This window comes from Stenella coeruleoalba (genome assembly GCF_951394435.1).
Source record: "Stenella coeruleoalba genome assembly, chromosome: 7".
Lineage (NCBI taxonomy): Eukaryota > Metazoa > Chordata > Mammalia > Artiodactyla > Delphinidae > Stenella > Stenella coeruleoalba.
Window position 1 is genome coordinate 89,031,596 of NC_137153.1, and position 144,179 is coordinate 89,175,774.

A 144,179-nucleotide genomic window follows, 5' to 3' on the forward strand; every position below is an offset into this window, starting at 1 on the left:
TTCTTCCAACCAAAGGAAGCAGATTATAACTCTCAGAATTGTCACATCCCTGCAGAAAACAGGGAGATTTGGAGCAGGTGGCTCACATTAGGAGAAGGGAAGCCATCCCCAGATGGAGGCAGAGGCAGGGCGCTGGAATCTTGAAGAGTGAACAGAGGAAATAGAAGTCTTCTCTAGGAATAAACTAACAAACGCTTGCACTTGTCACAAGCTCTGAGTAATGTCATAAGACAAGCCTAAAGATGTTCTTTAAATATTAATGAAGGCCATGAGACAAGAAAATATCACCCTCTTGCAGGCGGCACAGGAATCCAGAGGAAGATGTGTGAACTTGGAACAAGACAGACCCATAACGGACCTGAAAGGAGGACCTTCCTTAGTTAAGTTGATCTTTGGAGACCGGGACACACTCTTAAATACTAGGGTTTCTAGAGGCATGCCTGAGGGATTATACTGTACCTCCAGATGTACAGCATTTACTTGCTGGTTCTCGGCATCAGGACATTGTTTGATAGGACCGTATGCCCTTACTTACCCACAAAGGAGAGCTCTTGTGTGTAATCCTATTTCTGGCACCCAGTGAGTTGTACTCCAGCTACCCTCAATCCCATAATCTCTCCAGCTCAATCTTCCAACCACATCCGGAATTACTGTAGCTGAAATTGAGCTTATACCTTTGTGGTACTCCAGTGTACACTGGTTAGGAATTGCTGCCTTAGCTGTACAGCTAAGCCAATGAGACCTTCTGACAAGGAGCTGGATGTTTACGTCAGAGCTCATGGATTTGCAGTATACTGTACACACTCTCATGCATAAATAAGTATATTAAAATATATGTAATTCGTGCTTAATAATATGCTTCAATCTTTTTTAGTAGTCCACTTATCTTAAAGAAAATTTTAAATTAAGGTATTAACTGCGGGCTTCCCTGGTGGTGCAGTGGTTAAGAATCCGCCTGCCATGCAGGGGACACGGGTTCGAGCCCTGGTCCGGGAAGATCCCGCATGCGGTGGAGCAACTAAGCCCATGCGCCACAACTACTGAGCCTGTGCTCTAGATCCCGCGAGCCACAACTACTGAAGCCAGTGAGCCACATCTACTGAGGCCTGCACACCTAGAGCCCATGCTCTGCAATAAGAGAAGCCACCGCAATGAGAAGCCCGCGCACCGCAAAGAAGAGTAGCCCCCGCTCGCTGCAACTACAGAAAGCCCACGTGCAGCAACGAAGACCCATCACAGCCAAAAATAAATAAATAAAATTTATAAAAAAAACGGTATTAACTGCATACAGTAAAGTACTGGAAGTGTCCTATATCTTGATCTTGGTATACGTTTATATATTCCTATATATGCTCATAGATTCCTGGCTTCTTTTGTTCAGCATAATGTTTCTGAGATTCATTCATGTTGTTGCATATATCAGTTGTTTGTTCTTTGTCGTTGCTGAGAAGTATTCCATTGTGTGAATATATTGTAATTTGTTTATAGACACTAGGACACCTCCAGTTTAGGGATATTATGAATAACACTGCTATGAATCATCTTGTCTTTTGGTGAACTACATTTCTCTTTGGTTTATATTCAAGAGTGGAAATTCTGGATCATAGGATAGGTGTATATTTAGATCTAGTATGGGATTTTAATAAATTACTGAGGTTTTTTTCCCTTCATAAAGTCCCTCCAGGTACTGTTATATGCAGGCTCCCAGACTGAGATGGACTCTACCTGAACTTCAGCCTATATTCTGGTGTTCTAGACTGGCCCAACCAGATCAGCAGCTCCCTTTGCAGAATGTTGTCTTAATAAAGCATTTTTGTACCTTGTCTGTGCTACAGACCACACAGGCACTGTCTCACAGTCCACTGTAAACATTGTTTTATATTCCACAACCCCCTCCAATCCCCACAAGACTGAATGCTCTCTGAAGGCAGATACTCTGCCATCCCTATAATCTCCCTTACTTGGCATGCAATAGATAATTAATGTCTAAAGATTAAATAATAATAGCTAGTTTATTAGTTAGCTGTTGCTGTATGCCAAATTACCCTAAAGCTTAGTGGCTTAAAACCACATTTGTTCTCTCAGAGTTTCTATAGGTCAGAGAGCCAAGAGTAACTGAGCTGAGTGGTCTGACTCAGAGTCTCTCATGAGATTGCAATCAAGGCACTGACCAGAGCTGCAGTCATCTGAAGGCTTGACGGGGACTGGAGGAGCCTCTTCCAAATTCACTTACTGCTGCTGGCTGATGTCTGGACACCTCAGTTCCTTGCCACAGAGTCCTTATGACATGAAAGCTGGCTTCCCCAAAGCAAGTGACTAAAGAGAGAGAGCAAGGGCCAAGCTGCCTTGTCTTTTATGACCTAGTCCTTGAAGTCACACGTGGTTACTTCTGCTTTATTCTATTCATTAGAAGTGAGGCACTAGATCCAGTCAATATTCAAGAGGAGGAGAATTAAGCCTCACCTCTTGAAGGAAGGAATATTAAAGAAGTTGTAGACGTATCCTAAAACCATCATCTCTAATAGTAGCTAACATTTACTGAGTGGTTACTATGTGCCAGGTGCTACACTGTGTGTTTTTACAGAGCATTTTGTTTAATCCTTATTACAATCCTACAAGGGAGATACTATCCTCAGTTTTTCAGGCAAGAAAACTGAGGTGCTGAGAGACTAAGGAATTTGCCCAAGGTCCCACAGCCAATGACAGAGCTAGGATGGGAACCCAGGAGTTAGACTCCAGAGCTTTTGCTTCTATAACCACTAAGTTATATAATGAACGAGAGATGGTGGATGATTTTATGAGTCTAGGTTCTCAGATGGAGTGGTGGGCCAAACGGTGGCACCAAAGATATGTCCATTTCCTAATTTCCGGAACCCATGAATATTACCTTTCATGGCAAAAGATGTGATTAAGTTAAGGATCTTGACAGGAGGAGCTTAATCCCGGATTATCTACGTAGACCCTACGTGCAATCATATGTATCTTCATGAGAGCCGGAAGGAGTTTTGACACAGACAGAAGAGGAGAAAACACACAGGAAAGGTGAGGTGAAGACAGAGGCAGGGATTGGAGTGATGCAGCCCCAAGCAAAGGAATGCCAGCAGCAACCAGAAGCTGGAAGAGGCAAGGAATGAATTCTCCGCTAGGGCCTCCAGAGGAAGCACAGCCACGCTGACACTCTGATTTGAAACTTCCGGCCTCCAGAACTGTGAGAGAATACATTTCTACAGTTTTAAGCCACCAGGTTTGTGGTACTGTGTTACAGCGGCCACAGGAAGCTAACATAGATGGCAAAATGTGTTCTACCTCCCTGTTCACCAGTGTTCCTCCTGAGGACTGGAACGGGGTGTCACAGGCTTGTTAGCGTGGTTCTCATCTTTGGATCAACTTGGCATCAACTCATCCTGAAACAGCAGAAGAAAAATTAAACCCGGGTAAAAAAGAGGAAGAAAATTGTATAAAAACTACCTATATTATTATTGAACTTAAATTTTACCCTGATCTTCCTGGTAGCTGAGGCTAAAAGAAAATCAGGATGGATTATATAATTTTCATTTTCTGATAAAAAGGAATCACATCTATTCTTCAAGAAACACACGTCTTTCCCTCATATTATATTCTAAGAATAACTGAGCAAGTATATCTTCATACACTGGACAAAACAAGAGATAAAATGTCAACAGTAACTTAAGAAGACCGAGGGACTGTCCTCATGTGGAGGTTTCTCGTGTAATCCTTGGATAAAAACTACAGCCCAAAAGAGAAACACAGTTCAACATCCTGGCCACACAGGCTGGAATCCAGGAATGAGAGCTCACATGGATACAGGGTGCCAGAGTTCACAAAGTACTTTTATACCCATCATCCTATATGTGCTCAAACAGTTCCTGAGAGCCAGGCAGGGCAGACAGTATAATCTGCATTTTCAAATGTATAAACCAAGGCCCAGAGAAGTGAAGAGACTGTCCCAAGGTCACAAAGCTGGTGACTGGCGGGGCTGGGTTTCAGTGAGACTCCAAGAACACATCTCCAGGCATGCTGGCTCTACTTAGTCCACAAGCCTCCTACTGTTCTCCAAGGATTGCATGCCCGTCTGTCGTATCTCTCCAAGCACACTGAGCCTTTGGAGGAAGGGTCCTCCTCTCATACTTCTTGGGAAGCCCCTGCTACCTGCCCAGGGCTGGTCCTGAAAGATATCCCACCATGTGTCAGGCCCTGCCCCAGAGAGACCATGCCCCACCCCACCCTGGCCTGCTCTTTTAGTCAGTTCCCAAGCCAGCTGAGAACAGGTGCCTAAAGGAGAGGAATTGAGGATGGGATTGTGGGGTTCAAACCCAGTACCTCACAGAGGGATCTAGGAGTGAGCACAATGCCCAGTCCGGCCAGGGCGCTGTCCACCCCGCAGTGCTGACCTGCCCCTGGTTGCTGGGACCCCCCAGGGAGACGGGTTTGGCCTTCCCATCTCCCAACCCTCCACGACCAGCGGCTGAGGGGGTTGGAGACATTTTGTCCCCTCATGGACCAGGAAGAGAAAGAGAAGGAAGGGCTGACCACTTCTGCTCTTCTCGCTCACTTTCTCCCCACCCATGCCCTTTGGTGCCTCTTTTTCCCTGATTCATCCTCTTCCTCTGCTTTCACCCCATTCCAGCCTCCTTGTCTTTCCTCTGGAGTCACTTTCTTTCCACTTCCCTCATCCCTATCCTCTCTCTCTGTTCCTTTCCTCCTCCCTCTTTATTTTTTTTAATTGCAGTATCGTTGATTTACAATATTATATTAGTTTTGGGTGTACAACATAGTGATTCAAATTTTTTATAGACTATACTCCTTTTAAAGTTATTACAAAATAATGGCTATATTTCCCTGTGCTGTATAATATATCCTTGTTGCTTATTTATTTTATACATAGTAGTTTGTCTCTTAAACCCATACCCCTATCTCACCCCTCCCCCCTTCCCTCTCCTCACTGGTAACCACTTGTATGTTCTCTATATCTGTGAGTCTGTCTCTGTTTTATTTTACACATTCACTTGTTTTATTGTTTTAGATTCCACATATAAGTGATAACACAGAGTATTCATATTTCTCTGTTTTACTTATTTCACTAAGTATAATACTCTCTTGGTCCAGCCACATTGTTGCAAGTTGCAGAATTTCATTCTTTTTAATGGCTGAGTAATATTCCATTATGTATATATACCACATATTCTTTAACCATTCATCTGTTGATGGGTACTTAGGTTGTTTCCGTATCTTGCTATTGTAAATAGTCCTGCTATGAACAATGGGGTGCGTATATCTTTTCGAATTAGTGTTTTCATTTTCTTTGGATATATAGCCAGTAGCAGAACTGCTGGCTGATACAGTAGTTCTATTTTTTATTTTTTTTAAGAACCTCATACTGTTTTACACAGTGGCTGCCCCAATTTACAATCCCACCAACAGTGTACTACGGTTCCCTTTTCTCTGCATCCTTGCCAATATTTGTTATTTGTAGACTTTTTTAAAAAGAAATTTACTTATTTATTTATTTTTGGCTGCATTGGGTCTTCATTGCTGTGTGCGAGCTTTCTCTAGTTGCGGTGAGCGGGGGTTATTCTTCATTGCAGTGCTAGGGTTTCTCATTGAGATGGCTTCTCTTGTTGCGGAGCACAGGCCCTAGGCGCACGCAGGCTCAGTAGTTGTGGCACACGGGCTTAGTTGCTCCACAGCATGTGGGATCTTCCCAGACCAGGACTCAAACCCGTGTCCCTGCATTGGCAGGCGGATTCTTAACCACTGTGCCACCAGGGAAGTCCTATTTGTAGACTTTTTGATGACATCCATTTTGAGAGGTGTAAGGTGATATCTCATTGTGATTTTGATTTGCACTTCTCTGATGATTAGCAGTGTTGAGCAGTTTTTCATGTGCCCGTTGGCCATCTGTATATCCTCTTGGGAAAAATGGCTATTCAGGACCTCTGCTCATTTTTAATTGGGTCATTATATATTGAGTTGTATGAGCTGTTTATAGATTTTGGATATTAACCCCTTACCAGTCATAACATTTGCAAATATTTTCTCCCATTCAGTAGGTTGTCTTTTCATTTTGTCGGTGGTTTCCTTTGCTGCGCTAAAGCTTTTAAGTTTAATTAGGTCCTCTACAATGAGGTACTACCTCACACCAGTCAGAATGGCCATCATTAAAAAGTCTACAAATAATAAATGTTGGAGAGGGTGTGGAGAAAAGGGAACCCTCATACACTGTTGTGGGAATGCAAATTGGTGCAGCCACTATGGAAAACAGTATGCAGGTTCCTTAAAAAACTAAAAATTTTGTTGCCATATGATCCAGCAATTCCATTCCTGGCCATATATCTGGACAAAACTGTAATTTGAAAAGATACATGCACCCCTATGTTCATAGCAGCACTATTTACAATAGGCAAGACATGGAAACAACCTAAATGCCCATTGACAAATGAATGGATAAAGATGTAGTATATATATACAATGGAATATTACTCAGCCATAAAAAGAATGAAATAATGCCATTTGCAGCTATATGGATGCACTTAGAGATTATCATACTAAGCTAAGTAAGTCAGAAAGAGAAAGACAAATACCATATAATATCACTCATATGTGGAATCTAAAATATGACACAAATGAACTTATCTACAAAACAGAAATAGACTTACAGACATAAAGAACAGATGTGTGGCCCCACCAGGGTAGGGGGCAGGGGAGGGATGGATTGGGAGTTTGGGACTAGCATATGCAAACTATTATATATAGAATGGATAAACAACAAGGCCCTATTTTTGTTTGTTTTTTGTTTCTTGCGGTACGCGGGCCTCTCACTGTTGTGGCCTACTCCCGTTGCGGAGCACAGGCTCCAGATGCGCAGGCTCAGTGGCCATGGCTCACGGGCCCAGCCGCTCCGCGGCATGTGGGATATTCCCGGACCGGGGCACAAACCCTTGTCCCCTGCATCGGCAGGCGGACTCTCAACCACTGCGCCACCAGGGAAGCCCAACAAGGCCCTATTTTATAGCAAAGGGAACTATATTCAATATCCTGTAATAAACCATAATGGAAAAGAAAAGAAAAATTTAATAAAATTTTAAAAAAAATTTAATTAGGTCCCATCTGTTTATTTTTGTTTTTATTTCTTTTCCCTTAGGAGACAGATAAAATATATATATATATATATATATATATATATTGCTACCATTTACATCAAACAGTATTCTGCCTATGTTCCCTTCTAGGAGTTTTGTGGTTTCAGGCCTTTCATTTAGATCTTTAAACCATTTTGAGTTTATTTTTGTATACGGTGTGAAGAAATGTTCTAATCTCATTCTTTGACATGTAGCTGTCCAGTTTTCCCAGCACCACTTGTTTTAAGAGACTATCTTTTCCCCACTGTGTATGCTTGCCTGCTTTGTCATAGATTGACCATAGGTACACGGGTTTATTTCCAGGCTCTCTAACCTATTCCATAATCTATGTGTATGTTTTTGTACCAGTACCATGCTGTTTTGATTACTGTAGCTTTGTGGTACAGTCTAAAGTCAGGTACCATGATTCCTCCAGCTTTGTCTTTTTTGTCTCAAGATTGCTTTGGCAATTCAGGGTCTTCTCTTTCCTTACTTTGAAGCATATCTCAGATATTATATATTTTTGTCCATAAATATTTAAGTGTGGGCCTTTAAGGGATATAGTTAATTTTAAAAACATAACTAAAATATACTTACTATTCCTTAAAACTCTGCATTAATTTAAGATTATCAAATAGTAAGGGGGCATTCACATTTCCAATTATTGTCATGCTTTTCTGCTCTCCCCTTCTGCCTCTTTTAATAAAGATAATGATACCTCTTCCACTGCAAAGCCCTTCCAAACACGTTAACTTATTTAATGCTCATATTTGCCCTTAGAGGATGTTCCTCCTTCTGGAAATGAGGAAAGTGAGGCTCAAAGAGGTAAAGAGACTTGTCCAAGGTCACACAATGGGCTAGGGGCAGAGCCAGACCCTGGCCCAGGCCCTGTGTCTCCTAGCCCTTGCTTCTCTCCACCCCAGGGGCCTCGCGATGGGAGATTTCAACCGTCAAGCTCAGAGGCTCCAGGGGAACCTGGAGGAACAGGCTGAGAGACTCTACCCCAGTGGCAGCAGGCTGGATAGTATGCATCCCCAGCTAGGGAGGTACATCCAAGCTCTTTCCTCCAGGTAACAACAGGACCAATTCCTTGACTCAGGCTTATTTGCGTGCAGTAGCTCCCCAAAGCCCGGACAGTGACTGGGGCTTATCACCCCAACTCCTGAGCAGCGTGCCTTAAGCCCCCTGCACTACGGCAGATTGGACGCTGACACCCAAAGGGCAGGCACAATAGCCAGATCACTCAGCCAACCTTATCTTAATTCTACTTTTTGCCTAAGTGCAGGAGGAGGGCAAAGGTCTCTGTGTTTTTCTTCTGGGAACCTCCTTGCTTAGCCAGCCATGCACATGCAGAGAATGCCATGGATTCCATTCTAAATCCCCTGGCTTTTGTGGCTAATTCTTCCATTAGTCTGCAGACTACAGAGCAAACCCCTCAGCCTGGCATTCAAGAGCTGCAGTCTGCCCAACACACTGATATAACCTATCATAGAGACCAATGGGACATGTTACAATTTCAAGGCAGGCAAAAAAGCTTTATACTAGCTAATTCCTGAAATTATCCTATTAGAGTTTCACTTCTTTATCTTTAGACTATGCATCTCTGTTTAAATGCAAGCATTGTTCCTGTCAGCAGTGTCCATTAAATCTCCTTCCATACCTCAAATTTAATGTCCTAATATTACCGCTTGCTACTTGTTTACCCATATAAACTGTGGCATTTCATATCTCCATACCTTTGCTCATGTACTTTCCTCTGCCTGGAACTTCATTTCTTCCTTCTTCATCCACTAGCTACTAGGGGTGCTACCTCCTCTGAGGAATCTTTCTGAATGCCTCCTCCTCTCACAGCCTTCCCACACCCACAGTGGGCAAAGGGCCCTTTCTTGGGTTTAACTTGACCATAGCTGTATCTCACTGCATGGTACCCAGCACATTGTGAGTCCCCCCAAGGGCAGGGATCAATGCTGTGCATCTACTCTTCCCTAGGCCTGAACACAGGGCCTGGCACATAGTATCGTCTCCACTTAATGGGATGGTTGAAATACTTTATCTCACTGAACCCTCGCTGCAGCCCTGTGGGTTAGGCTGCTGAGGAACGATGGTTCCTCCCATTTCAGAGAAGTGGAGGTTGAGACACACAGAGGCAAAGTGACGTGTCCCAGGCACCCAGCGCTGAGTGGGGGCCACTGCTCTTACGCATGTCTCCTGACCCCTGGTGCAGCGTGCTACTCCTGCTGCTGCCCTCCCAGACAGACCCCGGATGCCCAGGGCCGAGGAGCCGTGACAACGTGGAGCAGAAGCCAGAACTCCGGGCACACTGGAGCTAGCAGCTGTGCTCAAACACCTCAGCACAATTCCCCCGCTGCCAAGGGCAAAGTCCAAATTCCTCATCACAGGCCTCAGGGCTTCCCACAACCTTCCCCAGGCCCACCTCTGCAGCTTCATCCTATACAGCTCCCTTTCACACGCCCCTGCTCCCACCACACCTGCCTACTCACCCTTCTCCGGGCTCAGCTGACTTTTCAGAACCCTGCATAGGGTGCCCAAACTCTGCCCCTGTCACTGATCATGTCCCCATGATCAGGGCAACTGGATGGAGAGGTAGGGCAGATGTTGACAGGAGTCTTCCAATGTCAGGGTGACAAAGCAGCGTAGCACAAAACAAGCGGATCAGTCAGCATTTGCCACACTGTGCTCATGGAACACTAGCATCCTGAGAGATGCTTATAACTATGTCTCCACAAAAGAGGCCCCTGGGCAATGTAACAGTAATGCCTGGCATGTATTGAGTGCTCATATTTCAGGCCCTGTGCAGAGCATTTTGCATGCAATGCTGCATTTCATCCTCACAAGAATACTGAAAGGCAGGCTTCATTTTTTTCTCTGAACTACAAACGAGGAAACTGCAGCTCAGAGAGGCTAGTAAACTTTCCCATGGTCACACAGCTGGAAAGTAGGAGAACCAGGATTCAAAATCCAGCCTGTGCTCTTAGTTATTTTGTGAGACTACCTCCCTCTTTCTCTTGCACTGTTCCTTGAGGAAATTACAGATGTAATTACCATCCTGAGGATTCATATCTAAATTTAACTAAATATTTCCCACACTTATTTGAGGTTGGAACAAGCCCCTCCTCGCCACCTTTTGTTTTACTGAATCCTATACACATCCCACAGAATATAATGTTTCACTGAACTCAGTTTGTGAAATACTGCGCTAGAAGATATCAGCTCTTATTGTCCTAACAATCTGAGAGCACAGGGTGGAGGAAGGAGCCCTGGAGACCTCTGGGCAGAGCTTCCTTATTGTACACATGTATTTTGAGGCCCAGACAGTGGCCAGTGCTCTCCCTTGTTGCGGCCAACGAGGGGAAGGAGCAGGTCTATGACTCCTTCTCAGGACCAAAAGAGGCCTTTACTCAAGGCAGGCAGGTGAGGCTGGCAGTTTGGAAAGCTCTCACTGGGTGGAATTCACATACCTTCCTGCAGAGGCCGCACAGGCTTCAGGAGATGGAAACTGCTGGAAGAAGCACCATCTTATTGAATAAAAATCATAAGTTCTGAAGACCACAAAGCAGGACGCCTCCACAGATCACACCAAATTTAACTTCTCCAACACAAAGGCCCAGAGAGGGAAAGGCACTTGTCCAAGGCCACACAGCAAGTTCAAAGCACAGCTGGAACTAGAATTTAAGCTTCCTGCCTCCTACTCCAAGGATCTGTCTGGCATTTCCTGCAAATGCTGATATGTGTGTATGTCTCCTCAACCTGGCCAGAGGCCCCTCGAGAGTCAAAACAGTGTCCAATTCATGCCTGACTTCCTGGCTCCTGACACTTAGGGTTAAAGAAATACTGATTAAGTGAATGAATAAATAAAACCCTTGATTTTTTACCCAAAACTCTATTTCTCAGCTTGATCATTCACATGGCTGAGATTAACTTTTGGCTGCTTCTGAAAATGAGTATACCCTCAAAGGATAAACATATGCTACCAAAGAATAACAGCAATACTTCTATTACGCCTGATATATATGTGTGTGTATACACACACATCTACATGCTCACACATACACAGAACACCACTCTAAGCATTTTACCTATATTATATTTAAATATCACAGTGACTATAAAAGGTAGGTATTATTATAATTATCATTCCCATCTTGTAGATGAGAAAAAATGTGGCAAAAAGTTGTTAAGTAACTTGTACAAAGTCACACACCTAATGAATAACAGAATCAGGATTTGAACCCAGGCACTCCAACACAAAAAGCTATGTTCCTAACCACTGCCTCTCGAAGGTCCTGTCTATCAAACATGTAAAATGTGCCAGATGCTTTGTTAAGGCATCACTTAACATTACCTGTAACCCTCAGAGGAAAGCCCAGAAATAAATGTTATTTTCTATTTTGCAGCTGGAACAATGGAGGCTCAGAGGTATAAAAGGACTTACTTGTCTAAAGTCACACAGTTAGGAAGTGACAGAATTGGGATTTGAAGCTATCAGTTCTAGTGATATGCCCATAGTCATTAGCTTAAGTAAAAGCTAATGCATTATCATCTTCCATAATATCATGTGAAACATCTTCCTTTTGCTGGTTAGTTTTGTTTTTAGTTATTCATTTGTTCATGCAAATATTTATTGGATTATACACACATACAGACACGTGCACGTGATCTGAGGGATATGGTAATAAACGTGACAGATATTGTCCCTACTAACCCTGCCTTCACAAACCTTACATTCTGGTAAGACAGAGCATCATTAAACAATTCATTTCACAATTAATTAGCCAATTAAATGGTGGTAATTGCTACAAAGGAGAGGTAGAGAGAGCTACGGTGTGATTAGCTGTAGAAAGTTCTGGTTAATCTGCTGAACGTTTTGAAAGCTATCATTAAAATTAACTTTTCCATAGCTCCATATGGCAGTTGTTTTTAAAAAGAGCAGGATTTCCCTCTTATTTAAATTAATTTAAATTTCCCTCTTATTTATCTGAGGGAAATAAAATCATTGATTAACCCATATTCCTAGACAACAAGACTATTTAAGAGGAAATTAGAGATAGTCGAGACATACTCAACGAGAATGTCTCCTGAGCACCTACTACACAAGGAAACCCTCTGGCGGGCTTTCCCAACGATACCGTTAAATAGGAGCTTTTATCCCAATTTAAAGAGGAGAAACTGAAGACACAGAGGTTAGCCAATTCTTTGAAGGCCAGTCACACAGCTACCAAGTAGGACCAGGATTCAAACCTAGGGTGGTGTGACAGCAACACCCAGAATCTTTCCCTGAACCACACTGTATTTTCTAATCTTAAAAGCCGATCAGCCAAGAGTTGAACCTTTGGACTCTGACATCATAGGTATGAAAAGTCTTCTTGCCAATCCCATCTCTCCTCCATGCGGCCCTGGAGAAGAAACACTGCATTTTCCGGAAACCAAAAGGATCAAAATGAGGAGATCATGTATGATGCAAACCACACTTCTTGGGGGAATTGTTAATTACTGGAATGATTGCATTCCTTTCCCCTGAGATATAGCCTTCTTGAACAAAAAGCTTTAATATTTTGTTTACGCCAATGGAGTAACCATTCTCCAACTCTCAAATAAGATGCCCACGTGGGGTCTTTTCTCTGACATTCTACAACTCAAGCAAACAAACACTGTTCTTCTCTAAGACAACACCACCTCTTGGTGCAGCCAAACGTTGCCCAGAGTTCCTGGCCCCAATTTCAGGAGCAACACCATTTCCTACTAATCCAGTTTTCTCAGAGTTTAAAAGAGACAATGAGGCTTCACTTTGCATTTGAAGAAAAAAAGCTCATCTTCTCTGGACTCATCCTCTGGCCTGGGGATGATCTTCATCTGATCACCCAGTGGGTCTGACTTCACAAATGCCCTTTTCCATCAATGACCAACACTTTGGAGCATTTTCCAACATTGAGAAAGAATCCAACTTTGGAATAGAAAAGTGTAGATTGTGCCTTGGCCAATGTGCATTCCTGGAAACCTGCTCTTGGAAGCCTACTGCTCCCACCACCCCCAGGCAGTCCCACCACAGGGGTTTGGGAACCCGGATGTCCACTGAGCTGCTCCTGAAGCAGACATCTGTCTTCTTGAGAGTGAACAGGAAAGAGGACACCTGGACAGACGTGTTCGAACAGCCCTCCCTCCTAAGGAGCTTGCCTTGCAGGTTTCCTAAGAGCTGATGTGCCTGTGGATTCTATAATGAGGAGGGATTTGTTTGTTGAAGGATCTTTTCAGCTTTATTGCTTAACTCAAAGGTGAGAAGGGGGTGGGGGCACGATGAGAATTACTCTCCTTTGCCTTCCCAAATAGTCCCAATTTAAGCTTGGTCTGCCCTGAAACAGCAGCAAAGATAGTTTTAAAAACGTGGAGCCAGAAGTTCTACTCCTGGATTGGCCCCCTAACCTGCTATGTGGCCAGGGCAAATCCTTCCCTCTCCCTGGGCTAGAGTCCCCTCATCTGTTCAATGAGAAGGTGGGAACTATTTTCTGTGTCTCAGTTTCCTCATCAGTGCAATGGGCATTGCAGTAAATATCTGACTTCACTCTCCTGGCTGTTAGAAAGATCAACATGGAATGATATAAACTAGATCTGAGAACTGAAGGCTTAATTTTGACAACGGGTGAGTTAGGCCTATAAAGCAGTGTCACGTTCTCATTGGCTTTGAGATTTCCTTGGTGGCGGCTATTAACTTCTTCGTGCAACCAACGTAATTTATTTTATTTTATAACTTTTTATTTTGGAAAACTTTTCGATTCACATAACAGTTCCAAAAAACAGAATAGAGAGTTCCCATTCATCGTTTGCCCCAACTTTCCCCGATATTAACATCTTACATAACTACTGTAAAAGTATCAAAACTAAGAAATTATCATTGGTACAAAACTGTTAACTACAGACTTCATTGAGATTTCACCAACTTTTCCACTCATGTCCCTTTTTTGTTCCAAAATCCAATACAGGGTAACATATCACATTTAGTCGTCATGTCTCCTTACTCTCCTCAATCTGTGACAGTTTCTTTTTTTTTTTTCCATGACCTTGACATTTTTTGAAGAGTACTGCTCATTTACTTTATAGAATGTCATCAACTCAGGTGTGTCTGATGTTTTCTCAGGAAACAACAAAGCTAATGAGTTTTTAGGAAGACTATCACGGAGATGAAGTTCTCTTCTCACCACAACATATCAGGGGTATGATATACATAAAGTTATTACTGGTGGTGTTAAACTTGAGCACTTGGTAAAGGTGGTGTCTTCCAGGTCTCTCCACTATAATGTTACAATTTTCCCCTTTCCATATCCTACTCAGAGATGAGAAAGACTGAGTTCAGCCTATGCTGCACACCAAGTTCTCCCACCCCCTGGGAGAGGAATATCAAAAAATCTGTGGACATACGTTAAAACCACCACACTTGGCGAGAGGTCCCTTGAGGCAATACAAACATCCTGTTTCTCCTTAGAGTTTTGCCTACCAGTTTTACCATACTCAGTGGATCTCGCAATTATTACTGTGGTGTTCTAATGGTGATTTTCTATTTCCCTTATTCCTTCTATTAATATATTCATTATTTGGAATTCTTCTATAATGAAGATTTGGCACTTCTTCCTTATTTGTTTATTTATCTATCTATTCATATCAATGTGGATTCATGGATCTTTTTTTAATATATTTTGGGTTATAACCCAATATTATATTTATTTACTTTACCCACTGCAATTTCTTTTAGGTTGACTCTTATGTCCTTTTTTCATGCTCCATCTTTTTTTTTTTTTTTAAATACATCCTTTCTGGCACTACTTTAGGCATTAGAATCATCTTGTGTTTACCCTGACTTAGTCCTATAACTGGCCATTTCTCCAAAGAGCCCTGGCTCCTTTCACTGGAGAATGACATTTAGGAACCAAGGTCTGGACTCTGAGAGTGCCCATTGCTACTGGGGTGTCACTGCTCCTAGGCCCTCTCAGAAGACAGAGCAAGGAAATGTAGAAGTATGCTGACCCATGTATACACACATATCTGTATTTGTTTCTGTATCTATCTGCATATATATATATTAAAATAGACATGAATTCATACTGACACTTCTAACCCTACTGTATCCCCACAGAGTTCATTCTCGTTTTTCCCCCATGTTCACATGTGACTTCCTTCTCTGACAGGAGAAACCTGGCCCCCATTATCTACAATTTATTTACTTATTTGTTTAACCCTCATATACATGTAGCTTCAGAATGCTAACCTCTATTCCTATAAAGAATACATTTAACAACTAGAGTACAGTGTTTATAAACAGTTCTTTTTGTCTTTGCCAAATACAATTTTTAATATTTAAAAGAATGTCTGGATTTAAACCCCATCTCTGCCACTTGTTGGCTGTGTCAGTGTGAGGAACACACTTAGCATCTCTTTCATCTCAGTTTACTCATCTATAAAACCAGAATAATAGGCTACCTTCTTCATAGCCCTGATGGAGAGGGAAGAATTAGAGGAGAAAAAATATACAAAGGGGCTCAGGAAAATCACCTAGCACTCCTCAAATATTTGATGTAATCATAACATCACAGTCCCTGAGCTCCAGGGTTGGGCCCTGCAGATGGCAGCTCCTGTCCTCTGAGTCTTGTCCTGCTCTAAGGCACATACAAGGGTTACAAGTGTCCACTCCTTTCTGCATCCAACTCAGTGAGTCTGATCCAGGCCAAGCTGGGAGGGAGCCTGGTCTCTGGCTAAATAAATACAGACACTAGAAGTGTCTAGGCTCTTGGAGGCTCTCACTAGCTGCTGGAGCATTTCAGCCCAACCGCCCTGACCAGAGCCAAAGCTCTTCACTGGCCTTTGTCCTCAGCTGCCTTTTCTTCTGCAAGCAGCAGACCTTTCTGGGGGGCCTCTCCCTCTTTGTTGGGAAAAACTCCAGCATCCTGAGATAGGAAACTTTGCACTTACTTTATTTGCAGACTGGCAGGGCCCCTTCCCTCCTCTGGTCTTCAGTTTTCCCATCTGTAAAATGAGGGTGTTGGATTAGGTCAGCAGTCCAAGCTGGTAGCTGGATCCAGCAGGCATGTGTTGTATTTGGCCCACAGGGCACTTTCATTATTTGTTTTTAATTAATAGCCCTTATTTTTAGAGCAGTTTTAGGTTTACAGAAAATTAGTGGAAAGTTGAGAGCTCCCATATGCCCCTCTTCCTACCTCCACCTCCCTGCCAACAGTTTCCTTTATTGTTAACATCTTGCATCAATATGGTACATTTGTTGCAACTGATAAACCAACATAATACATTATTATTAATTAAAGCCCATCATTTATATTAGGGTTCACTCCTGTGTTGTACAGTTCTATGGATTGTGACAGATATAATGTCATACATTCACCATTACAGCAGCATAAGAATAGTTTCACTGCCCTAAAAATCCCGTTTCACCTATTCATACTTTTCCCTTCCCCCTAAACTCCTGGCAACCACTGATCTTTTCACTGTCTCTATAATTTTGTCTTTTCTAGAATGTCATGTGCTTGGAATCATACAGTATGTAGTCTTTTCAGACTGGCTTCTTCCACCTAGCAATATGCATTTAAGGTTCCCCCATGTCTTTTCATGGTTTGATCAATCACGTCTTTTTATTGCTGAATAATATTCCATTGTATGGATGTACCACAGTTTCTTTATCCATCCTCCAGTATAATTTTAAGCTGGAATTCTTTGCCAATAGTTAAGAATGGAAGGCATTATACTGAAATCCATATTTTCAGCTTCTCTTAAAAATGGGAAGATCTGTAACACTGGGTCTATCTTTCCAGATGGCAAAAATTGGCTAAAATTGTATAGTATCAGGCCTCTTTGGATAAGGCATGGGTGACCTGCCCACTACAGTCACCTCCTGCCTTCCTTATGTGACCTGCCAGTTCCTGGTAAGCATTTAGACTGAATTTTACATGTTATTAGCAGAGTGACTTCAGGCAAATGTGCTGATTGTTTTCCATCTGCACCATTTCCTATCCCTTAATCCTATTTCCGCCCTTTTTTGTCCTGTTCTGTGTCCTAAGACACTGACCCTGCACAGACTGCATCTGTGGGTTTGGCTGTAGGAGCCATTGGTGTGAGATCAGAGGTTGAAAGGAGAGAGGGTCCACTACCCACTCCCATCGTGCTCCCCTCACTGCTTGGGTTCCAACTGCCCAGCAGTAGCTGCAGCTCTCCAAGCCATTGTTCCTGCTGAGCAACCCTCCCCTACCGTCCCAACCCTTTCTGGGCACAGTTAACTCCATGTCCTCCCTTTGTCCCTTCCCACTGTGGCTAGCCTCTAGGTCTCTCAACACTCTTGTTTATTCCCTTAACCCTGTTAGCTCCCTGTAAATAGCCCTTTCGTTGAAGTCTCTCTATTTGAACCATCCAGTTTATTCCATTTCCTGTTGAGACTGATACAGCAAGTTGCTTATGTTCTCTGTGCCTCAGCTTCCTCACCTGAAAATGGGAATCATGTTAATGCCCACTTCAAAATGAGAAAATGCATATACGATACCTAGCATAGTCCCTGGCATAGATAAGTGCTCAGTTAATGTTCATTAATATTATTATCATCATCATCGTTAGAATTTATCGCTCTGGGGCTACATCATTTCTATAGGTCTTTACAGCATGGATAGAAATGAATGGGTGATTCACCACGCAAAAGTTGCTGCCAATAAATCTCCAAAGATCACCTTAATCTTTTGATCCCAAAGTAGAGTTGAGGCTTGGGTGGTATAAACTGTAATTATCTCTTGCCATTCATAAGCAAGGGGACTGGGCCCTTTATAGGCAGCTTCAGTATCAAATCTTTTCTCACGTGACAGTGGCCATGTGGAACTCTTATCCCACTTACAGATAACAGCTAACATTTACGGAGTCCTTTCTCTATGCAAATAATCCAAGTCTTCATATGTGGAATTAAGTAACCACTGCACATCAGTGCCTCTACAGATGAGACAAATGAGGTTCTGAGAGACAAAGTGACTCTCCCAAGGTCACAGTCAACAAGTTTTTGAACTGAGACTACACTCAGGTGTCCAGGCTCCAAGTCTAGTGCACTTCCCATTACACACTCTTCCCCTCCATGGAAGGGGCTTCTGCCACACAAACACCCAGAGTTTTCCTCACCACAAAATTCTTCCCACTTCTAAACAGAAGTCTCACTCGGCCTTACAAGACCCTTGATTATGTTAGTTAGGATCTTGAGAAATGTAAAGTGATATGATTGAGGGTGGGGTCAAAGTCTGCCCTCGACCACCCTCTTTCCTCGTTGGGCTCCAGCAAACAGCCCCACTCTCTCACTTCCTGATGCTGACCAGGCTCACGGAGCTTGCACGCAGGGTGATCTCCTCTGATGCGTCTCCTTGTGAGAAGGGAACAAACCTGTCAGCTTGAGAGGCCCAGTGAGGAGAAGGCAAAAATGAGGCTCAGACAAGAAAAATCTGATCCCTCCACCCAGATGTCAGCACAAGTATTTGTGGAATAAAGGAAAGGAAGGATGAAAGAGTAAATTTATCCACCAAAGTATCAGGGTCTGGATCATCATGCTTCCTTCTCTGAGCCTCGGTTTCCTCATCTGTAGACTGAGCTACTGCCACCTGTCTTTTTTTTTTTTGCAGTACGCGGGCCTCTCACTGTTGTGGCCTCTCCCGTTGTGGAGCACAGGCTCCGGATGCGCAGACTCAGCGGCCATGGCTCACGGGCCGAGCCGCTCCGCGGCATGTGGGATCTTCCCGGACCGGGGCACGAACCTGCGTCCCCTGCATCGGCAGGCGGACTCTCAACAACTGCGCCACCAGGGAAGCCCTGCCACCTGTCTTTTGGGAGCTATCTTGAGGTTTGAAGTACCCAGCACACAGTGGCCCTCAGTGATGGCTAATTCTAGCCCTCTGCCTTGTTTCACATCCTCTCAACAGGTTCTTTGATTTCTCTCAGCCTTCTGGAAACTTATTCTGGATGATTATAGCAATAACACCTAAAAATCAATATATTTTAGATTTTTAGAAAGCAAAATGCCCAGAAACATGAAGTTCTAAATCCTTGGACATATATCTGTATGTCTCAGCATTCAGTGCAGTGCTTTGAATGTGGTAAGTGCTTGAGAGTTGATTTCATGTTGATGGATACATTAAATGTAGATGGCTGAGGCTGGGATCATCATCACCTCCCTCCTACTCTTAGTAAGCATAAATTGACTTTATGAAATCTCTAGAGTCCCCAACAACCTATGAGGTGATCCAGAAAGTATGTGTTATCCCCACTTCATGGATGGGAAAACCAAGTCTCAGTGAGGTTAGGCAAGTCTCCTGATTCAGAATCCAGTGGTCATTATATTCTCATGGGCTGTCTTTTTATCTGTTATTGGAAAGGAAGGGTATCCTTGAGGTTGCCTCCAGGTAATGCTTCTCTCAACCTCAGAAGCTAAGTTCCAGTGAGGGGAAGCACCTTGCCCAGGGCACACCACAGTGGAAACCAAGTTGGGACAAAATTTGGGTTCTCCAACTCTCTCCTTTGAGTTCTTCTCATTCTTCTATGTGCCTTAGATTCAACAGGAAATAGATATTAGGCAGGGAGTAACAAAATGAAACGAATACTTCAGCTCCTCAGGCCCCCAATGAATCAAGTTTCCCCTGAGAATGATCGGAGACTAGTCTCCCGGCCCAGTGTTCTACCAGCCCAAAGGACCCAAGGCTGTCTCCCAGGAGGCTGGCCTGACTGCCCAGCTGCTGCCCAAGAGGCTCAGAGATGGCATTCAACCTCAGAGCTCCTGGGTAGAGCCAAGCATGGGGACCCCAGGGCACTTGGCTGCACTCAACGCCCTCTCCAGCACTGCTCCTGACCCAGTTGTCATAGGTGAGTGGATATTCAAGCAGCTGCTGGGAAAGAGGTGGCCAGGGCTCCTGGGACACTTGACTTGTCTCTCGGTGAAGCCAGGGACATGCTCCAGTGACACCCATAGATACTTCCTCTGAGGGCACACTGCCCTTGTCCCTGCCAAAGAAGCTAGTGGGAGGTAATGAGAGGGTCCTGCTCTGAACTAAGCAGCCAGAAGAATCTGGGTGAGCAGAGAGTCGTGGATAAACTCATGTATTTACTTATTCAACAAACATTCACCAACTACCTGCTCTCTGTCAGACTCTGCACAGAAACTAGGGATTCTGCAGTGAACTGGGCATGATGTTTGTTCTTTATATCTTGGATTTGTACCCAAGTAGCCAAAATACAAAGCAGAGACTGGCAGGGTCCTAGAAGAGGGACTTCCAGAGTCATGCTGCCTGGTCCAATCTCCACCTAGCCCTATGATGCTGGGTGACCTTGAACAAGTTGCTTAACCCCTTAATCTTGGTTTCCTTCTTGCAAGAGCTATTTTAAAGTGAAATGAAACAATTGGCTTGGAAGTACTTTTCAGACAGAAGCTGAAGATGATTACTAGCATTTCATAGTTCCATCATTAATGTAAATGCCACTTATTCAGCACCTTCTAAGTATCAAACATCTGTTCAGCATCACATGTAATTATTCCTACAACCCTAGTGACACTGTCATTATTATCTATATTTTAGAGATGGGAAATGGAGGCTCAGAGAGGGGTGGTGAGTTACTCATGGTCACACAGACTGTAAGTGACAGGGCTGGGATTGGAACCCAGGTCATTTGGATTCCAGAGCCTATGTTCTTTCTGGACTGCCCCCTGTGGCTTCCTTCTTCCTCTTCAGTCTTTCATTCAGCAATGGCTTACTGAACCCTTTCTATGTGCCAGGCATTGTGCTAAGCTCCGAAGGTACGGGTGGAGCAAAACAGACCTGGAGCCTTCCCTAACAACCTCACAGTCTAGTGGGGAGGAAAGCAGTGAAGACTAATTACAAGCATAATAACTGTTGCCAAAGAGGGGGGATCAGACCCCCATGAGAGTGTAAACCTTATCTGGGAATCAAGTAAGGCCTTCAGGAGAAAGTGATCTTTGAGATAAAATCCGAAGGCTGACTGAGAGTTGGGCAGACAAGAAGTCACAGGGAGTGGGGACAGCATGGAATCCTGAGCCATAGATGGTCAAGAAACATAACAGAACACATAGTTCAAGGAACACAAAGAGACCAGGAGCACAGGCAGCAGGAGAAGGCAGTACAAGATGGGCTGAAGAGGGAGGCAGGAGCCTCGGAGCACATGCCAAGGAGTTTGCACTTGATCCTGAGGGCCCTTGGGAGCTGAGTTCATAGGGCCGAAAACCCCTCATTTTATGCCTTGGTGTTTTCCTCTTCTGCCATCTGACTGGCTGGACCAGCGGCTGAGGAGTGAGTAGAGATGGGGCCAGAGGAGCTGAGAGTGACCAAACAAGCTAAGGTCAGCACGGAACTGCAGGAAGGGCAGGGAGAGGCCAGGCCAGGGCAGCACCAGGGACAGCTCTCAGTGGCTCTCGGGGCTCAAAGGCCATCAGAAATCATTCACTCTTTCATTCGTTCATTCATTCTACAAATATTTATTGAGTGCCCCTACCCTGAGGGCACTGTTCTGGGCACCGGAGGACACATCAGAAAACTAAACAGACAAAAACTCTCTGTCCTCCTTAAGATTACTTTCTAGTAGAAGGAGACAGAAAATAAACACAACAAATAAGACAATCATGCACTGTATTAGAAGGTGACGTGTACGGGAAGAATAAAGCAAGGAAGGGGAATCAGGAGAGAAATCAAGAAGGGGAGTGGCTATAACTTTAAATAGGCTGATCAGAGAAGGCTTTGCCCCGAAATTGACATCTGGGCAAACACATGAAGGAGGTGAAGGAAGGGCTGGGGGCATCCATAGGGAGGAGTGTTTCAGGCAGAAGGAGCAGCAGATGCAAAGCTCCTGAGGCAGGAAAATGCCAGGCCTGTTGGAGCCTCTGTGAGGAACCTGGGGTGGGAGAGCAGGAATGGTTGATTCAGAGATGGGAGTCAGAGCGTAGAGGGCCATTGCAAGGACTTGGCTTTTACTTTGGGTGAGTGAGGAGCCACTGGGGAATTCTGAGCCGAGAGGTGACATTATTTGACTTATATTTTCATGGGATCCCTTTGGCTGCTGGGTGGATATTAGATTGTGGGGGTAATTATCTTCCCTTTTCAGACAAGGAAAATGAAGTTCAGGGAGAGAAAGCTACTCGTCTGTAGTCACATGGTTAATAGTGGTGGAGCTGAGATTTGAACATAGGTCTCTCTGATGACTTCAGTCCCTGCACTGGCAGGGCTTTTAGTACAGGCGGCACTTCCCCTGGGCTTTAAAACCTAGGTAGACTTTGGACATGTAAAGGGAAGACTGGGATGGAGAAGGGAGTGAAAGGTATTTAAAGAAAAAAAGGTATTTTAGGCAGAATGAAAAGAATGCAAAGCAGGGAGGGTAATTATGGGTCTCTGGATTTATTGAAAAAAATAGAGACATCTTTGCTTTAAAAGAAAAAGAAAAAAAAGAGAGAGTACGTGCTGGGGAGAAGCTGGAGCTAAGTCTGAGAAGGCCAGTTCATGAAAAAGAGCCTTGAATGCCAGGCTAAGGAGGATCAAGGAGCAGCCCCCTCCTCTTGCACCCAGAAAGCTTCCAAACTGGTGGCCTCAGTGGAGAGGGTTAGAGAGGAACCCAAAACAACATGAAAGAAAACGGTTTCTTGTATCATATCTAACCAAGCAATTTTAACAGCTTTTGGAGGAAAAAAAAAAAAAAAACCTGCCAGATTTTGCTTGATGGTGTCTACAAGGGAATTTTGGAAACAGACAGGCTTGTGGATCAAAATATAATGCTCATCACTTAACCAGCTTTGTTTCTCAACAGCTACACTAAGTCCCTAAGCCTCTCAGCAAAAGGGAGGAAGTAACAGGCATCACTTCTCCTTGTGGAGGACAGATATCCCAGTTTGTGGGTACCTTGGGTCCCACCTCAGACCCCAAGGACCCCAAGGGGAAAGTGGGGCCCCACTTCCTTGGCTTTGGAAGGACCCAAGAGGACAGAGGAGCTACAGGTGGGGAGGTGTGTCTTCTTAGATCTTGTGTCTACCCTCAAGCCCCACCTTAACCCTGACACTGAGGCCTAAAGGGGAAATATTTGGAGATCTATTAGGGGCGACGAATGGATCTCAAAGGGTCTCAATTGCCCACGACTCTCAGCTCCTTGTTTTGGGCTTCCATTTGCTTTGCTCTGGTCACCTGCCATATGACGTAACTACCACTGCAGGGCTTCACCATATGGGAACTGCTAAAAAGCCACCCAGCCACCCCCAGCCCATCCTCAATACCCCACAACCCACCCACAAGGCTATATGTCTACCAGCCTCTACTGAAGGTCAGGAAGAACAATGGAATTGTATCCGTAAAACTGACTCCAAATAGAACTCTTCCAAGAGTCCAAAATAAAGAAATATCAACCCTCCACAGGAGGTCTCTTGTTTCTTGCCTTGAAGACCACTTCCTTTTCCCTTCTCTGAGAAAGGAACCCCTTTGTCAGTCCTTCACCAGGGGAACCTCTGCCAATTAGGAAAAGCTCAACCCTGATCACAGGGATGGCACTAACCTAAAGCCAAGGAGAGTCACAGCACACAGTAACCGTCTGGCAGCATCTCTCCCGAAGTCTGAATCTAGAATAACCATGCAGGGCCCCACCAGAAGACAGGGTGGGCTCGGGCCCTCAAAGGATGGTCCTCATCCATGTGTTTCCACGAGTATGAGATAAAAATTCCTACTCATTTTTCCCATAGTCTTCCAAATGGTAATGCTTGGAGAACACACACACACACACACACACACACACACACACACACACACACACACCATTTCCCAACGCTAAACCATAATTCTCAAAACCAATATAGGCTCTAGACTACTAGAAGAAAACCGTTTTTCTAAATCACATAATCTACGTGGATTTCTCTGCCCACATGGACATGCATCTTATATTATTATACAAAGCAGTATCATGTCCCCCTCTTTTGCTCAAACCAGTTGTAACTGAGTTCCTATCACTCGACACTGAAAGAGTCCTGACCAACGTACCTCACCTCTCTGTATTGTTAAGAAGCTTTTAGCTGCAAATAACAGAAATGTTATCTCATAAAACAAAAAGTGTAGAGATAGGATAGCCTTCAGGGAGGGTTCATTCAAGGGTTCAACGATGTCTCCAGATTCTTTCAAACTTCCCATTCTGCTTAGAAATGAGATGACCATATCTGATTTCAGATATCACATCCACATGACATCAACACAAGGAAGTAGCGGGACCAGCTTTACTACATCTCTTTCTCAGGGGTGAGACAAGGAAACTTTCTCCAGCAGGTATCTCCTGTGTTTCACTGGCTAAACCTGGATCTCATGCCTTTCCTCAACCAACAAGTTGGGACAGGGACAACAGCAAGTGAAACAGAATTTTCCTGAGACCAAATGGGTTCATCTCTGAAGTTAGGGGTAGGTCAGAGTCCCCCAGAGGCAGATGGCTGTTGCTGTGTGTGTACGATGGGGTTTCTGTTAAGAGGGAGCGAGAGAGGGGCTTCCCTGGTGGCGCAGTGGTTGAGAGTCCGCCTGCCGATGCAGGGGACACGGGTTCGTGCCCCGGTCTGGGAGGATCCCACATGCCACGGAGCAGCTGGGCCCGTGAGCCATGGCCGCTGAGCCTGCACGTCCGGAGCCTGTGCTCCACAACGGGAGAGGCCACAACAGTGAGAGGCCCGCGTACCACAAAAAAAAAAAATTAAAAAAAAAGAGGGAGCGAGAGGAAAAATAGATAACTAGTAAGGACCTACTGTATAGCACAGGGACGTCTACTCACTACTCTGTAATGACCTATATGGGAAAAGAATCTAAAAAATAGTGGATATACGTATATGTATAACTGATTCACTTTACTGTACAGCAGAAACTAACACAACATTGTAAACCAACTATCCTCCAAAAAAAATCAAAAAAAAAAAAAAGAGGGAACAAGAGGAGGCAGGGCACCGGGCAGGCAGCCACTAGTGTGCATTGCGCTACATCCAATGGCTACCCTCACTGAAGCTGTCCTTGAACCTGGGCCACAGCAAATCCTTAGGCAGGACATTTTCTCCTACTAGTTTCTGCAAGAAGTTGGACTGGAGTGAGGTGGGGCTGGAGGCAAGAGTGCCAGTTAGGAAGCCAGTCAGGCTATCAGACCAGGACCTGTGAGATGAGGAAACAGGCCAGCCCAGTAATGCCAAAGTCTGAGTCATGGGCAAGTTTTTGGTGGGAAGACTGAGGGCAAGAAGGGTGTGCTCTCAGAGATGGACCCTCGGGGATTCTGCCAAAGGTGGATGGCAGGACCCTGAGCTCTTCCATGAAGGTCAGGCAAGGAGACAAGACTCCGTGAGTAAGGGGCAGAGGGAGGAGACCCCCTCCAAAGCCACCACCTTAACTTGTCCTGAATGGAGCCAGGCAGTTTGGACAGACAGGCCCCTCACCAGGCCTGCCCCTGATGGCCTCTACCCAGCAGCTCAATGGGCATTCCTTGGGGGACTGGAACAGGGAATCTGGGATTTGATTCCTGCCACTGGCCCTCCTCCATCCACACACCAACCTTCACTCTCCAAACCTTCTGTGCTCTTTCTTGCCTTCGAGCCTTTGCCTATGCCGTTCCCTCAACAGGAAGGCTTTTTCCTGCCCAGGATGCCCCACTTTATCCTTCACGTACAGTCTGTAAAGCCCCACCTGAGTGAGGGGCTCCCTCCTTTTACTCCCACACAGCTGTAGTCTGTATGCCTCACCTTGGATTGTAATTTCTATCTACATGCCAATCCGTCCATCTCCCAGAAAAAACTGTGAGCTCTTCTGGGGCAGGCCCCTGCCTTGTTCATCTTGGTGACCTCTGCAGTGCCCAGGCAGTGTGGGGTCACAACACCTATGCAGGATGCAAGAATAGGGACGATGGGAAGGAAAGAGGTTCCTGTTGCCTTCTTTAGAGCTGAGTTGTCCAATATGGTAGCCAAGTAAAATTTAAAATTTAGTTCCTCAGTTATACTAGCTGCTTTTCAAGGGCTCAATAACCACTTGTAGCTACTGGCTATGGATTGGACAGTGCAAATATAGAACATTTCCATAAATACAGAAAGTTCTAGTGGACAGCACTGTTCTAAGAGATTCAAACTATTGCTGCAGCTCTAAAAGGAGCAGATCATCTGCTACAGACTCCTTTCTCCTCCAATCCAGCACTCAGCACAAAGCCAGATACCTCCTCCTTTCTCTTCTCTCTCTCCTTCCTCTCCACCTATCTTCCTCCACCCCATTTTCCTGTCTCCCCACAGGGCCAGAAGAATAATTCACAGTGGTTTCAGAGTCCTCAGAGCCTTCTTATAGTCTGTGTATCTCTGACCCTTCACTACAGTCCTGGAAGGTAAGCAGGATAGAGATTATAATTTTCATTTTACAACCAAGGAACCAAAGCTCCGAGAGGTGAAGACTCTTGTCCAAGGTCACCCAGCTGGCAAATGCTGGTGTCTGGATCAGACCTCAGAGTAGACTCCGGCCCCTTCTTTTCCACCAGTGTCGTATCATCTCTCACTAAGGAGTCGTCTAATCCAGCCTGCTGTCTGATGCACTTATCCATTCAACAACATTCCTCTCAAGTGTTTATCCAGCTTCTGCTTAAGTGCTCCCTAAGATGTGAACCTCACTATCGTTTCCTGAAGCTGTGTTTAGATAGCTCTGCTAGAAAACTCCTGCTTATGCTGAGTCAAAATCAACCTTGTGGGCTTCCCTTGGTGGCGCAGTCATTGAGAGTCCGCCTGCCGATGCAGGGGACACGGGTTCGTGCCCCGGTCCGGGAGGATCCCACATGCCGCGGAGCGGCTGGGCCCGTGAGCCATGGCCTCTGAGCCTGCACGTCCGGAGCCTGTGCTCCGCAACGGGAGAGGCCACAACAGTGAGAGGCCTGCATACCGCAAAAAAAAAAAAAAAAAAAAAATCAACCTTGTAACTTTTCTGTCCCGAGACCTCAGAAATCATGTGATACAGCCACTAAAATGCCTTCTGCAACACCACTGCCAGTTAGCTTGCAGCCTCTGCTCACACACCTCCAGGTTGGGAGAGCTCAACACCACTCAAGGAAGCCCCTTCCTTCTTTGGCCATTTAAAAACCAGCCTCAATCCTGCAACTCCTCCCCACTGGCTTTGCCCTCTGGGTCTCCCAAGACTATATCTTCTCTCTCTCTGCCCAGGGCAGCCCCTCAGAGACAATGACCATGCCCCCTACTTTGCTTTTGTCCTGACTGCAGACTAAACAAGTCATCAGAGAAAGGATGCTCTGTTCTATTAGCACATGACCTCTTCTGGCTTCCCTTCCCCATTAGCACATGAACCCCCTTATTCCATGGACCCCATGGGAAGCCAAGGTCGTGTCAATAATAATAACTACTGCCATTTATTATGTGTTCACCATGCCAGGCAACTTGAAAAGTGCTCTGCCTGTATTTCATCTCCAAAACCCTGCAAGCTGGTCATTATTATTCCCATTTCACAGATGAAGTGACTGCCTGTATACATGTCTGTCACCCCAGATGAGAGGACAATTGCAGGAACCTAAAGGATGGATGGGACCTGGGATGACCCAGGTTTGGGTCTGGGTCAGTCCCAGGGCCCCAGGCCCCAAGGAGGGTGGAGGAGTACAGAGGTTATGTGCACAGGCTGTAGGGGCAAAAGATCTGGGTTTAAATCATAGCTGCTTACCAGCCATGTGACCTTGAGCAAGGTCACTTCACCTCTCTGAACCTCCATTTCTTCACGTGTAAAAGGGAGCTAGTAGCACAGGGCACGGAGTCCAAGGATTGCAAAGAAGAAACAATGAATGCTTAGCACTGTGCATGGCACCTAGCAAGTTCTCAGCAGTGGGAGATAATACCAATATTATCATCGATATTATTACAGAGAGACCATACCCAGGGCCAAGGCAAATGTATTTACAGTATTACCGTCCCAAACTGAGCCTGGTCAGACCCAGTAGATTTTTGTACCCCCTCGTGGCTCCCAGAAAATGGCTGGTATCTGAGATGAGTTCAAATGTGCTAATGGGGCTGTGGTGTGAGGAGGTGTGAGGGGCCTGAGCTGCTCTTGTGGTGAGCCAAGCAGTGCCCATACTTCTCTACAGAAAAGACAGAGGGGAATGCACAGGAAATAAAGGCTAAGGGAACTAAGAGATGGCAAGAAAAGAGACTAAAATTGAGGTCACCTCACTTGTAAAGCAAACACAACTTTGAACAAGTTATCTTCCTCTCTGAGCCTCCATGTACAACTCTATCAAATGGGGTAATAACACCATCCTTGCTGCCTTGGGGTCAGGATGAAGGAGGTGCTGTTCATGGAAGCCCCTAGGCAGGGCGTAGCCCACAGGAGCACTTGGTGAGGGTCTGCTCCTGAAGCATCGCTGAGCAGCTCTCATGGTGAGATTTGGCCATCATCGCAGTCGACAAAAACAACGTAATAATAATAATACCTATCTCCCAAACTCCCGCTCTGGGCCAATACTCACAGCAACCTTTGAGGAAGGTGTCATTATCCCCATTGACTGATGAAACTGACAGTTCAGCAGTGAACAGGGGTGACACGCCCCAGGTCACTCAGTAAGCCAAGATGCCGGAACTGGCACCCAGAACTGGCTGAAGCCAAATTTTGTTCCTTGACACCAGGCTGTGGAACCCCTGTGAACCAGGCCCAAGGTGTGGAGGCCTTTTGGTTGGTCTTCCAGCCCAGTAGAGGGACCACCACCACAGACCTGGACCACAACCACTGTGTATGATGGAGGAGCACTGGGCAGACGTCCAGAGCCCTGAGTGGTGGTCCCCTCTACGCCGTAAAAACAAATGCATGGCCTTACTCCTTGCCCTCTGCCTCAGTTACTCCATCTGGGTGTCAGAAGTCAGACTCTCGGGGTTTTGCAACTAACTCTCTGGGATTATGCAGACAGTGGCAGGAAGGAGGAAAGCTGCCCTAAATGGAAACAGTGCACTGTGTTCCCCCATCCCTTAATAACCACTAATTAGTTAATCCCCACAGCAGCAGGGTGAGTTATCAGGTGTTTTTTTTTTTAACATCTTTATTGCAGTATAATTGCTTTACAAGGGTGTGTTAGTTTCTGCTTTATAACAAAGTGAATCAGCTATACATATACATATATCCCCATATCTCTTCCCTCTTGTGTCTCCCTCCCTCCCACCCTCCCTATCCCACCCCTCTAGGTGGTCACAAAGCACCGAGCTGATTTCCCTGTGCTATGCGGCTGCTTCCCACTAGCTATCAATTTTACATTTGGTAGTGTATATATGTCCATGCCACTCTCTCGCTTTGTCCCTTCCCCCTCCCCGTGTCCTCAAGTCCATTCTCTACGTCTGCATCTTTATTCCTCCTGTCCTGCCCCTAGGTTCTTCAGAACCTTTTTTTTTTAGATTCCATATATATGTGTTAGCATGCAGTATTTTTCTCTTTCTGACTTACTTCATTCTGTATGACAGACTCTAGGTCTATCCACCTCACTACAAATAACTCAATTTCGTTTCTTTTTATGGCTGAGTAATATTCCATCATATATATGTGCCACATCTTCTTTATCCATTCATCTGTCAATGGACACTTAGGTTGCTTCCATGTCCTGGCTATTGTAAATAGAGCTGCAGTGAACACTGTGGTACATGACTCTTTTTGAATTATGGTTTTCTCAGGGTATATGCCCAGTAGTGGGATTGCTGGGTTGTATGGTAGTTCTGTTTTTAGTTTTTTAAGGAACCTCCATACTGTTCTCCATAGTAGCTCTATCAGTTTACATTCCCACCAACAGTGCAAGAGGGTTCTCTTTTCTCCACACCCTCGCCAGCATTTATTGTTTGTAGATTTTTTAATCAGGTATTATTATCCCCAGTTTACAAGCAGGAGGTTGAATGAGAGAGGGATTGGCACCAGGCTCAGGGCAGGGATGGGATCAGTGAAAATGCTACAGATTGCTTCAGAAATGGGGGAGAGCTCAGTAGAGGGATGAGGGAGGCCTCAAGGGGGAGAAACCACATAGGAATGTATTTCTGAACCTCAGGGAGTTGAAGTCCCTTTGACGGCATCTAAGCCAGTTCTCTCTGTGCACAGATGGGCAGATGGAGGCCCAGGGAGGGAGAGAGACTGGTCCAAGGTCACACAGCCAGAATCACAGACCAGGAGCACACAGTGCCACAGGTTCTCAGCTGAGGCTGCTCTGATGGGGGCTGGGGAGTAGGGGATGGCTCTAAAGAGCTGGGCTCCCTCTGTGGCCTTCCTTGAATTCCTAGAGAAAGCAGTAAGCCCCCGGGGATTATGTCCGTACTAATGGTCTGTGACAAAGACAGTAGGATAAGCAGCTTGCTCTGCAGACTAAACAAGGTGCAAGAAGCCAAGTCAAACAAAAGCTGAGGTTTCGTGTTGGCCTGGCTGATGGGCTAGAAGCAGCCTAGACTCTCGGCGGGCCAGGCCTTGTGCCACTGCCCAGAATCTCCTCTGGTGCTCTTTTCCCCCTTTGCCACTGAGGGCTGGACAGAAGTATGTCCACAACACATGACTGCCCCTGTTTGTAGCATAGAATGTGCTTTTATGACATTGCCCCCAAGATGAGGAAACTGAGGGTCAGAGAGAGGAAGGAAGATAGTGTCCCGAGGCACACAGCAAGTCAGGCAGAAAGTTGGGACCCAAGACCTCCTGACTCCCCGCGCCATCATGGCCTCCCAAATTCTTCCTTTAATTAGTGCTGAGTGACAAATGAACACTGGAACAGAGGGAAATGCAATTTTCTAATTTCTCTCCAAAGTGTTGCCCTACGTGATATCTCATAAGAGTCCACAGCACAGGCTTCAAGGGCAGAGAAGCCTGGATTCAAGTCCTGCTTCCACATTTTTCTAGCCCCATGGCTTCGGCAAATTACTTCACCACTCTGAGCCTCAGTTTGCTCTGGAAAACAGGAGAAACTACAGTACCTCCCTCACAGACTTGTTGGGATGATTAAGTGAGTTAATGGATGTAAAGCATTTTGCTCTGTGCTTAGCATACAGTAAGCACCTAATTACTGCTATTGCTATTAGCAGCTCTTGCACCCACCTGCTGGATGGCCCGAGGCAGGGCCCTCACTCTCAGCCTCCATACTCCTCTCTCTCAAATGAGCTGTCACAAAGATTTCTTCTCACTCCAGGGCTCTGTGGTCTCTACCACCAGCCTTTTCAACCCAAATGAAACTGTAGACTCCAGAAGCAGTGAAGTGGGCTGGGAGCCTCTGTTACCTTCTAGGCCAGGCTGCTTGCCCTGCCCCCAGCTCCACACACCTGCTCCAGGATGTTCTGGGTGTGAGTCCCCTCAGCAAGCAGTCTGTCCCTCCCCAGAGCTGGTGTTGAGTCAATTCTGTGCTGTTCCAACGGTTTGCATGTGATGGCCAATCAGGAGACCATAGGCTTTGAAAAGCTGGGGAGAACTTGGAGATTAGAGCTGAGGAAGAGGGTCAGGAAGATTTCGGGGCTAGCTGGGAGAGCAACATGTCCCTCTGTCCTGGCAGTGCTGCCCTAAGGGTCTAGGGAGTCAAATCCTCCCTGCCTTGTTTCTGGTAAAAAATAGCTAAAGACGCTCCTACCTCCAGGGACTCAGAAGTCGGTCTCAATCGACTCCCTCAGCAAGGGTCAAAGGGACCCTCTCCACAGTCCTAATTGTGCAGGGATTGTTCTAGTTGTTTCTGAACGCAGCTTCCTTTCTACATTCTAGAACTCACTTCTGCAAAATGAGAATGGTTTGACTCCAGGCCTGGGGCCATTTCTCACTCCTTCCCTCCTGGTTCCCAACAGGAACAAGAAGAGATCTGCCTCATGCGGATTAACGTGATATGTTCTCTAGCAGGTAAGGAGGTGGCGTGAGGAGATTACCTACCTCTCCCAACTTACCTGTCTGTGTGTCAAGTTTAAGCCCCTGGAGGGTTTGTGTAACACTGTTAGGAATCTTAAAAAGTAGAGACCCTGTTTGTCGGATTACAGGGTGTGGAGACATTCTCACCTTCTACACTGAGGCTTCAGACGGCTACCAACCCCACTCAGTCCTGCCAGTTGCTGAGCCCTGCTTTGCATAGAAGCCATTTATTCCAGTCTGTTAAAAATGAGTCACATCCCAGGAACCCCTTATCTTTGGGACACATTCTGCCATTGACCAGTTTGGAGTCAAAGCAATGTTTCCAGACACAAATGTAGTTGGGAAAGTGCTGGGCTGCGTTAAAGGCTCTGCTTCTCTAGGTGCTTCTGTGTGACCTTAGTCAGGTCATTTCCCCTCTGAGCTTCCATTTCTTAACCTGTTTCCAAAACATAACAACCTCCAGCCACATCTGTTGTTCATGATTAGGTGAAAGAGCTTTCTGAAATGTATATTGTGGCATAAATTTGACATTTATCATTGTCAAATCTCATAATAGTTATTTGACTCTTTATGTTATATGTATAATTTTGATAAAAATAAAAACTTTTAAAAATGACGTGTTGATAGCTGTTTTACAGTTTAGTTGAAATATTTGGGAATCATTAGAGAAAAGTACATAGAAAACTAATCAAAGCAATTATTAACTCCAGTATTTTACTTGGCTTAGCATTAAACAACATTTACATAGTTATATCAATACTTGTGAAAACACTGAATACTGACTGAACCAAACACTGTGATAGTATAGTAAGAGCATAAAGACAGGGAAATTTAGAGAAGGTTGGTTAAGATTTCCTTAAAATAGGAAATCAATAGATAATGTTTAAAATTGATAAATCAAGAAATAACAGTATAAGCATATCAATTGCAAATGCAGATATAAGTAGCAGAAGAAACAGCTAATGGAGTGTAAAGTGGTTGGAGGGGGCAGCCCTGGGGAATGAGAAAGGATGAGGAAGAGAGTTATTTTTCATTATAATAAGACTTTAGTATTATTTTACTTTTCAAGTTATATGCATATATTCTTAGATTAAAATTAATAAAAAAAATAAAAATAGAGGAAAGTGACAGGTACAAGGAGGCTAATTTTGGTTCCAGATAAGGAAGAACTTCCTAATATCTAGAGCTATCGAAAACTGGAACCTCTGCAGATAGTGAATTCCCTGTCATCATAAGTTTTTAAACAGAAACTATATGTCCATCTGTCAGAAACAAGGTAGAGAATTCTAGCTTTGGCTGGGCTTTGCTAAGTAAGCTTAGGGATCACTTTCAATTCTAAGATCTCTTCTAATTCTATGCATCTGTGGAAGCTGGGATGTTCTTGTCATTTATCTCATAACTAATTCATTTATCTGTGCATTTAATAAGCATTTGCTTAGTACCTATTTTGTTTCTGGTGCTGCACCAGGTCCTGGGTTGAGGATAGGGGAACCAAGATAGATATGACATAGTGCCTGCCAACAAGAATCACTGAAAATCAGTCCTGGAAATTCCTCAGCATTTGTCTGATCCAACCCCTCATTATACAGAGAAGGAAACTGAGGCCCAGAGAGAGGGAGACACTTGCACAATGTCACACAGCATTAGTGGCAGAGTCAGGCTCACATCTAGACCTCTTGATTCCTGTGCTAGTAATCTTTTCCTCACAATCCTGCTTCTGAAGAGCACTTCTTCAAAAATAGTTCTAACAAAAACGAAGTTGATTCTTCATGGTATTTTACTAATCTCATTCATGTAAACACATCATCATTGTGCAATGAATCTTATTATTATTTTAATTATAGCAAGGTTTGACTTCCTGGATATCTACTTCAGAAAGGCATGCAGTGAGCTTTCTGGAGACACCCAGTGAAAGTTCACTGAACCCAAACCTCCAAGTCATTCACCAGAGAGATCTAAAACAACAGAAATAAAACTAACTGACATTGCTTTGTCTCACCATCTTGTGACATGCGTGAGAATTCTTAGGTAGAGAGTTACCACCTGTGTCATGGGTAAAATCCCAAATCATTTCGTGGAGTTTGTTATTATTCCAACAGCTATGAGAGCCAACATTTGCATGTACCAACATCTCCTTACAGTATCACTTCCTGGATCCTTTTTGCTCGATTTAGTAGTCCTGTCTTTGCCACTTTGAAAAAAGTCCCACATCTCACTGAATTTCAGTTTTCCCTATCTGTTTTGTTTGTTTGTTTGTTTGGGTTGTTTGTTTGTTTGTTTTTAGTAATAGTCACCACGGGTATTAGACAAGACTTGTGTTTCTCAACCAGGGACAATTTTGTCCCAACCCCTAGTGGACATCTGGTAATGTCTGGAGACATTTTTGGTTGCCACAGGTGGGGTGGAGTGATACTGGCATCTAGTGAGGTAGAGTCCAGGGCTGCTGCTAAACATCCTATACCTGCACAGAGCAGCCCCTCCCAACACAATGATCTGGTCCAAAGTGTCAGTACTGCTACTGTTGAGAAACCCTGTAGACTCTTTGGCTGCAAGGGACAGGAACCCAAGTCCAACTTGCTTTAGTAAAAGAAGAAAAAGGAAAAAAACAAAAACAGGGTGGTTATTGGAAGAATATTATCATTGTTTTTAAAAAATGAAAAGAGCTAAAAAAAACTTCAGGATGGATACACCTTGGAGATTAGTGTAATTCAGCTCCCATCTGGACTACCTCTCCTGTCTGTCTTCCTTCTGTTCTCATTCTTTCCATGTGACACAGGCCTAGCCACCCTAGTTTTGAGCTCATATCCTCACAGCCTCACAACCAGCAAGGAAAAGGTCCTTTTCTTTCCTAGATCCACTGTCACAAATCCCAGGGAAGGATTCTGATTGGCCAAGCTTGGGTCACATCCTCATCACTTGGACCAACGACTAAGGCCAGAAAGGGTGAAGTACTATATACAATGATTGACCTAGTCTGGGTCAGTGCCTACCCCTGTGGCCAGAGGGATGAAATCTGTTTTCTGAAGTGGAGGAAGTAGGTTCTAGATAGAGAAAAACAATAGACACTACAGCATGGAATAATCAAGAGGGTGCTGGACTAAGAGTCAAACATCTGGATGCTATTCTTGGCTTGCCTCTAACTTGCTGTGTGATCTTGGACAAGTCCCTTTCCCTCTCTGGGCCCCAGTTTCTTACCTGTACAATGAAAAAATAGACCAGAAGTCAAAGATATCTCCCACCTCTAACATTTGATAACTTTTGATTGGTTAAGTATTATTCATGTTCCCAACAATGTTGACATTTGAAAATACTTGCTAAACCCATCTAGCTTTTAGATTGCTGGTTCCAGGATATAATATAGTCTAGAAATATCTAATTTTTTTTCAAATTTAGTTTAGTTATCTGGTCTTTTCCAACTTCTTAATGATTATGAAAACAGCATCGACTAAAATGCTTTAGCACCTATTCATATTTCCAAAATGGTCCGTGTACTTCTCAATTCTTTCATAATATTCAACCCTTATAGGAAAAATTTGTAGACCCACAAGAACCACTTACACATTGCTTTTTCTTTTAAAAGAATTACTAGTGATTAAGAAAGATCAAATATATGAATAAAATCTACTTTCAACTTGGTATATGAATTTTATGTTAATCCTTATTTTGAAATGCATGTAGTCAAAAGAAATAGATGGTGTTGGGAAATCTCCAACAATATGGAAGATAAGGCAAAGATTTCAATATCACCAACCACTCATTCACTCAACAAATAGTTTCTGAGTACCTACTATGTTCTGGACACTATTCAATGATCTGCCCCTGTGTAACTTACATTCTAATGGATGCAGTTACATTTTAGTAATTGAAGAAGGATGTTTTGAATTCTAGCCCATCATCAACGAGATGAAGTCCATACCTCTCAGTCCCTTGCCAACCCCTCCAGCTCCAAGAGAACTCCCACTCACATCCTACACCTCACCAAACAGAACTTCCAGATTGCTACCTTCGAAATTCACCAGTTTCAGGATTTCCCCGGTGGCGCAGTAGTTAAGAATCCACCTGCCAATGCAGGGGACACGGGTTCAATCCCTGGTCCAGGAAGATCCCATATACCGCGGAACAACTAAGCCCATGCGCCACAACTACTGAGCCTACGCTCTAGAGCCTGCGAGCCACAACTACTGAAGCCTGCGTGCCTAGAGCCTGTGCTCCGCAACAAGAGAAGCCACCGCAATGAGAAACTCGTGCACCGCAACGAAGAGTAGCCCCCACTTGCCATAACAAGAGAAAGCCCATGCTCAGCAACGAAGACCCAGCAAAGCCAAAATAAAACCTCACCAGTTCCCGCACACCTCTTCTACTTGGAACCCTCTTGCCTTCTCCACATGAGTATCACTGCCTTTGGGAAACCTCCTTGTATGGTTCTTTCTTCCTACCCCACAGATTTAGTCCTGCCCTACTCTGTGTCCCCCAACCTCATACACATGTCTATCACTTAACACCTCTCATTTTATGTCAGAATTATTTTTTATGTCTTTGCTTCTCTCACTGGAATACAGAGTTCTCTACAGAAAGGAAAGGTTCTTATTTACCTGAGGACTTTCGGGGCTTGACAATCCACACACACACACACACGTGCACATGCATGTGCCTCAGACCTGCTCTTCCTCCTCTATTCCCCTTCTCAGTGAGTGACACCCCCACCCTCCTAGTTGTTCAGGCTAGAAACCTGGGCATCATCCTCAATGAATCCCTTTCTCTAACCTCCCACATCCAACCAAGGTTCATCATGTTTACCTACCTCCTTACATACCCTCACTCTGGATGAATCAGTTACTTCCCTTGGCCTAGATCAAACTTGCCCTATCCCTCATAGCCTGGGTAGCTTGTTATGCAGGGTTTGCTTTAATCTTGACCTCCTCTAGGAAGCCTACCTTAATTCTTGTCCCTCCAAGCTGGGCTGAGTGTCTGTTCTCTGGGTAGTTTAGGTCTCCCGTGCTTCCTAGTTTATATGGCAATCCTTCTCTCCTAGTGGACTATACACTCCAAGAGGGTGGGTTCTTGTTTATGACTGCATCCCCAGCTTCTAGCCTATTTCCTGAGATGTGACAAGTTACCACTAATTACTTTTTAAGTAAATGCAGGAACAAACTCATTTGGAGTCAGAAAGCCTGGATTCCACTCAGATCTGCCATTAACTAGTTGGGTCACTATGCACAAAAATTCACTGAGCCTCAATGTTCTCATCTGTGAAATGGCCATAATAATTCCCCCCAGTCTACCTCCAGGGTTGAATGCAAAAAGCATATAAGATAATAAATGTGAAAGCTGTTTATAACCTCTGGGTTGTTTTACACATGTAAGGAGTTACTTCTAAATGTTTTGGGTTGTGTTTGGTTTTGGTTTTTATATTTTCTCTGATTATTTTAAATATAATTATGTATTGCTCCTACTTGTGAATTTCCTGTAGGTGCAGAATCCAAGAACTATGTTGCTGCTACTCATCTCTGAGAAGATTAGAAGTGTTTTGATTTTTTTTAATGTTTAAGAGAATATTTTTGATACAAATTGTACTGGAGGCACTATTGGAAATAATCTAAATTTCACTTAAGCAACTAATACCAAATTGATACAAATTAAACAAATTAACTTTTTATAAGTATTGATATAAAGGGAAAGAACTGACAACTTAGAACAGAATAGGAAAAGAAAATATACAAAGCAAACTTAACTTCAGTTTTACACTTATTAAATTAGCAAAAAACATTTTTTTAAATAGCCTTTGCTCTTCTCATTTGGTTGATCTTAATTAATTTATTTTTAATAAATTTATTTATTTTATTTATTTATTATTTTTGGCTGTGTTGGGTCTTCGTTGCTGTGCGCGGGCTTTCTCTAGTTGTGGCGAGAGGGGGCTACTCTTTGCTGTGGTGCACGGGCTTCTCATTGCTTCTCTTGTTGCGGAGCATGGGCTCTAGGCACGTGGGCTTCAGTAGTTGTGGCTCGTGGGCTCTAGAGTGCAGGCTCAGTAGTTGTGGTGTAAGGGCTTAGTTGCTCCATGGCATGTGGGATCTTCCCAGACCAGGGCTCAAGCCCATGTCCCCTGCATTGGCAGGCAGATTCTTAACCACTGCGCCACCAGGGAAGTCCCAGAAAAAACATTTTTAAATGGTAACTCTCAATGCACATACACTGCTGTTGGAATGTAAATTGTTCACTTCTCTGAAAAGCAAATTGATAAAATATATTGAGAGCCAAAAAATAATTCTACTCTTGGAAAGCTATCTTAAGGGAAGAATTAACAGAATAAAAAAGTTTTGTGCACTAAAACATATAGATTACTCACAAATAATCAAAAAGTGCCAGCAACTACGACAATGGAGAAATGGTTTGGTAAAGCATGCTGCGTCCATGGGATGAAGTATTCTATACAATTTAAAGCAATCATTATGGATGCATGGCCAGGGTGCTCTTAGTCCTGCCCACAAAACTCCTGTGAGTCCTGTTGGATGGTTTCTTCATGATCAGGGGAGGGCCAAACTCTCAGAACAGATCCTTGCTCAAGTCTTCAAGCACTCAAGGCCAAGTTCTCCAAGATGTTCCCAATGAAAGTGTTCAGCTTAAGCCATAGCCTACAATAATACTGGCAGTGGATTTGCAGGAGGTAGCAATGGGCATACTAACATTTCAGTAGCTTGGTAACTTACTGTTGACTCTGCTCACAATGAGACTGTTCACATTCTGCTGGCCTTGAAGGAGACTATGGACACCTGGAGCAAGGTTGTGTCTCCTGCAGCCAGCTCCTAACCAAAATTAAGAGGATGGCCAGGGACTTCCCTGGTGGCGCAGTGGTTAAGAATCCGCCTGCCAATGCAGGGGACATGGGTTCGATCCCTGGTCCGGGAAGATCCCACATGCCACGGAGCAACTAAGCCCACGCACCACAACTACTGAGCCTGCACTCTAGAGCCCGTGAGCCACAACTACTGAGGCTCGTGCGCTGCAACTACTGAGCCCACACGCCACGACTACTGAAGCCTGCGTGCTCTAGTGCGCATGTGCCGCAACTACTGAGCCCACGTGCTGCAACTACTGAAGTCCACATGCCTAGAGCCCGTGCTCCGCAACAAGACAAACCACCGCAATAAGAAGCCCACACACCGCAATGAAGAGTAGCCCCCGCTCGCTGCAACTAGAGAAAGCCTGCGCACAGCAACGAAGACCCGATGCAGCCCAAAAAAAAAAAAAAAAAAAGAGGATGGCCAGACTCCCTGGGGAGGAGTCAAGTGCATTCAAAAAGGCAGGGGGCGCTCTGACTCTGGGCTCCCTGTAATTGTAAGAGGGTCCCATGAACTGTGCCTCATGGTATTCATGTGCTTGTGTAGTACCCTCTTCTTGAACCTGGACTGGTCCTGGTACTCAACTGTAACTAGAGAACACAGCAGAAGTGAAGCTGCATGCCTTCTGAAGCTAGGTCAGGAAAAGCTTTCAAGCTTTTGTCTGGAACACTCTCTGAAAGCCATGGGCCTCGTGACTGCCATCCTAGAGAAGCCACATTTAGGCACTCTGGTTGACAATACCAGCAAAGCTCAGCCTTTCAGCCATTCGTAGTAAGGCACCACACGTCCTCCAGACCAGCCCATCCATGAGCTGAATCCCCCCCAGGTGACTTCAGTCGGTATTGTACGGAGCAGACGAATCAATCAGCTAATCTTGGACCAAATTCCTGACCCGTGAAATTATGGGACACAATTAAATGGTTGTTGTTTAAGCCACTAAGTTCTAGGGTAATTAATACACTTATAGTACATAAGCAGTACATCACCTTTGGAGGACGCTTGAGAATAAACTCATAATTCCAGAAATAGGTAAGAATCAAGTATTTATCTTGCCTTCCCTTTATGAACTGTACTTCAGAGTAACCAAATAGTTGATGAGATCAAGTTCTTCTTTATAAATAATTATAACTAATAAATGATGAGGGAATATCAGAATTAGAATATCACCATTTGAAATCCCCGATGAAATAATAACGATCATCAATGACTGCAAAAATCATTAGGCAAAACCCCAGCAAGGAACGGTATAACAGATTAGGCTGAAAACACCTCATCCCAACGATCAATATCTTCTTACTAAGCCATGAAGAGAGAAAACCAGACTTTACATGCCTCCTGATATGAGGCAACAAGAAGTATATGGCGCCAGCTCTGAAGGTTTCTTGTCCCCAAATCAAATCTGAGCCTGATAACACTTCTAGATTTCATCCCAAGGGCCAGAGGAACATGTTACATGATCCCCTGAGGGTGTAATCCACAAAGTCAAAAACATGGAAAACTCTACGGGACAAACAACCAAGTTTCTTCAAAGTATAATTTTTTTTTAAATAGAGGAAGAAGGGGACCCTATTGATTAAAAGAAACTTAGGAGATACATCAACCAAATCCAAACGTGTAGACTACCTCTGGATTCTGGTGTATACACACATATATACGTATTTGAACATTTAATACATTTGAAATATATATATTACTGTATATATAACTGGATATTAGATGATATTAAGAAATCATTTTTAATTTTTAGGTGTGATAGGTTACTACAGATAATTTTTTTAAAAGCCTTTATCTTTTAGAGATAAAAGATACATCTATTCCAATGCATATGGGATTTTTCTTCAAAAGAATCCAGTGGTAAGGGGGTAGGAGTGAATAGGGTATAAATGAAGCAAGACTCGGCATATATTGATATTTTAAAGTTAGGTGATGGGGAAATGGAGGTTATATTTATATAAAACTAAATATCTTTAGTTTTATATATAATTTAAATTTTCATTTAAAAAAACTTTAAAACAAATAGCTCTAGCCAAAAAAAGTGTTTCCAGTGATGCATCTCTGAGTGGTCTGAGAGCAAGAGAGACAAGTCTTTACCTCCTCCCTCTCGCCAAATCCCCCTGCACTTACAGGACTAGAAACCTAACGAGGCATCTGAAGTCACATTTTGAGGAAGCATAATGGAAGGGAGTTTGGAGAGGGAATGAAGTCATTAAGGAGGATTATACTGTCACCACTCACACAATGGGGATGGCTGCTTTTAATGCTTTAAACAAGTCTTACTTCATACCAGAGCTTCGACTCAAGAAGGCGTCACCATGGGAAGTGGATCCTGCCCAGGAGATCAAATCTTTCTTCCTGGCTGAGTCTTTGAGTGCATGCTCCTGCTCTGCATAGCAAGAGAACAGAGGAGATTCTTAGAATGCACTTGAAATTCTCTTTTCCTCTTCATGGTGTCCTTGCAGCCAGGGGTCTTGGAAAGCTCAGGAATGAAGGTGCCTCATAAAGTGGCCTTCCTGCCTCTGAGGGGCTGGGGCACCAGGTCAAGTTTCTGCCTTTCTGGGGGTCTCTACTTCTTGCACATTCAATGAGATGCAGTACAGCATAGAGTCAGCCAGCCTCTGGACACAGATGGTTCTGCAAGTCACCAGCTGTGCAACATTCACCTCATGGCATCCCTGAAAGTAAGATACGTCACCAGTAGCTCTACTGGAGCCATCCACAAAAATTCAGCCAGAGTTCTAACTCTTACTGCATCTGCTCAGACTGGCACCATCTGATCAGGAAATACAACCTAAATATGTGCCACCAGTGTTTCCGTCAGTCCATGAAGGATACAGGCTTCATCAAGTTGGACTAAGTGATCTTCCCTGAATGGATTATATAAGACATCTACCGGACAAAACAAAGAAAAAAAGTACAAAGAAAAAAAGTCTTAATCTTAAAAAACAAAAAAAAGTAGGGATGATAACTTCCAGCTCACATTGTTGTTGAAAGGATAAAATCAGGTAATGTATGTGAAGTGCTCAGCATGGATCCTAGCACTGAGTTAGCTCTCAATAAAAGGATATTACTATTATTTACCTCTCCATAAAATGTGGATTGGATCAAAAGATCCTTAAGCTTCCGCCTAATTCCAGTGTTTGAGGATTCATTCATTTATGCAACAAGCATTTATTGCCAAGCCCTACACCAGGTGCTGGTGCTATAAGATGGAGACACCTGACATGGGAGTTGGAGGCTAAAGTCAGCATATAAGGCAAAAACTCTGCATACTCAAAATTGTTATTGGAAACTCTTCCACCATCAACTGACCTCCCAAGCATTTGCTCCCCCATTCAGAGGTGCTGTCAGAGGTGCTGCCTGTGGGAGGAGCAGCATGGAGTGATGGTGGCTGAGGGATCTTTCAGGACATGGCATCTTGTCTCCTCCCAGGCCCCAGAACATGAAAGCCTTAAACTTTCCTCCATTCAGAGCAAAGCTGTGTTCCCTCCTTTGCTTTTGAGCCTTCAGCCCCAGTGCTGGATGAGAAAATGGAGGGCAGCCTCAGGGGTCACCTTCCATCAAGCTCAGGGTCGCCATGAGATGGTCATCGCCCAATTGACCAGGAGCATGCTGTCCCACTGAAACGTATCAAGCACCTTCCATGAGCAAGGTGTGCTGAGCACTGGCAGGAGTGGAGTAAGCCAAAGGTGGCTCCCCCAGGACTGTACAGATGCAGAGCCCAGCCACAGTAAAGCAGGGTCAATAGGGCCACAGGAAGGCCCAGAGATGGGCTATGGGGACCTAGGGGACAGAAAGAGTAACCTCACCCTCCTGGGTGGTGATACTGAACCTGACCCTTGGAGAACAGAGAAGACCTGGGGGCAAAACACTGGGGAGAGGGTGCCCTGGGATGAGGAGACAGCAAGAGGCAAAGCTGGAGGCAGGGTTGATGGGCTGTGTCTGAGTAACAGCATGTAGACCATATGTTTGGTTGAAGAGGAAGGTGAGGCTGGAGAGTCAACAGGGCCAGGTGGCAAAGGCCATAAGGTCAGGCCAAGCGGAGTGGGCTTGGCTGTGTAGGCAGTAAAGAGCCAAAGGCCTGGAGCTGGGCTTTGGAGCGAGAGGACCCGCCTGGGGTGAAACTCTCCTCCCAGTACCTGCCCACACCCTCTCATAGGACAGTGCACAGCATCCTCCCAGGTTCGGAAAGCCCCAACTACAAACCCTTCTGCCCCAAGATCAAGCCTTTCCATAGTGGCTTCAGCAGCAACTTTAGGGTCAAGAGAGGCAACCCCTTAGGTTTCTCTATACAACTGCCCTTCATTATGGAGAAACCACACCAAGATGGGGTGGGAGTGGTGGAGGAGATGAAGGCTAAACCTAAGAAGAAGGGCTACTGACAAAGTGGCAGACTAAATAACCTGAAAGCTCCCTGCTACAAAACACCTAGAAATGCTGAGTAATATTTGTTTTAGTCATTTGAAATATATCGGAAATGTCACGGGAAAGTAAGGGTATTTCCAAGATCAAAACAAAGGGAGAGGGACTTCCCTGGTGGTGCAGTGGTTGGAAGTCTGCCTGCCAGTGCAGAGGACACAGGTTCGAACCCTGGTCTGGGAAGATCCCACATGCCATGGAGCAACTAAACCCGTACACCACTAATATTGAGCCTGCGCTCTAGAGCCCGTGCTCTGCAACAAGAGAAGGCACCGCAATGAGAAGCCTGCACTCTGCAACGAAGACCCAATGCAGCCAAAAATAAAAATTAATTAATTAGGGCTTCCCTGGTGGCGCAGTGGTTGAGAGTCTGCCTGCCAATGCAGGGGACACGGGTTTGTGCCCCGGTCCGGGGGGGTCCCACATGCCGCGGAGCGGCTGGGCCCGTGAGCCATGGCTGCTGAGCCTGCGTGTCTGGAGCCTGTGCTCCGCAATGGGAGGGGCCACAACAGTGAGAAGCCCGCATACCGCAAAAAAAAAAAAAATTAATTAATTAATTAATTTTTTAAAAAAACAAAGAGAGAGCTGAAAACCAGAGCAGGAAGAGGGCTTCAGTCTTACAGAGGAGCTGTCAGGGAAGCAGTGGAACTAGGGGCTTGCCTTCCAAGCATGTGGGAAGATTGGTAAGAATTGCACTAGAAGGGTCCTTGGGAGTCCCACTCTGTGTGTGCTTCTAAGTCCCTGGCTGCTCTCTGCTTACAATGCTTGGAAAAGCCTGAAATGTTCTCTCTAGAGAGACAACTGGTATGGTGGAAAGAACCCATGATGTGGCTCTGCCTCTATCCTCTGACATTCCTTCTTCCCTTCTCTAAGCCTCAATTGTATCATCTTTTAAATGGAAATGATGCTGCCACAACTGGCCTCACAGGGTTACTGGGAAAATGCACTCATTCATTCAACAAACCTGTATTGAACAGGGAGTGTGACAAGTGCTGGGATATGGAGCGAACAGGATAAAATCCCTGCCTTCAAGCAATTCACATTTAACAACTGAACAAAGAGGACAGAAAACAATATGGAAACAAATTTGTAGAGATAGGCAAGGTAGAGAGGACAGAGCTCTACCCAGGCTTGGCCAGGAAGGTTGGCAGGCTCTGGGGGAGGTGTTGTCCGAGCTGAATCATGAAGGATGAGTAGGAGTTGCTCACAAGAAGGTACAAAGGGCATTCCAGGCATGAAGACAGCCCAGTGTGGCATGAAGAGGGAACCACACGTGGCACAGTGTTGCTGAGTGATAAAGTACAGCCACGGGGGTTGAGAGAAAAGGGCTAATAGAGACACAGCTCACATGGCTGGAAGACAAGGCCTTGAACAGGCACAAATAATAACACTTACGTGAATTCCAGAGAAACTTCTTCCTCCTTGAAATAATTCAATCCTCTTCCCACACCCATGACACCTGAGGCAATCGTCAGAGCAAGAGTCAGCCTACTCCTCTGAGTTAGCCTGGGTTCCTAGAAAGCAGAGCATGAGTCAGGGGCTTACGAGCTATTCTTTTATCAGAGATCAGGAGTGAGGGATAAGGGGAGTGAAGCAGGAAGGAAGGAGGGCCAATACAAGCATGTGCTATGGAGAAGGCTACCGCTAGATGCACCTCATTATTCAATTTCATGGAAATGTCCCCATGCAATCTGCACCTCAGGTAGAGTGACCAACTGTCCTGGTTTTCACAGGTCTGAGGGATTTCCCAGGACATGGGACTTTCAGTGCTAAAACTGCAACAGTTCCAGGCAAACCAGGATGAGTTGGTCACCCCACTCTCAGGACTGTCTTCAGTGGCTGGGTTTTCTCCTATGGAGTGTTAATTTCCCCCGTATTTCTGGGTTGTGCACGTATGGGCATCAAATTGACAGGAAGGTCAATGGGGAAACCTCAGGGAGGGAGGAGAGAGACATGTAACATGGGCCTGAGTGAGATACTACCAGGATGAGCCTGTATGAAATAAGCATCCACAGAAAGTTGGTGACTGTAGCAGCCACTGGAATAAGAGATAGTGAGGCCAAGAGGATCTGAAGTGGGGCATCCTTCACCCCTAATTCAGAGACATTAGTCCTGGGCAATCTCCTATCTTCAATGTGTGAGCTCTCAGCACGTGACAATCAGCTTGGTGCCTTGGTGTCCTATCCCACGTCCATCGTGAATAGAACAGATAAGTACTTTTAAATTACAAAAATCCTTTTTTTTTTTTTGGCCGTGCCACACAGCTTGCGGGATCTTAGTTCCCCAACCAGGGCCCCCCTGCAGTGCAAGCGCAGAATCCTAACCACTGGACCTCCAGGGAATTCTCCAAAAATCCTATGTATCAACTAAGAATGAAGAGGAAATGTATCTCAAGACTGTAAGGGATTACAGGTCTTCACTAGGTGGACATCTTTAATAGATATGAAAACACACATGACGAAAAGTCGCAAGAGTATCTAATCCAGAAAGCAATGGGGATGAAACATTAACCAGAGTTGCTTTCAATCCAGATCTCTCGCCAATTAAGCACAGAGTTCAGAACTGCTCTCCTAATTCCATTTGAAGCCACTGAGTGTTCTTGCCATAGTACTCCAGTGCCTCCTCAGCGTATTGACAGTAGCTAAAGCCACAGGAGTGGATGGGATTGCCCAAAGCAAGTCTGTAGATTGACAAGACCTGTAAGACAAGAATGGATCCTGAAGAACATAACATTTAAGGAAAGGACAGAAGAAGAGGTGCTCACAAAGGAGACAAGTAAGAGCAGAAACAGGAAAGTTCATTGTTGTGTGTACCAAAGTAGTAGTACCAAAAGGAAAGACTCCTCAGCTGTCCAATGCAGCAAAGAGGTTGAGTCAAATAAGGACTGAAAAGTTTCTAATGGCTATTAGGGTTTCTTGGTATCCTTAGGGAAATCTAGGGTGGGGGCAGGAGGCAGAGTACAGTGGGTCAAGGAGTGAATAGGCAGTGATGAAGTAGAAATGGTGATTTTAGACCACTCTTTGAAGAAATTTGGTAAGACTGGTCAACAAGTTGAAAGGCAAATACAGGAAAGAAAGGAGATAATTGTTGCAACAAGGCCCTGAAGACAGCTGGAGGGAACAGATGAGGTCCAGAGCATAGGTGGACATATTGGCCTTGAAAAGAATGAAGGACACTCTGAGGATGAGATAGAGGGAGTGATGCTGGATTTGAGGGTAGGTAAGTGGGAAGACAGGGATGGTCACACCTGATGGTCTTAATTTCTCCATGAAGTAGGGCACACACAGAGGGTGTGGGAAACTAAAAATGGGGTGTGAATAAAGGTTGAAGAAAGTGGAAGAATGGGTAAAAAGATTAACAAGTGGCACTAAGAGCCTGGCTGAGACTGAAGACCTTGAACTTGCTGCTATATGTGTTCATTAATTCATTCATTCATTCACCCATTTTGGAGCACATCAATGACTGTTGGTTCCCACTACAAGCAGTACTCAATGACTTACTTTTGGTCATACAGATACATGTCAGAGTCTCACAAAGCTCAGGGCTCCAAGCTGTGATCAAGGATCATGACTCCATCACGGCAACACCTACTGAGTGATCTCATCTTCCATCACAGTTTCTACTACTAGGTGGACGCTGATGACCTTCAAATCTCTGACCCCAGACCAAACCTGTCCCTGGGCTTTAGACCAACACATACCCAACAGATACCTCAATCTCAACATATCCAAATCCATACCATCTTCACCCCCAAACCTGCTCCAACAGGAGAGTGGATCTCCGCCGTCTGTGCACATGAGGATGTCAGGTTACCTTTTCAATGTCTACTTCCTTGCTTGGTTCTAAAAATACCATCTCCAAATGCTTCCCTTTGATGTCAGGAGTCATGACTTTCTGGGGCTATGCCTGGCCCTGCCCACTTGAAGGCTCAAAAGAAATGTTTATAAGGTTACTTCCAGGCTCCCCCACCAGCCTGCACAGTCACACCATGACTTGCTACAGGGCACTCCAAATGACCAACACTCAGCACTGAAGATTCCTCCTGATATAGCCCAGCCACCAGCTCAGGGATCCTACCAAAGAACTAATGTCAATACTTGAGATCAGGGAACAGAACAAACAGATCTAAACTCATATCATCACCTTATCTTCGCCAACAGGGTCCAACCTCCCAAAGCCAAGCTTCAGACACTCTACTACTGTAAAGCAAATTAGACCACAGATCAACTGGAACAACAGATGGATTTCATCCTCTCTGCCAGCTCAGGTGGATTAATGATGGCCACCTGAAGTTACAAAGGACTGTAGAACCTCCAGCAGGCTCATCAGGAAAAAGCTGATGATGGACTGGTCATGTCTGCCACTGGGACAGGCATGAGATGGGGAAGTAACACCAGTTATAGGAGAACTTCACATGTGAAAAGGCCTCATTAGACTACGAGCCTCATACTAGACCACAATAAAAGTCTTCCAAGTCTTAATACTGGTTATGGAGCACATGATTGTTTTACGTTAGCATGTTTATTCATTTATTCTTTTGTTCATTTAGAGATATTTATCGAATGTCTATTTTGTACCAGATATTGACCTAAGCACTAGGAATACAGCTGTGAATAAGACAAACAAGATTCCTGCTCTCACAGGGCTCTCATCCCAGCAGGATGTGTAACAAATAAGAAACTGTCAGGCAGATGTAAGAGCTATGCAGATAATTAAGGCAGGATGATGTGACTCAGATTATCTGGATGACTCCTTTTGACTGGGCATCAGGGAAAGCTGTAGAACGATATGGAGTTAAGAGAGTTCTAGGCAGAGGGAACAGCTAGTACAAAAGCCCTAAGTCAGGAAATTATTTGTGTTCAAAGGATGGAAAGAAGGCAGTGTAACTAATGAGGAAGAGCCTGGTTCAAAAAGACACTGGAGAAGTAAACAGGAGCTAAGATCACATGGAGTTTTGTAGGCCAGGATAAGGAGTTTAGACTTTATTCTTGGTGTTTTGAAAAACCATTTAAGGATTTTAAGCAGAAGAGTTGGCATAATCTGATTTATATTTTTAAAGAAACACTCTGGCTGCTGAGTGGAAAATAGAGAGCAGGGGTACAGGACAGAGGCAGGGACACCAGTTAAGAGGCCACTGCAGTAATGCATGTGATAGTTGATGTTGGCTGGGATGAAGGTGGTAATAGTGATGATGAGGAAAAGTTTCAAATTCTTGATTAGTTCTAGAGGGACACGCAACAGGACTTGTATATAAGAGGTGAGAAAATCAAGAAATCAAAAATATATCTAAGGGGGCTTCCCTGGTGGCACAGCGGTTGAGAGTCCGCCTGCCGATGCAGGGGACACGGGTTCGTGCCCCGGTCTGGGAAGATCCCACATGCCGCAGAGCAGCTGGGCCCGTGAGCCATGGCCGCTGAGCCTGCGCGTCCGGAGCCTGTGCTCCGCAACATGAGAGGCCACAACAGTGAGAGGCCCATGTACCGCAAAAAAAAAAAAAAAAAAAAAATATATATATATATATATATATATATATATATATATATATATATATATATATATGGGACTTCCCTAGTGGTCCAGTGGTTAAGAATCTGCCTTCCAATGCAAGGGACATGGGTTTGATCCCTGGTCAGGGAACTAAGATGCCACATGTCTCGGGGCAACTAAGACCATGCACCACAACTACTGAGCTCACGTGCTCTGGAGCCCGCTCACTGCAACTAGGGAGCCTGCGCGCCGCAACAAAAGATCCTGCATGCTGCAACTAAGACCTGACACAGCCAAATTAATTAATTAATTAAAAAAAAAAAAAAATATATATATATATATATAAGGTTTCAGGCCTGATAACCTGTATGAACAAATATTATTTACTGGAATAGGAAATGCTAAGAAAAGAACAGGCTTGAAGTTGGGAGGAACCAAAATTTTGATTTGGGACAAGTCTGACACACCTATTAGACATCCAAGTGAAGGTACTCAATATAAGGCTGGATGTTTCTAAGTCAAGTTCCAAGAGGCAGACAGAGCTGGAGACTGAGTCTGGGGAGACATGGCTATACAGAGAGTATTCAAAGTTTTGGACCAGAGGAGATCACCAACGGAGAAGAAGTAGCTAAAGAAGAGGACTATGGCCAAAACTTTGAGCACTCTGACATGTGGAAGTCAAGCAGTAAATGAGGCCATCAGCTAGACAGACCACAAAGGAGCAGCCAAAAGCATGTGATATTCCAGTAACCAAGTGAAGAAAGCAGTTCAAGAAGGGAGTGTCTACTGAGTGAAGTGCTGCTGAGAGATCAAGTAAGGACAGAGAAGTGACCACTGGAGGTTATAGGTGACCTCATCAAAAACAGTCTCAGTGGACTGAGAGAAAAGAAGCCCAATCACAGAGGGCTGAGCAGAAATAGGAGGTGAGGAAGAAGAGACAGGAGACAAGTCCGTGAGAAAGGCTGCTTTGAAGGACAGCAGGGAGACAGGCCATCAGCTGAAGGAAGACATGGGGTAAAGGAAAGGCTCTGCAGACGGTGGAGATGATGGAATAGGTATGCATTTTGTTGGGAATGACCTGAGTTAAGAGAAAGAAACTGGGGATGCAGCAGAGATGGGAGAACTGTAGCAGAGACAGGAGAATTGGAAAAACAAGAGACCAGAGGATTCAGCTCCCAAGTAAAAGGAGTATCTTTTGGTAAAAGTAGGGACACTTCATCCATAGCAATACGAAGGCAGGCAGGAAAGAGAAACACAAATTCAGACGGATTAAGAGGTGTGGTGGTGGGGTTTCCCTGGTGGCGCAGTGGTTGAGAATCCGCCTGCCAATGCAGGGGACACGGGTTCGAGCCCTGGTCTGGGAGGATCCCACATGCCGTGGAGCGGCTGGACCCGTGAGCCACAACTACTGAGCCTGCGTGTCTGGAGCCCGTGCTCTGCAACAGAAGAGGCCACGACAGTGAGAGGCCCGCGCACCGCGAGGAAGAGTGGCCCCTGCTCGCCACAACTAGAGAAAGCCCTCGCACAGAAACGAAGACCCAACACAGCAAAAATAAATAAATTAATTAATTAATTAATTTAAAAAAGAGGTGTGGTGGGAAGATAAGGGTGTTCCTTTGTAACTGCTTCCTATTTTATCAATGAAATAGGAGATGAGGTCATCAGATGAAGACGGGGTGTGTGTGTGTGTGTGTGTGTGTGGAATGGATGGCCCCTCCTGAGAGGCCCTCCCAATGAGTGCGGGAAGGAAGCAGGTAAAGATGTGAAATAACTGTCTTTGGGAATAGGAAGTAAACACCTAGAGAAGAGTGGTAGGATTGCTGAACAGGACTGGGTGCTCATTGGGGATTCGTTGTCATGAATTTAAAGTGAGACCAGTTGGTCTGGGTATGTTTTCTCCTATGCTTGAGTTCAGGTATGTGGTAGGAAGATATGTAGGCTTTAAGCAGAGGGCAAATATGAAGGAAGAAGAGTGGAATAAGGGAATTAAGAGTGTTTGAAAAGACTAGTTACGACAATGAACCACAGAAATAAGTGCTGGTTAAGGAAGAAAGTGAGCACAGGAGGGAAATGACAGATGATAAAAAAGTGGGAGGAGCAGTGTATTAGAAGTCTTGATGAGACAGCATAGAAACATTACCCTCTGGGAGCTGGAATGAGAGGAGGTGGTGGTCAGAGAGTGGGATGCCTAGGTTTTGGGTGATGATATGGTCATGGGTGTGACAAAGGAATGGGTGGCTGGGGTGGGACAGATCAAGGGAGGAGATGACCAAAGAAAGGCATGGAACTGAGAGGCCAACATGTTAGATGTCTCATCCATATGGATGCTGAAGTCACCAGGAACGGTGTCAGGAAAAAGGACAGACAGGAAGACAGTGTGTCAGTGCTAAAGACACTAGTGAATGAGGGTAAAGAATGGGTTCATGTGAACTTCAAGGGAGTAGAGTTTTGAAGGAAAAGAGAACTGCATTTAGAATTAACAACAGAAAGCAAGGAGACTCTACCTAATCCAGCACACTTACCTCGCCTATCCCACCTACTTCACCTCCAGGCCCTCAGGTACCCAGTGGTTAAAAGGAAAAACATCCTTCACTTGAAAGGGTTGCAGAAGAAAGAGTGGCATCGGCAGACACCCAGCTTTCATTTGGTACAGAAACGGAAGTGAACACTCAAAGAAGAGCTTGAGGATATTGGGGAGAGTGTAACTGACGGCCATGAGTTCCCAAACCCCAGAGGAAGAGTGTGGGAGTGCCAGAAGAGGTAGGAAATCGAGTCAGATTAGAGACTGTTCAGAGTACCATGGGGATTAGGGTCCCATTGCCCTGAAGAGCTTGAGTTTCTGGAGATGACTGAGGTTAAACGGTGTTCGAGGCATCTTGGGGCTAATCTTGAGGGTCTCCTACGGAAAGGCAGATTTGATATAGAAAGAACATGGCTGGTGGGCAACAATTCTCTTCTGCCCCAGCATGTGGGGCAGAAACCACAAAGTGAGCCCCTGGGGGATTGTCCTCTTAAGTGGCTGGTGCTGGAGTTCTCTGTGAAGGCTTCTGGGGAGGGGCCATCTGCCCTGAAGCTGGATCCTTAGGGCCAACTTTTCTCTCGGGTGGTGCAGTGCTATGGAGATCTGGAGCACAAGGTCCACAGTCTGTCACTTTGCTCCTGGGTAGTGCAGCACTGTGGTGGACAGTTTCATCTAGAGGTAGGGTTACCAGATAAAATCCAGGACTCACAGTTACATTTGAATGTCAGATAAATGATGAATACTTTTTTAGTATAAATATATCCCAGATATTGCACGGGACATACTTAATACTAAAAAATTATACTCTATCCCTGACGACTGCCACATTATGTCAGTGCTTGTATTAGGCAGGGTTTTCCAGAGATCTACAGGGTGAGTCAGCAAGCTGGAGACGAAGGAGAGCCAAATGGTTTAGTTCCAGTCCAAGTCCCAAGGCCTAAGAACCAAGAGTGTTGATGGTATAGTTCTGGTTCAAAGGCTGACAGGCTAGAGATCCAGAAAAAAAGCCAATGTTCCAGTTCAAAGACAGTCAGACAGGAAGAATTCTCTCTTGCTCAGGAAAGGGTCAGCCTTTTTACCCTAGGCAAGCCTTTAAGTGACTGGATGAGGTCCACCCACGTTAGGAATGGCGATCTCCTCTACTCAATCAATTTAAGTGTTAATCTCAATAAAAAACACCCTCATAGAAATACCAGAATAATGTTTAACCAAATATCTGGGCACCCCCTGGTCCAGTCAGGTTGACACATAAATTTAACCATCACAGTGCCCATGTTCGCACTTTTATGATGGAATTGGAATCAGGCAGTAATATTTTAATTATAATAGTTAATGAGAAAAGCAAGGCAGACCTAATCTCAAGGTGTTAACTGAAGATGAACTATCACAGGCCTGTAAGAAGCAAGCTTACAGAGGTTCAAATGGAGAAAGGTTGTGGGAGAATTAAGTCATCTCACACACACAGTAGTATAAGCATGATGGATTCAAAAGAACCTTCCCCTTAAAAGGTCAGCCCCAGAGTAGCGTTGCTAATAACTGTTTAGTGTCAGCAAGAAAAAAAAAAATCCAACACATTAAATGCCATTAGTCTGGATTTGATGGGTTTTGTAGTATTATATTTAATTTGTAGATTTGTTTTGGTTTTATTATTTATAGGGAGGTTATACCTAGTTTTATATCTGTACATATTAAAATTACATTAAACTAAAATACATTTAAGTCAATACTGGGGAATCCATGAGATTTTTGTCCTTTTAAATGGGTCCATTAGACTATTATCCTTAATTTAAGAAATATTTATATATAATTTAAATGTATTTCAGGCCCTTTTTCAGGGGATTTATGTTCTGGAGCATTTCATTTGTAAAATTCATTAAACTAGATATTACTAGAGGATTTTTTTTAATAACAAATGTTAAAAGTGTGTACTATATGCTACATTGGATTTGGAAAATGTACATCGTATCTCCTCTCTGACATACACAAAGCATTTTAGTAAATAAAAGGCTCTGAGAAATCCAACAGAAAAAGATATCAAATGTTGTTTCACTCTGTTTCCCAAGCTTATCTGTGCTAAGAATACCTCTACCACAGCAACTATTAATATCCTGAGGAACAGCTTTCTTTGAATAACACTCCTCTATACTACTACCTAGAATAAGAATACTTATTCAACATTTTTGGGCCAAGGACCTCTCTAGCAGAGCCTATGGACATCTTAGAATGATGTATTTCAGTGTATAAAATATAAAGGATTACAACAGAAACTAATTATACTGAAATACAATTTTCAAAATAATTTTAACACAAATGGGAGTACCTGAAGGAGAGAAGAAGAGGAAGGGACAGAAAAAAAAATATTTAAAGAAATAACGGCCAAGGACCACATACTGAATGATTCCATTTATATGAAATGTCTAAAATAAGCAAATCCATAGAGATAAAAAATAGATTAGTAGTGGGGGTGGGGTGGGGGGAGGTTGGAAGGTGAAAGCTAAAAGGAACAGAGTTTCTCTTTGGGATAATGAAAATGCTCTGAAACGGACTGTGGTGATGAATGTGCATCAACCACATAGATAATAATATACATTTAATCGTATGCTTTAAATAGCTTAATTATATGTTATACAAACTATATCTCAATAAATCTGTTTGAAAAAGAATGGCCCAAAATTTTCCAATTATATTGAAAACTCTAAATATACAGATCCATGAGGCCAAGTGAATTCCAAACAGAAGGAACATGAAGAAAACTGCACCAAGGCATATCATAATCAACTTGCTCAAGACAAATGACATAGAGAAAATCTTGAAAGTACTCTGAGAAAGAGACACATTATATACAGTGGAAGACAAAGATGATGGCAGATTTGTTGTTGGAAGCAATGCAAGCTAGGAAAGAGCACAGCAAAATCTTTAACATCTGAAAGAAAGCACTAGCAACCCAGAATTCTACATGCAGTGAAATTATCTTTCAAAAACAAAGGACACACAATAAGATGCCACTTCACACCCATTAGGATGGCTATTATCCAAAAAAAAATGGAAAATAAATGTTTGCAAGGAAATTAGAACCCTGATGCCTCACTGGTGGGAATGTAAAATGATACAGCCACTGTGGAAAACTGTTTGGTGGTTCCTCAAAAAATTTAACGTAAAATTACCATGTGATCTAGTAGTTCCGCTCCCACAGATATACCTAAAACAACTGAAAATACATGCTCGAACAAACACCTATACACAGTACCTAGGGTCAACAAAAATGTATTATACACTTAAAAATTTGTTAAAAAGGTAAATCTCAAGTGTTCTTACCACAATAAAATTTTTTAAATGTTCATAGCAGCACTATTCATAATACCCCAAAAGTAGAAAAAAACTCAAATGTCCATGAACTGACGAATGGGTAAATAAAATGTGGTATACACATACAATGGAATATTATCCAGACACAAAAGAGAATGAAGTACTGATACGTGCTACAAACATGAACCGCAAAAACAAGCTAAGTGGAAGAAGCTAGTCATAAAGGAATGTATGTTGCAACATTCCATTTATTTCATATTCCATTATGACATATCCAGAATAGGCAAATCTATAAAGACAATAAACAGATAAGTAGTTGCCTGGGACCGGGGGAGTGGGGAATAGGGAGTGACTTCTTAATGGATATGGAGTTTCCTTTGGGGGTGATGAAAATATTCTGCAACCACAGTGGTGATGGTTCACAGTATTGTGAATATACTAAATGCCACTGGACTGCACACTTTAAAATGCTTTAAATGGCGAATTTTATGTTTTTCTGTATTTTATCACAATTTTAAAAACCACAATGAGATACACTGCACACCTATTAAAATGATTAAGGTTAAAAAGACCAAAGGACTAATCTTTCTTAGAAAATTCAGCATACATCAACTACCATATGATCCAGCCATTCCTTTCCTAGGTATCCCAAGAGAAATGGAAGCATATGTCCACACAAAGACTTATACACAAATGTTCATAACAATTTTACTCTAATAGCCCCAAACTGGAAATAACCAAAGTCCATCAATAGAGGATGGATAAACAAATTGTGGTCTATCCTTACAATGGAATCGTATTCAGCAATATAAAAAGAATGAGTTATTGACATATTCAGCAATCCGGAAGAATCTCAAAAGAATTATACTAAGGTATAAGAAGACAGGCAAAAATGAGCACTACTGAATGATACCCTTTATATAAAATTCTAGGAAATGCAAATTAAGCTATAGTGACAAAAGCAGATCTGTGGTTGCCTGGTGACTAGGGATAGGACAGAGGGGTTTCAAAAGGACACAAGAAACCTTTTGCGGGTAAGGGACATATTCACTATAATGATCGGAGTAATGGTTTCACAGGTACATACATATGTCAATACTTTTCAAATTATACACTTTAAATATGTGGAGTTTATCATATTTCAATTATATCTCAATGATGCTCTTAAAAACATTTTCTAAAGTATATGTGATAAGGAATGTTTAAGGAAGAAAATCTAAATCATGCTTTTATTTTCTACTAGATTGTGCAGTTATAAATTTGTCTTTAAAAAATTTAAATCTTGTTCCAGGGACCTCCCTGGTGGCGCATTGGTTAAGAATCACTTGCCAGTGCAGGGTACACAGGTTTGATCCCTGGTCCGGGAAGATTCCACATGCCGCGGAGCAACTAGGGCCACGCACAACAACTACTGAGCCCGTGCTCTGGAACCCACAAGCCACAACTGCTGGGCCCATGCACCACAACTACTGGGGCCCGTGCGCCCTAGAGCCCATGCTCCACAACGAGAGAAGCCACCGCAATGAGAAGTCCACACACCGCAACGAAGAGTGGCCCCCTCTTGTCACAGCTGGAGAAAGCCCGTGCGCAGCGATGAAGACCCAACACAGCCAAAAATAAAGTAAATAAATTTTAAAACTTGACTAAGCACTCAATGTATTATACTGATTGCTCTATCAATGACTGTATTGGACAGAATAGGCTAGAATAAACTACAGTAACAAACAGCCCAAATTTGAGCAGCTTAATACCACCGAGGTTTATTTCTCACTTACCCTGCATATCCATAACAGTTGATGGGGGTCATGTTCATGGTAGTCTCCCTGAGACCCAGGCCAATAAAGCTCCAACATCCTGGAATGTGGCCTCCTTAGTCAATGCAGCCGGAGAAGAGAGAACTAAAGAGTCAAGCACCTGCTACTCAAAGTTCCAGTCCACAGGTGACAAACACCACTTGTAATCATATTTATTGGCCAAAAATAGTCATGTGACCATGCTTTACTTCAAGGGGACTGGAGATTGCATGATGTAGGGAAGAAGTGGATATTGGTGAACATTAATAATCTACCACAATTACCCATGCATAAAATTATTTCCGCACCAACAAATGACAAAAGGATTGAAACAGAACGTACTCAAAGAATGTGAACTGTCCAGGAGCCAGAGGTTCTACCCAGAAAAGGTGGGAAAACTGCAACTCCATCCACACTTAGAAGTCCTCTATTCTCTCAATATGTTCCCTAAATGGAGAGCCACTATTCCAGATAACCCAGGGACAGCTGGGTGGCAACTCTACTTGACTTTTAAAAGTCTCTTAAGTGGCCTACATATCAACTTTTTTACACTTGTTATGCATACCATCAAATACCTCCACCACTCACTCGTTTAGTACCTGCCCATTAGGCCCAGGTGTTGAAGAAACCCATTTGGTGAGGCCTACACTCAAGAGGTCTAAACAAGGTGCTATGGGAACATAGAAGAGGGAGCAATGACTTTTTAAAAGATGTTTTAAACACTGACCCAGCCCCTTCTTTTCCTGCTTTTGTGATACAAATCTGGGACCCCACCTTGCCAATACTGCTCCACGGCCATACACAAAACCCTTCACCTTTCCGAGGCTCAGTTTCCTCACCCGTAAAAAGGGAATAGTAAGGCTTACCTCCCAGGATTGTTGTGAGAACAAGAATGAGATCATGTCTATGGAATTGCTTTGTAAACTATAAAGTTTTGTGTCAGTCCAACTTATCACCACCATCACCATCATCACGCTGTCTTGCACTGTCCGGAAGGGGAGCCCCAGGATTGGGGAAGGCCCAGAGGACACAAGGGCTCCCAGCCTGACCGTGGAGTTAGGGCCTCTCTCTAATTAACTCTTCCTGGCAAAAGTTCCTTGCTGGACATGTTTGCCTACCATCCAATCGCCAGGTGAGGCTGCCAGGGGCCGCCCACTGGCCCTAACACACGGAAGAGGAATGATGATTCACCAGCCCTCTAACAGCCTCGCTTACAGGCCTCTTGGTCCAGCCCCTGGCAGAGGCTGTAGAGGGCTGGCAAGAATGCAGCGGGGCCAACAGGTTTTTAAGAAAAGAAAGAGAGAAAGATGGGAAGAGGGAGGGGAAGAAAAAAGAGAGGTAAAGGAAAAGAAAGAAGGTCACAAAAAAGCAAAGGGAAGAAATGAAGAAAAACAAAGTAGAATGTGATTACCACGGCCTGGGGGGAGGGGGAAATGGGGCGTTGTTTTTCAATGGGTGGGTATATAGTTTCAGTTTTGCAAGATGAAATAGTTCCGGAGACTGGTTGCACCACAATGTGAATGTACTTAACACTACTGACTGTAAATTTTATATTATGTGCTTTTTACCATAGTTAGAAATTAAAAATTATTTTCAAAGGTGAAGAAATGAAAAAGGGAGGAAGGAGAGGCAGGGAGAAAGAAAGGAGGGAGGAGAGGAAGGAAAGGAGAGAGGGAGGAAGGAAGGAGAAGGGAGTAGGGAAGGAGTTGGGGAGGAAGAGATAGAGGAAGGAAGAGAAGGAAAGAGAGAAAGGATGGAGGGAGGAAGGACAGAAGGGGAAAAGGAAGGAAGAAGGAAAGAGGAAGGGAGGAGTAAGTAATGGGAGGAAGAGGGAGGAATCACAGGGATGAAGAGGAAAAGAAGAGAGGAAGAAGGAAATAAAGGGAAGAAATGGAGATGAAAAGAAGTAAAAGAATGCTTTTCAGACTACCTGGCAGCGCACGCACGGCCAAGCCCGGCTTTCTCCCGAAGGTCCGCGACCGGGGGTGGCCCGCCAGGCAGAAGCCTTGGGTTCTGGGCCGCTGCCCGTGACGTCATCGCCCGCGCCGCCTCCCCGCCTTCCGCTCCCCGCGGCCTGGCGTTGTGCAGTCGCGCATAGGGCTGGTGGCTGGTCCCACCGGTGGGTACCGCTCTTCTTGGGTGGCTGGGAGTCCCTTGGCCTTTGGCCTTCTGCCGGCCGTCCCCTGCGGCGGCGGCGGCGGCGGCGGGAGGGCGATAATTGCCCAGAGACGCAGTACTTATCCGGGCCGGTTGTGCAAGGAGCGCGGGAGGGATGGCTCCCGGCGGCTGCTCTCACGCCTCAGCGGCCAGGCATGCGCGCGGGGGCGAGGGGCGGGCGGGGGTCTCAGGGGGCGCCTCCGGGCGTTGCCGCTGGAGACAACGCGCCGCTCCTAGGGAAAGGGCCGCCAAGATCGTTGCTGGGAATGGGGAAGGCCTGGGTTCCCAACCCGGTCCTGCCACCTGCCATGGTGTGTGATCTCGGATGTCACTTCGCTTCCGATCCCCAGGCTCCTCTGTGCACAAGGAGTAAAATCACAGCCTCTCCTTGTGGTTTTGAGGCTCAGAAATAGTGCAGGTGAGGCCTGGAGCAGTGCCAAGCACACACTGGGTACACGGTGAGTGGTGGCCATTAATTATTTCTCTTATCGCCTACTCCAGGAGCTCACGCTAAAATTCTATATGCTACCCTCTCCCACCTGGCCCACACACAGCCTATCAAGACCTGGGTTCAAGTTTAGTCTGCCACTGACTTGCTGAATGACCTTGGAAAATTTGCCTACCCTCTCTGGTCTTCAGTTTCCTCTTTCGAAATGGCGTGATGAAGGTATCCACTTGGACAATCTGTTGGGAGGATTAAATGAGGTGGCCCTTGAAAAGGTGTGAGGGTCATACCTATATCAGATCCTGCCAGCCACTGTCCTTGAAAAATTCTTTTCCCTTGGCTTCCATGACAACAGGCACTCCAGGTTTTCTTCCCACTTCTCTGGCTACTCCTTCCCAGTCTCGTTGCAGATTCCTCCTCCCTCACTCATCCCTTAGGAGTTGGTGTGCCTTGGGGTTCTCTCTTAGGCATCCCTCTGTTCCTTGGTGAGGGATGACTTGGTGACTGAATCCTCTCCAAGACTTCAGGTCCCAGCAGCTACATGCAGTCCAGACCTCTCTTCTCTGGATCCAGATATTTACAGGACACCTCCACTCGGATGGGTGCCACAGGAACCTCACATTCAATATGTTCCAATATGTTCCAATCATCTTCCTAACCCAAACTCAGAGGGCGTTGTCTAGGCTCTCCATTCTTCCCAGGTCAGGGAGACACCTGAGAGCCATCTTTAAGGCTTCCCTCTCTCTCATCCTCCTACTGTCCAGGCAATCACTATGTCCTGTCCTTCCCACCTCTTTAATGTCCCTTCAGTCTATTTTCCATTCCCACTGTCACTACCCCAGTCTTGGCCACTGCTACATTGCTCACTTGGAGGACTGCAACAGCCTCCTAACTTGTCACTCCATCTCCAGTCTTGCCCCCAATCAGTCCTGTACACTGAAGCCAAAGTGCCCTTACTAAATACAAATCTTATCATGTCATGCCACATGTTACTTGCTTGCTCTCCAGACTCTAACCACATGGAATTTATTTCTGTTCTCAGAGTGCCATGCCCCTGGGCCTTGTCACATGCTGTTCCCTCTGTCGAGAACACTTATCAATACGTTCCCTCTTTGTTTGGCTCAGTCCTACTTGTTCTACGGATCTCCCCCTGGACAATTCTTTTGCATAGCTTCCCCTGACCCCCAATCCCTAACTACCTTAGGGACCCCTCCTATTTGCTCTCAAAGTAGGAATACATGAACTCTTATGGTGAATTCGTTTTGATACAAACTTTCTAGAAAGCAAAAGGAAACATGTATCAAAAGCCTTTAAAATGTCCATATTGTTCAACCCAGCAATTCCTTTTTTGAGAAATTTAAGAAAACCTGAAAGATGTACCCAAATATTTAAAGACACATATTCATCAGAGTGAAAGATGGAAACAACCAAAAGGTCCAGTAAGGGATTGGTTAGATAAATATTACCTCCATACAATGGAATACTTTTGAGCCATTAAAAATATAGGAGTATATGTAATATAGGGGAAAATCGTTCACAATATAATGTTAGGTGGGGAAAAGCAGGTTGCAAAATGCTAGGTATGCACTGTAAGGATCTAATTTTTAAAATAAATTTTACACAGAAAAAAGCATCAGGAAATATATATATGCCAAAATGTTACTAATGATCATGTCATGGGATGATGGGAGATTCTAATTTAGTTCATTTTGCTTATACGTGTTTTCTCCCATAATCCTGTACTTACTCTCTAATTATGTGATTTTTGGCCACGCCTCGAGGCTTGCAGGATCTTAGTTCCCCCACCAGGGATCAAACCCGAGCCCTCAGCAGTGAAAGCGCAGACTCCTAACCACTGGACGACCAGGGAATTCTCATGATTTTTTTTTTTTTTTAAATAAAGTAAACGCTGGTTGACTGATTGGATATTTTTATCCAGAGGCCTGAGTCAACCTGGCTGGGAGAGTTGGGTCTCTTGGAGCTCTTCACCAACTTGAGAGAGGAGGGGTCTAAATGCCAGAACAAAACGCCTCTCACCTGTATCCGATTCAAATACACAGCAATGCCAGCGGGAAGAAAAACCTGTTGCTCTTTCAGTAGAAATGGATACTAGAGGAATTTTCATTCATCGAGGAATTTGGCTTGGGAATTTCTAAACTGGTAGTATTCACTGAGATTTTGGAGCTCTTCAGATTCAACCCCCTAAACTTGGAACTGGGGAACTGGAAACCCAAAGATGATTGGTGACTTGCCAAACCTGTTCCATCACACAGGAAGGTAGTGGCAGAGCTGGAATTTGAATATGTTTCCTCACTCCCTGGTCTCTGCTTGGTCCAACATATGTTCCCACCCTATCCCCAGCAACTGACCCCAAGTCTCCCTACGTAGACACACACACACTCACCACACAAAGGCAACCTCCTAGATTTCCATCCAAAGTCCATACATCCAGAAAGCAGACCACCCTCAGATTCACTTAATTTTTTATGATCTCTCATACTAATCTTTGAGAAGTTGACCCACCTGAATCCCCCACCAAACTCTGTTCTAAAGCATCTCCAGGGACTTCCCTGGTGGGGCAGTGGTTAAGAATCCGCATGCCAATGCAGGGGACACGGGTTCAAGCCCTGGTCCGGGAAGATCCCACATGCCATGGAGCAACTAAGCCTGTGTGCCACAACTGCTGAGCCTGCACTCTACAGCCCCTGAGCCACAACTACTGAGCCCACGTGCCACAACTACTGAAGCCTGTGCGCCTACAGCCCATGCTCTGCAACAAGAGAGACCACTGCAATGAGAGGCCCGTGCACTGCAATGAAGAGTAGCCCCCCCTTGCTGCAACTAGAAAGGACCCATGTGCAGCAACGAAGATCCAACACAGCCATAAATAAATAAATTTTTTTTTTAATTTTATTTATTTATTTATTTTTGGCTGTGTTGGGTCTTCGTTTCTGTGCATGGGCTTTCTCTACTTGCGGCGAGCGGGGGCCACTCTTCATTGCGGTGCGCAGGCCTCTCACCGTTGCGGCCTCTCTTGTTGCGGAGCACAAGCTCCAGACGCGCAGGCTCAGTAGTTGTGGCTCACGGGCCCAGTTGCTCCGTGGCATGTGGGATCTTCCCAGACCAGGGCTCGAACCCCTGTCCCCTGCATTGGCAGACAGACTCTCAACCACTGCACCACCAGGGAAGCCCCAATAAATAAATTTTTAAAAAAATAAAGCATCTCCAACTCTGTAACAATTACATTCCAAACTCCACAGTTTTCTGTAGAGAGCTTCCTCTGTGTTAAGCACTTTCCATAAGATATTCTCTTTTTGGTTTTTTGTATTTTTATTTTATTCTTCCAACAGTGCTACAATGTAGCTATTACTGTCCTTTGCCCTGTGAGGAAACTGAAGTTCAAGGAGGTTAAATAACTTTCTCAAGGTCACAGCCATAAGTGCCACAGTCAGCTTTCAAACTCCTACTCTCAGCAGACCCCACTGTTTACCAGTGTGGACCTGTTTCCCTGGTCTACACGGCCATGCCAGAGCAGATGTCCCTTTCTGCAGTCTGCTGAGAGGCATTTTTGAGACTCACAGGAAATCAGAGCTAAAGAGACCTTGGAGGGCCTCATTTCACAACTTGTTCCTTTCTTCAAACAGACCATGTTGTACAAGTGGTTTATACCATGAACTGTGGACAGAGGAACTGAACATAAACCCTGCCTCTGCCACTTACTGTGTGACTTTGGGCGAGTTACTTAACCTCTCTGTGCCTCAGATTTCTCATCTGCAGAGATAATAACACTGTTTAATTAACAGACTTGTTACAAGAATTAAATGAGTTACAACACAAACGCACATAAAACAGTGCTTGGCACACGGTTAGCTCTCCATAAATGGAGAAATTTTACCATCATCAGTACTATACTATTATTACTACTACTAAGAGTTTATGATGTACCAGGTATGATACACAAGACAGTGAGTGGGAAAACAAAGATGACATAGCCACTGTCCTCCCCTCAGGGAATTCGTGGTATGGAAAGAGACTGCAGAAACCATATATAATTACAATGTAATAATGTGGTAAATGCAATAACATAGATTAGTGTGGACACTGAGAGTGAATGTGACTTGTCCAAGGGAGCAGCAAAATTAGGACTTGAGCCCAGCTATCCTGAGCCTCTTTCTAGCCCACCTCATCAACTGGCAATTTGCCCACAGCACATAAAGGTGTGACTCAAAGGTCCTTCCACATGGCACCAAAAAGAGACTCCTACGGCCTCGACTGTCTCAGCTGAAGATATTACTAATGTGTAGAGATAGTCAGTAAACATTTGCTGAATAAGTCAGTGAGTCAAAGGCATTAGTGAGAAGACAGCCAACTTCCCCCTTGGCTCTCACCTCCTCAACCTGCAGGCGTGAGGCAGTGGCACAGGGCAAAGCAGCAGTGAGCCCTGGGAGACAGCTGGTCACCCTCAAAAAGGTGGTTAATTGAAGTACCACTACTTACTGGCTTCTCCTTCACCACAGCTGCTTCTGAAAATTTTAGTGCACTCAATTTAATCACTTCCACAATTCTTTGTTATTTGTATGTGCCCAACTCTATAGAGAGGAAGGTGAATCCACCCCAGTTGCTGCCCTCAGGGAGCTTGAATTCCAATAAAAGAAATTAATCATGACAAACTGCTATCCTGAAAGATAGAAAATCCAGCAACTTCCCTAGAACAATGAAAAGAACATGGGCTTTGAAGCCACAATTTTTTCCTTCCTCCCTTTCTTCCTTCCTTCCTTCCCTCCTTCATTTTGGCTGCGCCAGGTCTTAGTTGCGGCACACGGGATCTTCCTTGCAGCATGCGGGATCTTTAGTTGCAGCATGTGGACTCAGTTGCAGCATGCATGTGGGATCTAGTTCCCCGACCAGGGATTGAACCCGACCCCCCTGCATTGGGAGCATGGAGTCTTGCCCACTGCACCACCAGGGGAGTCCCAAAACATCGGCTTTGGAATTAGACAGGCCAGGGCTTGAATCTAGTTCCTCCACTTGCTGGCATTGTGACCTCAGTAAACTAACTCAGGCTCTCCAGGGTGATTTCCTCATTGTTTTTTAATGCGAATCATTATTCCTACTTCATAGGGTGGATATGAGGATTACAACTTCCTTTCACCATGCCTGACCTTGTCATCTTCCTTCCTATTGTTATCTGTGAGTCTTGACCCAATTTGCATATTGGGAGGCAATCCAACCCACATTCCCAGAAGGCCTGGCCAGACTCTGGGGAGGCAGAGGCCAGTTGGGCCAGCTTCCTGCCCTCCAGGAGCTCCCAGCTTCATGCGGCAACTGACACAAGTTCAGACAACCACAGTCCACAGCCTAAGTGCCATGGGAGACAGATACAGCAGAGGCATTGAGGTGGCTCCAAGGAGAGCTACGGCACCAGGGCTGGGTCTCGCTAGAGCCATGAGTAAGATTTCGAGAGGCAGATGTGGGTAGGGAATGCATACTAGGTTGCCTCACCTCTCTAAGCCTCAGTTTCCTCTTTTGTAAAATACAAATAATACCACTTACCTTTTGCCTGCTACTTTGAGGATTAAGTGGGATAAAGCCAGGGAAGCACCTACCGCAGTGTCTGGTTCATACTAGGCTCTGGATAAATGGAGGCAATTACTTTACTATTATGTTGGATAATAAAGCCCCAGTGGGTGGCCCCCTTCCATAATGGAATTATCTTCTTCCCTGTGACTCACCTTCAAGGGCTGGCCCAGAGGTTGGGATGTTCCAGGCTCCTAGGCAGATTGGAACTACCAAGCTCCCTAGAGTAAGGCCTTTATTCAGAAGAGATCAGTGCTCAGGAGAGCTCACCTCATCTCACATCCCCATTGTGCAAACACAGACCCTTGATCCCCAAGAGAAAGAACATGATTTCTTTCCCCCAGTGTCAGAGCTTGACCTCAAGCCCAGATTTCCACCATCTCAGAAGAGAAACACCATGCCTCTGAGTCAGCCCAGGTCCTCCCGGCCTTGTCCTAAAGAGCCTGCTATGCAGGAGCCCAGAGAGACCTGTTGGGAAGAAGCAGGAGCATGGGGTGCTGGAGACCTGGGTTTAAATCCACCCAGTTGCTGTCTGAACCAGGGTCACAGCCCTTTCCCCTTCTAGGCCTCCATGTTCTGAGACTGGCTGGGGTGGGCTGAAATTCCCACCAGTGGCTGACTATCAAAAAAACACCAGGGGGCTTCCCTGGCTGCGCAGTGGTTGGGGGTCCGCCTGCCGATGCAGGGGGCGCGGGTTCGTGCCCCGGTCCGGGAGGATCCCGCATACCTTGGAGCGGCTGGGCCCATGAGCCATGGCCGCTGAGCCTGCGTGTCCGGGACCTGTGCTCCGTAGCGGGAGAGGCCACAACAGTGAGAGGCCCGCGTACCGCCAAAAAAACAAAAACACCACCAGGATAGCACAGACCAATCACTGCAGACACTGGCAGGGTCCTGGTGGTCCTCTCCTGGGCTAGGCATGAATCTTTTGCTTTTGGGGGAGGAATAAAATGTACAGCGTGTGCAGCACGTGTTTCCCAAAGTGAAAATGGGTCAAGCACACATCTCCCTGCCCTTCCCCCTCCTCCTCGCAAGTGCCTAGCACTGTGTCCCATACATGCTGGCTCCACCCCAATGTGTCCAACGTGTGTCCTGCAAGTTCCTCTTCCTGAGGAAGGTCCACATTGCAGAAGAAGAGACAGGGACCTCATGATTTATTTTAAACTTAATTGAAGTATAATTTATACACCATTAAATTCACTATTTTAAGTGTACAATTCAATGATTTATAACATAAATTTACAGAGCTGCACAACCTCCACCATAGTCCAGTTTGAGAACATTTCCATCATCCCCCTAATTTCCCTCGTGCCCATCACTCCCCATTCCCATCCCCAGCCCCAGGCAACCACTAATCTGCCTTCTGTTTCTATGGATTTGCTTTTCCTGGACCTTTCACGTAAAGGGAATCAGATGATATGTGGTCTTTTGTGTCTGGCTTCTTTCACTTAGCATAATGTTTTTTGAAATTCATCCATGCTGTGGCACGTGTCAGTACTTCATTCCTTATCTGATTCATTTCATATCCCTGGTACCCTACCAGTGCCCGGCACATAGTAGGTATTCAGAAAGGGGCTGAGGAATCTCACACGGGGACCAGAGGCCCTTCCAAAATGAGAGCAGCTACCAGCCAAAGAAATTCCAGTCAGTCCCCAAGCTGCTACGGATGAGGTGCTATTCCCTGTGGCCGCTACCAGTGATGTGAATATAGCAATTTGTTTTCAAACTCGTGATTGTACACCAGTTGAACCGTCATGCTCTCAGCTTCAGAGGTGTGCTGCAACACCCATCCACTTATTCTGGATTTGCCTTTCTTCCCCACTCATCCTGTCTCTGAAAGCCATGGTGACTCATTGCTCTGCAATTAACTCTCTTTCTTCAAACTTGAATTGCCTGAACTAGTTGGAGAAGAATGATATTCCAAATACAACTAGTCTCCAACTATACTGTAGAATTGTCTCTTTCTCCCCTCAAGTCTATCCATTTTTGCTTCATATATTTTGGGACTCTATTTTCAGGTGTATATATGTTTATAGTTGTTACCTAATTTAACACTTATTGACGGATTAAATTTCTATCAACATATATTGTCCTTCTTTGTCTCTTGTAAACTTTTTGCTTAAAATCTATTTTATCTCCAAAAGCACAGGCAACAAAAACAAAAATAACAAATGAGACTACATCAGACTAATAAGTTTCTGCACAGCAAAGGAAACAATCAACAAAATGAAAAGGCAGCCTATGGAATGGGAGAAAATATTTGCAAACCATATATCTGATAAAGAGTTAATACCCCAAATATATAAAGAATTCGGGGATACCGGGCTAGGGTTCCCTGGCGGGATGGTGCCACAGTGCCAGGTGGAAGTGTTGTATTTTGCAAAAAGTGCTGAAATAACAGGAATTCGTTCGGAGACCATTTCTGTGCCACAAGAAATAAAAGCATTGCAGCTGTGGAATGAGATAGAAACGCAACATTCTGGATTGACTGATGTCAGAAATCAGGTGATATTTGCTGTTCCTCAAGAATATGTCAAGCTTGGAGATCAGCTCCTCCTGCTTCAATCAGGAGACGAAATTGCCATTATCCCCCCCACCCCCCCGCCCCCGGTTAGTGGAGGATAGTGCTTTGGAGCCACCTGAGAAAGATATAAATGAAGTTGAAGTGAAATCTAAAGGTATAATAAAATTCACATCTGAGAAACTTTCAGTAGATGAAGTCTCACAGCGGGTGATTTCTCCACTCTGTGGTGCAATATCCCTATTTGTAGGAACTACAAGGAATAACTTCGAAGGGGAAAAAAGTCATTAGCTTAGAATATGAAGCATATCTACCAATGGCAGAAAATGAAGTCAGAAAAATTTGTAGTGACATTACGCGGAAATGGCCAAACACATAGCAGTGTTCCATCGACTTGGCTTAGTTCCAGTGTCAGAAGCAATCATTATGCTGTGTCCTCAGCCCATAGGGCTGCATCCCTTGAAGCTGTGAGCTATGCCATTGATACTTTAAAACCCAAGGTACCCATATGGAAAAAGGAAATGTATGAAGAATCATCATCATCTTGGAAAAGAAACAATGAATGCTTTTGGGCAACTGATGATTAAACCACTTAGGTTTTTAGAGTCCTAAAATTTAAACTTGGTAAATTCTTATCTTTGATCATGTTTTGATTTTTCTTCTCCAGAAGATAGTTTACTGAACATAATCTTTTATGTTACACCAGTGGAACAAAAGAGAGAAAAAAAAGCAAAATAAATGAGTGCTTAGGATGAGGGCTTATAGAGGAAAGAAAGGCTTTAGGGAAAAAAGGGAAGAATAATTTAAATGTAAGGAAAGATGCCTGTGTTAGACATATTATTCTATGACTAAGTTCTAACTGTAACCTGACTTACACTGAGGTGTGGCCCCTCCTCAGTGACTGTCTCAGAGGCTGCCCCCAACCCCCTACCCCTATACTCAGTGATATCATTATTGTCAGGGATGTGTTTTGAGAATGTAGGCAGAACTGGAAGGTATAAAAAGTCCTTATTGGATACTCTTGGTATGATATATTTTTAGAATTTATATATTTTTAAAATAAGCTAAATAAACATGATTTTAAAAGTTAAAAAAAAAGAATTCATACAACTCAACAGCAAAAGAGCAAATAATCTGATTTTTAAAATGAGCAAAGGACCTCAATAGACATTTCTCCAAAAAATACATACCGATGGCCAATAGGTACATGGAAAGATGCTCAACATCACTAACCATCAGCGAAATGCAAATCAAAACCACACCTGTAGGATGGCTATTATCTAAAAGTCAAGAGATAACAAGTGTTGGAGAGGATGTGGAGGAAACCGAACTCTTGTGCCCTGTTGGTGGGAATGCAAATTGGCGCAACTACTATGGAGAACAGTGTGAAGGTTCCTCACAAAATTTAAAAAATAAATAAATAAAAATAGAACTATCATATGACCCAGCAATCCCACTTCTGGATACATATCTGAAGCGAATAGAATCACTACCTCATAGAGATATTTGCACTCTGGTGTTCATTGAAGCATTATTCACAATAGCCAAGGTATGGAAACAACCTGAGTCCATCAACAGATAAATTGGTAAAGAAATGTGGTACATACATACTATGGCATATTATTCAGCCTTGAAAAAAAAGAAAGAAAATCCTGCCACTTGCAATAACATGGATAAACCTGAAGAACATTATGCTGAGTAAAATAAGCCAGACACGGGAAGACAAACATCACATGATCTTACTTACATGTGGAATCTGAAAAACAAACAAACAAAAACAAGTAGAACTCATAGCAACAGAGAGTAGAATGGTGGAGAGATATCCATCAAAGGGTACAAACTTTCAGTTATAAGATGAATAAGTTCTGGAAACCTAATGTACAGTATGGTGTCTGTAGTTAATAATAACATATTATATACTTGAATTTTGCTAAGAAAGTAAATGCCAAGTGTTCTCACCACCCACACAAAATGGTAACTATGGGAGGTGATGGATATGTTAGTTTGACTGGGATAATTATTTCACATGTATAATTGTAATTTAATCTATCTTGCCCAATAGTAATGGAGTCACCCCTGTTCTCTTTTGCTCATTATTTGCATAGAATATCTATGTTAAAAACAGCAGATGCCCGTTTCTGCAGGACAACCGATAGACCCGTATCCAGAATGATGCTCCAGGTCTCCATGGAGCCTAGTAATACAGATAAGAACAAAAAAAAACAACTATAAGGTAAGGCAATGTATCCCATAAAGATGTACATCACACATCTAAGATGCTGTGGAAGACCTTCAACTCAATGATTCATTCGTACCTTCATTTTACAGCCCCTGAGCACTTATTCTATGCCACGGCCTGAGCTGAACACAGCACTGAGGCATTCATGGCCCCTGTGCTCTAGAACTTAGAGGATGATGCAGGCAAGCAGGGCCATTTTAAGACATTCATAGGCTATACCTAAGTTTCCATATCTTTGAAATGGTGATAATAGCACAACTTCATAAAAATGCTGTAAGGGGTAAATTAGTTTAAAATGTGTAAAGTATTTAGAATAGTGTCTAGTACCTGTAAGCACTCAATAAATGTTACCTATCATCAATCATCATCACCAACTTTAATTACTTTTTCTTTGGAAGCTGTATCCCACCAGTTAAATTTTAAAATTTTGTACTGTAAAAACAATTTTTAGTGTAAACATTTTACATTTTAGTGTAAAAATGTTTTACTGTAAAGTAAGTAATTTTTCTTTAGAACTTATACTTAATTTCAGATTTGCAGTTTTCTTTTCATGTTTGGGAGCTAATAAATTTTGCAAAAGTGCTTGAAAAGCTCATAAGACCATCCCTCTAGACTCCCGTGGATAACATAAACCTAACCAGAGTGACCATGTAAGGCTGCACAGGTGGTTTTTACTGTACAACTCTAAGGAAAACCAATCTCATAGACTATGAAGTGAATGCCCCCATCCCCAGAGATGTGTACTGCTGCAGCCCTGGCCCTGCAGGTGAGGAAATCAAGGATAGACACACAATGCAATAAAGATCACTTCCAATTGGGAGAAAAGAGATGACTTTATGGAGGGATGACATCTGAGCCAAGTCATGAAGAGCAGAAAGACTTCAGTCCACAAAGATGCTGTGATAAGGGCAATCCAGGCAGAAGGGATAATAAGAGCAAAGGCAGGGAATTCCCTGGTGGTCCAGTGGTTAGGACTCCATGTTTCCACTGCAGGGGGCATGGGTTCGATCCCTGGTTGGAGAACTGAGATCCCACAAGCCGCACAGCACGGCCAAAAAAAAAAAAAAAGAGCGAAGACAAGGTGTACATCTGTGGAAGAGCGAAGTGTGAGTAGTTCTGTTTGGTTGGAGCAAAAGATGTGTGAAGGGTGGAAGAAGAAAATGAGCTTGGAGAGAGATAAAGGAGCCAGATCAGGGATGGCTTGAATGCCAGGCTTACAGTTTAAACTTTGTCATGTGGGCAGTAAGTTGTCATTGCATGTTTTTGAGGTGGGACGTATCATAATCAGAGCTGTGCTTTAGGAAAGTTCCTCTGGCTGCTGGTGTCGGGGGCGGGCTGGAGGGGGCAGAAGCTGGAGATAGGAGGCCTGTAAGAAGACGGTTACAATTCTGGAAGTTAGAAGTCCAAAATCAAGGTGCTGGCAAGGTCATTCTCCCTCCAGAGGCTTTAGGGAAATCTGAATCCATTTGTTGCCTCTTCTGCTGGCTGTTGGTGTTCCTTGGCTTGTGGCTACTCACTCCAGTCTCTGCCTCCTTCTTCACATGGGCTTCTCCTCTTCTCTTTGTGTCTCTCCTCTGTGTGTCTTTCATAAGGGCATTTGTCATTGGATTTAGGGCAGATCTCAAAATCTTGGAGCTAATTAAATCTGCAAAGACTCTTTTTCCAAATAAGGTCACATTCACAAGTTCCAGGGATTAGGACATGGACATATCTTTGGGGGGCTCCCTTTCAATCCACTCCACACCTGTTGGCAAGAATGTGGAAAAATTAGAACCCTCCTATACTGCTGATGTGAATGTAAGATGGTACAGCCACTTTGGAAATAGTCTGGCACTTTCTCAAAAACGGTAACCTAGAGTTACCATGTGATCCAATGATTTCACTCCTAGGTATATACCCCAGAGAAATGAAGCCGTGTCCACACAAAAACCTGTACATGAACGTTCATAGCAGCATTATTCATATGAGCCAAAAAGTAGAAAGAATCCAAATGTCCATCAACTGATGAATGGATCAATAAAACGTGGTATATCCGTACAATAGGATATTGTTCAGCAATAAAAAGAAATTAAGTGCTGACTCATGCTACAGCATGGATGCATCTTGAAAACATTCCAGTATGCTGAGTGAAAGAAGCCGTCCACAAAGGGCCATATATTGTATGATTTCATTTATATGAAATGTCCAGAATAGAAAAATCTATTAGTTAGACTAGTGGTTGCCTAAGCTTAGGCGCGGGGATGTGGAAGAAGAGGATGGAGTTGAGGAGGAATGGGGAGAGACTACTAATAGGCACGGGGGTTTAAGGAAAGTGATAAAAATGCTCTAATGTTGACTGCAATGATGCTTGCACACCTCTGCGAATATACGAAAAAACACTGAAGTGTGCCTTAAGTGGGTGAATGGTATGGTGTGTGAATTATATCTCAATAAAGCTGTTATTTAAAAAGTAAACGTGTAGCACTGCACCCAGCTCATAGAAGTTCCTCAATACTCTGGAGTTACCCTCCCCGCAGTTCCACCGTCCTGTGAATACTCTGACAGGGGTCCATTACAACGGCCCCACCTAGACACAAAGGTGTGTAAATTAGGGACGCATTCAGATTAGCTGGCCACAGTCGCTCAGGCACATTCAAATATTTCCTGGGTACCAGCTACACGGAGGAAGCTGCAAGACTATTGAAGATTCAGAGATGAATTGCCCGTGCACCCAAGATGCTCAAGATGCTCTTTCACAGAATGAAAAAGGGTGTGGTCTTTGTCTTCCTGCTCCTCTAAAATTGCCTTAATTAATTCCTCTTCTCTTCTCCCCCGCTCCACACTCTGGAAGATTTTCTCAAAGAAAACTGCAATAATTATGTATTTACCATTGCCAAAACCACGCTTGTTTCTTTTAAAGGGAAACATATTTAACCTTAGCAGATTTCCCAGATTCAATTGCCCATGGGACACCTTACAAATGATCTTGCCCAACCGTCTCATTTTACTGATGAGGAAAATGACACCCTACGGGGACAGGGAAGAACTCACTCATAGTCACAGAACATCAAGAGCAGAAGCCAGATGCACACCCCAGGCTTCTGATTCCAACCTAAGGCTCTTTTCCCTTTAACATTGGAAATTGATGACATAGCCATCTTGTTTGTTTAGATGCACCAATCTCTGATCACCTCTGTGCTCCTCGTGACAGTGAGAGAGGAAACGTGGAGGAGTAGTTAAGAGCATGGATCCCAGAGCCAGGCTGCCTGGGTTTAAGTCCTGGCTCCACCACCAGCTGGGAGTCCTTGAGACAGTTAACCGAATCTCACTGTCCTCCGACATCCTCATCTTCAATACAGCGAAGGTGAGACTAGTACCTCCCTCACAAGGTCGTTGTGAGGATTACATGATTTAACATGCATAAAGTAATGTGCATAACTTGCCTCAAAGTTGCCTGGTAAAAAAGGAAGGAAATTCGGACACAGGCTACTCCACGGATGAACCTCGAGGACATTATGCTAACCAAAATAAACCAGTCACAAAAAGACAAATATTGTGTGATTCCACTTATATGAGATGCCTAGAGAAGTCAACTTCATAGAAACAGAAAGCAGAATGGTGGTTGCCAGGGTCTGGGACGAGAGGGGAATGATGAGTTGTTGTTTAATGGGTTCAGAGTTTCAGTGCTGCAAGATGAAAAAGAGTTCTGCACGATAATGTGAATACCTTGTACTTAACACTACTGAACTGTACACTTAAGTTAAGGTGGAAAATTTATGTTATGTGGGGTTTTTTATGTATTCCTGGCACTCGGGGAGAGCTGCAGTCACTTACTATCCAGTTTTGTCATGGTTTGATGAGCGAAAGTGACCGCAGACACTCACCCTTAGTAGCTGTTTTAGGTTCCCTGGAGGCAAAATGTCCTAATATAGAAGTTCCTCCTTCTCTACCAGGACTTGAACTCTAACATAACAATTGCTACCCAGCAGTGAAGCAAGTTGTCATCACTCCTGGCATGCTCCATTCCAGAGGGCTCCCATCTGAGGCTTCTGCTAGCTGTAACTCCTCCAAGACTCCATCTTCCTTCCTTCAGAGCTTAGGCCAAAGCCCCGACCTCAGAAGCCTTCCTCCACCTCCTGGCAGGCTGCCTCCAGTTCTCCTGCTTCTGAGAATAGCTGACAATCTCTCTGGGGCCTTTCTACCTAGGATTAGCGTCCTGGTTCTACAGTCCAACAGTGCGTGAGGGCAGGATGCAAACCCGCAAGCAGAGGTGCTTAGCCTGTTGGATGCACATCTGAATGGATGAGTTGAACTTTCATGGAGCTTCCAGGTCCACAAATACTTCCTGCACAGTAATGGATCCCTTTCACTTCACGCATTTGCATTCTATTCCTCTCTCTGAAAGCACTCAGCACTCCCTGCCAGCACTCCCTGACAGGAGGTATGCCCAAGGCTTCTCTCCACTCAAGATCATGAGCTCCCTAAAGGAAGGGACCAGGGCTGAGCCATCTTTGTATCCAGGGTATTTCTCACAAAATTTTACTCAGGGTTGAGATGAAAATATGTTGAACTAAATTCGTTTTACTATTTTTAAAAAAGATTTTATGTTCCAAAATATTAACCACAGCATTATTTATACTAGGAAAAAACTGAAAATAACCTAAATATCCAGCAATAAGAAAATGACTGGGCTTCCCTGGTGGCGCAGTGGTTGAGAGTCTGCCTGCTAATGCAGGGGACACGGGTTCGAGCCCTGGTCTGGGAGGATCCCACATGCCGCGGAGGAACTAGGCCCGTGAGCCACAACTACTGAGCCTGCGCGTCTGGAGCCTGTGCTCCGCAACAAGAGAGGCCGCGAGAGTGAGAGGCCCGCGCACCGCAATGAAGAGCGGCCCCCACTTGCCACAACTAGAGAAAGCCCTCGCACAGAAACAAAGACCCAACACAGAAAAAATAAATTAATTAATAAAAAAAAAGAAGAAAATGACTAAGTTAATTATAATGAAGCTTGATGAGACATTCTGTAGCCATTCAAAATAATAAGTATGAACAATGAGTAACAAGATAGAAAAGGTTTATGATATGAAGTAAAGCAGAGAAAGTAGGTCATGGAGATGTGTACACAATCTGACTACCGCTATAATTATCAACATACGTTAAATGCTAAGCACTTTATAAACATTTTCCCACTTACTTCTTGCGACTCTTTGGATTAGGTATTATAATCCCCCTTTTCCAGATAAGAAAATGGAGGTTTGTAGAGGTTAAGTACCACGCTTCAGGTCTCACAGTTGATGAGACATACAGGCATGACCCAGACCCAGATGGTCCATGCCAGCCCCAAAGTCCAAGCCCTTAACCACTTTGTTACACTGTCTTCCAGCAAAACCAACTCTATAAGTATAGTGGTATTCTCAGAGAAATGAAAGCTGAAACTTCAGGCAATAGGTGATGAGTATCATATTAATAATATTATTCAACATCATTTGAATAGTAATTTTAAAATATTTTAAGGATAAGAAACAGGATGCCAATGATAGAATTTCATGAGGGCAGCAAGGTGGAAGGATATCTAGAGACAGGGTATGCCCCTGAAAAAGCATCTGAGAGCTGGCTAGATTGATGGGGGAGCTCCTTTACTGGGAAGGGAAGCATGATTTGTTCAGTTCAGTGAGGCCAGCATAGGGCACCAAAACCTTGGGAAATGCTTGGTGAATGACTGAAGGAAGGAAGGAATGAGTGAATGAATGGGTGAGTGACCCTGAGAGCTGCTTAGGAGGCTACTGGTGCTAACTGTTGGGAGAAGTAATGGGCTGGTTCCTGGGACAGAGTGTATGAGTCCCAGGAACGTGTGTACATGTGTATGTGGGGCTGTGTACACGTGCACACGTGTGTAGATGGGACTGGGAAAGCAGGAGGAAGAGGCAGGAGCCTTTGAGAGGCTGGGATCCAAGCAGCTTGGATGTAGTCATTCTCTCAGCTCTAACCTCTCTCGGCTAACGGTATGGATCTCAGCCTGAGATCACCAAGAAGCCTGTGGAGGTTCAGCCATCCATCCTGGCTGCCCTACTCCCACCCACTCTGGCTCCACCTCAGTTCCACCCATTCCAGCCTCAGCTTCAGTCTGCTCTCCCTTTGCCTGAAAGGTTTGGGCTTCCTGCAGACAAACTGTGTGTGCTCTCTGCTTTATCTCCATTATCTCATTCCATTCCGCCAGCAACCCTGCAGGTAGGTTCCATGATTATTCCCTGAAGTATAATCATAAATATATATTTGGTCTTTGCCTCTAGTCCCTGGCACAGAGCTCCTCAAACCTTTGGAATTTCCTGAGTGATAGAGATGACAGGAGAGTCTTGTTACTCCCTATAACTTTCTTTCAACCATACCCAGTGTATGCTAATGAGGTCACTCATGAGACCTCCCAATAGCTTCAGGATGAGGGCTGCTTACCCAAAAGATCAAGACTTGATTAGAGGGTTGAAACTTTCAGCCCTACCTTCCCACCCCTGACCTGGGAGGGAATGGGGGAGGACGGGGGTGGGGAGATAGGATGGAGATTGAGTTCAGTCACCACTGGCCAATGATCTGTATGATTGTATACAATCAATCATATGTAATGAAGCCTCCATTATATTTAAAAAAAAACCCTAAAAGATGAGTTCAGAGAGCTTCTGGGTTAAGGAACACATCAAGGTGCTTGGGTCGTGGTGCACTCCCACTCCATGGGAACAGAATCTCCTCTACTCGGGACTCTGGGATCTCATGCTATGTACCTCCTCATCTGGCTGTTCATTTATATCCTTCATAATAAACTGCAATAGTAACTATAGCATTCTCTGAAGTTCTGTGAATTGTTCTCGCAAATTATTGAACCGGAGGAGAGGGGTTGTGGGAAATCCTGACTGTGTAGCCAAGCCTGGCACATAACCTGGGGACCCACTACTTGTAAAGTGAGGGCAGTCTTGTGGGACTGAGACTTTAATCTGTGAAGTCTGACAGTAGCTCCAGGTATCGATGTTAGAATTGAACTGAATTGCAGGACACCTAGCTGGTGTCAGAGAGCTGGACAAGGGGTGTTGGAAAACACACCACATATCTGGTGTCAGGGGAAGGAAAAAACCCTCATTCCCATTTTACAGATGAGGACCCTGTGACTTGGAGAGGGAAAACATATTGTCCACAGTCACACCCCTGGCAAAAGCTGAGCACAGGGTCTGCTGGACTAGGTTGAAGTCCTAAGTATGTCATTAACTCCCTCACCTTCCACAGGGGATTAGGGAACCCTGTTTCCTTCATTCATGAGCGGCTTCAAGGAGCCATTGAGATGATGAACGTGGAACCACTTTGTAAATTGGGGAGACAAGAATTGGAGAACAAAAAGGTCTGCCGTGGGTTCAAATCCCAGCTTCATTGCTCATTTCTTGGGTGACCACGAATAGTTAACCTCTCTGGACTTACTTCCTCACCTGCAAAATGAGGGAAATAGCACTGACCAGTGAGGATTTAATTAGATATCAGATGTCAGGCACTCCACACACTCCCTGACACAGAAAGCTCTAGTAAATAGTAGCTCTCAATAATAGCAGCATGTTAAATCCAGGAGCTCACTAACCATAGTATTTATTTTTTTAACCAAAAGACAGGAAGACATAGTGTCAAAGCCATATGATATCAGGGAATGTGATTTACATGGAAATAAGAAAATTCTGAATAAACAAAATAAACCAAGGCTGGTGTGAAAATAAGACCCTGAGGCTCTGGTATCCTTAGAAGCCATTTTGCCTGTCATTCTTGTTTCATTTCCCTAGCTCTCTGTGGGGATGGGTTTTTAAATAATTTGACTGTTGATTTGCAAACAAATCCTCATTCAAGGTGATCAGCAAGTGCCCTCCATTCCTCTTCATTCATCCAACTATCTGTGTATTTAGCACACATTTACCCAGGAGCTGCTTTTGGCCAGGGCCTGCAGTAAGTGCTGGTGAACACAGTGGCAAACCCAGACCCATTCCTGGCACCAAGAAACTTCTAGTCTAGTCCAGAAAACAAACAAATCAATCACCTGGTAGAGGAAAGGGACAGCTTCCCTGAAGAGGTGGCACATGAGGAGCCACCTAGTCAATGGCTGGGAGAGAGAGGTGAGGGCAGGTCAGGACAAGGTAAGAGAAAAGCCAGAGAGTTGTTTGGAAAAAAAGGGCAAGTAAGGAGATGTGGTGGAGGAGGAGCCCGGTGAGATGGGAAGAGCCCTGATCTTAAAGGATGGTGCTGGGACTTTGTACCAGATTAAACATCTACTTGAGCTAGAAAAAGTGGGCAAGGACAGGGACTGGGGAAGATTCATCATGGCCACCCAGGAGGGTTTTTGTTTGATTTGTTTTTAGTCCTAGGGTTTCAAAGGGACTAGACTCTGAACCCAGCTGTATATTAACCTCTTGTTCGATTTTCGCAAACCACCGTTGTCTCTCTAAGCCTCATTTTTTAAATTGAAGTATAGTTCATTTACAATGTCATGTTAGTTTCAGGTATACAACACAGTGATTTAAATATATATATATATACACATACATATATATATTTTTCAGATTCTTTTCCATTATAGGTTATTGCAAGATATTAAATATAGTCCCCTGTGCTATACAGTAGGTCATTGCTGTTTATCCATTAGTAGTAGTAGTAGTGTATAACTGTTAATCCCAAACTCCTAATTTATTCCTCCCACATCCCGCCTTGGTAACCATAAGATTGTTTTCTATGTCTGTGAGTCCATTTCTGTTTTGTAAATAAGTTCACTTGTATCATTTTTTTTTAGGTTGCACATATAAGTGATACCATATTTGTCTTTCTCTGTCTAACCTACTTCACTTAGTATGATAATCTCTAGGTCCTTCCATGTTGCTGCAAATGGCATTATTTCATTCTTTTTTATGTCTAAGCTTCATTTTTATCAACTCTGAGGCTAAGAGAGGAGAGGAGATGAATTCAAGATTACAAAACTTGAACCCAAAATCCAGGCTCAAACTGGTCTGTTCATATCTGATTCTGGGAGGAAGAGTGCTTATAAAATTGAATATCCCTGAAAGGATCTTGGATGAATTACATAAATAAAATAAATAGTGTGCACATGAGTAGGGCTGTGGCTAGTGTCTGTGGCAGCGATAGTGTCTGTGGCAGGATGGCATAGAACCTAAGTGTTTATAAATTCAAAATAAGGATAAGATTGGTATGTGAGGCTACCTGAACAAAATCAAACACAGACAGCATTCACTCTTCTCACTCCAAAAAAGGACTACCTTGCCCACATCCTTTAAGAGTATAAGGATATGGACAAGCAGGAAAAATGAAGCAGTTATCAGTGCCTGGTCTCAGAGGATTCAGCTATGAACTGGTTTCTATCCATTTCCTATCTAAAACCTACCTGAAATTTGGCAATATCTATTACATATTTGAAATATTTGTACCCTAAAAAAAAAAAAAATAATATATCTATGACCTAGTAATTCTACTTCTGGGAATCTATTCTAGAAAAAATAGTGAAAGATGCAGACAAAGACTCATGTACAAATATATTCATCAACACATTGTTTATAATGACAAAATTTGGAAACAACTTAAATGTCTGTTTTAGACTGGGTTTCCCCAGAAGCAGACCCTGAGGCAAGGTTGTGAATGCAAGTAGTTTATTTTAGAAGTGATTCCAGGAAGCACCAGTAGAGGAGTAAGGAAATGGGTCAGGGAAGGAAAGAAAGCCTCTAAAGTGTGAGTTATTAAGCAGGTTTCCACCATGGATGAGTGGAGCTCAATCCCATTGCGAAACACTGGGAAACAATGTAGATCACACCTCAGAGCTATCCCACCTGGTGAATGAGGAAGCTTGGGCATTTACCCACCAACTCCCCATCTGTCATTGTTTGATGTGGCTTCTGGGAGCATTAACTTCCTAAAATGTCCATTTTGCAGCACATATGGACTAAGAGGAGAATCGTAGGTATTTATAGTAAGCAGCCTCCAATGTGCAGAGGTAAGTGCCAAGGTGATAAAGGGAGGACACTGACAATTTCCAACAACAGGTGAATGATGGATTATCAGAGTCCAATAAAAAATTGCTTTTTAATGCTGAAGAAAATTGAAACTTCTTTCTCAGAATGCAATAGAAAAGAAAAAAAAGACTAAATAGTGAAAGACAAAATGATAGACATAGAGGAAAAACAAGCATAAACCAATAAACATGTAATTGGTGTTCCTTAAGAGATTAGAATAAATGAAACAAGCTATAATAAAAGCTATAAAAGAGAATTTTCTAGACATGAAAAATGACCTAGTGAGAATTGAAAGGCTTTAGCACTTCCTGTGCAAAATCAATGAAAAAGACTCCATTTAAATGTATTCTGGAAAGCAGAATCATAAGCAATAAAAAGGGAAAAATCTCCACCAACAGAAAAAAGTTAACACAGAAGAACAAAACTGAAACTGGCCTCAAACTTCATTGGCAAAAGTAGTGTGAAAGGTAATAAAGTAACATATACAGAGTTTTGAAAGTTAAAAATGTTGTGAACTAATAACTTTACATAAGACCCAGTTGACTTTCACATAGGAAGTGAATGAAGAAACTTGGGAGAGTAGTTCCACCTGTTAAAAGAAAGAGGGAAATGATATAGCACCCAAGGAATTTCCAAAGATAAAGTTCTTATAAAAACTAATAGCTAGACCCAGCAATCCCACTACTGGGTATATACCCTGAGAAAACCATAATTCAAAAAGAGTCATGTACCAAAATGTTCATTGCAGCTCTATTTACAATAGCCCGGAGATGGAAACAACCTAAGACCCCATCATCGGATGAATGGATAAAGAAGATGTGGCACATATATACAATGGAATATTACTCAGCCATAAAAAGAAACGAAATTGAGCTATTTGTAATGAGGTGGATAGACCTAGAGTCTGTCATAAAGAGTGAAGTAAGTCAGAAAGAGAAAGACAAATACTGTATGCTAACACATATATATGGAATTTAAGGGGAAAAAAAGGTCATGAAGAGCCTAGGGGTAAGACAGGAATAAAGACACAGACCTACTGGAGAACGGACTTAAGGATATGGGGAGGGGGAAGGGTGAGCTGTGATAAAGCAAGAGAGAGGCATGGACATATATACACTAACAAACGTAAGGTAGATAGCTAGTGGGAAGCAGCCGCATAGCACAGGGATATCAGCTTGGTGCTTTGTGACCGCCTGGAGGGGTGGGATAGGGAGGGTGGGAGAGAGGGAGACGCAAGAGGGAAGAGATATGGGAATATATGTATATGTATAACTGATTCACTTTGTTATAAAGCAGAAACTAACACACCATTGTAAAGCAATTATACCCCAATAAAGATGTTAAAAAAAAAACAACTAATAGCTCACAGTCAGAAATGTAACACACACACAAGATGACATATCAGAACCACAAAAACTGCAGACTTAAGCTATTAGAATTATCAGAATAATTATGTATCAAGAAATAAAAGAGTCTTGAAAATATGAGCACAGGATATAAAGATAACTAAGTTTTTATAAAATATTTTACCCAACAATAGCAGAATACATATTCTTCTCAAGCTCATATGGAAAAATTACTAAGATAAACCACATTCTGGGCCATAAAACACATCTTAACAAATTTTAAAAAATAGAAATCATACAATGTATGCTCTCAAGCCACAACAGAATTAAACTAGAAATCAATAACAGGAAGTCCCAGTTAATGCAATATGACAAGAAAAGTAAATAAAGGTATACAGATTGGGAAGGAGGAAACAAAACTATCTTAGCTCACAGATGACAGGATTGCCTATGTAGAAAATCTCAAAGAATCAACAACCACAAAAAACTCCTGGAACCAATACCAATTATATATAGCAAGGTTGCAGGATACAAGGTTAATATACAAAAATCAATTCATTTCTTACACACCAGCAATGAACAATTGGAATTTGAAATTAAAATACAGTACTATTTATATTAGCACCAGAAAGAAAGGAAGAAGGGAGGGAGGGAGGAAGGAAGGGAGGAAGGAAGGGGAAAAAATACTTAGGTATAAATCTAGCAAAATATGTACAAGATCTAAATAAGAAAAATTATGAAACTCTGACCAAAAAAATCAAAGAAGAACTAAACAAATGGAGCAATTGTCTATGTTCATGGTTAAGAAGACTTAAGATTGTTAAGATATCAGTTCTTGCCAACTTGATCTATAGATTCAACACAATCCCCATCAAAATCCAAGCAATTTCTTTTGTGGATATTGAAAAACTGATTCTAAAGTTTATATGGAGAGACAAAAGACCCAGAATTGCCGACACAATATTGAAAGAGAACAAAGTCAGAGAACTGACACTATTCAACTTCAAGACTGACTATAAAGCTACAGTAATCAAGACAATGTGGTACTGGCAAACAAAACAAAGCAAAAACAAAAACAATAAAAAATAGATCAATGGAATAGAATACAAAGCCCAGAAACAGACCCATACAAAGAGTCAAATGATCTTTAACAAAGGAGCAAATGCAATTCAACGGAGAAAGAATACTTTTTTCAACAAATGATGCTGAAACAACTGGACATCCACACGCAAAAGAGAGAGAGAGAGAAAACAATCTAGACACAGACCTTACACCCTTCACAAAACTTGTCTCAAAATGGATCATAGACCAAAATATGAAATGCCAAACTATAAAACTCCTAGAAAATAACACAGGAGAAAATCTAGATGACCGTGGGTTTAACAATGACTTTTTAGATAAAACATCAAAGGTAGGGGCTTCCCTGGTGGCGCAGTGGCTGAGAGTCCGCCTGCCGATGCAGGGGACACGGGTTCGTGCCCCGATCCGGGAAGATCCCACATGCCGCGGAGCGGCTGGGCCCGTGAGCCATGGCCGCTGAGCCTGCGCGTCTGGAGCCTGTGTTCCGAAACGGGAGAGGCCACAACAGTGAGAGGCCCGCGTACCGCAAAAAAAAACAAAACAAAACAAAAACTCAACAATAAGAAAACAACCCAATTTTTTTAATGGGCAAAGATCTGAACAGACACCTCACCAAGAAAAGATACACAGATGGCAAGTGACATCATATATCATTAGGGAATTGCAAATTAAAACATGAGATACCACTACACACCTATTAGAACACTGAAAATCCAAAACACTGACAATACCAAATACTTGCAAGGCTGTAGAACAACAGGAACTCCCAGTGCTAGTGGGAATGTGAAATGGTAGAGCCACTTTGGAAGATAGTTTCGTAGTTTCTTAGAAAACTAAACTTATTCCTAACACACAATCCAGCAATCATGGTCCTTCGTATTTACCTAAATGAGTTGAAAACTTATGTCCACATTAAGACCTGTATACAAATATATACAGCAACATTATTCATAGTTGCCAAAACTTGGAAGCAACCAAGATGTCCTTTACTAGATGAATGGATAAATAACTGTGGTACCTCTGCACAATGAAATATTATTCAGTGCTAAAAAGAAATGAGCCATAAGGCCATGAAAAGACATGGAGGAACTTTAAATTTATATTACTAAGTGAAGGAAACTAATCTGAAAAGACTCCATACTGTTTGATTCCAACTATATGACATTTCTGGAAAAGGCAAAACCATGGAGTCGGTAAAAAGATAGTGCTAGTAAAAAGATAGTTGCCAGGGGTTTGTGGGAAGGAGGTATGAACAGGTAGAGCACAGGGGATTTTTAGGGTAGTGAAACTATTCTGTACTATAAGGATGAATACTTGTCCTTATACATTTGTCAAAACCCGTAGAATGTAAACACAAATTGTGATCCCTCATGTATACTATGGACTTGGTTGATATGTCAATACTGGTTCATCAGTTGTACCAAATATACCTCTGGCTAGGGATGTAGATGGTGGGGGAGGTTGGGGGGCGTTGCAGGGAATAGGTAGGAACTCTCTGTATTTTCCATTCCATTTGCTGTGAAACTAAAATGGCTCCAAAAAATAAAATCTATTGATTTTTTAAAAACTGACTTAAGAAGAAACATAAAACCAAGTAGTCCTATGATCAAATATACTGAATTAAGTATTGAAAATATTTTTATAAAGAAAACAAATCCAGAAGATTTGAATAGCAAATTCTATCAAACATTTAAGAAAAAAATTATTCTATAAAAAATAAGGACCTATTCCCCATTTTTTTAGTAAGTATACCATAATGGATATGAAAACTTGAAAATAACATTAAAAGAAAGGATAACTCAGACCAACCTTATATATAAGCTAGATGTAAAACTTTCAATCAAAATATTAGCAAATCAAATTCAGAAATATATAAAAATGATAATACATTATGTTCCAGTTAAGCCTTATCCCTCAAATGCAAGGTTGTTTAACATTTTTAAAAATCAGATTTTTTTGTTCACTTCTGTTTTATTGAACATCTTATTTTCACTTTTTAAAAACTATTTTAAGAAACATTGCTATGTTTGCATTTAAGTCCCCATTTACACCTTTGTGCTAAATTTCTTTCTGTAGCGATTATAATGATTTATATTCTGTGACAGTGTTTGAGAACACCTGTTTTACATACTGTGAGCAACACTGAATGTTAACCTTCATAAATAATGCAATTTTGTAGGCAACAAATAGCATTTCCTTATTTTAACTTGCATTTATTTGATTACTCAGGAATAATCAGATTTTCATGTTTATTAGACATTTGTATTTCTTCTAGAAATGGGCTTTTTATTCATTCTTCCATTTTGGTTTTATGTTTTTCTTATTAAGATGGCCAATTTTATATTAAGAATATTAATCAGTTGTCTACATTATTATTGCAAATATTTTTCCAATTTCTTGCTTGATTAAAAATCAGATTAACATTAACAGATTAAAGAATGTAGTTACCTCAACAGATGGAGAAAAGACATATGAAAAATCAACATCTGGGACTTCCCTGGTGGTGTAGTGGTTAAGAATCCGTCTGCCAATGCAGGGGACATGGGTTCAATCCCTGGTCCAGGAAGATCCCACAAGCCGTGGAGCAACTAAGCCCGTGCGCCACAACTACTGAGCCTGTGAGCCACAACCACTAAAGCCTGCGCGCCTAGAGCCCATGCTCCGCTACAACAGAAGCCACCACAATGAGAAGTCCACGCACCACAACAAAGAGTAGCCCTTGCTCGCCCCAACTACAGAAAGCCCGCGCGCAGCAACGAAGACCCAACGCAGCCAAAAATTAAATAAATAAAATAAAAAATAGGCGTTTCCCTGGCGCAGTGGTTGAGAGTCCGCCTGCCGATGCAGGGGACACGGGTTCGTGACCCCATCCGGGAGGATCCCACATGCCGCGGAGCGGCTGGGCCCGTGAGCCATAGCCGCTGAGCCTGCGCGTCTGGAGCCTGTGCTCCGCAACCGGAGAGGCCACAACAGTGAGAGGCCCGCGTACCGCAGAAAAGCAAACAAACAAACAAAACCAAGGATGTCATGTATCATCACTTCCATTCATCATTGTATTGAAAGTGATAAGGCAAAAAAAAAGGAAAAAGTTACTTATGTGTGTGTGTATATATATATATATATATATATATATCTCTGAAAAGTGTCATTACTCACAGATTATGATTATCTACAATTGAAAACCCAAAGAAGTTTAGAATAAATTATTAGATTTTTAAGAGAATCGACAGTTACTGGATACAAAAACAATCTTAAAAAAAATCAGTTGTAATTATATCTGACGAACAAGTAGATAAATGCAGTTTAAGAACAGCTAATATTTCTCTTTTTTTTTCATTAATTTATTTTATTTATTTTTGGCTGCGTTGGGTCTCTGTTGCTACGTGCGGGCTTTCTCTAGTTGCCGCAAGCAAGGGCTACTCTTCCTTGTGGTGCGCGGGCTTCTCATTGCGGTGGCTTCTCTTGCTGCAGAGCACGGGCTCTACGTATGCGGGCTCAGTAGTTGTGGAGCACAGGCTTAGTTCTCTGCGGCATCTTCCCGGACCAGGGATCGAACCCGCGTACCCTGCACTGGCAGGCAGATTCTTAACCACCGCGCCACAAGGGAAGTCCCTAATATTTATTAAGTCAGACAGAAAAAAAAAGTACTGTATGATCTCACTTATATGTGGAATCTAGAAAAGCTAAATTCAGAAACACAGAGTAGACTGGTGGTTGCCAGGGGCTGGGGAGAGGGGGAAATGAGAAGATGTTGGTCAAAGGGTACAAACTTCCAGTTATAAGAAGAGTAAGTTCTGGGGATCTAATTACAGCATGGTGACTATAGTTAACAGTACTGTGTTGTATTCTTAACAGATGCTAAAAGAGTAGATCTTAAATGTTCTCACCACCACAACAACAAAAAATGGTAATTATGTGAGGTGAAGGATGTGTTTACTAACTTTCTTCTGATAAATATTTTGCAATACACATCTGTATCAAATCACCACATTGTACACCTTAAACTTATACAATGTTATATGTCAATTATATCTCAATAAAGCTGGGGGTGAGGGGAAGAACAGCTAAGATATCCAATTTTATCCAAAAAAAGAGGGAATTCCCTGGTGGTCCAGTGGTTAGGACTTCATGCTTGCACTGCCCAGGGCGTGGGTTCAATCCTTGGTCTGGGAACTAAGATCCCACAAGCCTCATGGCATAGCCAAAAAAAGTGACATGTACAAAAAAAGACCAAGTATTAGAAATAATTTTAATAAATATGCAAGACCTTTATGAAGAAAAATAGAGAACATTATTGATGGACATTAAGGAAAATAAATTAAAATGGTAAGTAAAACATGTTCATAAATTGGAAGGCTTAATATCATATAAACTTTTAGCCCTAGTCACCAGTGTATGGGATACACAAAAGATAGAGAAACATGTTGAATTACACCATAAAAATACAATCCAAAACATGGAAAACTCTATAAAACCAACAATCCAGTTTCTTCAACAAATAAAGTCCAAGGAAAAAAATTAAAGATGGAGTGGAATTTATATATTAAATGAGACTTAAGAACAGTCAAAACCAATCCCAAGCGTTCTTACCACAGTAAAAAAAAATGTTTAAATCCCAAACAAGATGTAAAAGTAAATAATTACATTTATGGGACAATTGGAAATCTGAAACTTCACTTTTAAGAAGTCATCAAGTTGCCCTTGATGATATTAAGGAATTATTGTGGTTTTTCTCTTTTGGGTGTTTTTGTTTGTTTGTTTGTTTTGACAATGATATTGGGGTTTTATTTTTTAGAGATATATACTGAATTACTTACAGATGTCTGGGATTTGTTTCAAAATAATATGATAGTAGGGGAAGATGGGGATATAGATGGGACAGAAGTGAACAGGACTGATGGCTGTTGGAGTATCAGTGTCTATGATGATGAGTACCTGAGAGTACATCATATTATTTGTTTTTGCATACGGTCAAAATTTTTAATTTTTAAATTAGATTAAATATATATCAAAAATTTCTCCAATTCCTTTATAGATTCAGTACAATCCTAACCAAAATTCCAGGAGACTGATTAAATAAATGTAACATATATATGTTTATAAAACACTCGGCAGCCTTTAAAATGATGCTCTTGAAAAAAACTTAAGTACATTGAAAGTTGTTTATACATGTTGTCAAAAGGCTGATTATACAGCACTATGTGTAGTAAATGGCATTTATGTAAAAAAATAGACTAGCTGAGGACTAGAACTGAGATAAGTAGTTTCTGCTGAAGGCTGAGTATCAAGAGAGGTTAATTTACGTAAGTAATTCTTAATCTTCACTATGCATTAGAATCACATACGAGAACTTAAAAAATGTGCAGATGCCAAGGTCCTACACCAAAACTTTCCATTTCAACTGGTCCAAGATGGGACCAGGCATTGGTAGATTTTAAAACCTTACCAGGTGATTCTAATATGCACAGCTGAGAACCAATGATCCAGATTTGCAAAGAGAAGCACGGATGGATGGAGAGTAGGAAGATAGATGAAAGATAGATAGATAGATAATTTCATAGACAGATTTTTTATCAAGAGATAGATGATTGGTAGATAGATAATAGGTAGATTAGATAGTAGATCTGAAAGTCTGAAGGAAGGGAAGATGGAGGAGGGAAAGGGGACGGAGAAGAAAGGAGGGAATTTGGAATGACACAGCCAGATCAGAAATGAGCCACAACTCAATACCTAATTGAGGGTTTCCCTGGTGGCGCAGTGGTTGAGAGTCCGCCTGCCGATGCAGAGGACGCGGGTTTGTGCCCCGGTCCGGAAGGATCCCACATGCCGCGGAGCGGATGGGCCCGTGAGCCATGGCCGCTGACCCTGCGCGTCTGGAGCCTGTGCTCCTCAACGGGAGAGGCCACAGCGGTAAGAGGCCCGCGTACAGAAAACAAAACAAAACAAAACCTAATTGAACAAAGAAGAGAATGAAACAAAAATGAACATGGAAAATTATAATAAAATAAAAAGTGAATGTGTCTAGCTAATACAATGAAATTTGAGTTGTCTATCCTTTTATTTATTATATTTATTTAGAATCCATACATACCCTCTACTCACTTTACAAGGATACCTGTGATATCTTAAAAGTTAAAGAATGGGGAATAGCTTAATGAGTAAGCAGTTTCCTCTCGGGGTGATGAAAATGTTCTGTAACTGGATAGTGGCAATGGTTGTACAGCATAGTGAATGTACTAAATGGCACTAATGGTAAATTTTCTGTTGTGTGTATTTTATCACAATAAAAAATACATTAAAGAAAGATTGATTAAAGACTAAGATGGGGGACTTCCCTGGTGGTGCAGTGGTTAAGAATCCGCCTGCCAATGCAGGGGACACGGGTTCCAGCCCTGGTCCGGGAAGATCCCACATGCCGTGGAGCAACTAAGCCCATGCGCCACAGCTACTGAGCCCGCGTACCACAACTACTGAAGCCTGCATGTCTAGAGCCCAAGCTCTGCAACAAGAGAAGCCACCGCAATGAGAAGCACGCGCACCTCAACGAAGAGTAGCCCCCGCTCTCCACAACTAGAGAAAGCCCACGCACAGCAACAAAGACTCAACGCAGCCAAAAATAAATAAGTAAAATAAATAAATTTATTAAAAGACTAAGACGAGAACCAATTATAAGGAGCAGAGGATGTTACCAGGCAATTGGGATGAGTTAACTATTGCCTCCAGTACTAAATTTGTTCCAAGTCTCCTAGCAGTTAAGGCAAAAGAAGAAATGTGGCAGGTTATCGGGTTCTCTGTATATATTGAAGGGCTACCTCTTGCTTCATTTTGTCCACTCACTGTATCACACACCCAGCGAGTGCAGGAGTGAAAGTGGGAGTCATTTGGAAGGTTTGACTCAGCTGAGAAAGGAGGATTTGCCTTGGCCGGGAGAGGCAAGTCAGAGCTCAGCTCCTTCCCCACTGAAGTGCCCGGCATCTGTTCAGAGCCTGTCATCGAACTGCTCTCAAGAATAGCAGCTCCTGCCACTGCATGGCCTCGGCCTCGGCTGGTGGGGCTGAATGGCTGTTTGTTCAGCCTGAGCCGGGCAGAATCAGTCCTGACAGTGATGGCCCAGTCGGTATTATGTAAGGAGACTCAGCTTACCTGCTCGTAGACAGACAAAGCGGATGATTTGACAGGCAAAACAGAGCCAGCCTCTTCACTCCCAGGCAGCCAAGGAGCTATTCAAAGCAAGGACCTGGAAGATTTTCATGAGGTGCTGACATACGAAGCCGGAATGCAGCAGGAACAAGGCAGAACTGACACCCCGTGAAGTCAGGCATGGCAGGTGTCTCCGGCATCCAAACTGGGCCTTCAGGAGTTCTGACTAGGTCCCACCCATGAGGGAGGGAGGGAGAGAGAGAGAGAGAGCTTTGAGACAGAAGCCGCAACTTTCAGGCCTGAGTCTTCAGCAAACCTCACTTTTACCACTGCCTTCATTATTGTTCAACTGAGGAAAACCTTCCAGGCCTTTGTCGTGGAACACAGGACTTGGGTGCACAGAGCCAAGAGTACCTGGTGCCCCGGTTACTGGCCAAGGCACCCACACCAGGAGCTAGTGGAAGAATCAAAGGAACAGGTATTGAGTGCCCACCCCATGCCAGGCACCATCTAGGGGCTCCACCCTCAGGCACTGATTTCACCCTCACAGGAGTCCTACAAGGTCAGTACCCTGTTATCTCTATTTTGCACACGAGAAGACAATCTCCGAAAGAGGAACTTGCCCGAAGTCACACAGCTGGGAAATGGTACACCTGGGATTTGAACCCAGATCCCCTCAGCACCCAAACCCATGCTCTTTCTACCTAAAGTGAGCCGGTTCCTAAGACCCACAGACCCTAGAATCACACCCTGTTTTCAATCAAAGTGGCTTTGGCACTTTCTAGCCCTGTGACCCCGGTCGTATCCCTTCCCTTCTCAGGGCTGTCAACGTCCCCATCTGTAGTATGAGGTGCTTGTGAACACTGAACGAGGCAGGCAGATGAGGATGCTTGGTTGTTCACTGGTGTTGGGTCAGCATTGTTGAGCTTCATCACTCTTTGTGACTGTTCTCAAAAACCACCCCCACTCCCAAGGGGGACTGCCAGACCTATATAAATAACACTTTCTCTGGTCCCCTCAGGATTCTGGAAGAACATTCTCCGCCCAGTGTCATGAGCAACTTGAGAGCAGAATGGTACCCAACTTGTCTACCCACAAAATCATCTGCACAGAGCCCAGCATTTACTAGTGACTCAATAAATGCTGTTGAATGATCGAAAACATGCATGAATGGTTTGCCATGAGACATGTCACGTTTTGTGATGAAAAGAGCTGGGCAACAGAACACCTGATTCTGGCTTTGCCACTAACTCACTATGTGGCTTTGGGCCATTCACTGACCCTCTCTGGACCTCAGTGACCCCATTTATAAAATGAATTAGGTACTCTCTAGCAGCCCATGTCAACTCTGATTTTCTAGGGTTAAAGGGAAAGAAAGATCACACTTTCTGCAGTGATCTTCCCCCGTCCACTCAAAGGTAAAGTTATATCATAGTCACATTTGAGGATAGTCAGGAAACATTCTAAATAAGTGGCAGATCTGTAACCCCTGATTCAATCAGAAGCAGACAAGCAACATTCTTAACAAGCAGATCCTATGGAACAGAGACTCGCTCATGTGTGCACAGTACTTTACAGTTTGCAAAGCACTTCCCCTCCTTTCTCTCATTCAAACCTCAGCACAGACTTATGAGGGGGACAGGACATATGTCACCACCCCATTTATTGACTTGCCCCCAGGGGCATATGGAGGAAAACTAGTAGAGCTGGGATGTGAAAGGAGAACCAATTCCTGACCTCAAATTCTGCTTCTTTCCCTTTACACAGCTCACTTGTACACAGATAGTGAGATCCAGGAGATGAACTCATTCAACCAAAACCAGATTTGGAGGGTCACAAGTTTACCACCTGGGTGGAAAACTGTCCAGCACAATGGAGCATTTTAAAGTCAAATTTGGGGCAGAAGGGTGCAGTGCACTGATACCAGGTGGGCTTGTGGCCATGGAGAGTCAGCTGTGCAGGAAGGAAGAGTCCAAGCCCATATCCAGGCATTGTATGCCATCTCCACGCAGCTGCTGGAGGATGACCTGCACGCAATCTCTAAACACTGAGATACTGAACTACTGTGATGCCCCACAGATAAACAGCCACCGCCAAGCCCCCATTCCCACCCCTACCCATGCCCCCAGCTGTCCTGGCTGTCTCAGTGCCTCCCCTGGGATTCCCTGGAATGCCCCAAGATTCTGCAACTAAAGGGTTAAAGCCTGAAACAGCCAGAAGTGGGGGATGGCAGGGCCCACTGTCCTAGCAGGCCTCCATTCTGAGTGGTCCTGGTTCAGCACATACACTCTGATTGGTCAGCACCCCTCAACTTACTGGTTTGGTTTTTTAACAGCTTTATTGAGGTATAATAGATATAAAAAACTGTACATATTGAATGCATTATTTTGATGAGTTTGGACATATGCATATACCTGTGATACTATCACCACAATCAAGGTGACAGACATACCTATTACCTCAGAAAAATTCATTATGTCCCTTCATTTGTATGTGTGTGTGTGATAAGAACATTCGGCATGAGATCTACCCTCAACAAAATTTTAAGCACACAACACCTTATTGTTAACTATAGGCACTATGTCCTACAGGAGATCTCTACAACTGATTCATCTTGTATAACTGTAACTCTATACTCATTGAACAACATACTGTTTGTTAAATATGTTTACTATTACTCCAGTCAGCTAGAGAGACTGTGGGGAGTCTCTTAGTGCTTTTCAATTGCTTTGAGTGTGAGAATAGTTTTTTAACAGCTATAAATTCCACAGTTCTCACAACATGCACACATATATGTAAGGTAGACATACTTTTTAGTAAACATTGATTGATAAGTTTCAGGTCCAAAAATGACCAAAACTTCGGTAACATCTTGAAATGGATTTGCATTTTATTTATGACGCAACTTTACACACACTTGAAAAGTAATCATACATATATACAAGATCTATGAATGACTTAATCGATAGACAATGTCTAGTGCTCTTGTGGACTGGAGCATACTTTGCAGTCTTCTCTTCCATGGGGTAAGGACAACTACTAACCTAGCCAAGCAAATCTTCCCCCTCCATTCAATGGCTGAAGAAACTGAACCTGGAGAGGAGATTGGACCTTCTGAAACCCACTGTTGGGCTGCAGCCTGCAGACCTGCAAGCCCTATAGTTGCTCAGCCTCAAGACTGAAGAAAGAGCCCGAAGACAGTGACAGAGACACACAATGGTTTATGGGACAAAGGATCTCACAAAAGGGTCCTGGAGTGACACCCCACTGTGGACGCGGATGGCAGGCAGCCACCTTCACTACCACGGAGAGAGGGAGGTTACCAGTTATAGAGGGAACTGACATCAGGTTGGCTCATTGGTCACCAGGGAAACCATCAGAGGTGCGTGCCCCTCACTACCCTTTGATAAACTGTCCTAGTGGAGACGTTCTGATCTAAAGATTAGAACAATCACTAGCTGGGGCCAAAGGAACATACCTAGGCATCTACTGATTAGGCTCTATGATCACGAGGGAGGGTCAGTCAGGTGAGTAGGGTATAGGTGAGGCAGGGACTGGTAGAGCAGAGGAGGTACAGAGAGCAAGAGAACAGCCATCTTGCGTGGCCTGATCATACACGCACTCATTACTTGGAGCTAAAATTTGAAGCAGCTTCACATCTAAGATTTATTGTGTCTAGGGGTGTTGGATTAGGGGGTGCTGACCGGGCAGAAGACATCTCAAGTCGGGCCACCAGTGACTCTTCCCTTATAAGGCAGATATTCATGGAGGTAGCCAGAGCAAAGACCTACTGTCTTTTCGCTGACTGAGGTGGACCTTACAGAGGCCACTCAAGCCTGTAGGGTAGGGGATGCGGGGAGGTTTTGCAACATGACTCAGTCTCTAAGGAGAGCCCAGGCTATCAGCTGAAAACTGAGTGATCAGAGGATCTGCACTTCTTACTGTCCACTAGAACTTACTCAAAGAGGTCTTATGGGCTCTAGAGGCAATGACACTGTGAGGCAGAGCGGGCTTTGACAGGAAACAGAGGGGGGTTCAAATCCATCTCAAGTATATGGCCTTGGCCAAGTTTTACTTAATTTTCAGATTTCAATTTCTAAATCTTTAAAATGGGACTGTTCCGAGGATCGATTAAATGAACTAACATCAAAGCCTGATACACGTACATTGTTCAACAAATGTTCCATTTCCTAGAATCATCTGGAAATTCAAACTCCTCCATCTAGCAGGGAAACTACAGCCTGGCGATTTTTTTTTTTTTCAGCCTGACAATTCTGTCTACTTTTCCAACCCTTTGCTCTTTCTTCTTCTCTCCAATTTTCCCATATCCAGCACTACTCCAAAGCAGCTTTAAGCTCAGATGGGTCAGTTCTGCCAACCACACCCAGCTAAGCCACACCCAGATTCCTGATCCATAGAAACTGAGAGACAATAAATGTTGGTTGTTTTATGCCACTAATGTGGGGGTAATTTTTTACACAGCGATGGATAATAAACATATTATTAGTCATGAGGGAAAGGCAAATTAAAGCTACTCCGAGATACCACTATATACTAAAACGGGTAAAATTTAAAAGACTGTACTAATCAAGTTTTGGTAAGGAGATGGAGCAATTAAAACTCTCATCTACTGCTAGAAGAAATAAAAGAAATACAGCCACTTTGTGAAAAGTTTGGCAATTTCTTAAAGATGTAAACATACACCTACCATCTGACCCAGATATTCCTCTCCTAGGTATTTACCGAAGAGAAATGAGAACATAGCCACACAAAGACCTGTACACAACTATTCATAGCAGCTTGTTTATAAGAGTCAAAAATGGAAACAACCCAAATGTCCATCAACAAGTGAATGGATTAACAAACCATGGTATGGTCCATGTAATGGAATACTACTTAGCAAAAAAAAAAATAATTGACTATTGATATCACAACATAGATGAGTATCAAAATAGTTATGCTGCGTGAAAACAGACAAAATAAATACACTGTGTTATTCCATTTATATAAAGTTCAATAAAATGCAAACTATTCTATAGTGACATAAGTAGATCAGTGATTGCCTACAGATATGGGGGGGTGGGAATGAATCAATCACCAATCACAAGGGGCATGAGGAAACTTTTAGGGGTGATGGATATGTTAATTATCTTGATTGTGGTGAGTTGCAAAATGTCCTTAGAGACAACTTGGTAGCACTATATGAAGAAACACAAAAATGTTCCTCATTCCATAAATCTCGGTCTTAGGAATTTGTCTTAAGGATAATTCAAAAGAAATACTAAGCTCTTTATACAAACACATAGCAGCATCACCTATATCAAAGATACCGGAAATTATCTAATTGCCTAGCTACCATAAAGGGGTTAAATCAACACTAGACCATTTCATCTCCAACTACAAATGAAAAATGGGGAGTAAGGGGCAACATGTAGATACGTTTACAAAATAATGCAAATGCATTGTATATAAAGACTACAGAATTGTACATACACTATGGTTACACCTATATAAACATATATATGTGCATAAGAACACAAAGGAGAAAAAAAAACAGAACATAGAAAAGCCTAGTAGATGAATGATAGGTAATTGGCACGTGGGTGACGTTTTCCTTCTGGCTTTGTCTCCTGTAATGTTATGATGCTTCCGTAACAGTTTTTTAAATGTTTTCTTGTTGGTTTTGGCTCAGTCTCCCAGAGTCCTAGAGTGACACCCCACCGTTTATTATTCCGAGTCTTGCATCTGTCAGCTACCATCATCAGCACCTCAGTGTGGTCAGCCACAGGCCCAGTCAGCTTGCTTTCTATGCCTTCTTGTATATCATTGATAAAATGCTGAACAGAGCTATGGTGTGGTGTGAAGGACGCACTCTTTTCTTCCATCACTGTTAGTCTGCTTAGGTTATTTCCGTTCCATAAATGACAGAAAGCCAGTTCCCAAGGGAGGAGTACTAGAAGGTGGTAAGCAAAGTGAACCTGGAGAAGAAGGTGGAGCTGCTTACCTGAGCTTGGACTGTATGACTCACTCACTGGGTAAAACCAATGTCAATCATCTCTGGCCAACAAATGCCCCCACAATCAGAGACAGCTCCACAAATTACACATAGGAAATAGTAGGCTGTCTATGAGAAAGTTAGAACTTAGAAAAAAAAAGTAATAGAAACCTATAGATAGAAGCTATTGTATTATTCCACTGACCCAGAGCTAAGCTCCAGTAGTCCATTTGGTCCCAAGACCTGGGGCCAGTTTGGCTTGGCCAGCGCTCAAAGAAAAAGAGCCATATACAACACCCACCAAGGGTGAGGCCCCCTAAAGGGACTCTCACCTCTTTCCTTCTCCTGGAGTATGTCCAGATCCATATCAGGAGAGTAAGCCCAGATCCCCTCATCATCCCCATGGCCCCTGGACATCTACCCTACTGGGTGACAAGTAAGTGGATGGCTTCAGGACTAAAGAATATGTCTCTGAATATGCCCAGCTCAATGTTGAAGCTTTCCCCAACCCCCCTGCCAAAAGGTTGGGCCAGATCTGCCTAGATAGAAACCAGGGCTGCATACAGATCCAAGGCCCTAAGTTTCCAGGACACCAGGGAGAGAGGCTGCCCTGCGAGACACTCAGACTTCAGCCCAGTAGGGCCAAGCTGGCCCAACTGTGCCTCTCAGATGGCCCCAGGATCATCCCAGAGGCCTCCATACCTGAACCTAGGGAAGAAGATGCTGTTCTGAGTCTGAACCTTCCCTTAAGCCCTATCATCTGCGAGATCCCTGCTTCTGGGCTCTTTTGCAGCTGCCCACCTGCCTAGATGGCATATCAAGTCATTATGCCTTCCAGATCCAGCACTCTGCCTGTTCTCCTGGATGTACCCCCAACACCCAGTTAGTGACAGGCCTGAGACTTGCCCCCAGGTCTCCTGATATGTTAGTGCATTTAATGTTCATAAAGTGCTTAAAACAGTGTCTGCACATAGAAGAGTTTTGCATGTGTTTGCAGTTAACAAAAGCAACCATCACAACTCTTTTATGACATTAATATTATCCCCATTTTATAGATCGAAAAACTGAGGTTCGAAGTGAATAAGTGGCCAAAGGTAACACAGCTGGGAAGAGGTAGAGACAGGAACTGACCCAGGACTGACTCTAAGTAACTGGCTCTCATAGCAGAGCCACATTGTTCCTTGAGTGCTGGGGACCTGTGTGTCCAGTTGCAGGAAGCCATACTTCCTGCCACCAAGGAACTCCCAGAGAAGAACAGAGACAGTCACATAACCAAATTACTACACCACAAAAATGTGTGACAAGTGCCAAAATCCAAACATGCTGGGGCAGGCCCAAAGAAGGTGTGTTTGACTTACTCAGGCAGATCAAGGAGGACTTCCCAGAAGAGGAGACATTTGAGCTGAGGTGGGCCAGCTTTTCCAGCTTTTCCAGGCTGAGGGCAAGAACTTATGTGAGAGAAGGAGAAGACTTTGTGAGGGAGGGGGGGCAGTCCTCTGAAGCTGGGGGCAGGGAAGACCAAGGAAGAGAGTAGGGGTGGGAGGGGGCTGCACTGTGTCCGAAGGGCCCCGAACTGCCAGGCTAGGCAAAGTGTACTTGATCTTGCCCTGGAGGACGCAGAGGCATTGAGAGCCTTTGAACAGCCAAGTGGCCTGGTTTGTGCAGAGACAGACAGCGGGAGTGCCCTGCTGGAGAGGGCTATTTGGAGCCTTAGACTTGTCCAGAAGGCTGGCATGTGTAACCTTGTGCTCCCCTCCTCCCCAGCCAGGCTCAGCAGAGCTGAGGGAGCTGAGCGCTTCAGAGGTGCTTGGGCAGAAAGGCTGAGGATCAGGACCCCCACGCTCCAGGGTCCTCCTGGGTGAAGCTGCGTCTGTCCCAGCCCTGCCACTGTCTGCACGATCCTCCAGGAGAGAAGAGGCTGATATGGGCAGCCCAACCCTGGCTGAAGTGTGCAGGCTCTCTTTTCGAGTGACTCTGGGGATACATGCCCAGAAAGGGAGGATACATGCAGGCCAAGGAGGCAAAAGGGCAGACGGTGAGATTAAGAAAGATACACACTCTCAGGCTAAAACAGAGAAAGAAAGCCAAAAAAGCCCGAAGGAAAGAGACCAGAGGAGAGCTGGGCCGCCCACGCACGTGTGTGTCCAAGGACAAGTGTCTTAGGGCTCCCATGCTATTGCCCACCTGGCACTGTGGGCACTGAGCAATCAGCCAGCTGGGCTGGGTACCTGCCTGAGGCACTGTACAAGCTCTAACCACCCCTGTCCGCACCCCCGCCCCAACCCCGGGAGCCTGGACTGAGCTTGGGGCGAGGTGCCCTGATGGTCACAGTGCCGGGCAGGAGGAGGGGTCAAGGACTGGAATCAGAGGCCTGGGGCTCCGGGCGGAGCCTGGCCTGGGGAGGGGAGACGAGTCACTGTCTCTTCCTGTACCTCACACGGTACTAGAATCCAGTCTAGTGTGTTTCCCCTTTGAGAGGGAAAAGGGAGTAATCAGAGGCCCTTTTGAGATTGTCTTGCAGACCATGAACTCTGCAGCCCGAAATGAACATTCACAATCTTCCCTGCTTCTCAGAGTCCTAAGGCTGGGCATAGAGCTCGGAATACCCAAGAAACCAGGATGCCCAATGATTCTAGAGGACCGCTCCTGCCCCCCAGGTCCTAGAATCTAACCGACTTGCTGGCCTCGCTGAGAATTCCCGGGGTCCTGCTCTCACCAACTCCGCTAGGGACCACGGCTTTCCCAGGAGAGTCCACTGCCACAGCCCGGCTCTCTCCCGCTCGGTGTGAGCGGACTAGGATCTTACCTTGTGTTCCTCAGTCCTTGGCTCAGGAACGCTCACTGAGCGCCGGAGAAAGCGCCGAGAAGCTAACCTGGGGGCGGGGGTAAGGCCCGGGCTCAGGGCCCGCTCGGACCCGGGCTCGCTGTGCAAGGTGGGACAAGTCCGCAACCTCTCCGAGTCGGCTTGCCCTTTTCGCCGCAGCCGCGGAGCTCCTGGATGTCCCAGCAGTTTCCTGAGCTACCCATTCCGGGGCGAGATAACAGTGTTGGGACAGGGCTCTGAGGCAGGGATTGGGAGTTTCCCTGAGGTGAGCCGGGAGTCTGGTGGCAGGGTGCAAGCTAAGCGGGGTGATGGGAAGCAGAAGGATCCCCTCTCTGGGCCTCAGTTTCTCTGCCTGGTCCTGGGGTGATAATTCTCTGTTCACAGTATTTAAGTGAACCAATGGCAAGAAAGCGCTAGAAGCTCTGTTGCCCTGACCAAGCTCCGGGGTCCCTGCGCGTCGGTGGGAGCAGAAAAAAAGCCACATCCACGCAGACTCGAAGACTGGAATACCCTCCCCACACACAGTCTCCCTTCTAGGCGGGCAGAAAGCATTTTACTTTAATCAACCACTACTTCTTTGAAGGGGGGCATCTCATTTCCGTACATGAGTGGGAAGGACTTGAATTTTCCCCAGCAGCTTATCTTTTTTTCACAACCAAGTTTCACCCTGAAAACAATTTAAAAGACAAGAAGATAATGACGGGTTGGTGATGCACCCCACTCCATCTTCTTGACTCCCTGGAAGCGGGGGGCGACAGGTAGGGAGTCCCCCACTTCACAGATGGGGAAACTGAGCCAGTAAATGAGCTAGCTGTAATCTGAGCTCTCACTCCGTACCACCGCTGTGACTAGCGGCTGGGCTGTGTGTGACACAGGACCGACCTCCTTTTTGGCACTCTGAGGCCATACAGCCCACTGACCCTGACTGACTGCCCCAGAGTAATCCAAACAGAGGTCACTGTGTTCTGGCTGTGCCGAGATTCTTAGATCTGATTCGCAAGCATCTGGGCCTGGAGTTTCCATTGTCTCACTGTAAGGAGGACTTTAAGCACAAGTGAGGCTCTGAGAACTCAGGAAAAGACAGAGAGGCGATTAATCCTTTGTCAGTTGCTTCATTTGCAAATATTTTCTCCCATTCTGAGGGTTGTCTTTTCGTCTTGTTTATGGTTTCCTTGGCTGTGCAAAAGCTTTTAAGTTTCATTAGGTCCCATTTGTTTATTTTTGTTTTTATTTCCATTTATCTAGGAGGTGGGTTAACAAGGATCTTGCTGTGATTTATGTCAGAGTGTTCTGCCTATGTTTTCCTCTAAGAGTTTTATAGTGTCTGGCCTTACATTTAGGTCTTTAATCCATTTTGTATTTATTTTTGTATATGGGGTTAGGGAGTGTTTTAATTTCATTCTTTTACATGTAACTGTCCAGTTTTCCAGCACCACTTATTGAAGAGGCTGTCTTTTCTCCACTGTATATTCTTGCCTCCTTTATCAAAGATAAGGATTAATCTCCAAAATTTACAAGCAGCTCATGCAGCTCAATAACAAAAAAAAACAAACAACCCAATCAAAAAATGGGCAGAAGACCTAAATAGACATTTCTCCAAAGAAGATATACAGATTGCCAACAAACACATGAAAGAATGCTCAACACCGTTAATCATTAGAGAAATGCAAATCAAAACTACAATGAGATATCATCTCACACCGGTCAGGATGGCCATCATCAAAAAATCTAGAAACAATAAATGCTGGAGAGGGTGTGGAGAAAAGGGAACCCTCTTACACTGTTGGTGGGAATGTAAATTGATACAGCCACTATGGAGAACAGTATGGAGGTTCCTTAAAAAACTAAAAATAGAACTACCATACAACCCAGCAATCCCACTACTGGGCATATACCCTGAGAAAACCGTAATTCAAAAAGAGTCATGTAGGGCTTCCCTGGTGGCGCAGTGGTTGAGAGTCCGCCTGCTGATGCAGGGGACGTGGGTTCGTGCCCCGGTCCGGGAAGATCCCAGATTAAAAAAAAAAAAAAAAGAGTCATGTACCAAAATGTTCATTGCAGCTCTGTTTACAATAGCCAGGACATGGAAGCAACCTAAGTGTCCATCAACAGATGAATGGATAAAGAAGATGTGGCACATATATACAATGGAATATTACTCAGCCATAAAAAGAAACGAAATTGAGTTATTTGTAGTGAGGTGGATGAACCTAGAGTCTGTCATACAGAGTGAAGTAAGTCAGAAGGAGAAAAACAAATACGGTATGCTAACACATATATATGGAATCTAAAAAAAAAATGTCATGAAGAGCCTAGGGGTAGGACAGGAATAAAGACACAGACCTACTAGAGCATGGACTTGAGGATATGGGGAGGGGGAAGGATAAGCTGTGATAAAGTGAAAGAGTGCCATGGACATATATACACTACCAAGCGTAGGGTGGATAGCTAGTAGGAAGCAGCCACATGGCACAGGGAGATCAGCTCGGTGGTTTGTGCCCACCTAGGGGGTGGGATACGGAGGGTGGGAGGGAGGGAGACGCAAGAGGGAAGACATATAGGAACATATGTATATGTATAAGTGATTCACTTTGTTGTAAAGCAGAAACTAACACACCATTGTAAAGCAATTATACTCCAATAAATATGTTAAAAAAAAAAAAAAGACAGAGAGGCTTCAGGGCCAGGAGGTAAGAAGCCTGAATTTCCTGAGTTTCCCTTTCAGTGTAGAACCTCCTCTGCAAGACTTTAAGCAAGCCCCTTCGGCAATCTGGGCCTAGTTTCCTTCCAGCTTGAATTTCCAAGATTTCCTTAAGGAGAAGAGCAGGTTACCTCTGCATCTGCATGAAGGGGCATCTGGGTCAAGAGATATGGAGGAATTTTCCATGACTCCTCGGATCCCCTCCTTCATATTTACGAAACCCTCTGAGGGCACTTCAAAACTCAGTAAAGCAGTTAGGGCAAGAGCTACCAGTATCTTCTACAGATCACCAGCACTCCTCCCCTGCCCCCAAAATTTAACATAAAATAGCCTGTGAGGGGACAGGTTTTTCCAAAAGGTGCTGGGGATACATGCAGGGCTGAAGGCGGCTACAAAGAGGATGGAAATCACCCAGCACCCGCCTACATCAACACCAACCCACCCCTGCTGGACTAGAAGACTGATTTCCAAGGGACTGGGACCCACGCCACAGCTTTCAAATGGTTCTCAGTGGGGTCTGTTACCCCTAAACACGTTAAGGAGCACTGCACCAGAGAAGAGGGGAAGACTGGGTGAGAGGAAATGGAGGAAATGGCCTGGCACCGAGGGGATCTTTATGTATAGTTTTGATCCAAACGGGTGAATTGTCCCAGTTCACTCAAATCGTTTAATTCAAATTTTACATCATGGATTCATAGAATCTTCAAAGTACAGAATTTTGAAATGTGTTATTAGAATAAAACATTTATGGAATAAAAGTTTTAGGATCCTTTGTTCATGAAAATCTTAGAATCATAATCTTAATAAATCTAATCTCAGGATGCTAAGGCTTGGTCTGTTGCACAGGTGTAGCTCAGTAGCCGCAAAGTTTGAGAAAAAGGAATCAGTTTTCTAGAATGGGTCCACAGTCACAGAACAATGAGGATCAAAATATCGTGAGACATGGAGGTTTCTAACCATGGTAATTTGAGCTTAAAAGTCTCTATCATAAAGTCATTAAAGCATATGGTCACAAATATTATAAGAATTATTAGATTATTTGAGTTATAAAATAGTGGATCTAGAACTAATATTTTAGAATTAAATAAGAAGAGAGATGTGGATTTATAGGACCCAAATCTTCCAATCAGACATTCCTAGACAGGAACTCAAATTAAGTTATATGTTAGAGCTGCAATAATATCTAAAACCTAGAGAAGCTACAACTCCCAGTAGTGACATCATATTTTCAGGCACAAAATCTTATTCCCAGCATCTTAAGATATGGGGAATACTCTTTTACACTCTGACCAGAAGCTTAAAGTCATAGGAATATAATCACAGTCAAATAATTTAGACTTCTGGTCATGGAATCTTAGAACTACAGAATCACGTTGTTTGATTTATGGATTCACGTTAGGATGGTGGTCCAAAATTTAACATTTGGAAATCTGAATCTTGGAAATACAGAGAACCACAAACTCCAGTATTAAAAGATTGCTATAATGTATCTGGTTAAAATGTTAAACATTTTTTTTCCCTTTGAAAAAACGTAACAGGATGCAACCTGGATTTTCGTAGCTTCGTTACTTTGGAAGAAGGAAGCTGGGAGGTTTCTGAGCGAGTGAAAAGCCTCTCGCGCCTTTCGAGCATGAATCCGCCGAGGAAGGTCTTCATGCAAACCGTTCAATTTGCTTCCACACCCGGGTCGCCGGAGCGAGGATCTGAACTCTTTGCCTCTTTCTTCCGAAGGCAGTTGCCCAATGCTTGGTGGGGCTGAACCTGCCCGGAGCTCATCTCCACGAAGAACGCGACTAAAGCCCCTGAAGGCCGCCGCCCGCACTCTCGCGGCTCTCTCCGCCCAGCCCTCCACCCGCAGCCCCGCGGAAAGCTGCGTCTCGGCCGGAGCCTGAAATCCTAAGGGCAGAACGCCCCACCCCTGAGATCCGCACATGCTTTCCCGCCCCCAGTTCTCAGAGGAGAAAATTTAGGGCTTGTGACCGGGAAGGGACAGGCCCAGGGTGACCCTGCGAACCCAGACCTGCGGGGCCGCCGCCGCAGGCGGTCTTGAGCGAGGCCGAATCAGGGCTTAGGGAGCTGGCGGGAAACGAACTCCGAAACTGGACACCCGCGAAGCGGACGGGTCCCGTCTGCCCGCCCCTTCCCCGGGAGACTCGCCTACCCAGAGCACCGCCAACCCCGGCCCCCACCTCTCGAAGCCCTCCGTCCCGCTGCGGGAAGGGGCTGCTCGGCTGCCCCCGGAGGTCTTGGGAGCCACTTGGAGCCTTCCTGGCTGGGCGAACTGGAGGAGAAGGTTGCTGCGAGAGGCAGAAGCCTAGCCTCCATCCTCTTTAAGCTGTGAGTCACTCCACATCATATAGAGAGGGGTCCCGAGCCACCCAAAGATAAAAGATTGGAGGGCGGGGGGGAGACGTGTTGCGGCCTTTCCCTAAATATCAGCAATTGAGATACAAAACCTCGGTACAGTGGAGGAACCCGGAACCCACCGAGGGAAAGTGGCTACCTCTGGTACATGTCGAGGAAACGCACTCCCACCAAAGACGCAGGCAGGTGTGAGGTTCGGCTAAACTGCGAAGTCGCGGTGGAACCGTGGCAAGTCACCTCCTCTATCGGACCTAGGAATCCTGCCTGAAGGATGAGGGACTGGATGGGGAATGGCCAGGGCAGCCTTGAGTTGGGGTTTGAAAATAAATCATCCTTGAAAGACCTTGGAAGCCAGTCACCTGGAGCATCTTCTCCCTTCCTCGTCCCCCACCCTCAAGAACCAAGCGCCCCTCAGCCAATTCTCACCCTCTCCAGCCAAAAAAGGTGAGGCGAGCCCTTCCTTTCACCTGCGGGTCCCAGCCTTCTATAGAGGCTGGTAAAGTCCCGAAGCGCTGAGTTCGGGCGCCGAGGTCTCCAGAGACAGTTCCTGGTCTCTCCCGACCTCAGTCTCCCCGTCGGCGCGCAGAGAGGACCGGCCCAGGAGACCTCCAAGGGACTTCCATGCTCAGACCGTGTGGTGTACCCGCCGCGCCGCCACAGCATCTCCTACCTGGGGAGGTGCGCCGAGGCCCAGGGGGCGGGCAGTCGGGGGGCGGGCGGGGAACGGGCACCGCCCCAAGCTTCCTGGCGCCTTTAAGGAGGAGAAACCCGCGGAGGGAGGAGCCGGTCCGGGTGTGTGCAAGGAAGCGCCTTGCCAGCGGTCTTGGCGGCTTGAGGCCAACCCTGCGGAGAGGAACAGTCGCCGGCCACCCCGCCTGGCCCGCGCTGCAACCTCGCCGCCGTCGCCTTGCCTCGCCTCCTTGCCCTCCGCGCCTTCGGCGGCCCCGGCCGCAGGGGCGCCGCCTAGGCGGCCCCCACCAGAGTGTCCCCACGCCTGCACTAACTGCTCTCGTTTCAGACCTTGGTGCCCGCAGCCTCCTCTGCGCTCAGGACCTCGACGGTTATCCTCAGATCAGCAGGAAGCCCAGAACTGATGCAGGCGCCCCAGCCCAGGACCAATTCCAGACCCCGTGACCTCCTGGCACCAGCGCGCAAAGGACCCTTCAGCCCGCGACAGGAGCCTCGTCCGGGTCCCAACGTCGCTGCTGGCGCCTGGCTTCGAGCTCCAGAACACGAGCAGAGCCGTCGGTGGGCGGGACACTCTTGAGCCTCTGTCCGCACTGAGCCAGCCCGGAAACTACGGGCGCCAAAGCTCCTGCGCGCCCCTGCCACGAAAGCTGTGCTCCCGGTGCCAGCTGCGAGGACACCCTGAGCTTTCTAAAGAGGGCCCCAGCGTCGGTTCCCGTTACCCTGCGTCCCGGGCCCCGCAGCTCCCAGCCCCTCGACAGCAGCAGGCAGCGGGGACGCCCCAGGGACGCGGGACGGCTGCGCCATGACGGCGGAGAGCGGGCCGCCACCGCCGCCGCCGCCGCCGCCGCCGCAGCCGGAGGCGCTGGCGGCCGTGAAGGAGGAGCGCGGTGAGGCGGGGGCCGGGGTCCCGGCAGAGGCCGCGGGTCGCGGCGCTGGCGGGCGGCGGCGGAAGCGCCCCCTGCAGCGTGGGAAGCCGCCCTACAGCTATATTGCGCTCATTGCCATGGCCATCGCGCACGCACCGGAGCGTCGCCTCACGCTGGGCGGCATCTACAAGTTCATCACCGAGCGTTTCCCCTTCTACCGCGACAACCCCAAAAAGTGGCAGAACAGCATCCGCCACAACCTCACACTCAACGACTGCTTCCTCAAGATCCCGCGCGAGGCCGGCCGCCCGGGCAAAGGCAACTACTGGGCACTCGACCCCAACGCCGAGGACATGTTCGAGAGCGGCAGCTTCCTGCGCCGCCGCAAGCGCTTCAAGCGCTCTGACCTCTCCACTTACCCGGCTTACATGCACGACGCGGCCGCCGCTGCTGCTGCTGCCGCCGCCGCCGCCGCTGCCGCCATCTTCCCGGGCGGGGTGCCCAATGCGCGCCCGCCTTACCCGGGCGCTGTCTATGCAGGCTATGCCCCGTCGTCGCTCGCCGCGCCGCCCCCGGTCTACTACCCGGCTGCGTCCCCAGGCCCATGCCGCGTCTTCGGCCTGGTGCCTGAGCGGCCGCTCAGCCCAGAACTGGGCCCCGCGCCGTCAGGGCCCTCCGGTTCCTGCGCCTTTGCCTCGGCCGGCGCCTCTGCCACTACCACCGCTTACCAGCCCTCCGGCTGCGCCGTCGCCCGACCTGCCAACACTTCCGCTTATGCGGCCGCCTATGCGGGCGCAGACGGCGCGTACTCGCAAGGGGCCGGTAGCGCCCTCTTCGTAGCGGCTGGCCGGTTGGCCGGGCCCGCTTCGCCCCCCGCGGGTGGCAGCAGTGGAGGCGTCGAGACTGCAGTGGACTTCTATGGGCGCACATCGCCCGGCCAGTTCGGAGCACTGGGGCCCTGCTACAATCCTGGTGGGCAGCTCGGAGGGGGCAGTGGAGGCGCCTACCACGCTCGCCATGCGGCTGCCTATCCAGGCGGAGCTGATCGGTTTGTGTCCGCCATGTGAGCCGAGCATACAGGCGAAAATTCATAGATACCTCGACTGTCTTTACGAACTAAGTATTCACGAAACCTGAGGACAGGACTGGAGAGAGGATCGAGTTGAAAGCCACATGGGAGGGACCGAGCCGGAGGTTCAGGCGCATACTCCCTGTGCACCGTGTACACACCGGTTCGCTTTGAAAATGGGAGGAAGTGGGGAGAGGCATCCTCGGCCCACGGACTGAGACAATGGACCCTCACTGAGGCGAGGCTCCAAAGGTCGTGCCTTTCTGACATTCTGCCGGGGAGGGTCCTTGGCTCTAAAGGAGGCACAACGTAGTGTCTACACCAGAGTCTAAGGGAATTGTGGAGAATCACATGACTTCACTCTTCCCCGTACTTACCAAAACCCGGGTCTTTTTACACAGTTCCGTCTCTTGTGCCTTTGACTACGTTATTACAAATAAAAGGCTCCGATAATGTCTTCCTAGTTAAGGTGAGGACAAATTTGCAAAAGAGGTAACCATTTTTTTTAATGGGAAAGATCTCTGCTTCGCTTGACCAGGGGCTGCTTTTCCCTGCCTCTGAGAACTGCAGACCTGGCTCTGAGTCTGGACGGTGCCCCAGCGCCACAGTGTAACCCAGTTCCATCACTCACACCCCCAGTTTTCCCATCTATAATACAAGAGGGCTGCAGAATTCAACCGTCCCCCATATGATCTTTGAGGGCCCATCATGGTTGTTGCATATCTGGTAGCATGGGTGGGCCACCCAGGGCCTAACCCTATTCCAAGGAATGGAAACAGAGCTCATGGCAAGCATCTCTGGATTAGCTCCAGGCACCGGTTATATCATAATTTCTTGAATCTTTCGAGCATGATGTGCTGATCACTTGGCAGCTCTTACTGCTGGGTCCTAAGTGCGGTTTTCCATCGAGGCAGGTAGAAATACATTTGTCCATTGCCCACGCTTTCTTTTCATCAAGCAGCCTGGGACCCAATGGGTGAACTAAAATTCAAAGAGATGACAGGACTCGAGGGAGCCTGTTGATGACAGTTTTCATTTTGTTGAATGGCTCTTCCATCCCTGGTACCCTCTGCCGAAACTTGGCAGCCTCCTCATGCAAAAAGTAAAGAGAAAAATTAATTGGGGCCATCAGTTAAGTAAGCTTTAGAAAGAAACTGGTGTTTAACTTTGCTTTGTATCCTTTATTTGTTTCAAGCAACAAGCTGACCAAAATCAGAAAGAAAAAAAAAAAATCCAACCATTTCCCCACCTTTCTCTTGAGAAATCTTGTAAGTTTCGATTCTGTAGCAAAAGTTTCTAGCATTAAATATTTCAGAGGCTCGGTGTGCAGCTTTCAGATAAACCTGAGTGTTCAGGTGAACTGTTTTAATAAAGATCTTTGAGCAAGTGAGTTCTGACAAGAGAAATGCAGCCTCTTTCTGCAGAGTTAATTTGCTAGGGAAGAGTGGGGGGGGGGTGAGAAAGAAGACTGAAAACCACTGGTAATTTTTATTTTTAATTCTGGGGATTGCACTATCCTGTTCACAAAGACATGTGAATGTGATTCAGTCCAGACGGGTATTTGTCTAAATAAGTGCTGCCCAATAGAAATATAATGTAAGCTGCCTGTGTAATTAAAATTTTTCTGGTAGCTGCATTAATTTTAAAAAAACAGGTGAGATTAACTAATAATATGTTGTATTTAACCCAATTTAATGTCCAAACTATCATTTCAACATATAATCGATATAAAAATTGTTGAGATATTTTACTTTTTTCATACCAAGTCTTTAAAATCTAGAGTGTATTTTACACTTACAGGTCATCTGTTTGGACTAGCCACAGCCAAGTGCACAGTAGTAGTGTGTGGCTGATGGCTACTGTGTTAGACGGTACAGGTCTAGATGTTGGTCCTTCCTGACTTTGATGGTGGTAAATGACCACCTGGAGGAGGGGGCAGCTGCAGCACTGACCCTATTGCCAGTGGGTCCAGATTTCAGACCCAGCCCTGTGACCCTGGAAAAATCTAGGTGTTAGGCCTCCCTTATCTCTGTATGGATCCTTGCAGGTTGAAATTCAAAGGTTCTCCGTGTGCAGCTAGACACTATGGCTCTCCCAGGCAGAAATCAAGATGCCTTGCCTCGTTGGCACTGGCCAGAAATTGAAAGCCCTCCACCCAGGGGTTTTGTCCTTGTCTTCCTAAAGCCCGGCAGGGGGATTGGGGCTGGAAAAGGGCAGTCTATGCGCCCAGTTAATGCAGCGGTTGAGCCTTTCTCCGTGTTTTAATTACCAAGTCCAATGCTTTGACAGCGCCATTAACGTTAATCCAGTCCTTTCCCTAGTGTCCTCATTTGTGAATGGGAATTTGTGACCCCTCCCTCAGAGCCCACCTAAAGTTAAACGAGTTAAGAGGGATAGAAACGCTTTGTAAACTGTAAAGCGCTGGGCACAGGAGGGAAGAAGGTTTTAACATTTAAGCGCCGCCTTATCCGGAAGTCTCCTGGAGCGTCGCGGTAAAGCCGGGGGAACAAGAAAGACAGGGAGGGAAAGCGCACGCGTGTTCGCCCCCAACTCTCCTTGTCAACTGGGACGACAGGTGAGATCGACCAGGGTCTGTGCCCTGAGAGAGAGGACGCTGCGAGGAGGGAACTGGGTATACAGCAGGAGCCAGGAGAGACAGCGAGACCCTCGAGGTGTTGAAGAGAGGCCCTTCTCGGCCTCCTGCCGGCCGGCGACACCCAAAGCTAGTGCGCCACCCGGCCGAGCCAGAAAGGACGCTGCGCAGGCGAGGGAGCGCCGCCCTTCATCCACCGCCGGGCCGGGCGGGCCCTCCAGTCCGCGTGGCTCTAGGACATTGAGAACATTCACTGCTGCGTCTCGGGACAATCCAACTCTCCGAATCCCCAAACTGTGAAATAGAACCTCCCCGGCTCCCCATCTAGGGGCTCAGAGACCGGAGGTGCGTTTCTCTTTTTTTTCTTCCTATCTTGAATCCAGAGAAATCGTTTGCCCCTCTCTGAGCCCTGCACGCGCCCCCCCCCCCCCCCCCGCCGCCCCAGGTCTGTGAGTAATTAGATGCGTTCCTCCCTAATTGCCCAAGGCTCGTTAGAATTCGCCCCAGAGCTGTAACATTTTCTTTCAAATTAACTTTGCTCGCAATTAAGCTTAGGAAACCAGCAACAAAAGCAGACTTGGCCCGAGGTCGTTTACTACGAAAACGGATTAGGGAAATTTCTTCCCCAGTTTAAGGGGAAAGATTCCTGCGGCCAGAGCTTTGGGGAAGAGTTCCCACAGCTGAGGCCAAGTGGGAGTAGGAATCGGCTTGCGGCGGTTGGTGACGGCATTGGCCTTCCTCCTCATCGCGGTGATTCGTGCGCCAGAGTGAGGGTAACCTCGCTGAAAGGAATTCAGGAGGGTTTGGGCTGAATTACACACCCTTGACTTGAAGCTGCTGTACGTAGTTACAGTTCATCCAGCACGTTCATAAACATAATCTCATTTACTAAGAACTCTGTGAGAATTTTTTCAAAATTAATTTTTTTCTTATTAAAGAATTGGTACACGTTCATTGTAAAAACAAACAAAAAATACAACTTAGAAAGAAGAATCAAAGGAACCCATAGTTCGCCCAGAGAAAGCACAGCAAACACCTCAGTGAGTATCTTTTCTAGTTTTCGTTTTTGTTTTTCCTTTGCAAGAGGCCTGAGTCTCAACTCTGTCACTAAAATGCTGTGAGGTCTTGAACAAGCTTCTTCCTGCACTGCGTAGGCCTCAGTTTCACCATCTACAAAGCTGGGTGGCAGGTCCCCTTTCACCCTCACAAATTCCCGTTTTTTTGGTCATTTAAATCCAGGATGCACTTCTCCAAGCGCCAGTAGAGAAGCTGAGAGCAGGAGGCTTGCCCTCCCTGCTGTTTTGCACAAGACATTAAGGCCCTGAGGCCTTGAAGCTCTAAGTGTGGGCCACAGACTAGCTGCGTGGGCATCCCCTGAGAGCTTGCTAGAAATGCAGACTCTCAGGCTCTACCCAGATCTACTGAACCAGAACCTGCAATTCAACAAAACCTCAAGCGATTCGTATACCCTGGGCAGAGAGGCAGAGCTTTAGAGAAGCGGGGTGGGGGTGGGGGATGTGTTATGTTGTTGAAATCAGAGACCCCAGAATAACTTCCAGAAGGCTCCTGTTTCTCAGCAAGAACCCCAACCAGAGATGGCTGCAGAGAGAAGAGATGGCTAGGGTGCAGCCCTTCACCTCCTTCCTTGGGTGTGCTTTACAGTCTTGGAATCCTAACCCTTGGAATGCATCTCACCTCATGTTCCCTGTCTGATAGGTGACCATGACAATGACATTCACTGAGAGTATATCTGAAACCATCTTGAAAGCTGGGCTGTCAGAGCCAGAGCAGGAACCCAAACTCCTGACTCCCTGCTGAGCCACTGTGGGGACCTTGGGTTCTGGTCTCTGTGCCCTCCGTAAGCAGCAGTCATTTGCCCAAGTACGGATGAAACTTGGCAACTTCAACCCCAAGTCTGGGCTTGTTGGAGTTCAGGAGAAAAATAAAGCTCTCTTCTCAGCAGGAAGAGGCCCCCACCTCTGAGTCCATCTGGGCTGAAGGATCCTCCAGTAGAGCATTGAAGTACCCCTCGTATGATCCTGGGCACCCTAATGAATCCTCCCCCACCCCAAACGTCCACGCCTTCCTGGAGAATGTGGTCTCTGTGCTCACCCTGCTCCTGAGAAGTGCGGACTCCTGGGTGGGGGTTGGCATGACAGGACAACCGGGGGAAAAAAGGCCCTGATGATAAGGAGCATGTACCAGACTGGGCTCTCTTCCCAGGATCACACAACAACTCAGTGGAAGAACCAGGACTCCCATCTCAGTGCTCACATGAGTTTTCAATAATAGGAATAAATAGGAATACCATGCGTGCGTATAGAGCTTCTATAGAGCTAAAGGGGCACAGGACTTACCCAACATCGCATAGTGTCCAGGCCTGGCTAGAACTTATGCCTCCCTCAAGGGAGACTGCATTTGATTATCACCCTCATAAAAGGCAGTGTGGAAATGGAAGTAATCAGACGGGGGGCGGGTGGTGAAGGTGGGGGTTGAGGGAGGGGGAAGGAGTGCAGCTGCGGGAGGGCCCTCCATTGTATGGATGGGTAAACTGAGCCTGGGATCAGTTAAACAAATAGCTTAGAACCACCCAAAGGGAAAGCAGTGTGACTAGTGCTTTTCAGCCCAAACTGAGCAGTGAACTAAAGGAAAAGCAGGGCCCACAGGTTGGGTGCAGTAAGGATAGGAGGTCTTTAACAAGTTTGGTGCCTGTCCCTACCCTCCTTCCAGCGTCTTCTTTCCAGGCTGAGGCCAAAGCCAGCCTTTGCAGAGCTCCTGGGGTGGAAAGGATGACTGCTCCCTATGGAGCTCCCCATGCCCCTCTGCCAGCCTCACACCCCCTCTTCTGACAGCTGAGGCTCAAATTTCCAGCTCAGCCCAGAAGGGTTAACGTGGTGCAGAAGCATGTAGTCAGAGAGGCCCTGGGGATCAACTGTCAGCCCCTCCCAAGGTGAGGAAGGGATTGAGAGGCGGAATCAGGGTGGATCTCAGCCCTGGTGCAGAGCACCAGCTTATCTCACTATCTGAGAACCTGGAGCGGCTTCTCCCAGGAGTGTGGGCAGAGCAGAGCCCCAGCTATGATTTTTTCAGGCGTGGAGGCACTCAACAACCAGAGATAACGTGTGAGAAGCACAGCCTCATAGAGCCTAACTCCTGCCTCTGCTCTCAACCCCAAGCAGCTGGCCGAGCCCTCCCCATGGATGCTCCTGCCTCCTCCCTCCATTCTGCCCCCACTGCCAGCCTCACTTCCTGAAGCTGAGCTCCAGTCCTATGGGAGCAGGCTCCCTGCTGTCTGCAACAGAAAGCCCAAACTCCTCACCTGGCACTTGGGACCCTCCATTATCCTCATGCCAACCCTCTTCCCAGCCTCATCTCCCATAGTTGCCCTTCCTACACATCTAGGCTCCAGCCAACACCCCACTTGCTGTTCCCAGACACCCCTGTGTGTTCCTGTCACCATGAATTTGCTCTGACCATTACCTCTCTAGGAACCCCCTAACCCCATCTTGCACGTCTAAGGCCACCAACCCAGTAGGAGGCCCCATCATCTCTCTCCTGGATCACAGCATCAGCCTCCTAACGGGGCTCCCTGCTCCCTCCACTGCTCTCCTCAGTCATTCCCCACAGCAGCCAATGTGTGATTCAGCTCAAACATCAACAGATCATGTCACTCTCTCGCAGAGGTCCAGACCTCAGGACAAGGGAGTGAGATTAGGAGCATGGCATGTTCGTGAGCAGCCCCGTGAAGGGTTTCTTACACTATGAGAAAATTATACTTAATATGAGCACTTTCAAAATGTCCCCCTCCCATGTAACACTTTCCTTTTATCCTAAATTTCATCAAAGCTTCATAGTTAACCTTGTGTGAAGTGGGCATTTTTCCTGCACCCGTGCTCAAAAGAAAGAACAATGTCTTATCATGGGGACTGGGCACAGGGGTCTTGATGGTAGAGCTCAGATGGAGCATCTTGAGGACAGCCATATAGTGGACAACTCTGGACAGAAGTAAAGCAATACCCTCTCTGGCATATTCAAGAAGAAGTGCCAGACTGCTAGTTGTGCCAGACTGCTAGTTGTCTACCCAGCCATTCCCCCCCCCCTTCTTCTCTGCTCACAAGACCCTGATTTTGTTCAGGTTGCAGCTGGTCATGTGTTTTAGGGGAAGTCTTACCCCTTGGAGTATCCACCGGCTCAATCTGGACTTGTCTAAGGTAAACGTGGTGATGATTCCATCACTCTTGCCAGTGATTATTGAGAAACAGGCACAGGATACTTTCCAGGCCAATGAGATGTCCAGAAAAGCCTGCTCAGGGCTTCTGGGAAATAGTTCTTTGTTCTTAAAGAGACAGTGGGAGAGAAATAGCCATTTTCTTCCTCTTAATGTTGTTAGAGTGTGACTCCTGGAAGTGTGACAGACATGTTGGGCTCGGAGGGTACCAGCCTAAGAGAACAAGCCAACCTGCTGAGGATGGCAGAGCCAAAAGGTGGGAATAACCTGGGGGCCTGATGATATCAATGAGCTGCTGAAAGAACCAAACCTGGAACCATTCTTTATACCTGTGGGCGATAACAAATGTCCTCTAAGTTTAAGCCTCTTTTCTTTGGGCTCTGTGTTACTTGCAGCCAAATGCATCCTAACTAGTAAAGGTGACCCTTATGGGGCAGGAAAAAATTGATTCTTGGTTTTCCCTTTGAGATTTCCTTTGCCATTCTTATTAAAAAAAAGAATACAGCTGAAAGGTTATCTAGTCCCACCCTTGTTTTATAGAAGGAAAAACCAAGGACCAGAGAAGGTAACGGTTGTACAGTGAGCTAACACCTTAGGCCCTTGTCCAGGGCTCTCACCACACCATTGCTCTTCCCCAGCTTCAAGTGGCTCAGCCGTGGCACAGCTGACTAAGGTAACCCTGACATTACCCAAGAGAGGCTGTGTTCAGGGTGTACCAAGCGCTTCCACATATGCTGTCCTTTGGATCTTCACAACTGCCCTGGGAAGTAGCAGGTTTCAGGTGTATTTTTTTTTTCAGATGAGAAAATGAGGTCCAAGAAAAGAGGACAAGCTCAAGGTCACAGACCTTTGCCTGAGAGGGATTCAACCCAGGTGTAACAAAGTTCACAGCAAAATGAATCAAACGTGAGGATTTTTCCTTCCTGGATATGGGGATCAGGAGACTTGCGTGTTGGTTTTGACTGCTCTGGGGAAATCCTGTCTCTTTGGGCCTCTAAGTAGGGTGGATCCTCCACACGCCCCTGACTTACCTCCACAGGGCGTGTGAGGCTTAAAGGTAATGTCTGCAAAGTGTGTGGATCTGCCTGCGTCAGATCCTACCAAGTAGGATGGTTAGTGCCAAAGCTGAAGGGGACTGGCTGTTGCTTAAAACGAGCTCTACCATTGTGGGCCTCTTTTCACCCTCCTATCACCCCACCCTGACCCTCCCAGCTTCAGCCAGCATTGGTCCCACCAAGGCGAAAGCTGCAGGAGCAGGCCCGTAGTTTGCAGAACACCTGGGAGAGGCTGTGGGTAGCTGGGTAATTTCCAAATTAGTTGTAGGAGAAACCTAACAAAACAATCTGCAGGCTAAGCATCCCCAGAGCTCTCCATGAGACTGACAGCCTGGAATCTAGCAAGTACAATGCACCGACCACAGGCGGGAGGGCCCTTCCTCCTTGGCGGGAGGAGGGCTGACTTCCTTCCAGCAGGGGCCCGTCCGGGCCTGCAGCGGCCTGATAGGAGAGCGAAACCCCAGAACTGAAACAGGCTTTCCACCCAAATCCCAAACTGTAATGAACATAAACGACTTTCCCGAAACACTACTGCAAGGTTGGCTGGCCGGAGAGTTATGCGCCCTGGTAGACACCTCACTTCTCAGCAAGGGGCTTTCAGGTCTCATTTTGAAGATTCCCTCCTGAATCCATCCTCAGGAAACCTGGGCTGTGCCCCCACTACTCCCTGTAGGCTACACACAAATGCACAAAATGAACCTGGAGTCTGATATACTGTCAGTAATGGTCAAATCTGAACATTGTTTGGTACTTTCCTATTTTCTGAGAGGCTGCCTGCCTTCGTGAGAAAAGCACTGGTTCAAGTCCTGGCTCTGGTACCAGGGCAAGTCTCAGCCTAAACTTCCCCAGCAATAACATGGGTGCAACAGTGCCTTCCCTCTGTGATACCAGTCACAATGGCTAACATTCAGTGAGCTGGCAGGGCAGGCACTACCTAGTGCTTTTCAGTCTCCACAAAATCCCCTGGGAGATAGTGACCATGAACTATAAGAAATGGTAGGAGCAGTTTGAAACCAGGCAGTTGGGCACCAGAGCTTCTAGGTGATAACACTTTGCATCATGCGGCTCCTGGTTCACAGAAGCACTAGGCTAGAAGTCAAAAGACTCAGGGCTGCTCTCTGATTGCACGGCCGGCCTTCAAGATGGTGCCGGAGAAAGATAAGAGGCCTAAGAAGTCAGCCTGGAAGTTTAGTTTGGATCTTACTCATCCAGGAGAAGATGGAATTTTTGATTCTGGAAATTCTGAACAGTTTCTACGTTGAGAAAGTTAAAGTTTTTCCAGGAAAAACTGGAAATCTTGGGAATGTTGTTCACATTAAAGCCTTCAAGAATAAAATCATGGTTGTTTCTGAGGAACGATTCTCTAAAAGGTATTTGAAATATCTTACCAAGAAATACCTTAAAAAGAATAATCTTGGTGATCAGCTTCGGGGGTTGCATCTGATGAGGAGACTTACGAACTTCGTTACTTCCAGATTAGTCAAGATGAAGGTGGATCTGAGTCTGAGGGGCAGTGAAGCCATCCCTTATAGGCCTTTGCTTGCTGATAAAACAAATGAAGCATACAAGACAAAGAAACATCTAGAAATTGACCTTAGATTATCAGTGAATGAAAAACACTGTACTCATGTTAAGCGTTCATCTCTTTAGGTGTATGCTGTTTACATGGTTCTAATACTTTCTATAAGCAATATTTAAATAACTTATAGCTGGTAGAACTTTTTCCAGGATTTCTGAAATGTATTGCTTTTTAAAATGTCCTCGAGTTAAAGTGTATAGTGTAGTATAGGAAAAAATGAAGCACAATTTTGGGTATAACTTTAGATAATAAAATATTTAAAATTAAAAAAAAGAAGAAGATTCGGGGCCTCACCCCTCCACAGCCACCAACTTTGTGTGTGACCTTGAATGAGTCCCTTGCCTTTGGCAGTCCCATCTATACACTGGGTACATGTGTGTGCCTGGGGGTTTTCAGATGGACTCTGGTGTCCCTTTAGCATAACCTTTGGTGAATCTGAGTCCCCCTCCCCTGAACACAAACATGAGAATGGAATAGCATAATATGAAAGTTTCTGTAAACTGTAGTGTGATAGTTTATTTCCAAGCCCTTCCGTGTCTTTATCTCATGAAGTTCTCAAAACAACCTCAAAGTGATTGGGCGTGAAGTGAAATGGGGGAAGTTTTACTGCAATAGTGTTTATAGCATGGGGAGCTAAAGCCCAAAGAGGAGTCACCAGCAATTTCGATGGAGCCCACACTAGACTTGGGACACCAGGCTCTGACCCAGTGCTCTTGCAGTTACACTGTGTGAATTATTACAAATGAATGGATTCCCACAGCATTTTAATGCTGTGCCTGGCATGGTGCCTTGCCTGCAGTAGTGGGTGCTCACAGCATGCAGACCTAGGAAAGTGGCTTGGTAGTACGAAGTATGAGAGCCAACCCCCACCTTGGTTACTCAGCCTGGGTCCAGGGGGGTTAGGATTAGTACACACCCAGATCTGGGCCCAATCTTACAGGCTGCTCAGACCCAGAGTTCTCAGACATAGCCTGGGTCCCCAAGTCCCTGCCCTCCGTCCACAACCTATTAGGTTCACCTTCTAGATAGCTGACGGTTATCCCAGGCCTGATGTGCCTCACACCCCACCTGTCCCTCCCACCTGCCCCACAGGGTCTCACACTACGGCTTCCAGTGATCATCCCTCCTGGTATTCACAGCCTGTGTAAGCCCCTCCCACTGAGTCTAGTGACTTGCTTCTAATAAACAGGATATGGGAAAAGTTATAAGATGTCCCTTCCATGATTAGGTTACAAGACACTGTGACTTCCGTCTTGCTGGCACTCACTCTCTTATGTGCTCTAATGAAGCAGGCTGCCATGTTGTAAGATGCAGTACGGAGAGACCAAGATGGTAAGGAACCAAGGGACTCATGAGGAACTGAGATCTTAGTCCAACAGCCTATAAGAACTAAACCTGCCAGAAACTACATGAATGAGCTAGGAAGCAAATCCTTCCCAATCACATTTTGAGATGACTGCAGGCTTGTGAGATACCCTGAAGCAGAGGAGCAGAGAAACTGAGATCAGAAATGTTATGATTTTAAGCCCCTAAGCTTTGGGATAATTTGTTATGCAGCAGATAACTGGTACATGGGAAGCACTCTCACTTCCACTATAGTCTCCAGCCAGGCTGCCCCACCCCAACCGGAAGACACACATACACACACATATACGAATGCCTCTTCCCCTTGGGGTGGAAGATTTGAATACTTCTGCTAGGTCAGCCTAGACTTGTTGAGGGGACTCTGAAGCCTGGGGATCCCCCCAGCCTTGTGCACTCCTTTTTTTTTTTTTGGCTTCAACATGCGGCATGTGGGATTTTAGTTCCCCAACCAGGGATTAAACTCATGCCCCCTTGCATTGGGAGCACAGAGTCTTAACCACTGGACTGCCAGGGAAGTCCGTTTTTTTTTCTTGTGCACTCCTGACATTCAGAGGAAGCAAAGAGACCGGGGAGCCCCCTTGAGATGACAAAGGGAAGGAGGACCAGGAGAGCTGCCCCCAAGGAGCCTAGGCCTATCCTTAGGACCCCTGCTTGCCCAGCCAAGTTTCACAATATCCGAGTCCACCCTGCAGCCTTTGGAACAATGAATATGTACAGTGTCAATAAATGCAGATTCAACCTACTTTCTTTTGACCTTTAAGTCTGACATTAAGATTAGAATTAATTGCTCCCAAAAGGAAATGAGTAACACATGTTACAACCTTAAGCGAGAGGCTTACCTTTGGAGACCTCAGCCAACCCCAGTCTGGGCTGGGCTTTTCTCAGAATTACATCCATGACTTCTGTTCCACGCTGGGTCTGGGTGCTGTTTGAGAGAAAGGCAGTGTTTCCTAACACTCCCTTCTTCTGGATTATTTAGATTCCAAGGGGAATCCAGAAACTACATGACGCCATGGCAAGATCTTTCGGACTGTGCCATGGAAAACTTAGGCAAGATCGGCCATGTTTTTAAGCAGGGCTGTGAGTTAAAAACAAACCAACAGCACATGGGTCAGCCAGGAAATCCAGGATGGGTAGCAGCATGTGTGAAGACAGCTTAGCCAATACTATGCTCACTATGAGTCAGGAGTGTCATGAAGCTGCCAAAATAATGAACTTGGAGACTGTATTAAAAGAAGTAGAGCGCTCAGAGCAAGGAGGTGATGGCCCCGCCTGACTTTGCCCTGTTCAGGGTGTCTGGATTGGCCCTGAGCTTCACATTTTTTGAGGGACATTGATCAACTGGAATGTATCATGAGAAGACAATCAGGATGGGGAAGGGGCTGCAGCCTGTGTCCTGGGAGGACCACTTGGAAGAATTAGGCTTGTGTAGCCTGAAGAAAGTCAGACTGCAGCACAATGTCCTTTCTTCAAGTCCCTGAGTAGTTTCCAGGACAGAGATGCTGCAAGAGGGGCACACTGATAGTATCAATGCCGTGTAGCAACAGACTTCAGTCAATAAAAGCAAGAAGCTTCAAAGAGTCAGAGGTAGACAAGGGTGATACTGGCTGGCTCAGGCAATAAAAAACTCCCCATTCTGGAGGGATGTCCAAACACAGTTGAAAAAACAGATGGAGAGGTTCACAGAACAGAAGGGAAAGCTGAGGAATCAGGTCTTAAAAAGGACAGAATTGGGGCTTCCCTGGTGGCGCAGTGGTAGAGAATCTGCCTGCCGATGCAGGGGACACGGGTTCAAGCCCTGGTCTGGGAGGATCCCACATGCCGCGGAGCAACTGGGCCCGTGAGCCACAACTACTGAGCCTGCGTGTCTGGAGCCTGTGCTCCGCAACAAGAGAGGCCGCGACAGTGAGAGGCCCGTGCACGGCGATGAAGAGTGGCCCCCGCTCGCCGCAACTAGAGAAAACCCTCGCACAGAAACGAAGACCCAACACAGCCCAAAATAAATAAATAAATAAATGAATTTATATATATATTAAAAAAAGGACAGAATTCAGGGCAGCAGCTAATAGATGAGCTTTTCTGAGTGTCACTGTCAGGATGAATCAGGTTGTCAGTAATTTGAACTCACATTCAAACTCCAGGGAGACTGCCTGACTGATCCCTCTGGTATCACACACCCCTCTTGGCTAGCAGGGGACAGGGTACATTGACCAACAGATAGTCCAATCATGACCACACCCATTGAAGGAGGGTGGGGATTTCCACAAAGCAAAATCAGGAAGATGTTATCAAAAGAAAGGGATGCTGTACCAGCATAATAAAGGGATTTGTGTCTTGCTTTTGCCAGGATAAGTCGACAGGACTTGTCAAGGGGACTCTAAAATCTGTTCCTCCAATTATATGTTAATTATATCTCAATGAAGCTGGGGGGAAAATGAAATAAAATAAAAATCCGTTCCTCCGATCTTTTCCATTATAGTGAGAGTAATGATTTCCCTGACCCTATAAAAGGCCCACAAACTGTATCAAGATCAAGGTCCTGGGTAACACTGACACTTTGAGATGTGGGTACAGACATCTTGGTGGAAAAAACACTGGAACGTCTGTTTCCATCAGCAACGAGAACCAAACATCCTTAAAGAACTTTCCAATGGAAACAACTAAAATATCTGGATGAAATATCTTTTAAAATGCATTGCTGGGGCTTCCCTGGTAGTGCAGTGGTTAAGAATCTGCCTGTCAATGCAGGGGACTCCGGTTTGAGCCCTGGTCCGGGAAGATCCCACATGCTGCAGAGGAACTAAGCCCGTGCACCACAACTACTGAGCCCACGAGCCACAACTACTGAGCCTGCGCGCCTAGAGCCCATGCTCTGCAGCAAGAGAAGCCACCGCAATGAGAAGCCCGCACACCGCAATGAAAAGTAGCCCCGCTTGCTGCAACTAGAGAAAGCCCATGCGCAGCAACGAAGACCCAACGCAGCCAAAGAAAAAAAAAATCTAGGGCCTATTTTAGGTTGAGAATGTACAAGGAGACTATACAAAAGTTGGGATTTCCAAAGGTATACATACTCAGGATAAGGGTGAATAAAATGCATTTTCTATTTCTTTTTTGTTTGTTTTTCGTTTCTTTTTTTTTTTCTTTTTTTTTAACGCATTTTCTTTTTGCCTTATATCCCAGACTTGAAGCTGAAGAAACTGGCAACCTGAAAACACCAAAGGGCACAGACAAAAATGCCTCCCAAAAGCCTGCTCTCCTCAGCCAAACAAGCAGGAAAAGGGCAGCCCAGCAAGACAGAAAACTACTCCAGTCAAACACCACAGAAAAACTGTGACCCACCCACACCCACACCAACAATGGCCAAGTGGGGAGCACGGACCCAATTACATGCTGTTGTGGTAAAATGAATGACGGTCCACAAAGGCACCCAGGTCCTAATCCCTGGAACCTGCAAATATTACCTTATGGCAAAAGGGTCTTTAATGTGATTAAGTTAAGGATCTTGAAATGGGGAGATTATCCTGGATTGTCCAGGTAGGTCCTAAATGTAATCACCAATGTCCTTATAAGAGAGGGGGAGAGGGAGATTTAACACAGAAATAGGAGATGTGACAACGAGAGCATGAGATCGGAATGACATGGCCATGAGCCAAGGAATACTAGCAACCTCTAGAAGTTGGAAGAGACAAAGAAAAGATTCTCTCCTGGAGCCTCAAGAAGGTGCTAGCCTTGCCAACACCTTGATTTTAGCCCAGTGAAACTGATTTTGGACTTCTGACCTCCAGAACTGTGAGAGAATAAATATGTGGTGTTTTAGGTCACCAAGTTTGTGGTAATTTGTTTTAGCAGCTATAGGAAGTTAACATAGCTATCTATCAGAAACTTACTTCTAATATAGGCAAGTTGAAAGTAAAAGGATCAAAAATATATATCATAAAAACATTAATCAAACAAAACAGGAGGGCTATATTAATATCAGGTAAAGTAGGCTTCAGAACAAAGAAAATTCCTAGGAACAGAGAAGGACTTTACCTAATGACAAAAGGGTAAACCCACCAACAACACTTAGCAATCCTAAATGTGTATGCACCAAACAACCGAGCTACAAAATATGTGAAGCAAAACTGATAGAACTGAGACAGAAACAAATTCACGATTATAACTGGAGACTTCAACAACCCTCTCTCAATAATTGATAGAACAAGTAGACAGAAAATTGTCAAAGATATAGAACAACTCAGTGATACCATCATACAAGAGGATGTAGTCAACATTTGTAGAACACTCCACCCAATAACAGCAGAATACACCTGCTATTCAAATGCCTATGGAAGATGTGCCAGAATAGACCATCTCCTGGGCCATAAAAACAAACCTCAATAAATTTAAGAGAATTGATATCATACAGACTTAGCTCTCCAAAGTTCTCTCAGAGAGATAACAAGAAGATCTCCAAATACTTGGAAACTGCACAGCACATTTCTAAATAGTCCATGGGTAAAAGAGAAAGTCTCAGGGAAAAAAAAAATTACCAATGGAAGTGAATGAAAATGAAAATACAACATGTCAAAACTTGCGGGAAATAGCAAAAGAACTGCTAAGAGGGAAATTTATATCACTAAAGGCATACATTAGAAAAAAGGAAAAATCTCAAATCAATGACCTAAGCTTCCACCTCAAGAAAACAGAAAAAAGATAATAGCGTCAATAATATTATAACTCTGTACGGTGACAGATGGTAACTAGTCTTATCATGGTCATCATTTTGTAATATATAGAAATATCGGGGCTTCCTTGGTGGTGCAGTGGTTGAGAGTCCATCTGCCGATGCAGGGGACACGGGTTCGTGCCCCGGTCCAAGAAGATCCCACATGCCGCAGAGCAGCTGGGTCCGTAAGCCATGGCTGCTGAGCCTGCGCATCCGGAGCCTGTGCTCCGCAACGGGAGAAGCCACAACAGTCAGAGGCCTGCGTACTGCAAAAAAAAAAAAAAAGCAATCCAACAGAGGAAAGATACCCTTTTCAACAAATGGTGCTGGAGCAACTGGACATCCACAGTCAAAAAACAAAAAAAAAACCCTCAACCTAAATCTCATACTTTATGCAAAAATTAACTTTAAATGGATAATGGACTTAAACATAAAATGTAAAACTACAGAACTTTTAGAGAAAATCTTTGGGATGTAGGACTAGGCAAGCAAAAAGTTCTTAGACTTGACATCAAAGCACAATGCATAAGAGAGAAAAAAATTCCTAAATAGGACTTTGTTAAAGTTAAAAACATTTGTCTAGGAAAGATCCTGTTAAAAGGAAGAAAAGACAAGCCACAAACCAGAAGAAAATATTTTCAAATCACATATTTGACAAAAGATTCATATGTAGTACATATACACCTCTCAAACTCAACAGTAAGAAAACAATCCAACTAGAAAATGGACAAAAGAGATATTGCACCAAAGAGGATAGATACATAGGTGACAAATAAACACATGAAAAGATGTTCAACATCATTAGCCATTAGGGAAATGCAAATTAAAACCACAATGAAATATCACTGCATACCTATCACAACGGCTATAATAAAAAAAAAAAAACAGCGACAACACCAAATGTTGGCAAGGAGTCAAAGAAACTGGATCATTCATAAAATGCTGACAGGAATGTAAAATAGTACTGCCACTCTAGAAAACAGTTGGCGGTTTCTTATAAAGCTAAACATATAACAACAATGTGACTCAGCAATTGCACTCCTGGGCATTTATCCCAGAGAAATAAAGATTATGTTCACACTAAAACCTGTGTATGAATATTTATGGCAGCTTATTCGTAATAGCGAAACTTCTGAAAAAAAAACAGATGTCTTTCAATGGGTAAATAGTTAAACTTTGGTACACCTGTATCATGGAATAATACTTAGCAATAAAAAGGAATAAACTACCAATACACCCAACAACTTGGAATAACCTCCAGAGAATTATGCTGAGTGAAAAAAGCCAATTCCAATAGGTAACATGCTGTACGATTGCATTTATATAACATTATTGAAATGAAAAAAATACAGTAATGGAGAACAACAGCTCAGAGATTGCCAAGGGTTAAGGAGAGGGTGCAGTTGGGAGTGAAGTGGGTGTGAATATGAAAGGAAACAGGAGGGCTTCCCTGGTGGCACAGTTGTTGAGAGTCTGCCTGCCGATGCAGGGGACACGGATTTGTGCCCCGGTCTGGGAGGATCCCACATGCCGCGGAGCGGCTGGGCCCGTGAGCCATGGCCACTGGGCCTGCGTGTCCGGAGCCTGTGCTCTGCAATGGGAGAGGCCACAGCAGTGAGAGGCCCGCATACCGCAAAAATAAATAAATAAATAAGGAAACAGGAGAGATCCTTGTGGTGATTGGCATGTTGTGTATCTTGAGTATATGAACGTTGCTATCCTAGTTGTGTTATTATACTATTGTTTTATAAGATGTTACTATTGGGGGAAATTGAGTAAAGGGTACATAGGATCTCTCTTATTTCTTTGTCTTTTTTTTTTTTTTTTGGCTGTGCCTCATGCCCTGTGGGATCTTAGTTCTCCAACCAGGGAATTCTGTATTTCTTAAAAGTGAATCTACACTTATTTTAAAGTATTAAGTTTTGACATAAAAATAAATCAGGTTAGGGAGTTCCCTGGTGGTCCAGTGGTTAGGACTCCACGCTTTCACTGCTGTGGTCCCAGGTTCAATCCCTGGTTGGGGAACTAAGATCCCATAAGCCACAGTGAGAGACAAAAAAAAAAAAATCAGGTTAATAAAATAAACCCTCTGTAGCTGTGATAATATCAGACAAAATCTTTTATGGCCCAAAACAAACAAACTAAACCTCACTAGAGATAATGTGGGTCACTTTATAATAATAACACTTTCAGTTCACCAAGAACATAATAACATTCTAAACTTGTCTGCACCTAACAACTTAGCTTTAAAATATACAGAGCAAGGAATCCAAATTGGAAAAGAGGAAGTAAAACTGTCACTGTTTGCAGATGACATGATACTATACATAGTAAATCCTAAAGATGTCACCAGAAAACTACTAGAGCTAATCAATGAATTTAGTAAAGTTGCAGTATACAAAATTAATACACAGAAATCTTTTGCATTCCTATATACTAGCAATGAAAGATCAGAAAGGGAAATTAAGGAAACAACCCCATTTACCATTTCAACAAAAAGAGTAAAATACCTAGGAATAAACCCACCTACGGAGGCAAAAGAAAGTTTTCTGTATCCAGAAAACTATAAGATACTGACAAAAGAAATCAAAGATGACAGAAATCAAAGATGACACACAGAATTGGAGAGATACACCATGTTCTTGGATTGGAGGAATCAATACTGTGAAAATGACTATACTACCCAAAGCAATCCACAGATTCAATGCAATCCCTATCAAATTATCAATGGCATTTTTCAAAGAATAAGAATAAAAAATTTTACAATTTGTATGGAAACACAAAAGACACCGAATAGGGGCTTCCCTGGTGGCGCAGTGGTTGAGAGTCCGCCTGCCGATGCAGGAGACAAGGGTTCGTGCCCCGGTCTGGGAAGATCCCACATGCCGCAGAGCGGCTTGGCCCGTGCGCCATGGCCGCCAGGCCTGCGCGTCCGGAGCCTGTGCTCCACAACGGGAGAGGCCACAACAGTGAGAAGCCCGCGCACCGTAAATAGCCAAAGCAATCTTGAGAAAGAAAAACGGAGCTGGAGCAATCAGGCTCCCTGACTTCAGACTATACTACAAAGCTACAGTAAACAAGACAGTATGGTACTGGCACAAAAACAGAAATATAGATCAATGGAACAGCATAGAAGGCCCAGAGATAAACCCACGCACCTATGGTCAACTAATCTATGACAAAGGAGGCAAGAATATACAATGGAGAAAAGACAGCCTCTTCAATAAATAGTGACGGGAAAACTGGACAGCTACATGTAAAAGAATGAAATTAGAACACTCCCTAACACCATACACAAAAATAAACTCAAAATGGATTAAAGACCTAAATATAAGGCCAGATACTATAAAACTCTTAGAGGAAAACATAGGCAGAACACTCTTTGACATAAATCGCAGCAAGATCTTTTTTGACCCACCTCCTAGAGTAATGAAAATAAAAACAAAAATAAACAAATGGGACCTAATGAAACTTAAAAGTTTTTGCACAGCAAAGGAAACCATAAACAAGATGAAAAGACAACCCTCAGAATGGGAGAAAATATTTGCAAATGAAGCAACTGACAAGGGATTAATCTCCAAAATACACAAACAGCTCATGCAGCTCAATGTCAAAAAAAAAAAAACAACCCAATCCAAAAATGGGCAGAAGACATAAATAGACACTTCTCCAAAGAAGACATACAGATGGCCAAGAGGCACATGAAAAGATGCTCAACATCACTAATTATTAGAGAAATGCAAATCAAAACTACAATGAGGTATCACCTCACACGAGTCAGAATGGCCATCATCAAAAAATCTACAAACAATAAATGCTGGAGAGGGTGTGGAGAAAAGGGAACCCTCTTGCACTGTTGGTGGGAATGTAAATTGATACAGCCACTATGGAGAACAATATGGAGGTTCCTTAGAAAACTAGAAATAGTACTAACATATGACCAGCAATTCCACTACTGGGCATTTACCCAGAGAAAACCATAATTTAAAAAGATATATGCACCCCAATGTTCATTGTAGCTCTATTTACAATAGCCAGGACATGGAAGCAACCTAAATGCCCATCAACAGAGGAATGGATAAAGAAGATGTGGTACATATACACAATGGAATATTACTCAGCCATAAAAAGGAACGAATTTTTGTCATTTGCAGAGACGTAGATGGACCTAGAGACTGTCATACAGAATGAAGTAAGTCAGAAAGAGAAAAACAAATATCATATATTAACGCATATATGTGGAATCTAGAAAAATGGTATAGATTATCTTATTTGTAAAGCAGAAATAGAGACACAGACATAGAGAACAAACATATGGATACCAAGGGGGAAAGGGCAGGGGTGGGATGAATTGGGAGATTGTGATTGACATATATACACTAGTATGTATAAAATAGATAACTAATGACAACGTACTGTATAGCACAGGGAACTCTACTCGGTGCTCTGTGGTGACCTAAATGGGAAGGAAATCCAAAAAAGAGGGGATATATGTATACATATGGCTGATTCACTTTGCTGTACAGCAGAAACTGACACAGCAGTGCAAAGCAACTATACTCCAATAAAAAAATATATATATAGAACAAAAGTTGGCAGAATTAAAATACACCATCAGAACCCTCCTACACTGTTGGTGGGAATGTCAGTTGGTGCAGTCACTGTGGAAAACAGTACGGCGGTTCCTCAGAAAACTAAAAATAGAATTACCCTATGATCCAGCAATCCCACTCCTGGGTATATATCCAGACAAAACTATAATTTGAAAAGATACATGTACTCCAATGTTCATAGCAGCACTATTCACAATAGCCAAGACATGAAAACAACCTAAATGTCCATCGACAGATGAATGGATGAAGAAGACGTTATATATATATATATATATACACACACACACACACACACACACACACACACACACAACGGAACATTTCTCAGCCATAAAAAACAATGAAATGATGCTCTTTGAAGCAACACGGATGCAACTAGAGGTTATCATACTAAGCGAAGTAAGTCAGGAAGAGAAAGACAAATACCATATGATAATCATGTATATGTGGAATCTAAAATATGACACAAATGAAACTATCTATGAAACAAACAGAATCAGGGACATAGAGAATAGACTGGTGATTGCCAAGGGGGAGGGGGTGGGAGAGGGTTGGATAGGGAGTTTGGAATTAGCAGATGCAAACTTGTTTATATAGAATGGAAAAACAACACTGTCCTATTGTATAGCACAGGGAACTATACTCAATATCCTGTGATAACCCATAATGGAAAAGAATATTAAAACAAATGTATATATATATATATATATATATATATATGTATAACTGAGTCGCTTTGCTGTACAGCAGTAATTAACACAGCATTGTAATTCAACTATACTACAATAATAAATAAATAAATAATAAAATAAAATACACCAGCACAGTAAACACATCTCTCTCAATAATAATAGATCAAACAAACAAAAATATCCATAAGCATAGGGAATATTTGAACAGCTCAATTAACAAGCCTAACGTCATTCAAGGAATAGGGAACCCAGCAATAGAAGAAAACATTTTTGTTAGCACACATGGAACATCTATAAGTATTGACCAGGTGCTAACCCATAAAACAAGCCTCAAAAGATTCGTGTCAGACCGTAAACTCTGACCGTGCACTTAAGTTAACAATAACAACAACAACAAAAATAACTAAAGATAAAAAAAAAGAAAACTAAAGCACCCTACATGTTTGGAAAATTTAAAACAATTCTAAACAACTCAAAGAAGAAGTCTTAATAGAAATAGTAAGATATTTAAGATCAAACCATAAATAAAATATGGCATATCAAACCTGAGGGAGAGAGCTAAAGTGCTATTTAGAGGGAAAATTATAGCCTTAATATTTACCTTAAAAAGAACATTTTCAAAATTAATTAGCTAAGCAATCTAACATAAGAAATTAGAAATCATAAAATAATAAATCCAAAGAAAGGAGAAGATAATAAAGATAAGAGAAAGAATTAATAAAATATAAAAATACAATATAGAGATATCAACAAAGTAAAATCTGTATTTTTGAAAAGCTTAATAAAATAGACAAACTTCTGATGAGATTAATCAAAAGGGAAAGAGATTGAGAGAGAAGGCTCAAATAAATACAATTAATTATGGAAAAAGAGGACATAAACATAGATGCAGCACATCTTGCCATTGTGCACCAGAAGATATGTGCAAGAATGTTCACAACAGTGTGTTCATCAATTGTAAATAACTGAAAAAAACCCCACAAATGTCTATCAACATCAGAGTGCATAAATAAATTGTGGTCTATTCATACAATGCAATACTACTTGTGAAATTTCACTACAAGTGAAAATGAATGAACTACAGCTACAAACATCAACATGGGTGAATCTCAAAAACAAAATATTTAACATAAAAAAAGAAAAGTCACAGAGGAATATATGCCTTATTATTTCAGTCATAGAAAGTGCTAAATGGATGAAACTAAACAATACCTTTCTTGTTTAGGGATCTATACATATAGGAGTGATATTAGAAATATTTGCTGACTATTCAGCCAGGCACCAACTGATCAGGGTGGGTGCCCAGCCAACCAAAACAGACACCAGCTGTAAACAATGGGAAATACTGTACCGGAGCAAATGGCTGAATGTCAGTCCTCTATACCATCACGTTGTAACTAAAGAAACACATGGGGATGATTAGCACAAAATTATGTTAGTGATTATCCTGGGCGGGGAGGAATTAGGAAGCAAAAGGGGAGAGGAACCTAAGGGGTCTATGGCAATATTCTGATCTCTTAGGCTGGGTGGTGGCTTCAAGGATACTCATTTGATGATGATGATGATGTGTAGTGCATCAATTCCTTCTTTTATACGGATGATATATTTCACCAAAAACAGTTTTTAAAGACGACTGGACTTGGATTCAGAAGTCTTAGATCCACATCTATATAAATTTCTTACTAACTGAAGCTCAGAGAGATTGTGATCTAACCACCTTCGGTAACAGCCTCAAAACTAGCCTCCTGACTTATAGTCGAGTGCTCATTCCTCTACACCCAGTTCCATGGCAGAGCTTCCTTTAAGTTCCATTCTCTTGAGCATTAACGGTTTGTTAAATGTCACACGTAAAAGTTGTTGAACCCAGGGCTGTCAGGATATGCAACTCCAGGGTCACCATGCACACAGTAAGATACTGTCAGCACACATCTTAGATGTCTGCTTTCACCCCCAGAACATCCCCTTCGCAGCACCCTGACATCCAGACCAACTAACCATGCCTCTGACATAGCCAAGAAGGAGCAGAGTAGGGAGACTCTCGTCTACAATGGGTTCTCGAGTCCGCATGTCCACCCCATTCCTTCCACCCTTTGCCATTAGACAAACGGCAGAACCAAGAAAGGAGAAAGGACCTACTGAAGATTACCCAACAGGTCAGGGGCAGTACAGGACTCTGAGCTGCCTGCACTAGGCTGGTGGCCGTGGGGCCCATCCACCCACCTTCCATGGAAGCAACCCAGGTAATTAGTACTGATGCTAATGCCCCACTCTGGAGTTCCTGACACCTCGTCTTGGGCCCTTTCAAAAGGAGCATTTCAAATAGGAGCCAGCAACACTTACAGAGGGTGGGTCTTAATCCATAGAGGATCATTAGCTTCACCCAAGTGATGGGACATCCATCAGCACCTCCCATTCTTCCACCAATTATCTATCTACTAATTATCTGGGATTAAGAATTGACACGGAGCGACATGGTCATTAACCACATATTTGCATGGCTCATTCATGTTAGTGGGGCTGCTCAGTCTCACCGAGTCTAATTGGACACGCCCACAACGCTGCACAACACATTTACATCTGCTCGGCTGTCAGCAGCCAATAAAGGACGGCAGGATGTGCTTACTTGCAAAGGGACTTGGCTCTTGGCAAAATATTTTTGCAGGCAAGCTGGATGTCTTGGCTTTCTGGCAGCGAGGCTTAACTCAGAGCACGCAGACTGAGGCTCTGAGGCTTAACTCAGAGCACGCATTCAATATTCGACAGCTCAAGCACTGTAGCAAGCACAGCACTGACTCCAGGAAATTTTACAAAGGTGAAGGAGACACTGTTCCTACTACCTCGGAGGTTTACCACCAGTCAAGGAAACACATGTAAGCAGAGAGAGCTAAGGGCCCTGAGAGAGGGAAAAGCAGCATGCCATGGGAATGCAAGCCCAGGAGAGATGTTTGGCCTGAGAAATCAAGGGAGGCCTCGCAGAGATGGCACTTGCAGCACAGGGACAGATAGAGAGAGGAATTCCAGGCTGAAGGAACTACAAAAGCAAGGGCACGGAGATGTGCAAGGAAAACGGGGCGTGGCCTAGTGTAGACGGCACACATGCCATAGACGGGAAGGAGATGCCCTGGGTCATACCACAGAGAACACTGAATGTACTGCCAGGGTTTGGAAATGTTTCTGCTGGTTATGAGGAACACGGAAGGAATTTTGTTTCGGCGTGTAGGTGGGTGGGAGGGTGTTAGTAAACTTTTTATTGAAGGATAGCATACATATAGAAAAGTGCAAACATTTTCACTAACTGACCACACCTATGTAAACAGCACCCAGCTAAAGAAAGAAATCATTACTAAAAACTCCAGAAATCCCTTTTGGCCCCCTTTCAGGAACTACCCAATCACAAGAGAAAGAACTATCCTGATTTTAACACCATAAATTATTTTCCCCTACTTTCTTGCATTTGGCTTCTTTCACTCAAAGCAATGTTTTCAAGACTCATCCATGTTGCTATACATAAAAGTAGTTTGTTAGTTATCTTTATGTTAATATCCCATTGTATGAAGGTATCACAATTAATGGGCAACATTTAGTTTCCAGTTTGGGGCTATAAATCTTCTTGCACATGACTTCTGGTGCTTTTATGGGTGCTTTTATCCATCTGCTGTGTACCCATCTAGGAGTGGAATTGTTGGGTCATAGGGTATGCATATATCTACTTGAATAGACAGTGCTAGTTTTCTAAAGTTGTTTTGTCCATTTACAGACCCACCTAGCATAGAGTGTGGTGCTTAGAAAAGAGGGAGCTGGGACAAAGGGACCAGCCACGAGGCCATGCAGTAAAGCCCAGGAAAGAGATAATGAAATCAGTGGCAACAGAACTGGAATAAAAAAGGCTGATAAAAAGAGGCACTGTAGGGTGGAACACATAGGCTGTGGACACAAGGGAGAAGTGGACTTGAGAGGGAGGTGGAGGAAGGTTCCTGTATGGGGTGGCTGGCTCGGTGAGGGTTGTCAGGTTTGAAGGCAGGAGAAAACATCTTAGTTTGGGACACATCGAGTTTGAGATGTACGACAGACAATATGAAGATGTCCAATAAATTGCTGGTTACGTGGGTCTGTTCGCTAAGGGATGAGGTCAAGGCTGGAGACACAGCATTAGGATTTATCATCACAGAGGCAGGGGTTGAAGCCAGGTGTGGCTGAGGTTTCCCAGGGGCGTTGTGTGGAATCAAGGAGAGGAGGGCTGAAGACCAGCCACCCACCTTGACGGGATGAGCAGAGGAAGAGGAACGAGAGACAACATTGCTTCGGTCTGAAACACTCACAGGGGCTGTGAGGCGTGAGTCAGGCCCTTAGAGCCCAAGCAGCAGCCTGGGGTCCATCTCACCAGCCACGTTTTCTACTCAATGAACTTGCATCACTAACCTCAAAGCTGCATTGCAAAATCTGCATCAGACTGCGTACCTCTGGCAGCACCCTAGGGACAATGGGCACCAGAGACTCATAGCATCTTGGGGGCTGGGAGTCCTCTTCCCCACCTCCACACATCTCTGCAAAGATTGTATCCAGCACCCCAGGCAGGGAATTCAAACTCCCCATGGCGGTCCATTCCACTATTGAGTGAGTGAGGCTAGAAGAAAACCTTTCCTTACAAATGCAGTCTCACGATGTTAGAAGTCAAAGGAAGAGAAAAAATCGACCCTCCAATGGTGATGACCCTGGATAGAGTAAGATGCTAGGCCTCTGCATTCTGGAAACTCTGATTCTACTAACGTAGCCACGAGCATCTTCCTGTTGGGGTCATGGCACTTGACCCCTCACAGGAAGCGGCAGTGATTTCACTACCGTTCGCACCCTGGCTGGGGACGTGCTCATCTGCTGCAGGCATTCCTCTGGCTTCATCAAGCAGTGAGTTCTGCCCTGGAATGTGGCCAGGCTCTCAGGACTGAGGCAGTGCATGCCACGGCACAGATCCACCAGGCTGGACACGCGGAAAGAACGAGCAGCGGCTGGCTGAGAGCGAGCCCACTGCTAGTAAGGTGGGCACGATGCCATGAGGTTCAACGTCTTTTTCTAAATATTTACCTGCACCCGCCCTTTGTGGATCTCTGGAGAAGAAGGAAGACAGATATAATTAAGAAATGGCTCGCCCCCACTTGCCACCTTGGGGAGATTTGTGAAAGAAACAGGCATACAAGAAGGAAAGGTAGTAGCTGAAACTTCTTTTCTTTTTGGCTTTGTTTTTAGCAATTTCCAAAACACCCACCTACGTAGCCTCTGCATGATCTGAAATATGGAGGTTTGATATCTGGGAAAGGCATCACAGAGGAAAACTGCCCTTGAGCCTCAACAGAAAGGGTCTCATCAGCCACTATTAACAACTGACACAGCATGAAACTCCAAAGTGTTAACCCTTGGATACGTGTTTGCCAACTGAAAAGACATACATCACGTTCTCTGGACTACAAGCCATCCATTCCATTAGACCTCAGACTGAGGATTCTTAGGAATTTTCCAAAATTTGCAGACTTCGGAAGTAGTTAGCGTCTATCCAAGATGACAGAACAAGATTAGCTTTCTGGTTCTACAGAATCCTTTTTCTTTCCCTTTGCTTTACCACTCATCTTGCCTATTATTGTACACTGACACCCTCTATTTTCTCAAGACGATTCCCATTATCTTCATCCTATTACTTTTGACCCCCTATGGTCATGACACTTGCCCAATCCATAGGCATGGAATCCCACCAAGCACAGCATATGACCAGTAAACAAGGTATGGGAATAGCCCATGGTCGTGGGATGCACAGCTTGATATCACATAATGCACCTGGAGGCGGCCAGCCTCACAGAATGCTGAAATGCCCTTCTAAAGGCACAACCAATGTACTAGGCACTCTGTAAGAATAGAGTGCCATTCTTCAGGATGCAGTGCATTTGTTAAATCAGAGACCCCCTATAGGTGCATGTGCCCCAGCAGGAAGGATAGATGGCCTGGGAACCAAGGGGTGGAAGCAGCAGTGGCCCCACTAACCGTCAGTCCCAATGTCCACTGTGTAACTTTGTGCTTCCCATCTCTGCACCTCTGGCCTCTGCAGGGTCACACCTGCTCAATCTCATATGAATCCACCAGTATGGGAATATATACTATGGCTTATCAGTTGGACTTCTTGACTGGAACTTACTTGTTTTATAGAAAATTGGTTGATCTTCTCAACTTCTTGATTGTTGTGGTGGTTTCACTGGTATATTTATATGTTAAAACTCATCAAATTGTACATTTTAAACAACTGTACCTCAGTAAAGCTGTAAAAAAATAGAAAATTTGAGAAGTTACGTGAAATGCCTGATCTCAAATGAAAAAAAAAATACTGAGATTTCAATAGAGAGTTTGGTAGAAATATAAAAAGTAGATAGAAAAATCAAGAAATCCTTCACAGAAGAAGTAACCATAGGCATGATTCAAAATTAATAAAGTATATTTTCATATACAACTCCAACTGCTCTCTTTAAAAGCTGAAGCAGCTTAAAGAGAAGGCCTCTCCTACTCTTCAAACCAGGATGGGTTTGAATGTGCAGGTTGGGGCAGGGCTTTAGGAGAGGGGAATTGCTCTGTGTAATAAAGGAGAAGCATTATAATGCTGGGGAAAGGGGAGGCGCCTGGGAGAGAGGAGAGAGGAACCAGGACCAGCAGGGTGGGACACTGCAGGGGTGAATTAGGGTGAGTTGAGAGCCCTCAGGGGCAGAGCAACACAAAAGGGACTTCGAGAGAAAAGGAATTAATCAGAGAGGATTTTTAAGTTGTTTACCATGGTGTATGCCATGGGCCTCTCTCCCTCGGGTCACTCCCACACTATCTTTTAAAAAGGCTGCATTGCTCACTAATTCTTTTATATGAAAATGGATTTTTCGGGAAATGTTGAAGGGGACAGGGATGAGTTGTATGTCTGTGTTGATGCAAGGCAAAAACAGATTATGCGGAGAAGCTGGAGCTAAAGACTTCAGCGTAAATCCCTGGAAATGAACAAAAAATTATAGGAGAACTTCAGAGTTTCAAAAGCTGTGGAACTGGTGAGATTCAAGTTGAGATCTCCCAGGGGTAAAGAAGGACCCAGTTAATATCTAGGTTTTAGGCGGAAGAAACAGGAAATAGCATAAGATATATATGTGATATGATGAAAAGATGGAGTAGAGAATAAAAAAGGCCCAGAGAAGGGTAGAGGGATTTAGAAAGCGTTGAGGGACCTGCTGGGCTGAGAGGCTATAGTTCACCTACACTCTTTGTCCCCCCAGCCCCCCAACCACCTCCCTAGAGAAACTGAAGATGAGCCCCCAGCAGTAACTGAGTTTTATTTTTTTCCTGCCCCTCTTCCCAGTTTTCTAAATTAAGTTATGTTGGCCCAGAGAGACAACTGAGATGGGAACTCTGAGGAAAGAAGAGAATATCATCTTTGTGGGCAGGGGGGGCTAGAGTATAGCGTCTAGGGACTTTATCCAATACCCACAGACCATCTGTTTGGTGTTGTAGCGAGGTCTGGGAAAAAAGAAACCCAATCACGCAATTCAGGAGCCATGGATTGGATTATTAAGAGAGTTCAGAAAAACTGACGGAACGGAGTCCTCAACACTGGTTCATCAGTCATTCCCCAGCCCCACCCCCCATCCAGGTGTCTTAGCCAAGCCTTTCCTCTGTGTTAGGGCTGATCTGAATAGCAATACTGAGCTTCTGAAAGCTTCTAATCAGATGCTGGAGCCCCAGTGCTGTCCTCAGGGAGCAGAACCTCACCTTCTGGAGCAAATCCTATCTGAGATTTTGTCCCCTTCCTCAGGAGAGGTCAGTCTACTAACTGAAGAAAATCAACTGTGGATCCCACACAGAAGACCTTTCTGCAAGGTTTTCAAGAAAATAATATTTTTATCCACTTTATAAATGAATAAAAGAGAAGTAAATTAGAACTCTGTTAATGCAAAGTAGAAAGATTTAGTCGTGAATTATGATCTGCCTAAAGAGAGGAGAATAAGGATTGAGGCCAAGCCCCTCATTCCTTTTTCGTTTTGCAGCATCAGTGCAGGGAAGAAGAGGAGCAAAGAGGGAGCATTTTGTGGGTAAGGTTCTGCCTATTCAGTCCAGAGCTCTCAAGGGTTAACCTTAATCTCTCCTTTCCGTAAGACCCAGGTCCACATCCACAGTCTCTAAGGATGTCAGCTGCTAGAGCTCATCACTCTTAGAAAACAAAGCTCTCAGCAGGGAGAGTCATAGGAAGGAGTCAGAACCAAGAACACTTCTCCAGTTCCCTGCTAGGTCCATCCCTGGGAATGGAAGAATGGTGGAGCGGGCCTGTGGGTCTTGACCACTAGGTGGCAGTGTGAGACACGGTGGAATGGATATCTGGAGGCAGACCTTTTGGGTCCTGTTTTGGGACAAATTGTTTAATTTTCCTAAGGTTCAGATTCCTCCTTGAGATACATTTGACCTTCATCCCTCACACTGTGGTTATGAGGATCAGATGGGATAAAGTATAAAATGCTATTCCATCCCTGAGCCTGTCTATTGTTGTCACTGACTGTTTGACCTTGTACAATAATGCTTGGGGCTCTTGAAGTCTAGTCTCCCAAAAGCCTCCCCCAGAGGACAGTTTTGCTCAGCCTCCTATAAGATCCTTTGCTCCTACCTTCACCGCATGTGACCAAGTCTCCTTCTTTCCCAGCTTAGAGAGTTTGCCAGAAAGGAGAACATGTGACATGGGACCTGTTGACTGGTTGGAAAAACGGGTATTGATGAAGCTCTTCTCTTTCTTTCCTTCCCCCTCTTCCTAGCATATGGCTTCTGTGACTGCAGGGCCCCTGTGCAACCGAGGCTGACATGAGAGGGTAATCCTATAGGGAAGGGAAGTTGAAAGAAGCACCCTCCTTGAAGAAAAAAAGAAGCATCTTGAAGTCAGTGATGTAGGGAACGTGACTCCTGCCAGGCCTGCTGGGCCCTCCTATCCTCATTCTGCTCCCAGATGCAGCATACAACGTGTCTTTTGCAGCCATCTGGACAAGCTTCTTGATGATAACAGTTTGCGGCAAGATCCCTGCTGGGAGGATCATGATAGAGTGACTGTAGAAGCTGATCTTCTGATGTCTGGGGAGGTTGGGAAGCTGCTGCTTCCTCTGTGTCCTTTTGCCTTCCACAGCTCCTCCGCCTGAGCGCTCCCCTCCCTCAGAGTCCTGTCTCTGGGGGACTTGGCAAGCAGGTGCGCTGAGGAGGTAGCTTCTCTTCCTCAGCCCTGATCTGCAGGAGCTCCAGGAGATACAAGTCACAAAAAGAGTGCATTTCCAAATTATGGAGCAGAGAGAAAAGGAGGAGGGACACTACCTAAGCAACTGAGGCAGACTACCAATGAAATCTTCTAGAACTTTTTTTTTACTTTATTAAAATACTGAGTTTATTTCACATGTATATTTTAATCTCCCCACCATTTTCATTTGTCTGACCACCACTACTACTATGTCCTATCATAACATTCTAGACATACTTAAAACCAAGCAAAGGGTGGAGTTCCATCTTTAAAAACTAAACATGCATTTTGGACAACACATTCTTGGCAATGGAACCTGGACAATATTTATCAGACATGGTAGGGAAAGTTCTCACTCTTCATTATAAAAAGGACAGCCAGATATCAACTATTTTCTTTCTATCTATCTATCTATCTACCTATCTATTATCATCTATTTTTGGCTGCGTTGGGTCTTTGTTGCTGTGTGCGGGCTTTCTCTAGTTGTCGTGAGCGTGGGCTACTCTTCATTGCGGAGCATGGGTTTCTCATGGTGGTGGCTTCTCTTGTTGCAGAGTATGGGCTCTAGGTGCGTGGGCTTCAGTAGTCGAGGCACGCAGGCTCAGTAGTTGTGGCTCGTGGGCTCTAGAGCACGAGCTCAATAGTTGTGGCGCATGGGCTTAGTTGCTCCGCGGCATGTAGGATCTTCACGGACCAGGGCTTGAACCCGTGTTCCCTGCATTGGCAGGCGGATTCTTAACCACTGTACCACTAGGGAAGTCCCTAAACTATTTTCTTAAAGAGACTTCCTCCACTGCCAGAGATCTTGAATAGCCTTCCGGAAACAATTCTTCACTTAACTGATGAACTTGGCTTCCACTCTGGGAAGGGAACCACCTTTTTCTATACTTGCATTTTTACTTTAATGTCTTCTACAGAGCTAGGTCCTTTCTGTGTTTTAGCAGTCTTTTCCTGTTTTTTGAAGGATTCTTGACCTTTTGATCTTGGTGTTGATGGTTTTGAGTCTTTTCCATTCTGGTTTGATTTTTGTGCACTTTTGGCTGGAGTATCTTGTACAGATTACTGGAGCTTTTTCTTCAGCTTCCTCATCATCAAAGTCATCATCATCGTCATCTGCATCATCATCGTCACCTTCATCAGCAGCAAGTTTTACTTTTTTCCGTGGAAACTTGCTACCACTTCCAGGGGCAGAACACTTTCCAGGTATACTTAGGAGTGTCACATCCTCCTCCTCTTCATCTTCTCACTCTGCATCTTCCTCCACAGCTACTAAATGCTGTCCACTAATAATGCACAGGCCCTGAACCACACTTCAACCATCAGACCACAGCTGGTGTTATTTCAAAGCCCCCAAGGGAAACCATTGGCTGTACAGACATCTTTGAAGTTGCCAGTGTTACCTGAATTGGACTGCCTTCATAATTCATCGCCTCTGCTCCAACAATGTGCAATTCATCCTTTGCACCAGCCCCTAAACTGAGGGTTCTAAAAGATAACTGGTGCTCATTTTCATCATTATCGACCTTAAAGTGATAATCTTTGTCGGCCTTTAGTTCACAACCGAAAAGATAGTTCTGGGACCTCAGGGGACTCATGTCCATGTCCATCGAATCTTCCATCGGTTGTTGGCATGCACTTAGGTGGGAGAGAAAGCGGACGGAGGTAAACGACTACTGTTCCGGAGAATAGCCGCGAAGGATGGAATCATACCAGGGCTGGGGCTACTTTAGTCTCTTGCAGACACACAGGACACCGCAGGCTCCCAAGCCTTGTGGAGCACCATAGACAAACCAAAGCAGCTGCAGTCCTCGGCAGTTCCCAAACCCCAAAACTTGAAGGGACTCTTTGCAGAAGTGGAGCCAGCTCTTCCAGGGTGTTCCCTCTCTGCATAGTGAGTCCCTGGGGCTACTGTCCTGGTCTTGGGTGGCTGACCCCCACTAGGGTCTCCCTTTGCCTTATTCAGTGGATTCCCTAATGGGCCCAGTCCATATTCAGGCTAAAATATCCCCATTGCAGCCCCAGCCCTAGCCCCCTCTGATCTTGAACCCTGCCCCAATCCCAGCCCCTAACTCAGGCCCACCTTCAACCTCTCTCCCATTCTGTCACCCCAGATAGGGCCTGTGGAGTGTCCTTCTCTGAACCCCAGGATGAAGGGCAGTCTCTCATCCCAAAAGAAATTCAACCCCGAGACTGGCACTTATTCTAGAAGCAGCTGGAACTCTTTCCGGTCCAAAGAGCTCAGGAAACCTTTCATCCTCTAGCTCCCAACGTTCCGCAGTGCAACATGGCCTCTCTGTCCTAAGTACCAGGCTCCATCCTTGCTAGAGAATTTCCTATTATCAATGAGATCTGGTGGCAGCTGGAGCACCACCTTTGAAAGAGCTTCATCCAACACTGGGCCCACCTGGCACAGATAGAGCCTCAGGGCAAACTAGCAGGGAATTCTTGGCCAAAGGGCAAACGTGAACCTTCACAGCCCTCTGTGGTAGGGGCCAAAGCAGCAAGGAAGAATCTAGGCCACATGACATTGAGGCAATCAGGAAATTTCCATGTGAAGGGACAGGCAAGGTGACCCACAAAGAGTCTGGTGCATAGCCTGAGGAAGAGCCCCCAAATAACCCAGGTATTTAGAAAGCTATCCTGGGAGGAGTCTAGGGTCTGACTCTGAGGAGACAGAAAGTGACCTGGTATGTCACTCAGGGGGCTCAACAGAAAACCTAGACCAGAGGCAACTGGAAAACACCCTAAAGATTCATTTGGACAAGAACTTGGGTAGATGTCTCCAGCAGGAGCCCTGTAGGTGTGTGTAGCTCATGGCTTGTTGCCACCTATACACTGCCCCCTCCTGGGGAGTCTTATGGCCACTTGGAAACTGGAAATTCAGCACCTTCAATGAATCAGGAACACTGCCTGAATACCTCTTGGAAGCTTTCCTTCCTTGATCTAGGCATTAGACAAGCACTAGAAGCCCAGATTACATGGTTTGGGGTACAGCAAAGGTAGAGCTTACCTCTCAAGTTCCCTGAATCCATAAAACCGTTTAGCTGATAGAGACTCAGTCATGGCCCCTTCCTCAGTCCACCTTCCTCTCTCAGCCACCCATGTTTCAGGGATGGCTAAGCCGAGGTTGCTTAGCTCTTTGAAAGAAACCCTTAGGCAGGTCAGGAGAGAAGCTGACGACAAAAGTTCAGTCTCCATCTTGGATAGTCCTCTCCCGGTTCCTCAGCTGTAAACAAGGAAGGCCAGACAGCCCTGAGATGTTGGTTATTGTTCACACAAGACCTTCAGTCGGAGGAGAAGAACAAACTTTTTAGCTCCTCCCACCATCATCATGGACAAACTGTGGCAGAGTGGGAATGTATGGGGGACAAAAGAGGCAGTCCAGAGTCACTCCAAGTCAAACAATGGCAGGACATGACCCAAGGGATGAGAGTGGAGTCATGTCCCAACAGACTCTAGTCACAGAGAAGCAGTACCCCAGAGGCAGAGAACAGGGAGGAGAGGGTCTGGAGGTAAGCATCTTCTTTCCATTTTAGGAAAAGGATGTTGGAGATTAATTTAGGGGTTCCTTCAAAGGCCAAAAAGTCCAGGGAAGAAGTTCAAGATGACTGCAGCTCCTGAGCCACAACTGGAAGATGTTCTGAGAGCCTGTGAGCTGGAAGATGTACAGAAACTAAATGGCTGTCTGAGCGGTCAAGGGGTCCAGTGACCAAGGAATCTCCCTCCCCCCTTGAGGAGTGTTGGTTGCCCAAGATCTGCAAAGGCCAAGCCTTAAAGAGCAGCTTGCTCATGGACTGAGGCTCATACTGGAGGTAGAGATGCAGAGCCAGCCTCAGGATTTTCCCACTGAAGTGCTCCTTGCCTCAGAGAGTCTGCCTACTCCATTTCCTTAAATCTATAAATCAATTTGAGGAGAGTTGACATCTTAATAACACCATGCCCTTCAATTCACAACATTGTAGATCTCTCCATGTACTTAGACCTTCTTCAATTTCCCTTGGCAATGTTCTTTAATCTTCCTTGTACAGCTATATCTTGATAAATTTATCTTGATAAACATATCTTGATAAATTTTATCCCTATTTCATATTTTTACATGAATGCTATCTTTAAGTTTCCAATTGTTCATTGCTAATATATAGAGATAAAATTAATTTTTGTTTTTTGACCTTATATTCCATAACTTTGTTAAACTTATTAGTTCGAGTGGCTTTTTCTGTTGACTCTTTAGGATTTTCTACATAGACATGTCATCTATAAATAAGGAAAATTATATGTCTCCCTTTCCAATCCATGTGTTTTTTCTTTCTTTTTCTTGCCTTACTGCATTAGCTAGTACCTCCAGTACAATATTGAATAGAAATGGTACATGTAGACATCCTTGTCTTGTTCTTGATCTTAGGTTGGAAAGTATTCAGTCTTTCACCACTAAATATGATGCTGGCTGGTTGTTTTGTAGATGGCCTTTATCAGACTGAGGAAGTTTCCTTCTATTCCTGGTTTTGAGTTTGTTTGTTTGTTTTTTTTACCAGGAATGGATATTATATTTGGTCAAATGCTTTCTCAGCATCTATTGAAATGAACATAGCGTTTTTCTTTTTCAGTTTGTAAATATGATGATTATGTTGATTTATTTAATGTGAAACCAACTCCACATTCCTGGGATAAATCATACTTGGTCATGATATATTATCCTTTAATATGTTGTTGGATTAAACTTCCTAAAATTTTCTTTAGAATTTTTGCAAATAAGAGATATTGGTTTGTAGTTTTCTTTCTTGTAATATTTTTGTCTGGTTTTGGTATTATGGTAATGTTGCGATCATAAAATGAGCTGGAAAGTATTCCCTCCTTTTCAATATTTTAAGAGTTTATTTAGAATTATTTTTTCTTCCTTGTTTGATAGAATTCACCAGGGAAGTCATCTGCACCTGAAGTTTTCTGTGAGAGAAGGTTTTTAACTACAATTCCAATTTCTTTAATAAAGGCTCTTCAAGTTATTTACTTCTTCTTTAGTGATTTCTGGTAATTTGTATATTCATATTTTTTATTCATTTCATCTAAGTTTTTAAAATTTATTGACACAAAGTTGTTCATAATATTCCTTTTAAATATTAGTATAATTAATAGAGGTGTCACCTCTCTTCCCTGATACTATTAATTGGTTTTTTCTTTTTTTCTAATCAGTCTGAGCCAGAAGTTTATCAAGTTAATCTGAAATAACCAGCTTTTGGTTTTATTGATTTATTTAAAATTTTCTGTTTCATTGATTCCTGCTTTGGGTTTAATTTGCTCTTTTTGCTGCAATTTATTGGGATTTTAGCAAGCAACAGAAACAAATGCATGGGTTCACTCCATGTTTATCCAGAAATCAGAGATGTGATTTGAGGGGAACTCAGTTCCCCCTCAGTTCCCTGGTCAACTCAGTTTTAATTCCACTTCATGGCTCTTCCATTTGAATTTATGGAATAGCCATTTGTAGATTCTCCTAGGCTGGAAACCCTAGAGTTATTAGTGTTTAAGAATGTTGGTTCTCGGGGCTTCCCTGGTGGCGCAGTGGTTGAGAGTCCGCCTGCCGATGCAGGGGACACAGGTTCATGCCCCGGTCTGGGAAGATCCCACATGCCGCGGAGCGGCTGGGCCCGTGAGCCACGGCCACTGAGCCTGCGCGTCCGGAGCCTGTGCTCCACAACGGGAGAGGCCACAACAGTGAGAGGGCCACGTACTGCAAAAAAAAAAAAAAAAAAGAATGTTGGTTCTGGGACTTCCCTGGTGGTGCAGTGGATAAGACTCTGTGCTCCCAATGCAGGGGGCCCGGGTTCAATCTCCGTCAGGGAACTAGATCCCACATGCATGCCGTAACTAACAGTTCGCATGCCACAACTAAGGAGCCTGCAAGCCGCAACTAAGGAGCCTGAGAGCTGCAACTAAGGAGCCCGTGAGCTGCAACTAAGGAGCCCGCGAGCTGCAACTAAGGAGCCCGCCAGCAGCAACGAAGACCCAGTGCAACCAATAAATAATTTTTTTTTAAGTTTCAAAATCAATATAAAAAAAATGTTGGTTCTGCAGTTTTACAGACTCAGGATTTACATCCTAAGTCTTCCCCCTTTCTAACCATGAGACCTTGTAGAGTAATTTAATGTCCTTGATCCTCAGCTTCTCAACTGTATAATGGAAATAACAGTATCTTTCCTCATAATGAGATAATCCATGTTAATTAAAACTCTTAGCTCTGTACCTAACCTGAAGTGCTTAATAAATGTTAGCTATTATTTATTACTATTTTTTCATGACTTTCATCACAAAAATCCATCCTGCCCTAAAAACCCCTTTATCATTTAAGGATTTTGTCATGTTAACCCCTCCTGTTAAATAAACTCACTTTCCACTGCTCAAGAGTGTGGTAGCTAAATGTTACAAGCTAGCTTTTGTTTTATAGCAAATCATCCCAAAATTAGTGGCTTAAAATAAACATTTTTTTCCCCTCATGATTCTTTGTGCTGGCTGGCCATCTAGGCCAACTCAGATATAGCTGGATGATACAGGATGGCTTCACTTATATGTCTGGTGACTGGTTCAGTATCAGCTGAGACTCAGCCATGATCTCAAGCAGGCTAACTCAGGCTTGTTTGTGTGGTAGTAGGAGTCCCAAGAGGAAGAGAGGGCAAGCTCTGATGACCAAGCTCCTCCCACCTGAGGACCCAGCGGATATTCTGTGCATGGCTTCACTAATCAATCCATTTTATGTCACTTGATTTCTCCTTGCCTTGTTTGCAAGCTCTTCTTACTCATGTTGTCCTCCTAGATTGACGGTATCTTTGAATGTGACCTTTTATCTTGGCAAAGACAGGATACTGGGCAAAGAACTAAGGAAGAGAAATCTCCAGCTCCGATATGAGGGGGTCCCTGACTTGAAGTCCCTGAGGTCCCTGGATAACCAGCCTAACCCCTCTGGGACTCGGTCCTGCCTTGGCTCTGCCAGTTCTCTGACCTTGACTCCTCCCCAACCCAGGCAGAGCCTGAGCCTCCAATCTGTTGACAGCCCTACTCCACCGCCAACGCAAGCTCAGCTCTGCCACCTGTGACCGTGCCAGCCTGCCCTTCTTCCTAGTCTGCCCCACCTCCATCTCAGCACAGTCCCCTGACCCAGTGGGAATAGTCGATCCCCAGCTCTGAGCCTCTCCTTTCCTGCTGACTGAGCTCAGAGCTCCCATTGTGACAGTGGGTAAGGGCCAGCCCTGGGGATCCAGGGAGAGCAATCCCCAGCAGTCAAATGGCCTGTGAGCTCACTAAATGCAATCAGACAGAGACCCAGTGGGAGGAGCTGACGAGTGAAATGATCCTGCAAGCAGAGACCCATCCCTTTGTCTAGCCTGGACGAACTGCACAGGTTTGGCAAGTACGGAGCTAAGGTGCTCTCAGCAGCTCAGCCCTCTACCAGCAACACCATCCCGCACAGGCGCCTGTCTTCTGCCTGGAGGCCCAATGCCTTATCCAAAACCCTGTCTGGGAAGAAGAGAAAAAGTCAGTGCATCCTTGGGGACAAGCTGCCCAGGCCCAGCCAGTTTACCTGCTCCAAACTGGCTCAGCTCCACAGCTGATGTGTGACCTGGGTGATGTCTGTTTCTGTGATCCACATGTGATGCTCCAGGAAAATATATCTCTAACTATATTTACCAGATTGGGGGGGGGGGGTGGGGGCGCGAGGACAAAGTTACATATTTATATAAATCGAACTTATTCAAGTTAGGACATTTAACTCTCCTTATGTTCCACCTATAAAAATAACATGTGCTCATGATTAGAAAAAAAATCCACAGCATACTGAAGAGAATAAAGTGAGAAGTTCCCTTCCCCAATAAGCCCCCAGAGAACATGCCCCCACCCCCAAGCAACCATCGTTAGCATACTTGTATTTATCCTTCTAGAAGTCTTCTACATATGTATAAACATGGATTTGTATAACTTCATTTGACATGTATGAATAGAACATTATAACACATACTTTACTATTTATGTTGTATTGGTGAGCTTTCTCACATGGCTACATGACTAAATCCTTTCAAAAGGATTTAGAGAGTCCATGACTTAAAAGCATGCAATAACCCAAAAACCTATTTTATAAATAAGCTTTCTGGAACTCACAACACCTTTTCAGAGAAATAATGTTCTAAATCAGGGTCCATAAACGTCTTCTGTAAAGGGCCAGATGGTAAAATCTTCAGCTTTGCATGCCATATTCTGTCACTGGTTCAGCTTTGGGGGCTGTTTGCTTTTGTTTACAATCTTTTAAAAATATAAAGACCAATCTTAGCTCCTAGGTGACACAAAAACAGGCTGTGGGCCAAACTTGGCCTTCAGACTATAGTCTGCTGAGCCCTGTTCTAAATAGCGGTTAGGTTCCCAGCTTAGTGCCCAGAAGCAAAATCCACCCAAAATGTTGCTAAGATACCAAATGAGTCAACATATTTTAAATGGCTTTGTAAACTATAACGTCTATACCACTGTGAAGAATTATTAGACTTCTTCAGTTTTTAGCATGTGGTGATTTTTAAAAATAAAATTAGTTAACACTGAATAAAAAAGTTTTACGCATCTTGAACTGCATGAAGCATTAGTGAAGAATCTGAATAGACTTCTCAAGTTATCTA

The 144,179-nt window shown here is 44.6% G+C and overlaps 3 protein-coding genes and 2 pseudogenes across 5 annotated transcripts; 3 read left to right on the forward strand and 2 right to left on the reverse strand.

The window, feature by feature from the left end:
* Nucleotides 1-2,029: 2,029 nt before the first annotated feature.
* Nucleotides 2,030-64,314, reverse strand: LOC307188911 (uncharacterized protein; the record flags this gene model as incomplete). The annotated part of the gene is made up of 5 exons (XM_079926569.1): nucleotides 2,030-3,404; nucleotides 16,116-16,169; nucleotides 58,325-58,680; nucleotides 59,175-59,235; nucleotides 64,159-64,314. The coding sequence occupies 5 exons, from the start codon at nucleotides 64,312-64,314 to the stop codon at nucleotides 3,384-3,386; spliced, it is 648 nt and encodes a 215-aa protein (XP_079782695.1). The 3' UTR covers nucleotides 2,030-3,383.
* Nucleotides 64,315-66,911: 2,597 nt separating this feature from the next.
* Nucleotides 66,912-67,592, forward strand: LOC307189074 (molybdopterin synthase sulfur carrier subunit-like). Its single transcript, XM_079926812.1, has one exon. The coding sequence runs from the start codon at nucleotides 66,914-66,916 to the stop codon at nucleotides 67,193-67,195; it is 282 nt and encodes a 93-aa protein (XP_079782938.1). The 5' UTR covers nucleotides 66,912-66,913; the 3' UTR covers nucleotides 67,196-67,592.
* A 36,693-nt stretch (nucleotides 67,593-104,285) lies between these two features.
* On the forward strand, nucleotides 104,286-106,409 carry FOXE1 (forkhead box E1; the record flags this gene model as incomplete). Its single annotated transcript, XM_079926813.1, has 1 exon — nucleotides 104,286-106,409. The coding sequence occupies one exon, from the start codon at nucleotides 104,286-104,288 to the stop codon at nucleotides 105,414-105,416; it is 1,131 nt and encodes a 376-aa protein (XP_079782939.1). The 3' UTR covers nucleotides 105,417-106,409.
* Nucleotides 106,410-114,142: 7,733 nt separating this feature from the next.
* Nucleotides 114,143-114,811, forward strand: LOC307188912 (ribosomal protein eL22-like 1; annotated as a pseudogene). The gene has a single exon. The product of its transcript is annotated as a ribosomal protein eL22-like 1 (transcript).
* Nucleotides 114,812-136,180: 21,369 nt separating this feature from the next.
* LOC307189432 (nucleophosmin-like) lies at nucleotides 136,181-137,493 on the reverse strand (annotated as a pseudogene). The gene has a single exon. The product of its transcript is annotated as a nucleophosmin-like (transcript).
* Nucleotides 137,494-144,179: the final 6,686 nt, after the last annotated feature.

Bases quoted from the DNA above. Each gene is read 5' to 3' on its own strand.
- LOC307189074 (XM_079926812.1), top strand. From the start codon at position 66,914: ATGGTGCCACAGTGCCAGGTGGAAGTGTTGTATTTTGCAAAAAGTGCT.